We start from the raw sequence: 126754 nt of genomic DNA, 5'->3' as shown, positions 1-126754 counted from the left end.
ACGTACACTGAGGCGGCAGCCCTTGCCGATGAGGATTCCATCGGGTCAATCCGGTGCGTACAACCGGCTGCCATGGGATTGACCAGGGATATTGTAGTTCCAATGGGTTCTATCAGCAATAGTGGTACAGTGCTTTTTATCAAAAAGCGGCTCAGGCCATGTGTAATCCACACTGCCTGGGATATACGGCATTGTATCAAGAATAACACAGTGTCCGTAGACGCCGCATGACCAAAGGGAAAGCTCCCTTAGTAGCAGTGGTCACGGCAATTTTTCTAGCCATGATGTTCAGAGGCATTAAGTGTAGCAATAAATTCAGTGCATCAGATGGTGTCGTCCCCAGCACGGCTGTTATTCACAAACAAACTATCCTTTGGATCCTACTGAGTATTGATTGGTAGGTTAACTTCATAGTTTATAGTTCTGACAACACCGTGCTGTTGCCGAAACCCCACAGGTACAATATATACGACATGCTGTAAAAGTATTATATATCCATTTCGCCCCTATGAAGCTGAACACCTGAGTTCGTATCCTGGTGAGAACAGCGGACAAAATTTAAAGCGGTGGTTATCCCCTCTTAATGCTGGCGACATTTGCGAGGTACCATTCCATGCATGGTCATATAAAAAATTTTCCCCAAAGAGATGTCGCACTGCGGCACGCCGTTCGGACTCATCTATAAAAAAATGTCCCTTATCATTGATAAACTCAACTTGAATTGGAAAGCACTATTGAGGTGTGAGAAGTTGTGTAGGCAAATTTTTACTCAACTCTCAAATGCCTTTCTCTTAAGTCCTATATTAGCGTATTGGTAAATATTTCCGGTTTAGGGGGCATTTCGGGGGTGATTAATTTACCATTAAAGTAAATATAAGATTCGTGCTCTACTTTCAAAAACATTTCATATGAGCCCCATAGTGGCATGATCGGTAAATAAGTTGTGTTTGAGGGTGGGGTAGACACCAGGGCCTTTGTCCCGAAAATGAATATCAATTTTCCCCCAAATGGCTTTTATTAAGGGAGGTATTTTGGGGCGGGGGGGTTCCCTAAACACATGGCTCTTTATTGTCGTGAAAGGAATATCCAATATATATGTTAAGAGAAGTTTTGGGGTCCCGGCCGATACGGGATGACTATGGTCGCCACACAGGCTGGAACTTTCAGCTCCGACTTGTGTGGTGCCCATCGTTATCACAGGAAGCTTAGCTGAAAGCTACCGGGCGGGTCCACAGGTTGCGGAGGGTGGAAAGCTCCGTTTCTATGCGGAGTAGCTGCAAATGCGGCCGGGGGCAGTCAGCGATTTTCGAGAGGAGAGTCTCAGTGAGGAGTCAGGTGGCACTGGCTCTTAATTAAATACTGAGTGCCAATGATACACGAGATGACAAGGCGAGTTTTTGGTGCCTTCAAATAACCAATGGCCAACATCAGTGTCTGTTCCCAGGTTAGGGGCGGCGAGCGTCGGATCTTGCAGCAAGCGGCTCGCCACAACGAAGGATACATGTGCAATCCCACAAAACCCATGCGGTTGGGGCGCTGCGCAAGTAACCCGCCCCCGGAAAACTGAGAACTACTATGAGAAACAAAGGAATGGTAAAAACGTTGAAGACCCACGCAAACGAAAAAATGACCATGATTTGCGGATCTGCACCTGGAATGTCCGCACTCTTTATAGAGAAGGTGCAGTATACGCGCTGCCGGATGTATTAGAAAAGTACAAGGCAGATATTACCGCCTTACAAGAAGTGCGATGGACTGGCAATGGCGTCACTACAATACCAAACGGTGACGAACTGTACTATAGCTGCTACAATGAGATTTTAATGCGAATATAGGGAAAAAAGACATTTTTGTCTAACACTCGGAAAGTTTAGCCTCCACGAGATAACGTCTAGTAATGGGTTGAGTCTGATTGATTTCGCCGCGCCAAAAAACATGGTAGTTGGTAGCACCAAATTTCAACATAAAAATATTCATAAAGCCACATGGCTGTCACCCGATCAAAACACGAGGAACCAAATTGATCACGTTGTGATAGATTGAGGGCATTCATCCAGCGTCTTAGCTGTACGATAGATCCGTGGAGCGAATATAGATTCCGATTATTACCTTGTTGCAGCAAAGATTCGCACCCGTTTGAACATGGCGAGGAAAGTACGATCTGACACTGCACGGAAGCTGGAAATTGAAAAGCTGCAAACACAACAAATGGCAGCGGCATAGTCAACTCGACTGACCCAACTGCTTGATGAAAGCACCCCTTGTTCCGATGATATAATGGCGCAGTGGCAAACTATAGCCCACTCCATGGAAAATGCCGCGAAATCCGTACTTGGGTACCGGAAGCCTCCTCAAAGAAACCTATGGTACGACCAAGAGTGTCGAGATGCTACTGAAGCCAAGAATGCGGCATATAGAGCAACCCTGCAATCAGTAGCAACGCGCCAGATGAAGGAGAGGTATCGGGAGAAAAGGAGAAACGTCTATTCCGCAGAAAGAAAAAGGAAGTGGAAAGACGTGAGTGTGAGCGAATTGAAATGTACAGGAGTCAGAATGAAGTCCGGAAATTCTACCAAAGAATTAAACATCAGACCGACGGCTTTGGTGCAGGCACATCCTCCTGCAGAGGCAAAGAAGGAAATCTGGTAACTGACACAGATAACAGGCTGAGGATATGGAGAGAACATTTTACCCAACTGCTAGTGTCCGATGTTGGTGGCGAAGAGGATACCGCAGAACCAATCCCTGATGATGGTATAGAATGTTTATCTCCTAGTCAGAATGAGGTCCAAGTAGCAGTGACCCGGCTGAAGAACAGTAAGGCAGCAGGAGCCGACGGGTTACCCGCTGAACTATTTAAGAACGGAGGTGACACATTGATATGACGTACGCATTAGCTTATCTGCGCAATCTGGCTAGAAGAATGCATACTCGATGATTGGAACCTCAGCATGCTATGTCCCGTACATAAGAAAGGAGACAAGACGGAATGTGCTAACTTCAGGGGAATAAGTCTCCTCCCCATCGCATACAAGATACTCTCGAGCGTACTGTGTGAAAGATTCAATCCGCTTTTGTCTGTTTATGACTGAAATATACGGCTTTTCGAGCAACTCTTCCATGAAATTCAGCTCTATGTAATATTTTTCTGGCAGTTTCGGCACAGATGCTTTTTTTAAACATTGTTTTAATATTTCCAACAATTTTGGTTGATGTTATACGTTGCTTGCCATATTTTACTTTGCGCTCTTCTCTAACGGATAATTATTTTGGACGCCCAGGCCGAGGCTTTGAAGTTATAATGCCGGTTTCTTTGTAATTATTAATTACGCGCTAGACAGAAGAATACGTTCTTCCAACTGTTCCACCAATATTTCTAATCTTTGTGTGTCTTTCCACAATTTAATAATTATTTTTCTTTCAGTTATGCATATTTCCTTTCCTTTAGTTTCCATGTTTCCAAATTTATTAATTAAAAAAAAACACGTGTAACTATCACTTGTTATGATAAAGAACTGAAACTGATCAAAAATAAGAACAAGCATCATAAAAAGTAAGTGAACGCAGACTTTTTGGTTGTCATAATTTCTTCTTATGAGACAAAAGTACCGTTAGAACAAAAAAGCAAAAGCAAACTTGTATTTTTGTTTTTCTTTTCTAATTTAAGAAATATAAAGAAACATCATATACAACAAAACTTAACTTTATTTATTTTTTTATGTTGTTTTTTAATCATTAAAAAGAAATTGTCACATGAACGCAGACTTTATGGACTATGTATGTATGTCTGTACTTCAATTTGTAAATTCAATGTTTATTTATTTATTTTACTCTTGGGCTTGTGCAATTTTAGCACTAAGGGAGAAAAGACAATATTAGCTTTAGGTTAGAATATAAATCAAGAGGGTTTGCAATATTTAGTAGTAGAATAAATGATTTAAGGTTTAGGCAAATTCAATTAAAAAATTTTCACTACGGGCAAGGGACAATAATAAATAATACAAAAGGGGGATGTGCAATATTTGGAGTAAGTTATTTATAAAGTTAAATGTTATATGTTGATGGGTCTTCTTTGATGTTCGTTGATTTGTATAGAAATGTCCCGCACTTCTTGTTGTTGTGGCCCGCACTTAATATTGGTTTGTTAGTTCACTGTTGGTTGATTGTGTGTCTAGCCGTGGGTCGTATTTGTTTATCTAAAAAACAATCTGTTTTAATATTGTTCAAGTTTATGTTAATCTTAAATGTTCTTTTTTGTAATTAATTGTAATTGATTGTTTGTATGTTTTTTACTTGTTACTAACACGTTTCATTTGGGCACTTGGGGGAGCAGAAACGAAACGGCGGTAGACGGCGCGAAACTGAATTCAAGTGTTTACCTGAAGTTGTCTTGAGCTTAAAAGTAACAGGACTTTTTCAAGCTACAAAAGAGAATTACAGGTAAACAAATGACAGTCAAAAACGAATTAGAGAAGAATTGAATGCATTTTTATACCCTCCACCATAAGATGGGGGGTATACTAATTTCGTCATTCTGTTTGTAACTACTCGAAATATTCGTCTGAGACCCAATAAAGTATATATATTCTTGATCGTCGTGACATTTTATGTCGATCTAGCCATGTCCGTCCGTCTGTCCGTCCGTCCGTCCGTCCGTCTGTCTGTCGAAAGCACGCTAACTTCCGAAGGAGTAAAGCTAGCCGCTTGAAATTTTGCACAAATACTTCTTATTAGTGTAGGTCGGTTGGTATTGTAAATGGGCCATATCGGTCCATGTTTTGATATAGCTGCCATATAAACCGATCTTGGGTCTTGACTTCTTGAGCCTCTAGAGTGCGCAATTCTTATCCGATTGGAATGAAATTTTGCACGACGTGTTTTGATATGATATCCAACAACTGCGCCAAGTATAGCTCAAATCGGTCCATAACCTGATATAGCTGCCATATAAACCGATCTTGGGTCTTGACTTCTTGAGCCTCTAGCGTGCGCAATTCTTATCCGATTGGAATGAAATTTTGCACGACGTGTTTTGTTATTATATCCAACAACTGTGCCAAGTATGGTTCAAATCGGTCCATAACCTGATATAGCTGTCATATAAACCGATCTTGGGTCTTGACTTCTTGAGCCTCTAAAGTGCGCAATTCTTATCCGATTGAAATGAAATTTTGCACGACGTGTTTTGCTATTATATCCAACAACTGTGCCAAGTATGGTTCAGATCGGTCCATAACCGGATATAGCTGCCATATAAACCGATCTTGGGTCTTGACTTCTTGAGCCTCTAGAGGGCGCAATTCTTATCCGAATGGAATGGAATTTCGCACGACGTGTTTTGTTATGATATCCAACAACTGTGCCAAGTATGGTTCAAATCGGTCCATAACCTGATATAGCTGCCATATAAACCGATCTTGGGTCTTGACTTCTTGAGCCTCTAGAGGACACAATTCTTATCCGATTTGAATGAATTTTTGCACCAAGTATTTCGTTATGATATCCAACAACTGTGCTAAGTATGGTTGAAATCGGTCCATAACCTGATATAGCTGTCATATAAACAGATCTGGGGATTTGATTTCTTGAGCTTCTAGAGGGCGCAATTCCTATCCGATTTGGCTGAAATTTTGCATGACGTATTTTATTTTTACTTTCAACAACTTTGTCAAATAAGGTTCAAATCGGTTCATAACCTGATTTAGCTGCCATATAAACCGATCTGGGATCTTGAATTCTTGACCCCTAGAGGTCGCAATTATTATCCGATATGCCTGAAATTTTGTACGACAGATCCTCTCATGACCATCAACAAACGTGTTTATTATGGTCTGAATCGGTCTATAGCCCGATACAGATCCCATATAAATCGTTCTCTCTACTTTACTTCGTGAGCCCCAATGGGCCCAATTCTTATACGAATTGGCTGAAATTTTACACTGGTCTCAAACATATAATTTAATTGTGGTCCGAACCAGACCATATCTTGATATCGTTTTAATAGCAGAGCAACTCTTTTCTTATATCCTTTTTTGCCTAAGAAAAGATGCCGGGAAAAGAACTCGACAAATGCGATCCATGGTGGAGGGTATATAAGATTCGGCCCGGCCGAACTTAGCACGCTTTTACTTGTTACTACTTACAGTGGGACAAGTACACATAGAATTGCCACAGTGGAAGATGTATGTTTGGATCCTCTGTTCAAAGAGCAAGACTTGTATTAGTGAAAAGTTAATGAATTTATTCATCTCTGTTAGAAAATCTCGCAACCTTATTTAAAACGTATATTTGCAATAAACTTATACAATACTACACAAATTTGGGAAATTCATAAACTATTCTGAACGAATATTTATTAAATTTGAAGAATATTGGTTTTTTAATATATGTTGAACTCAAAATAACAACATGTTTACATTGGGTAAATAAAATCGTTGTTTGCTGTAGGAATATTTAACTTGTTAAAAAGAAACTTGGTTAAGTAAAATGACTTCCGTCACCCAAGTTTATGAACTATTTTCCACTTACAGATGAGTAAAACTTACTAAATCGTGCAATTTTTCCTTGTTTTAATAAAAATTTAACCAAATTAGATTGAAATTGGCCAACTTTTTTCAACTAAGTTTTTTACCCTATTTTATGCGTACCATTTTTTCTTAGTGTGTGCTTTTGGGTTTGGGCCTCTATTAACCGTGGTGTACCTCTATTATCTGTATTCCTGATTTTATTTTGAGTTAAAGTTGTGTACCAAATTACAATAAGTCTGTAATTGAAAGTTTTGAAAGTGACCAGTCAAGGTGTTTGTTCGAAAATGGCTCTAACAATTAAAGATGAAAAAGAACACCTAAAGTTCTTTCAATTAAGGAAAAACTATAACTGATTAAGATCACAGTAAAAATATGTCCGTTGGTTTGATATCAGAAAAATATGATGTAGGTAAACAAACTTTACGCGATTTGATAAAAAAAGGAGAAAACAAATTTAAATACGTCTCTTGAAGTGAATCTATCGATAGTTTCAAAAAGAGCTAGATGTAAGACAACATCTACAAATAATGCCTTCGATAAGGAGTGCAACGTGTTTTTGCTTCTAGATAAATCTAGGCACAACCAAATGTAAATGTTCTGATATCTGAAAAAGTTACACTAACATTTCTTCCACCGGATGCTTAATTCATCCTATAGATCAAGGTGCAATACAAAGCTTCAAACACCATAAACTAATCATTTAAAAACTTTTGGCTTCAAACAGCAGACATGATTTCGCCAAGTTTTTGAATTGTGGACTGCTGATATGTATTGGCACAATGTGACACATGATAACAAAAAGGCGAATTCTGCTGCTGTCATGCAGCCAAACATTGCAATAACGCCTGGATATTCAATTAATGACCTCTCAAAGTAGATGGAGAGCGATGGTGATGCCACATCCTGTGCTATTGCATCTGATGCCATAATACATATGGCTAACCAAAGCGAAGAATACGAGACTGATGGGGATTCCGAGGAATCAGACGAAGGAGATTTAAAAACAGACAGAAATCTCCCATAAGGTCAAGAGGCATATTGTTCTATGTCTTGAAACAAATTGTAATCTATCTAAATTTCTGAGGGAAATGTAGTGCAGGTACATCGCATACAAACTTACCAAACGAATTAAGAATACACGCGCAAAAAACAAACAACATTGCATAAGTATGTGCTTTAAATATTTTTGTAGATATATACTCTGTATGGTAATAGAAGAAATCAATACAAGTACATAAGTAGTGAAATTGAAGAAAACATCTATTAACCGTGTTTGAACTGTAATTTGATGCTACCATGGGCAAATTATAATAATATTTGACAAAACTCGATTTGTTCTCAAAAACTCGATTTTATAACAATACTAACATATAATATAAGTATATTTAAGAAGTAAGATTTTGAATATATCAATTTAAAATGGTCTTCATTTTTGAAGAAAAAAATTAACTAAAACATCATCAAATTCAATGGTTTAAGATAAAAAAAATTACTGAAATCGGTTCTATATAGGAATTTGTATTATTGGTTAACAATTTTGCTATTCGGATTTATGACAAGTTAAAAAATTCAGTAAAAGTGGTTATTAACTCCATAAGCGGTGGCACAAGCCGTATCGTTCGGGTGCCGGGACTTTAAGGAAGTAAGGGGGAATGAAAGGACAGATGATTTTGCAGTGAAGGCCATAAAACTGACGTCACTAAACTTGGTTATGTCGAAGCCGTTCGGGCCGACGCAGTCTGATTATAGGGCGTGGGCGACGAACGCTGTCGGTAGGATGGCGAACATCCGAATCGTGAGAGAACGAGGCTATTACTGAAACGAAGTAAGAAGGAGGTTAGTATAGCTGGTATTGGTATCATAACGGGACACACAGAACTACGAGCCCACTTATGAGACGTTGGAGTATTTCCTATGTCACTGCATGGCTTTCGCTGCTAAAAACACCGGTACTTAGGTGGGGACACAATACCAGATATGAACCAATTTAGGGGAGCGGTATGGTAAACAATTAAGGATTTTTAGATCTTCGAGATTAGTTTTTAGAGCACAGAACAAGCCGATTACTGGCTTAGATGTATGTCCATAGTGGTAAGGGGCGAATTAATATCCGCACCCTCTTTTCAACCTAACCTAATTCCACAAACCAGGACTACGAGCTCACTTATGCAAAATCGGTGCGGCAAGTGATAGAATGTGCAGGGCCTGTGGGGAAGATGACGTTGGAGCATTTCCTATGTCATTGCATGGCTTTCGCTGCTAAAAGACAGCGGTACTTAGGTGGGGACACAATACTAGACATGAACCAATTTAGGGGAGCGGTATGGTGAACAATTAAGGAGTTTGTAGATTTTCGGGGTTATATTTTAGTTTTTAGAGCGCACATCATGCCGGTTACTGGCTTAGATGTATGTCCATAGTGGTATGGGGCGGATTAATATCGCACCCTCTTTTCAAACTAACCTAACTCCATAAACCAATTACTTGAAAGTTCTCTTTTCTTTTAAGCAACTTTTTTTAATGTTTTAATAAAAATAAATAATTGATATTTTTCACATGAATGAAAAACTTTTTATTTTATTAGAGTAAATTGCGTATAAACATGAAATATATAGTTTAAAAATATAAATATATAAGAAAAAAAGAAAATTTTTATTATGAACCTCTCTTCATTGTCGGGGAAATGGTAAAAAGTATTATAAACAAATTACTTTATATACATATATAAAATGAATCATAATTAATAATAATCTTAGCATTTTGCGTACCGTACCACAAAATCTAGATCCACATATGTTATCTCCCGTCCTCGGCACCGTTTCCAAGTCAATATACAATATATGTATATGGATAATAAACTATTAGAATAAATAATATTATTGAGATAGCATTGCGGGACTTTTTCGGCTTTAGACCATTGTTAAATGCTTTCTATTCAAAGAATAGTATAGCAAAAAACATTTAAAAGTCAGCAAAATGTGTGTTGTTGCTAGAAGCATTTGATTGGTTTCCTTTATCGCGATTCCATTTCCGACCAAGACAAATCATCAGAAGGAGATGTCAAACCATTTATAAACCTTTACAACCATTCCAACTAGAGTAAGTTGTAAAGCAATCTTAATTGGGTAAATAAAACGTATACACATCCCAGTCTTTTGCAATATATTCGACATAATGTGTTAATATGTAGTAAACTAAAAATAAACCAAAAATATGTAAATGTTAATTTGGAGTCAAGTACCTGGGGGCACGCTCCCCCCACTCCACCGAATTCCCCGAAATTGGCATCTAAACCTATAGGTACAATATTGGTCTTTAATGAAATGTATTTCAGGCAAGTGCAAAGAAACCGATGTACACATACGCCGCAATAAATTTAAGTATCACTTTCTCCCTAACAAATCTTAATGGGATAAATAAAACGTAAACACATCTGTATGGTTGTCTATTGTTATAAACTATTTTAGTCTTATACATGGCTATAAAAACAAATTAAAAAATCTATTTTTATAACCAATATAACTAGTGTGGTGAAGGGTATTATACTATTGTGCATTTGTTTGCAACATTCTAAAGAAGATTTTTTTCTATGGGCTGGACGAGAATCCTATTAAATTTGCGAAGTATTCCGTGTTTGACACAACGGGTTCAACGTATATACATACATCGCCGATTTGCGAATTTTAGATAAAACGTATTTTTTTTTACTTAAACATAATATTATTAAATATATAGTAAAACACAAAACAAATTTATTCGGCTCTCTTCAAAGGTTGGCACCTTTCAATAGATTTTAAGAAAACTGAGCATAATTTTAATCAGCAATTACACCCCATGAGCTGCAGGGTATTAAGTGATCAGCCTTGCACGTCTTTTTATTTCTAAAACTTTTAGATATAAAAGATTCAATGTGCTACATAAACACTTTAAGGTTTCAATGAACGAATGTCATGGTATGGCATAAGTCATGGATAGAATGCATGTCGGCACATCTAAGGCTGTCTGAGTTCAATGAGGGCAAGGGAAACACACAAATAAATATGAAGAAATTGTATTTAAAACCGTTCATTCATATATACTGTGTATGCGAAAAAAAAAGGTTTTTTATGCACAGCACAGTCAATATGACGTTTGCAAAGACGCAATAGGTTTAAGAACCGCGCAAATTATTTTGTAACCATTTCAATTTGCTGTAAGTGAAGGCACTAGGTATCTATTATTAGTTCAAAACAACAAAAATAACATCGGTGCGATGTTATTCCTATTAACATCGTGCGAATTGCATGATAAACTAACTCAGAACGAAAACGAAGTAACAATAAACAATATCAAGTAGCGTTGCACTATCATTATACCCTACACCACTACTGTGGTACTGGGTATTATAACTTAGTGAATTAGTTTGTAACATCCGAAAGGAACAGAGATGGACCTATTGATAAGTATACCGATCGACTCAGAATCACTTTCTGATTCGATTTACCTATGTCCGACTGTCTGTCCGTCTGTCCCTGTTAATTTGTGTACAAACTACAGGTTGCAATTTTCATCCGATCATCTTCAAATTTGATATGGGCATGTTTTTCGACAATTTCCATAAAGTTTGCTCGAAATCGATTCAGATTTAGACATAGCTCCCATATATATGTTCGTCCGATTTGCAGTAATATTGCAATCAAGTGGTCATTTATTTATCGATTCGAAATATGGTAGGAAGGATTTTCCTTGACTTTCGGCATTAAAGATGAGTTTCATTGAAATCGGTTCAGATTTAGATTTAGCTGTCATATATGTATATCGCCCGATTTTCACTTCTAGAGCCACTGCAAGAGCATTTTTTGATCAATCCTGCCAAAATTTTACACAACGCTTTTCTTGACGAGTACCACATTATCTGCAAAGTTTAATCGAAAACGGTTTAGAATTAGATATAACTCCCATTCGTCAAATTTTGGGTAATTTGCAATAATGTTGTCATTTGTGAACCGTAGTTATTACTGTTTGAACATATTTGCTCGAAATTTGATACGGATTGTTTAATAACCCATCTGAAAACATCCGGCGAGATCCATCAAAATTGGTCCAGAATTAGGCATAGCTCTCGCTTTGTACTATAGGGTAGGTGTAGAGCATTATAAAGCCGGCACCGCCCGACTTTTGCCTTTCCTTACTGGTTTTAAAATGTAATATTAACAAAATTGTGTAATTATAACACAATAAACAGCTTATTAGCCGAAAACATAATTAAACGACCCGATTAAAAAAAAAATTGATATGTCCGATCCAAAGATATCTGGCATTAGATAAAATTGGATCTGATCAGATTCAAATAGATCTGCCATGCCCAATTATATATAATAATATATTATAATAATAATCCTATTTAAAGAGTGATTTTTTAAGAGCTATAGGAAAGTTTTTTAAAAAAATACACATAAAATTGCGAAAAATGTATGAAATCTTTATTTGCCTTATTTTACTTACTTTAATTGGCTATGACAGAATATTTATTCCACTAGCCGAACGTAGAATAGCATTCCAAGCTCCTCGATCTTCTGCGCTCATTCTAAAATCTCTGACACCAAGTTTCGAGATGTCTCCCACCACTTGATCTTTCCATTGGGCTTGTGGTTGTTCCGGATTGCATGTACCACCGTGTTTGCCTTCAAACGACTTCTTTGCTAGAGCTTCTTCATCCATTCTGACAACATGACCTAGCCAACTCAGCCGTTGTATTTTGATGCGTGTAACTATGCCATCGTCGTCATACAGCTCGTGGTCGCAAACTGGTCCATATATTTTACAAATAATCTTTCTCTCAAATACTCCAAGCACTGCCTCATCTGCTTTCACATGTACCCATGCTTCAGAACCATATAACAACACGGGTAGTAAAAATGTCTTGTATAGTGCAATCTTCGTCTGTCGAGAGGTGGCCTTGTTTTGTAAACTGCTTACTTAGTCCAAAGTAGCATCTGTTTGCCAGTATTATTCTTCGCTTAATCTCAAAACTGGTGTCATTCGTTTCGGTTACGGCGCTGCAAAGGCTTTCTCCATTTTCTTTATCTGCCATCCTTTATCTGATACCATCCATTTCGTCTTAACTCCATTTGATGCAAAACCCATTTTCACTGACTCTCTTTCGATTCTATCAAAGACTGCAGTTTTCGGCATTGTTTTCGGCATGGGCAAGTAGCATGTGTTCTCTTGTGATTAGTGTGTCATATCTATTCACATCTGCATCTCGCATAATCTTCTCCAGCAGCATATTAAAGAGATCACACGAAAGGCTCCTTGTCTGAAACCTCGTTTGGTATTAAATGGTTCGGAGAGATTCTTTCCTATTCGTAGTGAGGAATGCGTATCAGCAAGTGTCATCCTACAGAGTCTTATTAATTTTGCAGGGATACCAAACTCAGAAATGGCTTGAAATACCTTTGAACGTAAAGAAGTATCGAAGGCGGCTTTGTAGTCAACAAAGAGATGGTAGGTGTTGATTTGTCCTTCTCGGGTCTTTTCCAAGATTTGGCGCAGTGTGAATATCTGGTCCAGGGTGGATTTACCAGGTCTAAAGCCGCATTGATATGGCCCAATTATCTCATTAACTTTAGGTTTTAATCTTTCACACAGTACGCTCGAGAGTATCTTGTATGCGATGGGGAGGAGACTTATTCCTCTGTAGTTGGCACATTCCGTCTTGTCTCCTTTCTTGTGTACCGGACATAGTGTGCTGAGGTTCCAATCATCGGGTATGCGTTCTTCTAGCCAGATTGCGCAGATAAGCTGATGCATACGCCTTATCAGCGTGTCGCCTCCGGTCTTAAATAGTTCAGCGGGTAACCCGTCGGCTCCTGCTGCCTTGCTGTTCTTCAGTCGGGTCACTGCTACTTGGACCTCATTCTGACTAGGAGGTTAACATTCTATACCATCATCAGGGATTGGTTCTGCGGTATCCTCTTCGCCACCAACATCGGACACTAGCAGTTGGGTAAAATGTTCTCTCCATATCCTCAGCCTGTTATCTGTGTCAGTTACCAGATTTCCTTCTTTGTCTCTGCAGGAGGATGTGCCTGCACCAAAGCCATCGGTTTGATGTTTAATTCTTTGGTAGAATTTCCGGACTTCATTCTGACTTCTGTACATCTCAATTCGTTCACACTCATGTCTTTCATTTCCTTTTTCTTTCTGCGGAATAGACGTTTCTCCTCTCTCCTTTACTCCCGATACCTCTCCTTCATCTGGCGCTTTGCTACTAATTACAGGGTTGCTCTATATGCCGCATTCTTGGCTTCAGTAGCATCTCGACACTCTTGGTCGTACCATAGGTTTCTTGGAGGAAGCTTCCGGTACCCAAGTACGGATTTCGCGGCATTTTCCATGGAGTGGGCAATAGTTTGCCACTGCGCCATTATATCGTCGGAACAAGGAGTGCTTTCATCAAGCAGTTGGGTCAGTCGAGTTTAGTATGCCGCTGCCATTTGTTGTGTTTGCAGCTTTTCAATTTCCAGCTTCCGTGCAGTGTCAGATCGTACTTTCCTCGCCATGTTCAAACGGGTGCGAATATTTGCTGCAACCAGGTAATAATCAGAATCTATATTCGCTCCACGGATCTATCGTACATCTAACACGCTGGATGAATGCCTTCAATCTATCACAACGTGATCAATTTGGTTCCTCGTGTTTTGATCGGGTGACAGCCATGTGGCTTTATGAATTTTTTTATGTTGAAATTTGGTGCTACTAACTACCATGTTTTTTGGCGCGGCGAAATCAATCAGACTCAACCCATTACTAGACGTTATCTTGTGGAGGCTAAACTTTCCGACTGTTGGACCAAAAATCTCTTCCTTCCCTATATTCGCATTAAAATCTCCCAGAATGATTTTAATATCATGGGCGGGGCAGCGGTCATATTCTCTCTCTAGGCGCTAATAGAAAATATCCTTGGTCTGCTCGTCTTTGTCTTCCGTCGGGGCATGGGCACAAATAAGGCTGATGTAGAAGAATTTGGCGTTTATGCGGATTTTAGCTAGCCTCTTATCCACAAATCCATAGCGAAATTCATGCCTCGTGTTATGGCAGCTATAGTACAGTTCGTCACTGTTTGCTATTGTAGTGACGCCATTCCCAGTCCATCGCACTTCTTTTAAGGCGGTAAAATCTACCTTGTACTTCTGTAATATATTCGCCAGCACCTTCTCTAAAAATAGTGCGGACATTCCAGGTGCAGATCCGCAAATCATGGTCCTTTTTTCGTTTGCGTGGGTCGTCAACGTTGAGGTGGTCCGTTTTTTGTATTTTATATACAAAGGAATAGCCTTTGTTTCTCATAATAGTTCTCAGTTTTTCGGTGGCGGGTTATTGGCCCAGCGCCCCAACCGCATGGGTTTTGTGGAATACTCTATATCTGGAGATCGGTCTATATGGTAGCTGTATCCAAATATTGTCCGATATTCAACAAAAACTTTTAGAGTGGTACCAAAACTCGCTGTGCCAAATATCGTCGAAATAGAATGAAAATGCTCCTTTTATAGGCTCATTACACTATATCGGGAGATCGGTCTATATTGCAGCTATATCCAAATATGGTCTGATCTGGACCACATTTGACATTAATGGTAGGGGTCTACCAGAACACACTTTGCCAAATTTCAACGAATTCGGGTAATAAATGGATCTTTTGTGGCCTCAATACCCTGTATCGGGAGATCAGGAGTTCGGTCTATAGGGCAGCTATATGAAAATATAGTTCGATCTGAACCAAACTTCACAGAAATGGGAAGGGGTCTACCAGAACTCACTGTGCCAAATTTTATCAAAATAGGATGAAAAATTACCAATTTATTGCCTCATGACTTAAAGTCTGGACGTCGGTCTATATAGCGGCTATATAAAACTAAAATTCGTTTTTTTGAGATCAGAAGGTCAGGGTTATATACAAACATTACGAAATCATCAAAAAATTGTTTGGAAAATGTTTTAATACCCAAAATATGTGCGAAATTATAAATACGCAGCTTTTGAGTATATATGGGTAAATACGCGGGTATTTACTAAATTTTACAATTTTTGTTTGTTTTGAGTCCCGGCCTGGCTCTGCCGAACTTTTTCATTTTCAAGTTTTTGCCTGTTATGGTGAAGATCACTAAATTTTACAATTTTTGTTTGTTTCTCTTTTCAGACGAGCTTAATGATCGGAGAAGGAAAGTCAGAGATCGCAACACGCACCAACCACTATGTGACGAGTTTCGTCTTTGGTTAGAAGACTTTTCAACCATATTAGGTGTGACGGCTTCAAGGGCCGCCCGTTGGTATATTGCATTAACCACTCTCGACAACCCTGTCTATTATTTGCAAAGAAAAAATCTCCTATCATTGAGCTCGTCTCGAAAGAGAAAAAAGCATAAATAATAAATTTCGTTGTAGTAAGTGGCTCCTTTAACTTTATTACATTAAATACTAAAATTCTGATCATTTAATACCTTGTCAAATGGTTCATGGTGCTTTACATACCAACCCAACTACAGCAGATTGTAAAGCATGCATCTGAATTTGAACAGGGCTCTTAAAGACGACTTGATTTACAAGCGCAATAGAAAACAAGTAAAATTTAGTTGGATTGGTATGTAAAGCAGCATGATTACTTACTTTTGAAAGTTCTTTGAAATGGCCTATAGCCGGACAATATCCTGCAATGGAATCTAAATTTTAAGATTTAAAGACAAAAAAAGCACCAAAAGACGATGATAAATACATATAATGTTATAAAATTATAATTTATTTGATGGTTTACGTTTTAATTATATCTGCAAACTGTTGACTGATCATTTTGAGCGGCAAAATTTTTATACAAAATCCGCAAATTTTTAAAAAGACGTTGTTTGCATATTATTTGTTTATTTATTGTTGTGTATTGGTTATACATATTTAGTATTTGTTGCATTTTATTTTCAAGTTGAAACTACAAAAATGCAATATGTTATATGTATGCTGTACTCGGCGCACTACCAGTGATTCTTTTAGGATAGTTTGGTAGTGGGTGTATTAGGAATTATTTTATGTAGATGCCTTTTTGGTAAATATATCTAGCTTAGTTCATATATCAATACTAAAGTTAAGGTGTAATATTCAGTCTATAAATATGTTAGTCTCTTACATATAAACGTACATATGTATGTATGTATATATATATATATATATATATATATATATATATATATATATATATATATATATCATCGCTGGGGGTTTTACTTTGAAAAAAATTTTATTGTTTTTGCAAATAAAAAACAAAATTTTAAAAAAAATTGCAAAATGCATATGCATTGAAAAAGGTCAAAAACTTAAGTTTGCAATAAGTAATAAAGATAGAAAAAAAATTATAAAATCAATACTCAATTACAAGGATTATAAGCCATATATATATAATGTTGTTTTATAAATTGGGGATTCTTGACCCATGAAGTTATGGAGAAATTTACTCTCGTCATATTTCTTAACAATAGAAAAACATACAAATGTAAATCATTACCAATTGTTAAGAAAATCGAAACCTTTTCGCATATTTAGATCCCTATCAAGAAGGAATACTTCCTCTGAGTCTAATGTCTTGTCGGCTCTACCATCATATTCGTCGTCTTCTGAGGTGGCTGCAGATGACGAGGAAGCCGACATAAATTCGTTTCGACCGCAGTTTTGCATTAGATTAGTGTTCTCTTCGCCATCCAAAAATGAATCGGAATAAACAGCATAATTTACAACACTAGAAGATGTTGGAGCGGAACTATTATTAGTGTTTAAAAATACCTGCATTATCGAAGATGCCGATTTGTTATTGGGTTTTAATTTTGTGGAACTTTGCTTTTCCTTATCATTAGAGACCGCAGTCTCTAATTTTAAACTAGCTTTACGCGATTTTGCAATATCTATTGGAGGACTTGATATACTGCTGGGCTTAATACTGCTAACATTTGAAGTTTTCTGATCGCCCGGACGACATTTTTGTAAATTCTGGTTTAGGCTTTTCTTCAGTTCACATTGAAGACGTTGATAATTAAGTAAAGCTTTCTTGGATTCCGCATCCATTGGTTCTTGCTTAGTATCCTTTCCCATCGGTAGAGCGTTCCGTTGAAATAGACCAGATGCTTTGGAGTCTGCAGCGTTACTTGGAAATAAATGCAAATTTATTTGCGATTTTGTTCTGTAGCTAAAGGGCCGCGAATACTCATCGCGAAAGCTGCCAAGAGCTTCATCATGTATTATCTTGAGAGCAACCTGTTGTATTGAAAATGTTCTTAAATCTCTGCCATCGAAAGCATACCCTTCATTAGCGCTATATTTCGCTTCAAACTGTTTACTGGGAAGCCGAATTCTATCACTATCCTCATTGTTCTGATGCTTACTAAAGTCATTCAAAACTATTGCTGCCAAGGAATCAGTCGACGTCTGACTTTTTGTAGAATTTGATTGTGTGGGTGTGGGGAAATTATCGAAGTAGCGCAATGATATTTCCGGCTTTATTAAGGTATCATTTATAATGTCACTTTGTTCTTTGGTGCTAAGACTTTCCCACAACTTGCCATAATTTAATTTGGTGTCGTTAATGTCATGGTAAATTCGTTCGGCTATAGGATTCAACTTCGCAAAATATTCTTGTATAACATCTAGGGTGCAGTCCAGTGTTTCGGGCATGGCTTAAATGGAAATATGGTTGAAGCTGCCGTTCCTATGTAAAAACGGGGTTAAAATTTATATCGTTCCATTTGGTTATATTCGTTCTTGAAGCGGCATTAGTTCACCTGAAATACGATTCTCCGGTCACTATATATTCTTTGTTTAACTTTTCAACAAACAATACAACAAAAACCCTTCACGGAAAGGGTTTCGAGTGGCCAGATCAACAGTTACAGGAATAACGTTGCCACAGGATGATATTATATTGTACACTAGGCAAATGTATAAGGTAAAGTCAGTCACTAGCCCAACAACAACGAAATCATATATACAACCCAAGGCGGATTTAATACGGTGGTCTCACGCGAGCAGCTGTTACAGCCGGCCAGGTTTGACAGTATTAAGATGTCAGATTTCTGTTTGCATTTTCTTTGTTGTTATCTTCTTTTCGCATATTCTCTGCTCATGTATGAACACGTATACATCCAAGCACACAAATTTCTTTACCTGAGTTGGCAAAACGTCGATCAGCTTGATAGCAAGATATCGAATTGCACCATATGATTTGTGGTTGTTGTACAAATGAGACCACCTTTAATTGTTTCGCCATGTATACAACCCTGCGGGGATGTTGGCGCACATTCCTATTAGGCTGTCAAATTTCTGGACACTTTCTAATTGGCATTCTAATTTTTATTTGCATTATCATGTGTAGCAGCCACAAGATCAAAGATTTATGATTATAAACGTGTCAATTATAAATTAAACCAATTGAAATGTGAAAAAGGAAGCAAAATGTAAAAAAAGTTTAAAATCCAAACAAAGCATTTGACGTTCTTGTGAGATTTGGATATAGCTCTGGAATTGGAAGATTCCATCAGCTGGGCTAGTGACTTTACCTTATATAAATATTCCTAGCCAAATACCAGTAAAACATTTTTTACTAGGGAAATTTATACAAGGTAAAGTCATTAGCCCAGCTGATGAAATTTTCTAATTCCAGAGTTTTATGCAAATCCCACTAGAACGTTAAATGCTTTGTTTGGATTCTAAAGGTTTTTACATTTTGTTTCCTTTTTCCCATATATGTTTTATAATCATAAATCTTTTGATCTTGTAGTTGCTACACATGATAATGCAAATAAAAACTAAAATATCAATTAGGAAGTGTCCAGAAATTTGACAGCTTAGTTGAATTTTGTGCCACCATTCCCACACAGTTGTATAGTTGATTTCGTTGTTGTTGGGCTAATGACTTTACCTTGTATTAATTTGCCTAGATTTTTTCATTGAGGGTACAGTGGAGTGACGTTACGATTTCTACTAACTTAGGTCTGAGAGAAAATAAACAAATTATTTTATATATATTCTTTGGATTTTAAAGTAACAATAGGAGTTACAATCAATCAAAAAATGGATTTATATGACGATATAGACACAAAACCAAAAGCCTCCCAAATAGATGGTTGGTCCTCTGGAATAAAAATGTTGCAAACACAGTTAGCAATTAAGAAAGCTGGTCTACCAAAGCCAAGAGAGACATCAAAGAAACCGGTGGGCAGATGATTCCACACCATCAAAAATGTTATTTTGATCAAAAATTCTTTTCTTTAGCTTATGACACCTGTGGTCAACTTGAAGGCTAAAAAACTGCAATCACCCGAAGAGATTATTTTATCCAAGCACACCAGTGAAAGTAAACCGATTATTCAAGCGCAGCCGCTGGTACCCTCGTTGGAAAATATTAAAACTGACGATTGGGATTTTGTTGACGAGTATGATCCATCTTGGCCCAATGAGTATGACAAATTAAAAGAGAAAAAGAATAGTTTGAAAGACAAGGGACGCGAAGAACGGGATAGGGGCGAACGACCCAATCGAGGAGACAGAGATCGGGAGAGAAAGCGCAATCGACGAAACTCGCGGAATCGCGAATCTCCTCCAGTTAAGTTTAGCGGCTTTGGCCAACGTATTGCAGATGAAGATCGGTACAGTCCACCTTCCATGGCCGCATCCGGATCAGGTAAAGGTGGTGTCACCATAGCTCCACCTCCATCACTGCAGGAAATTTCTATTGAAAATGATGGCGATCCCTCCTCAAATGTAACTATACCCTATTCTGCTACTTCAGTGGCTGCTAAAATCATGGCCAAATACGGATTCAAAGATGGCCAAGGTTTGGGCAAGCAGGAGCAGGGTATGTCCATGGCTTTGCAAGTGGAAAAGACTTCAAAACGTGGTGGTCGCATTATACATGAACGTGATGTATTCTTGCCTCCACCACAGCCTCCCGCAGCTGGCAATAGTCCAGCTGCGTCTAGTCCAATTGCTAACATGGCTCCACCAGCACAAACAAGTACAGAGTCTGGATCAAATCCCAGTATAACAGAGATAATGAAGGCACCTAGCAAAGTTGTTCTACTAAGGGTAAGCCCACCTTCGTACGAATTAAAATAATACAAGCGTAGTTAGTGCGTATACTATTAAGTTTATTGTTTGTTTACTTATGTTTTATAAGTTATGATGTTTGAGTTCATGTTTTTTTAAGTTAATTTTCGATATATTAAAGAACATGGTTGGCCCCGGTGACGTTGACGATGAATTGGAACCCGAAGTTAAAGATGAGTGCAACACCAAATATGGCGATGTGAACAAGGTTTTAATTCATGAGTCTTTTGGAACAACACCTGAAGATGCAGTAAAAATATTTGTTGAATTCAAGCGAATGGAAAGTGCCATTAAAGGTGAGTTGTTGCATTATATATATTGTCATTCGATAATATTTAAACGGCAATATTCCTAAAGCTGTGGTGGATCTAAATGGACGCTTTTTTGGTGGACGACAAGTACGGGCTGGATTTTATGATTTCGATAAATTTCGAAACCTAGAATTAAGTTAAGACAACACTATGAAAGTTTAAACTAGATGCGGAATGCAGAAAATTATTGAAATATTAACAAATTACGATTATATTATATAACAATTAAGATTAATAAATACGTCGGAGCTCCAAAAAATAATGTCATAGTTAAGTCTCCTGACTTAATCAAACCTTACATTTAAAAGGACTTTGCATAGAGAGTTGGAATAAAAATAAGTTAAACTCAGCAAAATGTTTGCGAACATATATAAAACTGGACTTGGGTGAGCTAAATCTGAATTTGCTAAATTAACCTAACCTTCAATAAAATTGTTTTCTGCTGTTTTATTAGTGAAGAAGAAGAAGCATCTCTGCCATATTTATTTAGCAAAGGACTCATGCAACAGACGTGCGGCGGCGAATTTCCAAAAACTACATACCCTAAAGAAGAATCTAATGTGATATAAATATTCGACTACAAGAATTTTAACTATTACATTAAGTTTGGTTTATATAGGATTTCACATTATGGATTAATAACAATTATGGAGTCGCTGTTCGACTTCGTGAGCTCTTGACTTTCTTATACTATTTGGTCAATTTTTCATCCGGTTGATTTGCAGATAATAAGTCGACAGTTCGCTCGATTTTACTTCAATCAAAAGGCTCAATCTTGGGTCGACTTTACTAGATTAAAAAAAAGGCAAAGCTGTATTTTACGGGGTAATTTTGGCCCAGAAACCCGAATATGAAGTCCGTTTTTGGGGCTCGGGCCCACCCCCTTGGGGGGAAGTAGTCCAACCTAGACAATATGGGTATCAAATGAAAGGTATCGATTAGTAGATTACGAATATGCAATCAAATGTCCAAAATGTTGACCCAGGAAGAACCTATGGGGTCTTGAGGATTTTGACACCTATATGGAAAATTTACGAAATTGTTATTTTAAATAAAAATTCTTCGGTCTTAATAAAACTTCTTCGTGCTCTCCAAATCCAAGGAAAATATAATACCATATCTCTTAACATTTTGGTTTGAAATTTTGGGATTGAGTTTGTCTATCGAAATAGATGTTTGGTTGTTATTTTAGACACTGAGTTATCCTTGTCAGGGAAGGTTTTGTCTTGCCTTTTAAAAATTTATTCTTCTATTGTTTAACTACCTTTCAAGGTGAGAAAGCTTTTGGCTTATTCTCTTTAATGTCTCAGATACTTTGCGGTTTGGAGGTTTTTTAGGTACTTTTCAGGCTAACTTTACAAAATGAGCAAATTGTGAATTCCGTTTTCTTAATTGCTCATTTAAAAGATTTGTCGAGTGTAGGAAATTACTACTTTTTCATAACGTTTTTGCTTATGTTAGACCTGGTCCTCTAAGGAGGATTTTTGTATCCTCTCGGCCTACTTATTACTAGAATTAGAAGGAACATATATACGAGATCATATGCCGTTAGAGTAGCGAGATGCTGGAACCTATTGCCTCATGAGTTACGCATCTTTTCCCATTCCACTAACGTTTTCCGTTGAAAACTTCGTAATATTTATAACTCTTTTGCTGACGGTTAATTTTTTTTCTTGTTCTATTGGCATTCTCTCCTACTTTTGTTTTTCAAAGCGGCACTATTTTTAATACTAGAAAATCTAAGTTCTTGTGCACTGTGTTGGACCACTTTCTATTTATCGCTGTCTTCCACCTTGATTTCTTTTATCTTCTTTATATTGTTTTATGGCTGGGGAGCCAAATATTAGGTAAATATAATGAATTATTTCTTTATGTTAAAACATTAAATTGAATTTTATTATCTGTTATACTTAGGTTAATAAAATGTTTGTATGTAATTATTTTATGGGCCTTATTGGCCTTATATTACATATTGCCTACCAAAGTTGGAGAAATGTGCCGGCATTCGTCCGGGTTTGAGCTTTTCTCCTCCTCCATATGTCCAACAGTGGAAAATAGACAAAATTATTTAAAATAGAACTCTATTTGCCTACCAAAGTTGGATACATTTGTTGGTCTTTGGCCTGTTTTGAGATTTTCTCCTCCTCCATATGTCCAACTGTGTGAAATATCGAATATTTTAAATAAAACTATTAGCCTTTCAATGTTTTTTTAAATTTTTTTTTTGTAAATATGTTTTTGTTTTAATTTAGAGTTCTTCTAAAGCTTAATTTTTTGCATATTCATAATCTACTAATCAATACCTTTCATTTGATACCCATATTGCCTAGGTTGTACTACTTCCCACAAGGGGGGTTTTTTAGTTTTTCGGGCCTGAGCCCCAAAAACGGACTTCATATTCGGGGTTTGCAAAAAATTAGATTTTTTTTCGAACTACCCCGTAAAATACAGTTCAACCTTTATCTTAATTGGGTGTAGTACAAAAAAAATTTTGAAGGAGTATTTTTTTATTGGATCACGCTGCAATGTGGTCTGTCAAGAGTTAACATCTTTTTCTACTCATTTATATCCAAAGTTTATTTTTAAGACGACACTTATAAACAGTGGGTTTACCAATTTTGGTACGGTTAACCTAAATGCATTCTAAATTTAATCGACTGAGCATTTTTAATTATTTTGCTTTGAGAATAGGGATCAACTATTGTTGCTTCTCAAAAAATCTTTTTTTTTTTCTTTCTTTGAAACAAATTACTATTTGCCATCTCTACCAATAGTCATTGCTCATAAGAAATGCAGAAATGTTTATAAAAGAGAGCAAGAGAGTCTTGAAGCAACTAAATTAACCAATAAACGCACAACGAACTTGCAGTCAAACAAGTAGAACATGAAAGTAAAGCAAACACGTGTGGGGTAACTTTTGCATCGTGGGATTGTTGACTTAAAAACACAAACTTAAAAGATTAACAATCTCTAGAAGCGATAGAGCTAACAAGTATCAATTGAATCACTACGAAGTGTAAAAATAGTTGCTGTTATTGAATCTTGACAAAAAAAAGCGATCAATTTCTTATCATTTAATAAAAAGGCCATTACAATTAGTGCACAAACAGAAAGAGAGTGAATACAAGCGGAGATTAATGGAGTAGAGTACCGACAGACGTCAATTGCCCGGCATATTGATTGTGTATTGCAACAACGAGCCCTCCCTCTAAAGGCAAAGGCATCAGATTGATTTGAAGAGTCCAGAGGAAATATTTTCGCCCGTATGAGATTGCCGGGGAGATAACCCCAAGCAGTAAGGAATACAATCTGCGAAAAACATTGGCAACAAGTAAATCAGAATAAAAGTGTAATTGCATTTGTTCTTACAGATACATACATACATTGAAAGGTAATCTCTTTGTGTGTGGACGATAGATTGTGTAGGTTATTCATCTTGTTAATGATCCATATTCCTTCAAGTAAAATCATCAGTCAATAGACGACCGCTGGTCATAACGTTCGAGTATCGCAGTGTCCGAGCAGTTGATTTGGAAGGAATAATGGCTATAATACGATTCTACACCACTGAAGCCTGCGATGAAGTTCATCGGATGAAAATTTTGAAACAATTAAGTGCGGTGAGTGAATATATCTACTTCATATAAATTGGGTTTCCAATTTTCGCATGCTTTATGATTATTCAACAGAGTGTTCTTACCTTGTGTTTAGTTAATCTAAAAGTTAAGTGAAACAATGTTGTGCACGCTTCTGTGGAATTTTGGCTTGTGGTTTTTAAAGCCTATGCATAGTGTAACATGATGCATATCAAAGGACATTACAAATTATTCTACAAATAATATTTTGAATTAAAGGAACTGAACGAATCACAATCGTGACGAGTTTCACTATATTAAATGGTCCAACAAATATATGTAGAAACAGAAGGAAAGGATTGTGTATCCTGTATAAATATGACAATACATAAGCCATCAAATGATAAACTAACCAAGACTTGTTTCCTATCGGAAAAAAGTGGATATTCTTTAAACGTGTTAATCTTACAAAAGTGGTAACAAGATTTAAATTACTTTTCTTAAATATGCAAAACTACCTTTATGCATCCTTTTAAGCATTTGACCATTCAATCAAAGTTAAGTTGAGATGTTTGTCAAGTCAAATAAAGGGTAACCTATCTTTCATGCAACAGTCAATGAGAAGTTTTTGTGGGACATTGATCTTTTGCATGTCGTTGAAGAAATAAATCGTTCTCAATAGACAGAGATTTATAGTTAAGCAGCAACAACTAAACCTAATTGATAACAAAGATTTTTTTATAGATTGCCATATGCAATGTACATGTGTATTACAAAATTATTTTTATTTATTGGCATTTGAAATTTTGTTGCCATTTCACTTATCTCCATTAGAATGGGATGAGACGTGGAAAGGTTGAATAATAAAGTATTACTAAATAATCCAAACATGGTACGATAAAATGTCCTGTTCTTCTAATGGCGTGATGCGCTTTCTCGATATATGTCATAGACCTTAATATTGTGATTAATATCAATGTAGTACACACAAGTTATTCAATATCACGATCACAATGATGAAATTATAATTGCCGGAGATTTAAACATCAATATCCCAAAGAAGTTGTTGATTTAGCAGACAAACAAAGAATTAATAATTCAAAGAGATTTGGCGTATGGCCTATGGAAGAGATTCAGAACTGAAATACTTCACAGGGAATTTCGGGTCTTAAGAAAAAGAGGTAAGCAAGGCAATACAATGTCTGAAAGCAAGTAATTTTGCTGATAAATTTCGTAGGCTTTCGAACTCGAAAAGTAAATAGAGACGCATTCGTGAAATGTGTATCGGCGTATTTAGTATCGATGCAAACCCTGATGAGTTGAACGCCGAATTTTTAAATATCCCATCAAACACTGAACCTTACCATAGAGGAATGCACGACATGATATCCGCATATATCCTCCTAAAGCCGTATAATAACCAAATAAAATGCTGTTTGGCTAGATAATCTAATTCTCTTATAACCAAAATAGACTCGAAGGTGAGGGAGGGTCATACGTCGAAGAACTTTAGGCATGCCCTAAGTACACAACATTCCACACAGCATTCCTCAAGGGCAGGTCGGCGAAGACAGTCCTTGACGAAGTGGTGCGAGAAGTCGAGCCGTCTTTCCAACCGAAAGAAGAAAGAATGATATATCGGTTGTTGTTGTTGTAGTAGTTTGTTGTGTTTTATCTTTCGTCTGCTTGATTCTGTTGATGGGATCTGGGTCTGAGTCGAGTGGGCCGGGCAGTTAAACAGGTGACGTGTATCGTACAGTCCCTGGTTACAATCGGGACATACATCTGGCACGTCGCCATCAATCCTTGCTCTGTAGGAGTTGAGGCGGCTGCATCTGCCGGATATATCTGTCTTTATAGTTAGCTCCAAAATGGGGACATGGACTATATTTGGTTCTATATTTCGGTATGTACGTGAGACTGCTGGACCAGTGTATGTTTTTTCGGGCAAAGCTCTGAGCCATAACGATAGCCGCAAAAGGAATTCTGAGAAGGGATTTAGAGTGTTCGAAATCAGAATATATGCCGGCCCTGTAGACCGCGGGTTCTAGAACAGTGTGGTCAAAGTGTGTGGAATTCATCATATAGTCCTAAAATGGTTTAGCAGATACGATGGCGCCGTATTGATGCTCGACCCCAACACCCATCTTATAATTTCTCCTTATTTATATGTATTGGCCACCGAGTGAAACTTAACCTAAACTATTGATAATAAATTGTAAAAAATTGCACAGAAAAATCATAAAACAGGTATAGGAAAATTGCAAATTTTGCCCATGAACATTCCACTAAGGAACAGGGGCAAACTTCTCACATATCAATGAGTGCAGTCCGATTTAAGTTTTAAGCTCAATGATAAGGGACCTCTTTTTTATAGCCGAGTCCAAACGGCGTGCCGCAGTGCGACACCTCTTTGGAGAGAAGTTTTACATGGCATAGTACATCACAAATGTTGCCAGCATTAGCTGGGGAAAACCACCTCTGAAATTTTTTTCTGATCGTCTCGCCAGGATTCGAACCCAGGAGTTTAGCGTCATAGGCGGACATATTAACCTCTGTGCTACTGTGGCCTCCAAAATAGCAGTTTTCTAAATAAACACTTTTGGTTTTGAAATTCGTTCAAACTTAAAATTTTATCAGCTGACACAAAAACGGAAAGTAAAATTTTGTTTTTAATGAATTCTACTTTCCGGTTACGGTCGACAGCCGTTCGGTAATCGTTTTGATGCGTTTTCATAAGGCAAAACAAAACAGCTGACACGCTTTTCTACATTAACAGTACATTTACAAGAGCATAATCAGGCTCTTACTTGCATTGTTCATCTTTTTTGAGTCTTTTCCAGTCCATACAGCAGATCTTGTGTTTTCATAGTTGCATTCTATAACTTTTACGATTTTTGTGGATATTCCAATAGTACGTAGCTTCTAACTCAGTTGTTTTCTCGGAATCCTGTCGAAAGCAGTTGAGAAATAAACACAAAACGCATACACTCTTTTTTAATTTTTAATTGTTTTTTAATTTAATTTGCTCATTTATTAGTCAATTCGTTAGACCATATATGACTAAAACACTACAAAATTAACAATTCATTAAAGTTTTCTTAAAAATAAATCAGGAATTAAATACTACTTAAAAATAGTTAATCTCATAAATTTAACTAATATTACCAAAAATAATTTATAGTACATAAAGGGTGATTTTTTTGAGGTTAGGATTTTCATGCATTAGTATTTGACAGATCACGTGCGATTTCAGACATGGTGTCAAAGAGAAAGATGCTCAGTATGCTTTGACATTTCATCATGAATAGACTTACTAACGAGCAACGCTTGCAAATCATTGAATTTTATTACCAAAATCAGTGTTCGGTTCGAAATGTGTTCAAATTTTGACAAATTTTGTTCAGCGATGAGGCTCATTTCTGGTTGAATGGCTACGTAAATAAGCAAAATTGCCGCATTTGGAGTGAAGAGTAACCAGAAGCCGTTCAAGAACTGCCCATGCATCCCGAAAAATGCACTGTTTGGTGTGGTTTGTACGCTGGTGGAATCATTGGACCGTATTTTTTCAAAGATGCTGTTGGACGCAACGTTACGGTGAATGAACACATTTCGAACCGAACACTGATTTTGGTAATAAAATTCAATGATTTGCAAGCGTTGCTCGTTAGTAAGTCTATTCATGATGAAATGTCAAAGCATACTGAGCATCTTTCTCTTTGACACCATGTCTGAAATCCCACGTGATCTGTCAAATACTAATGCATGAAAATCCTAACCTCAAAAAAATCACCCTTTATAATAGAATTAACATTAAAAATTTTCTTAAAAAATAAATCAGGAATTAAATACTGCTCAAAACTCTTTTCCTTTTGTTGAGTTTGAGATGTACAATAGTTGTCTACTGTGCTGTATTTTGCTCTAAAACCTGCCTGAAACTCTTTTAATATATTATTTTCCTCGACCCAATTTGAGTCTTGTGTTTAGTATTCCCATAAAAAGTTTTGGCACAGTATTCATAAACGATATTTACTTCGCCTTTTTACAAATGAGGAAAATGATACTATCAGCAAAATACCGATACCGACCGAGGCGGCAGCACTTGCCGATGAGGGTATTTATGGTTTCAAACCATTACGTACAACCGGTTGCCATGAGATTGCGATTTGACAGCCAGTCAGCAAGATTTTTTTAAAGCTGTTGCCAATTCTTTAAGAAAGTTTTCGGCGACACACTAACAGCTCGTAAGGTACCCTACCTTCACCAGGAACCTTTTTTTTCGCTTTTCTAAAGGTGTATTTTATTTCGTTTAAGGTAATTTCTCTGTCCAACATGCAATCAAAGATTTGCAATGGCGCATATTGAATGTCGTTCAATATTTGATTATGTTCAAGCAGTTTTTTAAAGTGTACTTTGAATTTAAAATAAATAAACAAACAAACATTTTGAAACAAGGGGTTCAGTGTCATAGGCAGACATGCCAACCTGTGCCCTAAGGTGGACTCCAGTAAATAATATTTCATGATGATGATCTTTCATCAAACGCATAATGAGATTTTAGTTCGCCTTTAAAGCGATAAGATAGTCTCAGGTTTCCATTTCTAATTTTTTTTAAAAGACAAATGGAGAAATTGTTGTGTTGTTGTTGTATCCATATTTATATTTGGAGATAGCGATCCTCATCCAACCATCTTGTTCCGGTTCATAGGACCATACGCCGCGGGATCCTTATGGTCATTGGTCATAAAGGCGTAAATAACACGCCTTGTCCTGTCGAGCATCATATGCACTCAGTATATAAGCAAGAGCCGGGGGCGCTGAATTTTTCTCATTGAGCCTCCACTCGATATCGCTGATGGGAAATTGGTGGCTTATGTTATGCGTTTGGTTCTTTTAGCTTTGTTTTATGAGTTGGTCAGTTTGGCTCAACATCTCGCTATAAGAAATGAATAAAGCAGTATTTACAAGAAGAAAAAAAAATGCGAATTCGATGATTGGTTTTTGAGATCATCATCAGCACTATCGTGAATCATGTCCATCCTTTTGTCCGGCCTATAGTTTCACTTCTCGTTTTTGCAGTACGTATAGTTAATATATTTATATATATATTATATATATTATCGTTACATCATAACATGATGTAACGAGCCAAAAACAAATTATAAAACAATCGGAGCACCAAGTTTTATTTTATTAAGCAAATCTTGTGATGAAAACTAATGAATCTTTAATACTTCATTCGAGAGTGATCATAACAAGTTGTTTCAAGGGGTGAAAGGGAAAGTGAAACCAAGAACACACCCATATAAATGAACCCCAGCACGAGATAGCTGGAACACCAGGTTGCGGATAGTGGAATGCTTCATACGGAGTAGCTGTAACGGCAGTAGCGGACAATCAGCGGTATCGAGCGGAGAGTCTCAGTGAGAGGCGTGTTACTGGCGCCTATAAATAACCAATGGCCACCCTGTTCCCGCGGCGATCGGACCGGAACGAGCTAGCTCACCTACAGGAGCTTGACGACGGTCGCCACTTCCACTTAAAAATGTGGCTACGACGATAACAAGAACAAGCAGGGATACATTATACATATATAATTTATATAATTTACTTCATTTGTTATCATGATGGTCTTACTTATCCCATCTCTTATATTCCAGAATTTCTCGAACATAACCACACTACAAATCGAAAAGTGCTACCATGTGGAAACCACAACAAAAACGGTAGACTCAAAAGCCAAAACCCTACTTAAATGGCTGCTTAAACATCCACAAGGCGATGAAACTAGCCTGAGTGAAAAATCGTCTTTACCCAAGGAAAACAACGCCTCGGTTGTCGTTGAGATTGGCCCTCGCTTTAACTTCTCGACGCCTTTTTCAACAAATTGCGTTAATATCTGCCAAAATGTGGGTTTATCCGAAGTGATACGTCTTGAAGCCTCAGATCGTTATTTGATTGGATATTCGGGCAGTCGACCAAATATTGATCTATTAGTGGATTTGTTGGGAGATCGCATGACGGAATGCCGTTATACAGATGAAAATCTCCCCGTCAACAGTTTCAATGAACAGTTGCCACATTCACAAGAATCGTGGTACAAAGTTCCAGTGCTCGAAAAAGGTCGCACAGCATTGGAGGAAGTAAATGTCAAATTGGGTCTTGCTTTTGGCGATTGGGATTTGGATTATTATACGAATCTTTTCAAGAACACCCTCAAAAGAAATCCCACCACTGTGGAATTATTTGATTGTGCCCAAAGTAATAGTGAACATTCTCGCCATTGGTTTTTCCGTGGAAAAATGATTGTGGATGGTGTGGAGCAGCCACAGTCACTAATACGTATGATAATGGGTACTCAGGCGAATACAAATCAAAATAACACGATTAAATTTAGTGATAACAGCAGCGCTATAAGAGGTTTTAATCACACTACCATTAGGCCTCAGTGTTTTGACGGCCCTGGACCAATGACTTTGCACAAGGTTAACAATGATTTGATATTTACGGCTGAAACACATAACATGCCCACGGCCGTGGCGCCGTTTAGTGGTGCCACGACTGGAACTGGCGGTCGTTTAAGGTAAGTCCGATAGTGAGACTGTATAAGTTAACAAAATAAAACCGTTGACAAATTTCAGAGATGTGCAAGGGGTTGGTCGAGGCGGTATACCCATAGCTGGAACTGCTGGCTACAGCGTTGGTTGCTTGAATATCCCTGGTAAACTAATAAATCAATCGCTTATAGCATTAGAAATAACATTTCTCTTCACAACTAGGCTTTGCTCAACCTTATGAGAATGCCAACTATCAATACCCTGCCACCTTTGCCAAACCCCTGAAAATTCTTATCGAGGCAAGTAATGGTGCCTCCGATTATGGCAACAAATTTGGAGAGCCTTTGATTACAGGGTTTGTTCATTCTTATGGCTTAACTAATGTTCAAGGCGAACGTGACGAGTTTGTTAAACCAATTATGTTTAGTGGTGGCATGGGCACCATGGAATCCACAATGCGAGAAAAATTTGATCCAAAAAGAGGTATGTGTAAAAATTAATAATTTACCTGATACTTATCGGGAATTTGCTGGTGTTGAATATTCCGAATGCGTTCTAAATTGTTTTCCTTTTGGATTTTACAATGAGATACCCATTAAATGGTACGCTTTTTTGACTTTTCTTGATAGGAATGTTGCTGGCCAAAATTGGAGGACCTGTTTACCGAATTGGTGTTGGAGGTGGAGCAGCTAGTTCTGTGGAAGTCCAAGGTTCTAACGACTCTGCATTGGATTTCAATGCTGTGCAAAGAGGTGATGCTGAAATGGAAAACAAATTGAATCGGGTAGTCAGAGCCTGTATTGAAATGGGAGATCGTAATCCAATAATGGCTATTCACGATCAGGTAATGTGGCTAACTGCATAGGAAATAGAGGTTTGTTAAAAACGATTTTTATTCATTCTCTTCAGGGAGCCGGTGGCAATGGTAATGTTCTGAAGGAACTTGTAGAGCCCGGTTTCGCTGGGGCCGTTATCTTCTCGAAGGAATTTCAACTAGGTGATCCTACCATAACTGCTTTAGAATTATGGGGTGCCGAATACCAAGAGAATAATGCTATACTTTGTAAGCCTGAAGATCGTCCCCTTTTGGAAAGTATTTGCAAAAGAGAACGTTGCCACATTAGTTTTGTTGGTGTCGTCACAGGGGATGGCCGTGTGAGTCTGATTGAAAGCGAAGCAGATTTTGAAAAGGCCTTAAGTCCGTCTTTTGAGCGCTCGAAATTGGGACCCATGCCCTTCGACTTGGAATTGAAATACGTCTTGGGCGAAATGCCGAAAAGAGAATATCAATTACAGCGTTTAAGCAACAATTTTGTGCCTTTACAATTCACAGAAAACTTTAATTTAGCCAAAAGTTTGGAACTGGTACTAAGTTTGGTTTCGGTGGGAAGCAAACGTTATCTAACCAATAAAGTAGATCGCTGTGTAACTGGCTTGATAGCGCAACAACAGTGTGTTGGTCCGTTACACACACCTTTGGCTGACTTTGGCTTGGTAACTGTTTCTCATTTTGGAAATGAAGGTCTAGCCACATCCCTGGGTACCCAACCCATTAAGGGCTTATTGGATGCTGGTGCCATGGCCCGCATGAGTGTAGCTGAAGCTTTATCTAATTTGGTATTTGCTAAAATTACCGAGCTAGCTGATGTCAAGTGTTCTGGTAACTGGATGTGGGCCGCCAAATTACCTGGAGAGGGTGCTCGTATGTTTGACGCTTGCCAGGAAATGTGCGCCATCATGAAAGAGCTTAGAATTGCTGTTGATGGCGGCAAAGATTCATTATCAATGGCAGCAAAAGTTGGGGGAGAAACAATTAAATCCCCTGGCACCTTAGTCATATCAACATATGCTCCTTGTCCAGACGTCGGTATCAAGGTAACACCTGACTTAAAGGGTCCAGCTATGGGCAAGGAAACATCTTTATTGTGGATAAATATTGAAAATAAATTCCGCCTGGGAGGAAGTGCATTGGCACAAGTTTACAAACAACAAGGCAATGAATGTCCTAATCTTCTTAATAGTCAGGTGTTGGCGAATGCTTTCAATGTAACACAAGAACTGTTGGCTCAAGGAAAACTTTTGGCTGGCCATGATATCAGCGAAGGCGGCTTACTAGTTTGTGTTTTGGAAATGGCCTTCGGTGGTCTCTCCGGCTTGAGCATCGATCTGACCAATGCTCTTACGCAAATACCTCTACAAAATATTGATGCATCTGCACGAACAGCGCCAGAACTAGCTGTACTTTATGCTGAAGAATGTGGCTGGGTCTTAGAAGTAGACAACACAAATTTAAAGGAAGTGCAATCCAAATTTAGCGATATGGGCGTTCCTAACCACTTCATAGGATCTACAAAGGGCTATGGTTTGGACAAGTCTGTAAAACTTTCTTCAAAGGGCAAGCTCTTATTAAATGACTCGGTAAAAGCTTTGTATAAGCAGTGGGAACGCATTAGCTTTGAATTGGAAAAACTACAAGCAAATACTGACTGTGCCATTGAAGAATACAATACTTTGGAATATCGCACTGGTCCCAAATATGTATGTACAACGGTTGATTTCAGCTCCGAATTGGTACTGAAACGAGCTTCGAAGACCGTAACGGTTGCAGTTCTACGCGAAGAGGGTGTAAATAGCGATCGCGAAATGATGGCTTCGTTGATGAAGGCCAATTTTGAAGTACACGATGTAACCATGTCGGATTTGCTAAGTGGTAAATACTTACAAAACAAAAGTGAACTCTTTTACAGGTACTCTTAAAAATTGTTCTTACTTTTTAAGGTAAAACTACTTTGGATCATTATCGTGGCTTAATATTCCCAGGAGGTTTTAGCTATGCCGATACCTTGGGATCTGCAAAGGGTTGGGCTGCCAACATTATGTTTAGCAAACTTTTGGTACCACAATTCCAAGCTTTCCGGAAACGCCAAGACACCTTCTCTCTTGGCATATGCAATGGTTGCCAACTAATGAGTTTAATCGGTTGGGTGGGCGCATCGTCAACTGAATCCTCGAACCAAGAAGTTATATCAAAACCCGACGTTGCTTTACTCCATAACAAATCTGAACGCTTTGAGTGTCGCTGGTCAACTGTTCGCATTGCCGACAGCAAAGCCATGATGTTGAGTAAACTAAAGGATGCGGTACTTGGATGTTGGGTAGCCCATGGAGAAGGTCGTTTCTCATTCCGCGACAAGAAAATATTAGATAACCTGAAAAAACAAAAATGCATTTCCGTTCATTATGTGGATGACGATGGTAAACCCACCGAAATCTATCCCATGAATCCTAATGGAAGTACGGAGGGAATAGCAGGTCTATGCTCTCCAGATGGACGTCATTTGGCACTAATGCCTCATCCAGAACGTTGTCATGCCATGTATCAATGGCCCTATGTGTCGCCAGGCTTCAGCGTGAAATCTCAAGCAAGTCCTTGGCAAGTAATGTTTAACACTGCCTATGAGTGGTGTACCAGATGAATTCTCAAATAAAATGTAATATATACAAAATTTATATTCTTTATTTGCAACAATAAAAAAGACCAGTTCTAATACATTCATTAAAAAAAAAATTATATATAAATAGCTAACATACATATATACAATTATCTTTCGATTTACAACAATAATACATATAAAGTAGAGGACATCTGCAGATGGACATTTGGAACTCATTGGGAAATAGATATCAATTTGAAATTTGCAGTAGACATTTCAGGTATTTCTTTTTGGCGCCAGGCGCATTCATATATTTTGTATTCCAATCATGTTCGTTTATATGTAGCACCCTATAGCCCATCATTTCCAAGTGTTTTATTTTTAATGTGTCCGGTCCCCGCAGCGCATTCAAGTCATTTGCACAAAACGAATCGAGTTTGAGTAACAAAATTGCAACTCTGCGAAAGAAAATAAATAAAATTAAATAACGTTATTGATTGTTCTAACAGTGGTGTGTATGGAAAGGAGGCTTTCTCTTAAGTCAAGCAGCGACAGAGAAGGAACGTAGGCTTATATACGGATGGTTCTAGACTAGTGACCATGTGAACTTTGAAGTATACTATAAAGAACTAGGGCAGGATATATCGAGAAGGTTAATTGATTGCATATGGTACCGCATGTAGTACATGTATCATGCGGAGATCCTCGCAATAATAGTAGCATAGAACTAATTTCTTGTAATGGAAAAAATTATTTGCTACTGTTTAAGATCTCTTGTCATGGAGAGAAATTAATAAATTGATTGAATAGGTGAAAGGGAAAGTAACCCTTAAAACACACCCAATAAAGTCTTAACGAGTGCTAGTATAAATATCTAATCTGAGACAGGCTAGCAGCCATTCAGTTGGAGAAGCTTTTCTCTGGAAGAAGTATAACCAATTCTAGATGGTGGACCGTAGTGATATCTCAAGAAATTGTAGAGCAGACTATTTTGAAGACTAGTAACTACATTACATCAATCAACTATCAATCGTATCGGAATATCGGGTTGCATAGGATTTATGTATACCAGAATATGGGCAGTTTGGACTGATCTGGACTTTACTTGTCTTGGATATTGGTAGTCGTAACATTAGTAATTGTACAAAATCTTTACCTAATCGGATAAGAATTGCGCCATATAGGGGGTTTTTATAGGAGCTTGATGTAAACATGTACCGATTTGGCCCGACTAGCTTCACGTGTTCTAAAGTTAGCGTGCTTTCGACAGACGTAAGGACATCACATTAACTCAGAGAAGACAGAAATATGCCAGTTCACGAGGAAGACGAAGGTTGGCCAATTTGACGCACCACGTTTCCTCAATAAAACGATTTCGATATCTGACAAGGTCAAATACTTAGCGGCGATCTTGGATAGCAAAGTTAATTGGAAGTGTCACATTCGGGAGCGCACAGAGAAGACTCATAGATATTGGGCATTATGTGGACGGGCCATAGGCCCGAAATGGGACCTGAATCCGAGGATAGTCCACTGGCTCTACAGAAGCGTGATTAGACCAATACTTACTTACGCCTCAGTTGTTTGGTGGGCTGTTATGGAGAAAAAGTGCAATGTTAGGACCATACAACAAGTTCAGAGAACATGTTGTCTTGGCATAGGCGGAGCGATGAGGACCACGCCCACTACCACCCACTGCGGCTATGAGACTTAAGGCGATGAGAGAATGGTTTGAAGATGGAAGCAGCTCATACCATTGCGGTATAATAGAGGCGACGATAGGAAAGAGGTTTCCGATTGCCGTCTGGAAGATCATGTTACGCGGATGGATCAAAGCTAGGGGACAGAGTGGACCTAGGGGTCTGCATTGAGAACCCAGGGACTGAGATATGTTTTAGACTGCCTGGCCATAATACGGTCCTGTAGGCGGAGATGCGGGCGATGACGGAATGCGTGAGGTGGTGTGGTACTAATGCGAGGACGTTGAGCGTAAGTTTACGAACAGCCTTGCAGTGTAAGAAGGAGATTAACGCTCTCTCTCTGAGATGGCACAATCCGCATCGTTTGGGTGCCGGTCCATAACGGAGTAAGGGAGAGTGAAAGGGCAGACGTTTCGATAGCCTTTTGGGTCGACGCAGTCTGATTTAAGGGCGCATGTATACTGTGGAACAGCGAAACAGTCGGTAGGACGGCGAAAAACCTATGGGGTGTTCCGGATCGTGAAAGGAAGAGGCTTTTACTGAAAGGAAGTATGAAGGGCAGTATAGCTTTTGGTGTCATAACGGGACACACATTTGCAAAATCGGTGCGGCATTGCCCGGCTTTCGTGGCTAACAGACACCGGTACTTAGGTGACATGAACTAACTTAGTGGAGTGGTATGGAAAACAATTAAGGATTTTGTAAGTAGTACGAAATTTCTATGTCCATATGGGGCGGATTATTATCTATGGTAGAGTGTTTAAAAAATATATAAAATCGTAAATCGTATTTGAGAAATTCTTTAGCCGATATCTAATCTTATCCATATTGGATAAATTTCCCCTTCCACCTTTTCAAGAATTAATATTTGTTGGCCTGGGAGTTTTGTCAGGATATAAACGATTCGGAACATACTTTACGCGGATGAAAAGTGATAAAAAGGTCATTTTGCAAAGCTTCTTATAAGATTTGTATATTATTCCAACTATAAAAGGCTGGGGACCGACTCGGAACATAACTGGGATCGATGTCAGTCAAAATATTACGAAATTTCAGGAGATAATTGATAGCAGTCGTAGTCAATTTTTACATTTCGTGGCACTCTGTATCTTATTCAATAGCTTTGCTAGTATAAATATATCTTATATATAAAAATCAATTTGTGTTTGTATGTTTGTGTGTTCCTTATAGACTCAGAAACGGCTGAACCGATTTTCTTGAAATTTTCACAGATGGTGCATAATAACCACGTGGTGAAAATAGGGTACTAAATTTTTTGATATCTGAAGAGGGGGCGGACCCTCCCCCTAACCTAATTTTCAGAAACGCCGGATCTAGGAGATGGATGGTGCGATTTAAGCGAAATTTTGTGTGCTCTCATATAGTAACCTAAAAATAAAAATTTGGTATCCAAATTTCGGGTGGGGTACCTAGGGGGGCTGCCCCACCCTAAAACCTACTAAACACAAATTTAAACCAATCACGACAATATGGGACTCAATTGAAAGGTATTTAGGATAAGAAAATGTATCTGATATCCAATTGTCGGACGAAGTGCTAGGGGGACCACCCTAAGCCCCAAAACACCGCGAAATCGGACATATTTACTGACAATGGCAATATGGGACTCAAATGAAAGGTATTTTCGAGCAGAATACGAATCTGATATCCAAATGTGGGACCACGTTTCTGGGGGTCCACCCCTTTCCCAAAACACCCCCCAAACAGGAGTCAAATTTACGACCATAGCAATATGGGGCTCAAATGAAAGGTCTTTGGGAATAAAGCACGAATTTGTCAATATTCGGGAAAAGTGTCTATGGGGCCACCACCACCTTCCAAATAGTAAGTATTTGCTGACTATTGCAATATGAGGCTCAAATAAGACGGTTTTTAAAGTGGAACACGAATCCGATATATATTTTCAAGGCCAACTCACTAAGTGGCACAAATTAAAGGTATGTGGGAGTAGACCACATATCTGATATCAACATTAGGGGCCAACTGTCTAGCGGACGTCCCACCAACCAACCCAACAACCCCACAATAGGACGTATTTGCTCACCAAGACAATTTGGGTCTTAAAGAAAGTGGAACTAAATATTCACAGTTTTTAGGGCCAATACCCCAAACCGGACGTATTTGCTGACTTTTGCAAAAAGGAGTTTAAAAGAGATTAGAAAACAAATTTGATATCCAATTTTGGCAAGGGCAATGGTAATATGGGGTTCAAATAAATGATATATAGATATATGAGAATAGAGCACGTTGCTGATATATTTTCCGGGCTTAGTGTTTGGGCGACCACCCCAATCCCAAAACATTCCTAAATCGGGCACATTTACCGACCATGTCAATGTGGAGCTTAAATGAAAGGTATTGGGGGGTAGAGCAAGAATTGATACCCATTTTCGGGACCAATTTTCTGGGGGTCTACCCCTTTCCCAAAAGACCCCACAAACAGCAATTTTTTAGTGACCATCGCAATATGGGGCTCAAATAAAGGTATTTGGGAGTAGAATATGAATTTGATATCCAAATGTAGGACCATGTATTTAGAGCATCTCCCCTTTCCCAAAACACGCCCAAAGGGAAAATTTTTTTTTACCATGTCGCTCAAATGAAAGGTATTTGAGATTAGAAAACGAATTTGGGGCCATGTGTTTGGGGACGTCTCATCGTGTAAACTCCGCTAAACCAATGGCAATATGGGGTTTAAATAAATGGTATTTGAAAGAAGAGCACGATGCTGATATTTTTCCAGAGCTAAGTGCCTGGGGGACCACCTCACCCCCGAAAACACCCCTTAATCAGATATCATGAGAATATCGGGCTGAAATAAAGTATTTTAAGAATGGAGTACACCTTACATCCAAACTAAAATTCGTAGACCAATAAATATCATATGGGATTCAGATAAAGGCACTTATATTGTTAAAATGTTAGTCAAGCGATATACTATTTTCTTAGTATAGTATTTCACTCTCTAATAGTCGAAAATAAATATTCCAAGAAAAATTTTGTTCCATATAAAGTAAAAGAAGGCGCAGCGGAGCGGGCCCGTGTCAGCTAGTATAATATAAAAGTAGGCTTCATACTATTACCAAAAATGTAAAAGAATGTCTCTGACAACCATCATACCAATTTGTAAAAACTTGAATTTTACACGCTTACACGCTCGTTAACAATAATAGGCTATAAATAAACGGCTATGCGACTACATGGAAAGCATAGGCGATAAAATTTTCATTTATATTATTTAATTAATTAATTAAAGCAAAAGTTACTTGCAAACTAAATTAAAAAAAGGACAGATATTTTGTGTTACTAATAACGATCAGATTATCTTTAACATTTGACTTTCACGGCATAGATCGAAAATTAAATACGACCGCTGTCGGTAAATTTCACATTTAATCGACAATACCCGTACACTTTTATAGATTTATTACTTACTTTGTTATCCGGTCTAACATTGTTGTCTCCACGGGCGCCTGAATGGGTTTGTGGTTTTTATCAAAATTTATCACAAAATCAATCTGAAAATAGAAACAATGTATGCACTTGGGTTCTGCGTGATTGTTATGTAAATATATACTACTGGCATGAATTAAATGGTTGTACATATGGAAGATAAAGTAGGGTAGGGATGTAATCGAGTAAAAGATACTCCCTTTCAAAATCAATTGGCAACTAATACATGATTCATCGTACATAGAGGTCCTCGGACGCTCTCCCTTACTAATTTTAACAAGTAAAAAGGCGTTAAGTTCGGCCGGGCCGAACTTTGGATACCCACCACCTCGGGTATATGTATAAACCACCTTTCGTCAAATCCGGGGAAAAATTTATACCTTATGACCCCTAGCAGCTATATAGAAATATGTTCCGATTTGGACCAAATACTAATAAGTACAAGTGATTGTTCAACTGTGTAAAACAAAATTTTGCTCTTTTTTGTAGCTATATCTCAAAATAAACCGCTCTGAACCATAAACGACACGGACGTCGAAAAGCCTAGCATACGTCACTGAGTCAAATTTCAGTGAAATCGGATTATAAAAGCGCCTTATATTGGGCCAAGGCTTTTCATCGAGATATGGGTCTATATGGCAGCTATAGCCAAATCTGGACCGATTTCGACCAAGTTGCAGATACATGTCGAAGAGCCTAACACAACTCACTATCCCAAATTTCGGCGACCTATCTATGCCAAATTGAAAAATAATATCGAAAGTTTTATCACAACTCACTGTCCCAAATTTCGGCGGCATCGGACAATAAATGCGCCTTTTATGGGCTCAAAACCTGAAATCGAGAGATCGGTCTATTTGGCAGCTATATCCAAATCTGGACCGATCTGAGCCAAATTGACAAAGGATGTCGAAGGGCCTAAGACAACTCACTGTCCCAAATTTCAGCAAAATCTAATAATAAATGTGGCTTTTATGGGTCTAATACCCTAAATCTGAGGATCGGTCTATATGGCAGCTATATCCAAAACTGGACCGATCTGGGCCAAATTGGCGAAGGATGTCGAAGGGCCTAAGACAACTCACTGACCCAAATTTCAGCAAAATCGGATAATAAATGTGGCTTTTATGGGTCTAAGACCCTAAATCGGAGGATCGGTCTATATGGCAGCTATATCCAAAACGGAACCGATCTGGGCCAAATTGGCGAAGGATGTCGAAGGGCCTAACACAACTCCACGTCCCAAATTTCAGCAAAATCGGATAATAAATGTGGCTTTTATGGGTTTAAGACCCTAAATCGGAGGATCGGTCTATATGGGGGCTATATCTAAAGGGTGATTTTTTTGAGGTTAGGATTTTCATGCATTAGTATTTGACAGATCACGTGGGATTTCAGACATGGTGTCAAAGAGAAAGATGCTCAGTATGCTTTGACATTTCATCATGAATAGACTTACTAACGAGCAACGCTTGCAAATCATTGAATTTTATTACCAAAATCAGTGTTCGGTTCGAAATGTGTTCATTCACCGTAACGTTGCGTCCAACAGCATCTTTGAAAAAATACGGTCCAATGATTCCACCAGCGTACAAACCACACCAAACAGTGCATTTTTCGGGATGCATGGGCAGTTCTTGAACGGCTTCTGGTTGCTCTTCACTCCAAATGCGGCAATTTTGCTTATTTACGTAGCCATTCAACCAGAAATGAGCCTCATCGCTAAACAAAATTTGTCAAAATTTGAACACATTTCGAACCGAACACTGATTTTGGTAATAAAATTCAATGATTTGCAAGCGTTGCTCGTTAGTAAGTCTATTCATGATGAAATGTCAAAGCATACTGAGCATCTTTCTCTTTGACACCATGTCTGAAATCCCACGTGATCTGTCAAATACTAATGCATGAAAATCCTAACCTCAAAAAAATCACCCTTTAGATATAGTCCGATCTGGACCATCTTCGAACTTAACCTGCTTATGGACAGAAAAAGAATCTGCGCAAAGTTTCAGCTCAATATCTCAATTTTTGAAGACTGTAGCGTGATTTCAACAGACAGACGGACGGACACGTCTAGATCGTCTTAGATTTTTACGCTGATCAAGAATATATATACTTTATAGGGTCGGAAATGGATATTTCGATGTGTTGCAAACGGAATGACAAAATTAATATACCCCCATCCTTCGGTGGTGGGTATAAAAAGCGATTTTTTTTACTTTGCGTATAAATGGCCATGTTGTTTTCATCAACAACCGTCCAAGCTGCCAAAACAAAGCGAAATCACTCAGTGATGTGTGCTAGACCATCCAGTAGATCGTAATTAATTCCAACTGTGATGCTCTGTATACATTAAGTATTCCTGATTGTGGATGAGGTTGTCGTCTTATGCTATGTTTTGCTTTACTCGCTTTGGAAAACATCTCAACTGTTTGCAGCAGTTGAGATGTTGTGCAAACTTGTTTTTCCGAATTCTACCACAATTCTGATTATGCACTATTGTTGAGAATTATTTTCTTCTTATAGTATACCACCACCATGAGATGGGGGTATACTAGTCTAGTCATTCCGTTTGTAAAACCTCGAAATGTTGGTCTAAGACCTTATAATGCTTATAATGTATATATATTCTTGATCGTCTCGACGCACTGGGTCGATCTAGCCATGTCCGTCCTTCCGTCTGTCGAAATCACGATAGCGGTCGAACGTTTAAAGCTAGCCGCTTGAAATTTTGCACAGATACTTAATATTGATGTAGGTCGTTGGGGATTGCAATAAAGCCATATCGGTTCAGATTTAGATATAGATCCCATATATACCGATCTCCCGATTTGACTTTTTGAGCCCCTGGAAGCCGTAATTTTTTGTCTGAAATTTTGCATATAGTGTTCTGTTATGACTTCCAACAACTGTGCCAAGTACGGTCCTAATCGGTCTATAACCTGATATAGCTCCCATATAAACCGATCTCCCGATTTGAATTCTTAAGCCCTTACAAGCCGCAATTGTTGTCCGATTAGGCTGAAATTTTGCACGTAGTGTTCTGTTATGACTTCCAATAAATGTGATTACGGTCAAAATCGGTATATAACCTGATATAGCTTCCATATAAACCCATCTCCCGATTTGACTTCTTGGGCCCTTACAAGCCGCAATTTTGCATGCGGTATTCTATTACGACTTCCAACAACTGTGCCAAATACGGTCCAAATCAGTCTATGACCTGATATAGCTCCCATGTAAGCCGGTATCTCGATCATCCTTGTTCGGTTCCTAGAGATTTAATGTTTGCTGGTTTGACAGAAGTTTGGTGTGTAGAATACAATTATGGCTTTCAACAAAATTTATTTTGTATCAATTTTTTGCCGAGTCCATGATGGTGGGTTCCCAAGATTCAGCCCGGCCGAACCAAACACGCTTTTACTTTACTTCAATATCTATTACATTTTGTTTATTTTTTGAAATTTTCAGCAAGATATTTGATTTTTATTTTTGACAGGGCTTTGTTTATTTAAGATGTCATCAGACTATATATTCCTGTCTTATGACATGCCACTGTTGAATGCATCGTTGATATTTCATTATGTGTGTCAAAATTGTTAATTTACATACGATTCATAATTTTGATATCACACTAGCATTTTATTTTTGTATGAAATAACCTAAAAATATGAGCAAAAGCTGATTTTTATGGTTACAAATTGTTAAAGTCGTGAGAAAGCTGTTATAAAGTTGGGAAAACAATTTAATTTGACACGTCATAAGACAAGAATAGTTTGATGGCACCTTTAGCACAATTTAGGGATTTTTTCGGGTTCACACGCTTTTTGTGGCAAACGAGTCGTATTGCCCTTACAATTTTTAAAGGAAAAACGAGTCGTTTTCAGCTTTGGTCTGAACATAGTATGAATGTCAGACTTCTCTGCAACCAATTTCAGAGTCTGTAGCTGTGTTGGGGAAAGATATTATTTAATCTAACTTTGGAACTTCAGTGCACGCAAAAAATAATTTGTTCCACATAAAGGAACTTTTCGCCAAGTAAACTTCTTTTCTGAAAAACATTGGACTTTGTTTACGATAAAAGGACATGTTTGTTTGTGATAAATTCTTGCAAGAGTTGTGACAAATATAAAGTCTCCTTTTACTCTGACAATGCCTTTAATTCTTTACATTTATTGTAGAACATGTTATTCGGGATTTCAGCTAGTTTTTCTTTATTTATAAATTAATTTAACGTCATGCTTATGTACAGCGGTCAAAAAAAGTATTCATCATTAGCAAAATTGATAATAAATTCACTTATTTTGGGTAATTGAAGAAAATTTAAAGTAAACAAATAATGCAGTTTTATGCAATAGTTTATTTTTCGTAATATGTTTTAAAATAAATTCAAAAAATAAATTTAATTAGCGCAAAAAATGCAATTTTATATAATAACACCAAAAACAGAACAAAAAAAGTATTCATCATTGATGTGCTATCATCAAAGTCAAATTCAAATATTATTTGGGAATCCCCCTTTTCTGTTTTATTTAGTAAAGGAGGCTTTGCCCTTGACAGCAAATATTTAATTTCATTGAAAATATAGTTTTTGTCAAAATGGGTCGTAAGCAAAACGAGGTTTCTGATGAGGTAAAAGTTTTGATAATAAAACACCACAGGAATGGTTTAACTCAAAAAACTATCAGTGAAATATTAAATAGACCACGATCTACTATACAATCCATCATCAGAAAGTGGACAGAAACGAAAACTGTTGACAATAAACCAAGATCTGGTCGACCAAAAGCACTTTCAGTTGGAGATGTGCGTTGGCTAGTGCGGCAAGTTCAGAAAACTCCGAAGACAAATGCGACCATTCTTCGTAAAAACACTATGGAATATTTAGGGAAGGAAGTTACTACACAAACAATTCGAAATACACTCAAAAGGCATAGTTACAGAGGAAGAACTGCACGTAAGAAGCCCTTTATAAATAAAATAAACCGAGTGAAAAGGCTAAACTTCGCAAAAATGTATGTAAAACAGCCCGAATCATTTTGGAAAACAGTCATTTTTGCAGACGAGAGCAAGTTTAATCTTTTTGGGTGCGATGGAAAGGTCATAGTGTACAGAAAACCAAATACAGAGCTTGAAGAACGAAACACAGTTGCTACTGTAAAACATGGTGGAGGTGGTTTAATGGTTTGGGGGTGTATGGCGGCTTCAGGAGCGGGAAATCTTGAAATTATTAATGGAGTAATGGATCATAAGTATTACATTGACATTTTAAAGAGGAATTTAAAAGATAGTGCTGTAAAACTTGGGCTTGGTAATAACTTTCAATATTATCAAGATAATGACCCCAAACATTCTGCTTTAAATACCAAGATGTGGATGCTGTATAACTGCCCCAAAGTCATTAAAACTCCTCCTCAAAGTCCCGACTTGAACCCAATTGAACATCTTTGGGAACATCTCGAACGCAAATTGAGAACGCGCAATTTTTCGAGCAAGAGTCAAATGCAACAGGTGATAATGGAGGAATGGACTAATATAGACCAAAATATAACCGCTAAATTAGTCCAATCGATGTCAAACCGTTTAAAAGAAGTTATAAGACGCGGTGGTCGAATAACAAAGTATTAATTTTTTTAAATTATGTTATTTATTTTTTTGTTTTTTTTTGCAATGATGAATACTTTTTTTGTTGAATTTTTTGTGTTCAGCTGTAAAATGGCCCTTTTTGTTCCAATAAATACTATTTTTTTCTTTAAAAACAATGAAATTGTGTACATATATATCACACAAGCACTACTGCATCATTAGTTTAATATGTTTTTATTCCAATTGTCTTTTGTAGACTTATTAAAAAAAAACATTGAATGATGAATACTTTTTTTGACCGCTGTATATTCTTTTGAATTTTAAAAAAAGTTGTGCTTGTTGAAAAGATAGTAAAGTTCAATTTAATGTTGCAACATAATACAAAATCCAGAGATAATTTGGATTTATTTCGATGTTATGATACACAGTATTTGTATTAAGATATGCTGTATTCATTATGCTATAAATAAAACAAAAAAATACTTATGGGAGTTGTTGTTTTCGCAAATTTAAATACCTACTTTGGCATGGATATTTATTTATCGCGCAAATGTTACGAATAGGCTTGCCAGATGGTCGGGATTATCTCGACTTTCTGTGACAATTCCGACTTCCCAGTACTGGAAAAAATATCGCAAAATGCCGACTTTTAAATCGTACTCAGTAATCGATTGAAATTTCAGTATCAATGCGATTGCTTATCGTTCAACTCTCATATCAATTACACATAATGATGCGTTTATTCCTTGGTACAATCAAATATATGTTTTTGTACAAATGATTCGTCAGATTCGTCTGTCCCAGTACATTCTGCTTATATTGAGAAAGTATGACAAAATAGTACTCGTTTCCACCAGAACTTCCAAGAATCTGATATCTATTTATGAAACATTACCTAAAGGTCTGCTAAGCGACAAAAATGGTCGTATTTCTTCAAAATGCGATAAAACAAATCGCTATAATTATTCAAATTGATCTTTTTATAATTTCTCGAACATATTCCAGCTCGAAATCAATAAAATTCAATGTTTTGCGATTCCAAAATAGCATAGCAAAGAACTTATAAAGAGTTCGGTAAGTGTTTTAAAATCACTTTGAGTGGCATAGTGCATCGCTATTTCTGATACGCCATGTATCTTCATCAACACCTTTGTCAAATTGACAAAGGTGCTCTACATAACTAAAAAGTATTGAGAAAGGTGTAGATCACGCTTTTATATTTTCCATACCCGTAAGTAATGCCCATTGCGAAAAAGTGTTCAGTATTTGAGGTTATGTATATACCAAAGAAAGACATAGCATCTCCTATAGGCTTAATGAACACTAAAATAGCATATTACAATAATATGAGTTGTATGTAGTCAACTCACAGTATGTAAAAATACAGGATGAATAAGATGAAGTGTTACCCATTCAAACGACCATATCTATCTTTTTGTGTAAACATTTTTCTATTGATTTAAGAGACGAAAAAAGTGTAAAAATAATCTTACTTCAATAATCTATTCACTTTTGCTCAACATGACCACCTTATGCCTTGAGTATTGCTCTGAGTTGATAAAAAAACATGCAAGTTGCACGAATGTGTTGAATTTTTGAACATTGTGTTTTCTTACGAGAAAAATTTTCGTGTACGCCCAAAATGATCGTTTATACTTTACCGGGCGCATGTACAAGAATTTAAGTTTCGATCGGCCAGTAATTTTCCATCTGAAGTAATGGATGGGCAGCTATGACCGCCAATGGTTACTTACTAATCGTTTTTATCGAGCCTGTTGTCAAAAAATGCAAATTATTGTCGGGAAAATATTTTTAAAGCTGCTTTGGAAGGTACATCGTTACATAAAGCAAGTTTAAACCAAAAATTCCTTAAAAAAAAATGATGCGCCCGCCCTTCAATTGTTTTGTTAATAATCAAAACTAAATTTCGACAAAAGTTTTGTTTTTTTTCAGAGAATCCCGACCATCAGTTTGGGTTTCCTGACTTGGAGCTTTGGGGACCTGGCCAGCCTAGGTACATACCGAACTTTGGAGCACTTACCCTGTAAAAACTTATTTAATCACCTGATTTGCCTATGAAAAGTTGTTCAAAGAAATTGGCAAATTTTTGATTTTGGTTTATGGTTTTTTTGGAAAATCCCGACTAATCTCGATTTGTAATAATGAGTTTTCCGACTTCCTGTTTTGAGGACCTGGCAAGCCTAGTTACGAAACAATGAATGTGCCTTAGAAATTCACTCTCTCTAGTAAGAGAATAATTATTTATCCGACACACGCATAATCGTTTGGGGCTATAAAAGCACTTTTGCAATTAAAAAGTTTTTGGCTTTAGAACAAGACATGTCCTTTTACCGTAGGCGAAGCTGGTAAAGGGCTTACAATAAAGAAAATTAGTTACATGCAATGGCTAACGTTTGATATATTAAACATATCAAACGTTAGCCATAAGCCCTTTACCAGCTGGGTTACGATAAAAGAAAAAAATCGTGATAGAAGTATTTTGTTTGTCGTAAAAAAAGCCCCAAACATTTTATTTTTTGCGTGTGGCAGATCTGTTTTGCGTGCCCATTTTATACGTGGTCCAGGCAACGAAATAGTAAGGAAGACAATTAGTATAAAATCTGCCAGAACCAATGCGAGGGCAATAGCGGATTCAACTGGAGACGTAAATAATGTAACAAACATAAGCAGAAGGAAATACACCAATCGCAGTAAAGGATTCCAAAACACAAAGCTGGATTATCGTAAACTTGGAATCAATGAATTGTCCCTGCATTGTGCAAAACCGGGCTATTTTGCAAGGGAATGTCGCATTGAGAAATGAAAATGCAATTGCTTAGGTTGTAGTAATGGTGGACACTTGTTTTGTATATCAACGCCAAGTGCGCAAAGCGGCAATGAAAGCGATGACTATAGGGTGTACACCATAGTTGTTTTTCTTTTATCAAAACGGCTCAAATTCTAATGAACGTTACATGGCAACTATCAATATCGAGAGCGAGCCAGTGCAGTTTGAAGGTAATTCCTCTGGGCCGGGATTTCGGAGATTCAATATCAAAAGTCGTCAAAAAAGTTTAAGTAGTTTCAAAGTATCTCTAAAGCTCAGAGAAGGGACTACACCAATTTACATAAAGGAAAGAAACATCCCCTTTTCTTTAAGGGAATGTGTAGAAAATGAACTGGACTCACTGGAAAAGGCTGGTATTATCACAAATATACCAATCGACGAGAAATCTAGTATTATACAAACCATTTCGACCCATCGAGGAACTTACCGCACGCAAAGGCTGTCTTTTGGAATAAAAACTACACCGGAGGACTTCAATCGGATAATTGATCAAATCCTGCCTGATGTCCCAAATGCTAAATCGTATTTTGATGATATCATTGTCCATTGTTAGTCAACTAAAGAATGTGTTAATAATCTAAAACTTTGCCTGAGACAATTGCAGAAGTATGACTTGCACCTTAACAGTAAGAAATGCTAATTTTTCAAAGAAAGCATCAAATTTTATCTATTAACCACCATTGTCCATTGTAAGTCAACTGAAGAATATGTTACTAATCTTAAAGTTTGTCTAAGACAATTGCAGAAGTTTGAGAAATGTTGAAGAAAAATGGAAAGTTCCGATGGTCATCTGAGTGTAAAAATGTGTTTCAAGAAATTAAAACAGATTTGGTTAGTGATCAAGTGTTGTGTCCATGCAATCCCTTGTTGCCTATTTAAGTTGCTCGTCCATTCAAAGTTATAAACGATAATCAGCCGATAATTCGAATCTTTCATCAAACACCGAAGCTTCCACAGATGACTTCAGTACGTGTGTGGGACTATGAGCTAGAATTCAAAATGTGTTTCGAATACGTTAATGCTGATTGTCTCTCAAGGTCTCCATTACCCGTAAATTCATCTTCGGAAAGCTCTTTTGATAAAAAAATAAGTCATATTTGTCACTTGACTTTAAAAAAAAATTTGGAATACAAGAAGTTAGTTTCGAAACAATCCGCAAAGAGATAACTAAAAATATTGGGCTGATGGGAATAACGCAAGAGTTGCAAAGCAAGACTATTGAGTCAGAATACAAAATCGAAGACAACGTATTGCTACGAGAGCATCGATTTGTTGTTCCAAAAGCCCTGCAAGAACAAGAACTAAGTAAACTTCATTTAACCCATGTCGGGGTTACAAAAATTTAACAATTGGCCCGCCGTTATGTATATTGGAAAAATATCTAAAACCTGGAGCGGTCATGTGGTCGAAATGCAAACATCAGGAATTTCCCTCCGAAAGCTGATATATACCCTTGGAATGAACCAGCTGGTAACTGGCAGAAGATCCACATTGACTACGCAGGACCTATATAAGGTAACCATTTGTTGATAGTTATAGAAGCGAAATCAAAGTGGGCTGAGATAGGAATTAATAACATTGACCCAGCCAATGTCATGGAGGTGCAATAAAGCGTAAAATAGCAGCTGTCAATATATGTATTGTTACACTAAAGCTGGAGTTAAAATCCACGCGCAGCACTTATGCATACTTAAGCATTCAAATGCGCTCACATTCGTTATTTGGGTTGAGTTACAAACCAAGTGCCTTTTGCTGCGAACGAATTTTTAAAAATTAGCTTATATATGTCGTTTCCAACGTCAATTTTAATGGAAATTGTCTGTAATCTCGTTTAATATCATTTTAATAAAAGAATTTCTCTATTTTAAGGACGACAAGACAATTTTTGAACAGTAAATAAATTCAAATCATATGTTTTGCGCCCTCACAGAAAAAATGAAAATCATAGTCCAATTCAGAAATTTGTTCATTCAATTAAAAAATTCGCTGCAATCTGACCTTTAAACGAATTTGTATTATTAATTACGAATTTTATAATTTGGGTTTATGACAAGCTCAAAAATCCAATTAAAGCAATTATTAACTCTATAAAACAATATATTTGAAAGTTGTCCCTTCTCTCAAATAACATTTTTACCAATTTAATAAAAGGAAATAATTTATATTTTTTTCGCACTATTAAAAAATATTGTATTTTATTGGATTAAATTGCTAATGAAACATGTATGGCCATTTTACTGTCCGTAAAGATGTTCACACTCGACATCCTCGCGTTAGTTCCACATCACCTCATGCATTCCGTGATCGCCCGAATCTCCGCCTGCAGGACCGTATTATGGTAAATCAGTCTAAAACAGATCTCAGTCCCTGGGTTCTCAATGTAGACTCCTAGGTCCACTCTGTCCCTTAGCTTTGATCCATCCGTGTAGCATGATCTTCCAGACGGCAATACTAGGGTTCCGTCAGTCCGAGACTGTTCCGCTGGCAGCAGTGCCTTGCACTCGAACTCAAGTGTCGTCTCAGGTATCTGATCGGAAACCTCCTCCCTTCCTTCCAGGTTTCCTATCGTCGCCTCGAGTATACTGCGATGGTATGAGCTGCTCCCATCCTCAATCCATTCTCCATCGCCTTAAGTCTTATAGCCACAGTTGCTGCCTCACATTTAATCTGTATGTCAATGGGTCGGATATCTAGAATAGTCTCCAGTGCCCTCATGGGCGCGGTACTCATCTCTCCGCCTATGCCAAAAAAACAGGTTGTCTGATCTTGGTCCTAATGTTGCACTTTTTCTCCATAGCCGTCCACCAAACTACTGAGGCGTAAATAAGTATTGGTCTAATTACGCTTCTGTAGAGCCAGTGGCCTATCCTCGGATGTGACACTCCTGAATGTGTCACTTCCAATTCAGTTTCCTATCCAGGATCATTCCTAGGTATTTGACCTTGTCAGATATCGAAATGGTTTTGAGGAAACGTGGTGCGTCAAATTGGCCCACCTTCGTCTGCCTCGTGAATAGGCGCATTTCCGTCTTCTTTGGGTTAACATTAAGACCACTGGGTCTAGCACAGTCATATGCCAATGCAAGACCCTTTCGGCCCTTCTGTATAGCTGGTTCAGATCCTTACCCCTAAGAAGTATAAAAACATCCTAGCAGACGAGTTCCAATCACTCCTCAGTCAGCATCAGCAGCTGTAAGGTGTCGCATAGTCTTTGGAGTTCATTTTGAACCTCCTCCAAAAAGGCTTTAAAATTTTTTTTTTTTTTTGTATTATGCAAAGCTCCATTTTATCTATAAACTGTGGAAAAATCATGATGATATATCTATTTGTTGCGATTTATTAGCTCCTCAAAGTTACACGTCATTAAAAAAGTTAATTTTATTTTTATACCCTCCACCATAGGATGGGGGGTATACTAATTTCGTCATTCTGTTTGTAACTACTCGAAATATTCGTCTGAGACCCCATAAAGTATATATATTCTTGATCGTCGCGATATTTATGTCGATCTAGCCATATCCGTCCGTCCGTCCGTCTGTCTGTCGAAATCACGCTAACTTCCGAAGGAGTAGAGCTAGCCGCTTGAAATTTTGCACAAACACTTCTTATAAGTGTAGGTCGGTTGGTATTGTAAATGGGCCATATCGGTCCATGTTTTGATATAGCTGCCATATAAACCGATCTTGGATCTTGACTTCTTCAACCTATAGAAGGCGCAAATCTTATCCGAATGGAATGAAATTTTGCACGGCGTATTTTGTTATGATATCCAACAATTGTGCAAAGTATGGTTCAAATCGGTCCATAACCTGATATAGCTGCCATATAAACCGATCTTGGGTCTTGACTTCTTGAGCCTCAAGAGTGCGCAATTCTTATCCGATTTGAGTGAAATTTTGCACTACGTGTTTTGTTATGATATCCAACATTTGTGCCAATTATGGTTCAAATCGGTCCATAACCCGATATAGCTGCCATATAAACCGATCTTGGGTCTTGACTTCTTGAGCCTCTAGAGGGCGCAATTATCGTCCGATTTAACTAAAATTTTGCACGTAGTGTTTTGGTATTACTTTCAACATCTGTGCTAAGTATGATTCAAATCGGTTCATAACCTGGTATAGCTGTCATATAAACCGCGCAATTCTCATCCGATTTGGCTGAAATTTTGCATGAGGTGTTTTGTTATGACTTCCAATAACTGTGCTAAGTATGGCGTAAATCGATATAGAACCTGATATAGCTGCCATATAAACCGATCTGGGATCTTGACTTCTTGAACCTCTAGAGGGCCCAATTCTCATCCGACTTGGCTGAAATTTTGTACAAGGGCTTCTATCACGACCTTCAACATACGTGTCTAGTATGGTCTGAATCGATCAATAGCTTTATACAGCTCCCATATAACCCAACTCCCGATTTTGCTTCTTGAGCCCCTACAAGACGCAATTCTTATCCGAATGAACTGAAATATTACACAATGACTTCTACAATGTCAATCAGCATTCATTTATGGTCCGAATCGGACTATAACTTGATATAGCTCCAATAGCATAACAGTTCTTATTCAATATTCTATGTTTGTCTAAAAAGAGATACCGCGCATAGAACTCGACAAATGCGATCAATGGTGGAGGGTATATAAGATTCGGCCCGGCCGAACTTAGCACGCTCTTACTTGTTTTTTTCTGTTTTTTCCATATATATAATTTATGTCCGGAATTTTCAAGCCCCATGGATCAGCCCCTGGACTCACTAGGGTCCCCCACTTACATACTTATTAAAAACACCTCAACATTAACTTTGAAGAGTTATGTGCACATATCTATATCCGTTCAAAAGTTCCTGAATTATTTCCAAGATTTTTCGATTTGGCATCACTGCTTGCCGTTCGATGCAGCAAATCGTTAACACACGCTGACGTAGACCTCCCACTCCTGTAGGGAAAAATTAAATTACCTCAAGAAAGAAGTCGGTCTAAAATGTAGGTAGTCCTGCAAATCTTTGTCCGGTTTAGGCAAAGGGAAAATTTGTATTCTTCTCCAACCATTTCTCATATCATTCTGCGCAAAGCATTTACTTAAAGCAGTAAAAAGCATGCTTCTATAGCTCCGCAGAACTTTAATAATTGCGTAAGTAATACCGTCACAGCCGAACTTAGCAATCCTGTAGCACTCCAGATCCATCATAACCACATTGTCATTATATTGCACCTATACCTTCAGAAATTTTAAATATGGCTCATTATTTTCTACATTCCAAGAACTGGAAGTACCATTTTTATGTCTCCCAACAATATTCTTTACAAAATTCCATGCTTGCTTTGTGGATTGTAATTCAAATCCACCAACTTAGCCGAAAAACTATTCCCCTTCGATTTCACTACAGCAGTTTTCCAATCCATTCTCCCAGCTTCTATAATCTTCAACGTCGGATATCTGTCACATTTGTTAAAGGCTGCCTTGTGAACCCTAAAAAGGTCATCTAACTCTTTCAGCCCCCAAACTTAAGATTTTCCTAGCAACAGACTTTCCATAAAACATTATATCGGTTTTTATAATTATCTCGATGGGAAAGTGATGCCTACCACCAAACAAAACAGGGAGCGTGTTCCAATAAATCTCCGAAGTACCATTCGCAAAATTTAGATCCAGAACCGTACCATTCTCATCTCCCAAGCATCTTCAGAAGGTATGAGCACCATTATTGAAACGAATAAAGCCGGCATTGTCTGGCAGCTGTTGCAAACCTTTTCCTTTCGGCATGGAGAAACTGTCATCCCAGACTGAACATCTCACATTAAAATCTCCAACAAATATATAACATCTTTCAATGTCTCGAGGTAATTCAATAGTCTAGACACAAGATAGGTATGCTCAAAAACAGGAATCGATACAAACGGAGGAACATAAACTGTGTGTTCAGTGTTTAAACGATCAAAATATCCAAATATGTGGACTCATCCATGGAACAACTTAGAGGTAGCGTCATTAGCACAACAACAAAAATTTACCCCCAACGAAACTACCTTGAGTGGCAAATGCCGTAAATTGAAATGTCAAAGTGGTTTTAGAAATAAACTTTGTTTTACAACTTATCTTTTACAAATGTGTTTTATATTTGTATTTTCATTACTATAACACTGTTTTTCGCATATGTGTGAAAAATAAGATCAAATTAAACATCCTTTTAAGATTTTAGAAAAATATCGCAGCAGTGATATCAATCCTTTGACATTTAGATTTACTGCAAAATCAAAACAAATACAAACAAGTAAAAGCGTGCTAAGTTCGGCCGGGCCGAATCTTATATACCCTCCACCATGGATCGCATTTGTCGAGTCCTTTTTCCGGCATCTCTTCTTAGGCAAAAAAAAAGGATATAAGAAAAGATTTGCTCTGCTATTAGAGCGATATCAAGATATGGTCCGGTTTGGACCACAATTAAATTATATTATGTTGGAGACCTGTGTAAAATGTCAGCCAATTCGAATAAGAATTGCGCCCTTTGGGGCACACGAAGTAAAATAGAGAGAACGATTTATATGGGATCTGTATAGGGCTATAGACCGATTCAGACCATAATAAACACGTTTGTTGATGGTCATGAGAGAATCCGTCGTACAAAATTTCAGGCATATCGGATAATAATTGCGACTTCTAGGGGTCAAGAAGTCAAGATCCCAGATCGGTTTATATGGCAGCTATATCAGGTTATGAACCGATTTGAACCTTATTTGACACAGTTGTTGAAAGTAAAAATAAAATACGTCATGCAAAATTTCAGCCAAATCGGATAGGAATTGCGCCCTCTAGAAGCTCAAGAAGTCAAATCCCCAGATCTGTTTATATGACAGCTATATCAGGTTATGGACCGATTTCAACCATACTTGGTACATTTGGATGGATATCATAACCAAATACTTTGTGCAAAAATTCATTTAAATTGGATAAGAACTGTGCCCTCTAGAGGCTCAAGAAGTCAAGGCCCAAGATCGGTTTATATGGCAGCTATATCAGGTTATGGACCGACTTAAACCATACTTAGCACACTTGTTGGGTATTAGAACAAAACACGTCGTGCGAAATTTCATTCTGATCGGGTAAGAATTGCGCACTCTAGAGGCTCAAGAAGTCAAGACCCAAGATCGGTTTATATGGCAGCTATATCAGGTTATGGACCGATTTGAACCATACTTGGCACAGTTGTTGCATATCATAACAAAACACGTCGTGCAAAATTTCAATCTGATCTGGTAAGAATTGCGCACGCTAGAGGCTCAAGAAGTCAAGACCCAAGATCGGTTTATATGGCAGCTATATCAGGTTATGGACCGATTTGAACTATACTTGGCACAGTTGTTGGACATCATAACAAAACACGTCGTGCAAAATTTCTTTCCAATCGGATAAGAATTGCGCACTCTAGAGGCTCAAGAAGTCAAGACCCAAGATCGGTTTATATGGCAGCTATATCAAAACATGGACCGATATGGCCCATTTACAATACCAACCGACCTACACTAATAAGAAGTATTTGTGCAAAATTTCAAGCGGCTAGCTTTACTCCTTCGGAAGTTAGCGTGCTTTCGACAGACAGACGGACGGACGGACAGACGGACGGACATGGCTAGATCGACATAAAATGTCGCGACGATCAAGAATATATATACTTTATGGGGTCTCAGACGAATATTTCGAGTAGTTACAAACAGAATGACGAAATTAGTATACCCCCCATCTTATGGTGGAGGGTATAAAAAAATTGTACTCAGCTGTTCGGATGACCTCACCTAATTAGGGCACCTTGATATGTAGAATACTTGTGAACCGAACATACATTCTGAGCTCAGTCGCCAAATCACCATAACCATCTCCACGTCTCTTTTCAACTAAGTTAAAATTCATAATTATTTTTCGCAAAATTCTCTTGAGAAAAAGTCCCTTTAAAAACGGTAAATATCATAACCATCCTTGCTCAGCAAAAACTCTAGTGTTGGCTCTTTCTTTTTGAGAGATTGAACATTATGGACTACTTAGACTGTCATTATTAATTTAGCGCCATTGTTAGTTCCCATTTGGTGTACACGTTCCAAAAAGTGATGGACAGCTACCAAAACCAGTATCACCACCCTCACTGATGATTCCTAATAAACTTAAGCAGCTCTTGCATGATCTTTTCCAACTCACGTACCTTGTGGTATATAGGGTATTGAAATACAGGTTGTGATGGGGAAATCTCATCAAACGTGCTCAGACGCATTATTTAGGTCCCTAGCGCCGCCACTACACCCTTACGTACTTTAGCAGCCTTTCTCGCTACCTTATTGTACGCCCAAGACGTCAATATCTCACTCGACTCTTGGAACTTTTTTAACATTTCTGTCTTCCTTTGGCATCTGCTGGAAATCGTTATTATCCATGAGCGCCGCAACCGTTATTCCATACCTCTCCAAGCGAATCTAGCACCTCCGATTTGGATATTTGACTTTCTAACATTACCTTATTTATTTTTTTTTTGTTCCTTAATCCACACTTAACATACATCCCTGTTGAACGCCAAATGGCCAGTTCTCTTTCAGAGTACACATCTCACAAACTCACAGTTACCGTTACATTGATGTGCCTCTACGCCACATTTCAGGCATCTCCAAATGGCCTAGCTTTCCATACTTCCTAGTCCTCGTATAATTCGGCAGGTCATCTCCACTGAGTCTCACCTTCGCAGACTCAGTGGTAAAATTTTTGTTTTATCAATCAAATTCCCATGAACCTCTGCAGCGCCATCAATTTTAAGGAGAAAACTCGATTGCCAAACATTTTCTAATGTGTCATGTTGTCAGAACGACACGGCAGAAGGAAATGTAATATACTTACCGCCATATCGTACCGATGTTGGACCGAAATTCTAGGGAAATTCGGATGGGAAATTTTTTATCGGGACCAAATTCGTAGACGATTTCGGACCGTTTTCTTCACGAATGTCTTACAACAGATCAAACATAACAAAAATTCCAAGGCAACAATTAACGGCGCCACACGGAATTCCAAAACACAAATATCCCCCCTCCATCATATTCGGCACAGGTGATAACGAAATGTTGCTATGCAAAAATAAAAATGAACCAAACAAAGCATTCCTTCGACACGCCGTTCAGAAATCGTTACCATTCTGTTCTTAAATGACGGAACAGAAAAAATAAACTCATTCGGACTTGTTGAATCTTGTTGGTAAGAATTGTCGTATGTTTCGTCCGACTATGTGTTTTTTACTGGAAGAGTACGCGGACAACTCTGTAATTGGAAAACGTCATCAGCTGGGCTTTACCTGGTATAAATTTACTTAGCACAAAGAGCAAACGATGAATATAAAGACGGGTTTTCTGTTCAGCTTTTCACGCGGAATGCTGTCAAACTCCATAAAAAAAATTCGGCGAAACATGGGAGAAAAATAAGTAACATAGTAGTCTTCTGCTTATATCGACGAAAATTGCAAAAAAATGTAAGTGGCAACGCTTCAAACCATTGTCGGCATCATTTTGTTTGTTTTATTGGTTTAAATTGTTCGTTTTTTCTTTTTGTAATTTTATTCATTTGCAAAAAAAAAAAAAAAAAACATTAGTGCAGATAAAAAACCTATTTTGGTATAAAAATCAAAACAAATGATCACTGTCAAATTTCGCACGTGAAACATTTAAACATTTCAGCAACTTTCTGAAAGCCGCATACAATTCTTTTATTATTTTTTTTATTATCATATAAATATTTACATTAATATAATCATGCCTCAGCGCCTAAATGGCTTAAAAGAGGCTAGCTGGCAAAAATAAGACGTCTATAATTTACATATTTAAAATAAGTTTATGAGACAATTCATTATACCCACCACAATAGGATGGGGGTGTACTAATCTAGAAATTCCGTTTGTAACACCACGTCTAAGACCCTATAAAGTATATATATTCTTGATCGTCTCGACGTTCTGAGTCGGGCTTGGAGCTTAAAGTTCCAGCCTGTGTGATGCTAATAGTTATCCCTTGCCCGGGTGCCTCGAAGATTAGGAGAAATTGAAAAAACAACCCTATGGTAGTTCCAAAATTGTAAGCATGTGAAACGGAAAACATTGACTTAAGTATGTGCAGGCGAAAAATTTAATTCGACACACAGAAACCGAATACGATTCGATTTCGAGCGATTGTTATTTTTTCGTCTCAAATATTGTTCGACATCCACAAACAGGCTATTACTATTGATGTAGGTCGTTGGGGATTGCAAATAGGCCATATCGGTTCAGATTTAGATATAGCTCCCATACAAACCGATCTCCCAATTTGACTTCTTGAGCCCTTACAAGCTGCAATTTTTGTCCGATTTGGCTGAAATTTTGCAATCGGTGTTCTGTTTCGACTTCCAACAACTGTGATAAGTACGTTCCGATTCGGTCTATAACCTGATATAACTCCCATATAAACCGATCGCCCGATTTGAGTTCTTGAGCCCTTACAAACCGCAATTGTTATCCGATTTGGCTGAAATTTTGAATGCGGTGTTCTGTTACGACTTCCAGCAACTGTGTCATGTACGGTCCGAATCGGTTTATATTCTGATATAGTTTCCATGAAAATCGGTATCTCGATCATCCTTGTTCGGTTCCTAGAAACTTTAATTTTTGCTGGTTTGACTGAAGTTTGGTATGTAGAATAAAATTATGCCCTTGACCCTTCAATTTATTTTGTATAAATTTTAAGCAGAATCCATGGTGGTGGGTCGGCCGGGCCGAATCTTGGGAACCGACCAATATACCAACCCTACCAATATAACAACCTAACACTTTAAATGGCAACAAATATGCAGCGAAAGGTATGAATCATTTTAATATTTATTGAATAAAGCCTTATAGCTTTGTGACGGTAATAGTCGGCGGGCCCTTGCTTTTACCAACACATTTGCGGCTATGAATAACTGATTGATTTTCCTACGTTATATATTATATAACTTAAAGAAGGAATTATGTTATTTTGAGTTAATTAAAAGGTTGGACTGATTTAGATTGGAGTGCGAAGTAGGGAGTTGAAGTGCATCCTTTGCGCTTACATCGCATGCCCGAGTAAGGTCAGTGATAGAGGCTCTGGGGTATATCTCCTTGGCTAAAACTTCTGGTCGTGTAGGCAGAACGTTAGAGATCGCTTCATCATCGTGCAGACGTAGAGTGGATACTCGTCGCACTCCTCTCGGTAAAGCGATCGCGTAGTCGTGCAGACGTAGGGTGGATATTCGTCGCACTACTCTCGCTAGAGCGATCGGGACGTCGTGCAGAAGTGGAGTTGATTCTCGCCGGAAACAAGAAGCCCACTGTGCCCAGTAAAGGTGGCACCAGCCAGCGGAGAACGAAGTGTGGGTTTTAGTATACCCGGACTATTTAATATACAATTTGTGTAAAAAATATGTGTCGTGAATGAAAATTAGTAAAATATTATAACTTGGGGAAGAGAATGCCAAAAGCATTTTGGACCCAAGTGTCTGGGGAGCCGCCTTACACCCAAAACGAACTTATAGGCCATATATAGAGATTTAAATAAAAGGGTTTTGAGGGCAGATTTGTAAATTTGTTTGTTGCCTATAGACTCAAAAACGGCCGAACCGACTTTCTTGAAATTTTCATAGATTTTGAAGGTTGCTCTGGAAGGAGTTAGAAGCTATGTAATTTTTTGATGTCGGAAAGTGGGCGGACCCTGCCCTTACCCCAAAAGTAACCAAAAATAGAAGTGAGCCGATCGGGACAATATGGAACACAAATAAAAGGTATTTGGGAGTTGAGTACGAATTTGATATTAAAAATTGGGTCCAAGTACTTAAAAAAAATGAATAGTGTCTGGAACGAGCGATAGGGTATATTATTTTTTTATATCGGAAGGGGGCGGACCCTTCCGTACGTGACCAGCGTTGGTAAACACATACACACACATATGAATGATACAAGTTTACATAACAGACAAACACATACACTTACGTCTATCGAAAATTGAAGCAAGTGGTGGAGTCAATGCTTAAAAATGACAAAACAGAACAGATATAATTACCGAAGGCATACAAAGTGGTTCCATCCCAATGTATACAATGCCAACTATGCGTTCAAAATTATCCCTAATCGACTTTTCCAAATGCCGTATCTTTATGTATTGTACGTCTTTGTAATTACGAATAAAAATAATTAGGATATTCTAAAGGGACATTAAAACTAATAAACCCGTATTGTAACAATACGAAGACAATCATTAGATTTAAAACAGTTGCGTGACTGACGAATGATTGTTGTTGTAGCAGTGTGTTGTACACTGAGGCGGCTGCCCTTGCCGATGGAAGACTCCATCGGGTCAATCCGGTACGTACAAACGGCTGCCATGGGATGCCGAATGTTGGTCTTGGGTTATAGGAGCGGGATAAGGCGGGATTTGATGATATTCGCACGTTGGAAAATATCTGCCCAGAGCGAACGGAAAAGGCTATAATAATGAAATTGGGCTCGAATTAAAGAACGTCTTGAAAAAATTAGGTTTGAATAGTTTTGCCAAATCGTTTCGGAAGTCGGAGAAACAAAACGTTTAGTTCCACAATTGGTACTATTTGGTACTTTCTTTGTTATTTGAGCTAGATTTATGATTTTTTTTTTGACATTTGTAAATTAAGGTACTAAAAAGTACCAAAAAAGTACGAAAAACGTGAACTTGCACAGGGCGAACAGTTAGAAATGGAACTCCGAAATTTAGTTTAAATGTTTGTAGCGAAGAGGACCGGGGGTATGATAGTTTAAAAAATATATCATTTGATTCCCACATTGTCATGATGGGTCAGTTAACCTATTCGGGGTAGGTTTTGAGAATTAGAGCGCCACACAGATACTTGGGAACAAATTTTAGTTCCATATTCGTAATCTACTCTAAAACACCCTTCATTTTAACTCCATTTAACTCTACTCCAGAATAACTTTCATTTGAGTCGCATATTGGCATGATTGTCAAAAATGCCTATTTGAAGCGGTTTTATGCTTGCCGGCAATATTTTGGGCTGGGATACTGCTGCTGCGTATATTGTCGCACGCGAGAGGTCGGAGGGTTCACATACTCCGACGACGAGGACGCACCCCGGGATAGCTGTGGGCACCGCTAGGCTGGAACATTGAGCTTCAAGCTTAGCTTGGAGCTTCCGGGCGCGTCCAGATGTTGGGGATAGTGGAATGCTCAATAGAGTATATGCAACGGCAGTCGGAGTAATCCAGTGGAGAGTCTCAGTGAGAGGCCGGGCTGCACCGGCTTGGCACAAGTACTGAGTGCCTATGATGATCGATATGACATGGCAAGTTATTGATGCCTTTAAATAACCAATGGCCACACAGTTCCCGCGGCGATCGGTCCTTTGGACCGGAACGAGCTTCCTCATCTACAAGGGCTTGGCGTGAATCGCCACCTCCACATGAAAATGTGGCTACAACAAAAACGAGGACGCAGAAGGCGACGACGACGCTTGTTGTTGTTGTAGCAGTGTGGTGTACACTGAGGTGGCAGCCCTTGCCGATGAAGGACGTCATCGGTTAATCCGGTACGTACAACTGGCTACCATGGGATTGACGATGACACTTGTGACCCACTATTGTCTATGTTCGCACAGCACCTATAACATATTCAGTACGACTATACTCCCGTAGTGACGTAAGCCCAGAGTAAGATCGAAAATGCACCCACTCCATGCACCGGTTACACCTCACCGACACCGATCGACGATGGAGGCGGTTCTGGCAAACCGAACAGAACCATCAGCTGGGGTTCTTTCAATCGCGGAGCGGACCGGAAGCGTGCAGGGAAGGCACTCCGGGATGTTTCTCTCCCAAAGACGAAGGACTCCATCGGGTCAATCCGGTGCGTACAACCGGCTGCCATGGGATTGCTTTGTGATATGATTTTTAATGTATATAAAAAATACACCCAACTTACCAACTAGTATGGATCTGAAAGGTTTGATCTGAGGACCCGCATGCCAGAATGTCTCGATCATCTGGGAGCAAGCTTCAATAAACAAACTTTTTTCAAAAAGCCATTTTAGAGTGTAGCCCCAGGTCTTTTAGTTATATATAAGGTTTTCAAAGGATGGTAGCGTATAGGATCAACCAAGAGATATATTTTTTTTAATGTATAAAAATGCTATCAGATTTGGTTTCGAAGAAGAAGTTTAACGACAAAATTACTACGTCTATGTCTATGCTGCGGTATAATTCAACTAAATGCTACTTTTCCACTCAACTCTCAAGGCAGGAGAAATTATGTCAAATATAGGTTAACAGATATAACAAATCAAAAGCTTACATCAATGGGTAATACAATCCCATGGCAGCCGGTTGTACGCACCGGATTGACCCAATGGAATCTTCATCGGCAAGGGCTGCCGCCTCAGTGTACGTGTTCGTCTTTTTTCGTCATGGGAGAGGGACATCCCGGAGTGCCTTCTCCGTACGCTTCTGGTCCGTGCCGGGATTGAAAAGAACCCCGGACCCTGGTTCTGTTCGGTTTGCCAGAACCGCCTTCATCATCGGTCGGTGTCGGTGAGGTGTAACCGGTGCTTGGAGTGGGTACATTTCCGCTCTTGCTCTGGCCTAACTTCGCTACGGGAGTATAGTCATACTGGCTATGTCGCTAGGTGCTGTGCGAACATATCCAGCGTCGCCGTCGTCGCCTTCGGCATCCTCGTCGTTGGACTATGTGACCCCCCCGACCTCTCCCGTACGGCAATTTATGCAACGACAGCAACCTAGCCTACAATTGCCAGGCCAGTGCCGGGAAGTGTATCGTTCTTGCAGTTAAACTGCAACGGACTGCGTGGCAAGATTGATGAGATCGTAGATTTTATGAGTCGGAAGAGCATATCGGTCGCAGCGATCCAGGAGACAAAGCTGACCAACACCTGCAGCTTGCTCAGTTGTCACGGTTACAATGTGCTACGTAAGGATCGCTCAAGGAATGGAGGTGGGGGATTGGCCTTCGTTATACACCATTCCGTGCAGTATAGACCTATCTCGCCTGCGCTTGACGCTAGTGACCCTGCGCTTGACGCTAGTGAGTGCCGAGATAGAGATATACAACGTGTATATACCGCCGGTTGGTAGCTGTGTCCCGATTAATGGCCAGGCTTACAACCCCGACATAAGTGGGTTGCTATCTGGCCATAGTCGTCTGGTTCTGGGGGATTTTAATGCACATCACACGTCATGGCATTCTCCCCTAGGTAACGACCAGCGTGGCATAGCTTTGGCAGAGCAGATAGATAGCTCCACGTTTTGCACGGTGAATGAGGATGCCCCCACTAGGATTAGGAGGAGGTGCAGCAGCTCGCCAGACATCTCAATTGCATCCCCTGATCTCCTGAGTGACGTATACTGGCAAGCCGTCATCTCTTTGGGGTCAGACCACCTCCCCATAATTCTCACCATCTACCGACCACCCGACTGCATAACCTCTGAGCGCCGGACGTTCAACAATTATAAGAAGGCCGATTGGACTGGCTTCAGAGAGTATACCAATCGCCGCTTCAATGAACTGCCACCCCCCTCTGATGTGCTTGTGGCCGAGAGGAAATTCCGAGACATCATCAACGCAGCAGCCACTCGCTTTATACCAGCCGGTCGAATACCACAAGTGCGACCCAATTTCCCGGCGCAAGCAGTGGTACTCGCAGACGAGCGTGATGGGATTCGTGCTAAGGACCCCGCTAACCCCAGAATCAGCGAGCTGAATCTGGAAATAAACAGGGTAGTCAACGAACATAAGCGGAATTTGTGGCTGGAACACTTGGAGCAATGTAACTTAGGCACCGGTGCAGGCAAACTGTGGGCCACTGTTAAGTCTCTCTCGAACCCCGGTAGACGGGACGACAGGACCTCAGTCACTTTTGGCGAGATAACCGTGACTGATCCGAAGAGATGCGCCAGGTTGTTCAACCGTCAATTTATTGTGCATCCCGAGAGAGATAGGGCAAGGAGGAGAGCCATTCGCCGTATTCGTGGTCTCCGAGCCGATGAACAGCCATCACAATTTACCGTGGGCGAAGTTACGAATGTCATCCGTGGCGCCAAATCTTCCAAGGCGTTGGGCCCCGACGGAATCTCTACATTGATGCTGAAGAATCTGGATTCACCTGGAGTTGAGTACCTTACCACCGTAGGAGAATTTCCATTCGCCGAGCATCAACATGGATTTCGGAGACTGCACAGCACAACAACAGCTTTGCATGCCATCACCACACACATTTGCCGTTTCTTCAATCAACCCAGGCCATGTGATAGGACGGTTCTCGTGGCACTGGACCTATCGAAGGCATTCGACACGGTCAGCCATGGCAAATTATTTGAGGACATCGCCAACACGTCCCTCCAGCCAGGCCTGAAACGTTGGGTCGCGAATTATCTGTGTGGCCGCCAGTCATTTGTGGAATTTAGTGAGTGAAACAGGGAGTTCCCCAAGGTGAGGTGATATCTCCGGCTCAGTTTAACCTCTACCTATCCTCCATCCCACCTCCTCCAGACGGCATAGAGATTGGGGTGCAGACAAAGAAACCTTGTTGACCACGTACAAAGCAATTGGCCGGTCTGTGGTAAGTTATGCAGCGCCAGTGTGGTCACGTCAAATTTGTGACACGCAGTGGAATAATATTCAGATCTGTCAGAATGCCGCCCTCCGAACTGCGACGGGCTGTCTCCTTAGTTCTCATGTGGACCACCTCCATCAGGAGACAAAGATCCTACCAGTGCGAAGACATAACTACATGCTGTCTAAGCAATACCTTTTGGGCTGTTATCGCAGAAATCATCCAAATCATCATCTTGTGGACAGATACCCACCGCCCAGAAGCCTTAAGGTAGATCTACACGATCTAGAGCGTGAGGTTCAGCGCTACAAGAGAGAACCTCTAGATCAAGCGGCATATCAAGCGGGTCTGAACAACATTCATGCAGACACGGTAGCAGACGCGTTAATTGGCTACCGGGTGAATGTAGTCCTTGGAGAACGACCGCCACCCATTGCACCCGAAGAAATCGACCTCCCCCGGCAAACCAGAGTAGTTTTGGCTCAATTACGTTCCGGCAGATGCAGCCGCCTCAATTCCCACAGAGCTAGGATTGATGCCGACGTGCAAGATGTATGTCCCGATTGTAACCAGGGACCGCACGATACACGTCACCTGTTTAACTGCCCGGCCAGACCCACTCGACTCAGACCCAGATCCCTGTGGACACACCCCATCTTAGTCGCGGAGTTCCTGGGTCTTGGCACTCAACAGAATCAAGCAGACGAAAGATAGTACACAATAAACTGCTACAACAACAACAACAACATAATTGTTTTATTTACTTTTTTGTTTAAAGAAGTGCTCTGTCACGTTTTCGACGTATTTCAAAGCAACCATAACAATAAATGCAATTACAATTGGCTTATTACTTACCTGATAACCATATGGCGTTGTATGATTACAGCGAAGGTACGATTTATCCTTGAGCACGGAAGTCAATAAACTTTTTACGTCGCTGTTAAAAGGCGTTTCCGCAAAAGGTTCTGTAGATCGAAACAAGAAGTAAAACTAGTATTATAAACATATTAAAGCACATTTAACTTACTTTTACTCATTTGTGCTTCAATAAAATTTTGTTGAAACCAAGGAACATTAGCCTCTGGGAAATCTAAACATACACTACGATTAAGCTGCATCACAATATTTAATACTCTTTCAGGATATGTGGCCTACAAATATAGAAACGTAAAAAGTCAAAAATTGTTAAACAACAACTGATATTAATTTAATTTCAATATATTGATTCCATAAATAAGCCAAACAAGGACTTATGTAATTACAAAAAGTTAGTTTAATTCATATAGTAATAATATATATATATATATATTATCCCAAGTTTTGAGAAAAAAAGAATAAGAACAAAAGTACAAAATTTTAGCCTAATGGGATGAAAATTGCGCCCTCTATAGGCGTAATGTGTCGTAAAAGAAACATTTAGTGTGGATTGCTTATTTTGTTCAATGTTACAACAAAGTAGAACTTTGCTGATAGTATCGATAGGAAAAATATCAATCGATATTCGGGCAATAAAATAAAATATCGATAGTATCGATAGTGCCATCGATATTTTGCCAGCTCTAATTACAAGATCATATTTGAAATATCTGTATGTCACTGTTTTTGGAACGTAATTTGGTGGTGTTACGGTCTTATTGGGAGTGATATATTTACCGACAGGTAACCTTGATCAGTTCAAAAATTATCACCGGGATCTTTTTTCTCGCTAAAAATACGTTATTGTACTGGGTGATTTTAATTGTAACCTCTTTAACTCAAGTTTAACTTATCTGTTTTGCATAATTCGAAAGTTAGTGATGTATCTTTAATAAATTTCTCTAGCCAAATATAGTGTCCTTCAATTTCTGATGGCGCGCTTATTCTTTCCAGCCTTCTTTCAATTTCTCTCCGTCACCAGAATATATAGAGTTTAGAGGTTACCATATAACATTGATTTGGACTGCTTTACACTCTTTTGATATTGACCTTATTTTGGGTGCTCCTGATGTTGATTCTAAATGCTTTTACTTAAATTCTCTTTTGAATAGACTGCTCTCTAGTTTACCTGTTGTTTACGAAAAACGCTTTGCAATACCGACAACTGAATTGATTCCAATGAAATAAGGCTTGCTAGGTCGCTTCGTGATCTATCTTTTCTGCTTTCCCATCAGATCACCAAAAATGGAGGGTTTACTGTAAGTACCGTAATAAGGCTAAGTGTGTAATTTGTAAAGCAAAGAGGAAGCATTTTTCTAGAATTGTTTGGGTTTTGAACTCTGCTGGCTTGTGGAGATGTCTTTGGAGTTCCGGATGTGTTGGTGGTGACAATGAGGTTATTGATTTCTGAATTTTTCTAGCTAAAATCATTTCATTTCTAAATTTTTCTAGCTCAAATTCATCTTTCTCATTTCGCTGTGTGGATGAGCTTGGACTTTTTGAGGCTATGTGCAAGGTTAAGTCAAAGTCTTTTTGTAGATGGTATTTTTTTGTGATTCAACACTAATTCTTTATCTATTGAAATATTCGAAAATGACATAAATGCATGTTTCGGCCCTATCATGACTTGGGCTAGGCAAAACATTTTAATTGTTAATTCTACTAAAACCAAAACTTTGATATTTAATCCCTCTTCCTTCTCCCAATATCTTCTTGGGCTATGATTGTGTCGGCATAGGTGTCTAGGTGTAATTATTGATACTGAGCTTAGGTACCATATTGATGCTCCATCTGGCAGAATTTGGGCTTCGTTGCGGAGAATTCACTCATCTAATATATGTTTGCCTTTACGAGTTAGAAAGCAGTTGGCTCATTCCCTGTTACTGTCCCAAGTTTAATGTGGCACTGAGGTAGTGTCAGGATCTAACTTGCACCAGTTGAGCTGTTTAAGGCACATAGATTTCTGTTTAAAATTCGACTGAGAAATCCTATCTCTTGCTATGTGTGCCGATTTCTTGGCTGTTCTTTCAAAAAATTTGTTGGTTACCGGAACCATCTGTTATTTTATAAGTCGATAAAAATTTCTTGGCCTAGGTGTCTGTGCCAGTTGTTCTCTTTTTTGGGTTCTACCAGAAATGTTAAAATTTTTAATTCCTTGTATTAGGAAAAACATTTTTGCTAGGTCTTTCGTAGTTCGAATTGCTAGATCTTGGAATTGTCTGAACTGCGTATTTTCTCTCATTCCAATATGTCTTTCGCTTAAAACTTCTACGATATTCATCTAATGCTTCTGAAAACTAAACTTTGTAATTGCTCTATTGTTATTATTGTTATATATTTATCTGGATATAATTTTTTCATAATTTTGTTGCATATGCTTCATAATTTTGTTTTCTTCTAATTTGTACGTTCGTTGCATATATACTTGGTTACGACGTTTTGGGCCTGTGTTTAATTTTTTTAATACTTTTCCATACCCTTTGTATATTTTGTGACTGGTGAGCCAAATTTAAATTCATCGTAATTTGTTTTATGTATCTATAACTTAAACTTAAGCATCATAACAAAGGACCAATTTTGTAAAGTATTATATTTAATGGGCCTTGTGGCTTTGTTGTAAAAAATGGATTTAAATTAATAAAAGTATGGCTAAAAACAAAAATAGTGGTTGTAGAACTATATAACTAGAACCGAAGTTAAAATACAATCCCGGCACGAGAAGACTATGAGCACAACGCGGGTTGGAACTATGAGCTCCGTTTATCACATCATCACGAGATGATGATACTGAGCTTAGGTACCATATTGATGCTCCATCTGGCAGAATTTGGGCTTCGTTGCGGAGAATTCACTCATCTAATATATGTTTGCCTTTACGAGTTAGAAAGCAGTTGGCTCATTCCCTGTTACTGTCCCAAGTTTAATGTGGCACTGAGGTAGTGTCAGGATCTAACTTGCACCAGTTGAGCTGTTTAAGGCACATAGATTTCTGTTTAAAATTCGACTGAGAAATCCTATCTCTTGCTATGTGTGCCGATTTCTTGGCTGTTCTTTCAAAAAATTTGTTGGTTACCGGAACCATCTGTTATTTTATAAGTCGATAAAAATTTCTTGGCCTAGGTGTCTGTGCCAGTTGTTCTCTTTTTTGGGTTCTACCAGAAATGTTAAAATTTTTAATTCCTTGTATTAGGAAAAACATTTTTGCTAGGTCTTTCGTAGTTCGAATTGCTAGATCTTGGAATTGTCTGAACTGCGTATTTTCTCTCATTCCAATATGTCTTTCGCTTAAAACTTCTACGATATTCATCTAATGCTTCTGAAAACTAAACTTTGTAATTGCTCTATTGTTATTATTGTTATATATTTATCTGGATATAATTTTTTCATAATTTTGTTGCATATGCTTCATAATTTTGTTTTCTTCTAATTTGTACGTTCGTTGCATATATACTTGGTTACGACGTTTTGGGCCTGTGTTTAATTTTTTTAATACTTTTCCATACCCTTTGTATATTTTGTGACTGGTGAGCCAAATTTAAATTCATCGTAATTTGTTTTATGTATCTATAACTTAAACTTAAGCATCATAACAAAGGACCAATTTTGTAAAGTATTATATTTAATGGGCCTTGTGGCTTTGTTGTAAAAAATGGATTTAAATTAATAAAAGTATGGCTAAAAACAAAAATAGTGGTTGTAGAACTATATAACTAGAACCGAAGTTAAAATACAATCCCGGCACGAGAAGACTATGAGCACAACGCGGGTTGGAACTATGAGCTCCGTTTATCACATCATCACGAGAAGCTCAGCTGGTAGCTATCGGGCGCGTCCACAGGTTGCGGAAAGTGAAATGCTTCGTATACGGAGTAGCTGCAATTGCAGTCTCGGACAATTAGCGATATCTAGTGGAGAGTCTTAGTGGGAGGCCGGGCGGCACCGCTTCTTGCCTAAAAACTGAGTGCCTGTACTCGATATCATAAGGCGAGTTATTGGCTCCTTTGAATAACCTATGGCCATAACGTTCACGCGGCGATCGCGAGCTTACTCGCTTTTGGAACTTGACGAGGATCGCTACCTCGAGATACAAATATGGCTACAACAGAGAAGGTCTGTATGTCGGTTTTTTAGTTTTTCGACTGTCAAAAAGTTGTAAATTTCGAAAAAGTCCTATATTGCATAAAACGTATAAAGAGTAGTTGTAGTTGTTGATGCTCTCGCCACGATTGAAAGTCAGACTGTTATAAGAGCAGTATGCACTGCTTGTAAAATTTTCTTTACTATAAGAAATGCATTGACATATCCTATGCGAAATTTTCGCTACCGATACCATTACCGAAAATTTCGGTTGCAGGTACGCAGCTCAAATGAAATTTTCCTTTGCGTAACAGGGTGACATAATAGGCATTAGAGAATTTTTTCTTGCAATTACGAATGAAAATGTATGCTTTGATAGGTCCATGCGACATGAAATTTATTTAAATTTATTAAATATGTACTTTGTTGGACAAAAACGATTCAAATTCGGCCAAAAATAATATATCGATGTTTGTCGCCACTTTGTATTCTACAGAACTATTTTTCAGTGGCGACATAAATGTTTTGGCTGCAAACGAGAATTTCGCTAGAAGTGCATACCCAGCTATAGGAGCACGTTCTAACCTATGCACCAGTGTTGCCATATTCATTAATTCACAAAAGTTGAAATCTAAATCTAAATCTAAATTGTACGATTTCCTAATTATTTTTTAATTCTGTCAAAAATAAGTTTTTTTAGTTAGGTTTTTGACGTACGTATTATACGGCGGAAATGTATGTCATATACGTCGGTGTTTGAAACAGACCATCTCTGGGTTACAATAACAACAACATAAAAGACATTTGGGCGATGTATATCAATACTGATTATCTGTCGATCCTTTGGTTGAGCTAGGTTAGGTTGAAAAGAGGGTGCGGATATTACGAGTAATCCGCCCCATGCCACTATGGACGTTCACCTAAGCCAGAAATCGACTTGTTGTGCGCTCTAAATAAAAAAAAGAAAATCTAAGTTAGGAATTCAATGCTACTTACAAAATCCTTTATTGTTTTCTATGCCACGCCCCTAAGTTAGTTCTTGTCTGGTATTGTGTCCCCTCCTAAGTAACGGTATCTTTTGCAGCCGGGCTATGACATAGGAAATGCTCCAACGTCTCATCTTCCTCACATGCCCTACACATGCTATCACTTGCCGCACCGATTTGGCATAAGTGAGCTCGTGCTCGTTTGCTGATGGCAGTCCTCATTCCCACTTACTCCGTTATGGCACGACAACCAAACGATGCGGGTTGTGCCATCCTCAGAGAAGTCGTAAATCTCCTTCATACATTCCAAGATTGTTCGTGATCCTACCGTCCTGGTGGTTCTTGCCCTTATGGCCCTTTTACTGTCCGTAAAGATGTTCACACTCGACATCCTCGAGTAAGCACCACACCACCTCATGAATTCCGTGATCGCCCGGATAAAACAGATCTCAGTCTTTGGGTTCTCAATGTAGACCCCCAGGCCCACTCTGTCCTCTAGCTTTGATCCATCCGTGTAAAATGTTCTTACAGATGGCAACACTAGGGTTCCGTCAGTCCAAGACGGTGTCGTTGGCAGCAGTGCCACGCACTCGACATCAAGTGTCTTCTCAGGTATCCAATCGGAAAGCTCTCCCCTTCCTTCCAGGTTTCCTATCGTCGCCTCGATTATACCACCGTTTTATTAACTGCTCCCACTTAATTTGTATGACAATGGTTTGGATATCTAAAATATTCTCCAGTGCCCTAGTGGGACAACAACTTCCTTGGTCTAATCTCGCTTCCGTAGAGCCAGTGGATTATCCTCGGATTCAGGCCCCATTTCGAGACTACGGGCCGTCTATATAGTGCCCAACAACTGTGAGGTTTCTCAGTACGCTCCTGAATGTGTCACTTCCAATTAAGTTTCCTATCCAAAATCACTCTTAAATATTCGAACTTATCGAAATCGTTTTGTTGAGGAAACGTGGTGCATCAAATTGGCTAATCTTCATCTTCCTCGTGAACAGGCATATCTCAGTCTTCTCTGGGTTAACATTGAGAACTCTAGATGCTTACCCCTTAGAAGTATTATAACGTCGTCTGCATAGCAGCAGTCAGCATTCGTAATAGGTTATTTATGGTCGTCACCCAAAGTAGTGACGATAAAATGCCTCCCTGTGGCGTGCCACTTTCATTCTTATATTTATGACATGGGACAGGAAATTTATCTACCTGTTCCTTAGCATATGGTTTATCCAGTCTCTCAGGACCCGGTACACCTGGTACTGGGCTAAGGATTGGATCAATGTGTCGGCCAGCACATTGTTAAACGCCCCGTCGATATCAATGTATACGTCTTGGCATCGAAGGTTTCTTCTATTTTATGCACAACCACCGACCTTCCATTGACATAGGCATGCTGTTTGTATTTGAACAGTTCGCTTACTTATCATGGTATCCACAACACGTTCCATGGTTTTGAGTAGAAAGGACGTAAGGCTAGGCCTTTGGTGTCGCATAACTTGTCTTGCCGGGCTTGGGTATAAATACCATTCTTACCGCCTGCCAGGCTTTCGAATTATATGCAAGTCCTAGGCACGCTGTGAAAATAGTAGCCAGATGAGGCGCCAGATAGTAGGCCTCCTTTTGTAGTAACGCCGGAAATATTCCATCAGGTCCGGGCGACTTAAATGGTTGAAGCTCCTGAAGGCTTCCTTGACCTTAAATTCCGTTATGAAAAGCCTTCGATCAACCTTATTATTTCAAGATTGCGGTGTCTCCGTGAGTTACGTCGTATCCTGTGGAAAATGCGTTTTCATCAAAAGCCTCAACATATCCTTCGTTATCTCTGCTATCACTCCCATATCGTCTACTAACGTTTCAGCTCGGACATGGGTTTTTGAGAGAAACTTTTTCATCGTGGCGGCGTCATTAAAGCTATAGAACTGTTCGCAAAAAGCTTCCAGGAGGCACGATATGCCGCTCTGGTAATCTTATTGTATTCCTTAAACCATGTGTAGTACACATTCCAGAAAACTTAGGATCTTTGCTTAATATGGAGAGTGTCTGTGATTGTCTCGTCGTCGGCCCCCTGATGGCTCAATATGAGGGTATTTGCCTATCCTAGTCTTCCCAATTTTGAAGACGGCCATGGCCCCGTAGTATGCCATGCCTTTAGTCTTAGCCAAACTTGTGACGGAGACTTGATCAATGCCCACCACAAGAAAAATTCCTTCCTCCTTCTCCTGCATTTGGAAAACTTCCCATTTATCCACGACCAAATCTTGGTTTTGCTTGTTTAAGACTTCCATCATGCGCTCCGTCGCGATTTCGCCGCCCACTTCCTTGACGAAGACCGTCGCCTTTGTGAGTTGTGGGTGTCCATCTTTCTCACAAGTTCGAGCTTTGCGCCCCAGGGAGTGTGAATACTTCCAACGAGCTTTTTGATGGTATCAATACATTCCGATGGCCCAAAGCGCATCATTAAGTTGTTCCCTCTAAACTCGCAGCTCACAATTCGCATGGGTGGACCCTACACAGAGTTCCACACAAGTTCGATAACCCGTTCGTTTACCAAATCCCTCACCTGGGACCGATGATGTGGTGGAATCCTATGGGATGCACAGCCGATATCGATGACTGCATAAGTCAGCTCATCTCTGTTGTGCTTCCTCGCCACTCTGGAGTAAGAGGGCTGCTCCTTACCTTTCTCAGCGGCCATCTTCCCCTTCCGTGATGGCTGTGGCATCCTTTTGGAAGTCACAGCCTTCCATGAAGACTCAGGGGCCGAGCGCGCTTCCTTCGTTTCTATTCCGACTTTGTCTACCTCCGCAGGATACTGTCTGGAGTCCCCATTGCGGGAGGGCTGGCTTGGATTTCCCAGAGTAGTTGAAAGCGGCAAGCTCTTTTTCTTCTTCAGCATTTTAGCAGTGTTATGCTCTTCGGGATATCTGATTCACTTTCCAGCTTCCGTAGAAGTGCTTGGATTGTCAGTTATATCCCTTTCTTCGTCATTTGCATTTGCACAACTCATTGATATTCAGTTTTTTGGCAAAACAATTTAAAAACGTTGAACACAAAAATATTTGGACCTATATTTGAACGTGACTAGTATACCAATCAATTTATTTTTTATGGTCGTAGGAAACAAATGCAAGAAGTTAGAAGACGGACTTTATCACAGTAGCCTTGTTGGGCAAATAAGCTAAAGACAAGATTTGAGTTATCCTACCTTGGAGTAACACATTTGGATTTCTTCTTCGACTCGTTGAATGAACTTCACACAGAATACTTTATTTATTAGTTCTTCTGGGATTGTTTTATAAAAACATAAGGATAAGCAGGCCTGGACCAACGACAACCCACTCATGTAGTTGAAATCTCTGTAATTATAAAATTATTATTAAACAATTAAAATTTTACTTTGTATGTATGTGAGATAAATAAAATCATGTTTTTGAAACATATTTTTATTAGATGAAACTTCATACTTAGCATGAATTAAGGGTTTATGAAGGGAAAATTCTACAAATATACTGTTTTACCTCAGCAATATTAGACCGGCATATTCCAATGGCTCATTCGTTTGCGGTGTATAACCCAAATTATAGGCACACGATAATATTTTCTCAACAGTCTCGCCCAAAATGTGCTCATTATTATTTTGGACATATTTAAACATGTTCTCCAATATTTCGGGCACAAAATAATTTGTCGCCAAAAAGTTATAGGCCATATCTTTGATGCTGCGCGAATTTAAATCTTGCGACTGTATTTCTCTATATTTTTGCAATGTCCTGTGGTACACTACGCTATTTTGAAGAGCTGGAAAAAAATATGTCATCACTCTACTCACACATTGTCGGCTGCCGTATTCGCACTCACTTTTTCTATTGATTAACGTCCTAACCAGCACATTGAGATCCATTACAGTCAATTGATTTTCATTTAAGAAACGCTCAACGCAGCTTCCCAAAACACTATCTATTGTAGCCAGTTGCATGTTTACCAGTTGGGGTACTTGATAGCGATACCTATGAGGGTTTTGAAAAATATAGAAATAAAAATGGTTTCCATTGTTGTTGTGAGAAATGTTTACCTCATTTCCAGACTTATTCGCAGACCTCGACTTATGAGGAAGCAATCAGTTGGAGCAAATTGATCTGCCATTGTTATGATTTTGGATAGTAAAATATTGGGATACTTTTTCCAACTGTAGGGTGTGTGGCCGTATGCCAAAACAAATGAGGCCAGACGGGCAAATTTCTGTGGTATCCTTCCAACCACATCATGTTCTATGGCTCTCATGCATAGTTGACTCAGTATTTTTTCTAAAGACATATGTCGATAAGTTCCTCCTAAATTGTTATTGAAATTCATGTAGCGATGGCAGTGTTTGAGAAAAACTGTGTGCATTTCATTGTCTGGAATATTGTCTAGTTCACGTAATACTCCATTCCAGTAAGCGTTACAGATTTTTGAGTCAGAAATTTTTAATGCTCTTAAAGTAGAAAATAAAAAGCCTGTCGCATTGGGTTGGTTCCAGCTGTCCTCAGATGATAGAAGAGCTTTGAAGGCATTTGTTAAGGAATCTCTATTGTTTGGCTGTGAAAAAGGCACATAGCAGGCCAAGGTTTCAGGAGACATGTGTGTTGCCAGTAGTTCTTCCAGAGCGTCAGATAGGGGTTCATGCATGCAGGCTGGCTCCATATGATACTGGTAGATACGACTTATATTCTTTAAGTCGTTCACATCCATTTGCTTTATAGCAGGCTTTAGTATTAGAAGCAAGTCTTTAATAAGAGAAACATGATTGTTGGACCATACTGTCATATTAAGCATATTTAATATTTTTAAAACAGTCTTCGGTTTCGAGATTTCACCGCTTGCTAAGAGTTGTTTCACCTTATCCTTATAAAGGGACATTAGTTCATCACTGATTAAGGGCTGAAGATTCAACATACAAATGGCAATCATTCGAGCTTGGTCTTCGTTACAACATTCTTGTACATGATAGTGCAAGTGTCTCATAAAGTCTGCGCACAACATGGGAGTGAAAAAATTTCTTCCAGTGTTAATGCCTACAACAAGACGTGACATTGCTGTCAAACTAGTCGTTTCTTCAGGCGATTCAAAGATTTTAAGCACCTTCATAAGTAGCTGCTCCATCAGAGGGTGCGAACTATCCACACCCATTTTACGCAAATATAAATAACATGTGCAAATCTCATTTATATTTAGCTCGGAACTATATTCACCAAGAAGAGGTAAAAGTTTTTTCAATATTTTCTTCTTATTGTCTTCATCATTTTGGCGACAGAACATCCATTGAAGAATTATTGCCTGCACTATATGCTCTTTTCCCATTTGTGAATGGATTTCCTTCAAAAGCGTTTTAAGCTAGTCAAATAAAAAAGAATAACAAAATCGTAAGGAGGAATTGAAAGTTTGTTTATATTACAAAATATATTTTTTATATGCATATATATTGGGTTGCCCAAAAAGTAATTGCGGATTTTTCATATAGTCGGCGTCGACAAATTTTTTCACAGCTTGTGACTCTGTAATTGCATTCTTTCTTCTGTCAGTTATCAGCTGTTCTTTTAGCTTGCTTTAGAAATAAAGTGTAAAAAAAGTATATTTGATTAAAGTTCATTCTAAGTTTTATTAAAAATGCATTTACTTTCCTTTAAAAAATCCGCAATTACTTTTTAGGCAACCCAATATATATAAGTAAGTTGCAAATGCAAATTTGCCCATGAACACTCCATTAAGGTACAGGGGCAAACTTCTCACATATCAATGAGTGCTGTCCGATTCAAGTTTAAGCTCAATGATAAGGGGTCTCCTTTATATAGCCGAGTCCGAACGGCGCACAATGCTGCCCCGGTGGATAAAAATGCAAAAATCGAAAATGAAAATTGTTATGAACACGTTTACTAATCTTTTAAAAAACACTTAAAGTAAGAAGTTAAAAAAAATTACACGTGAGGCCTAATCGATGTTTTCGTACGAAGGGTTTTTTACAAATGAATGCTACATATTTTTTTCTCAAAAATTAAAATTTTTGTTTATGTAAGCAAAATTTATTTTTTTTATTGGGGTACCAAACAGACTAAGAATTTAAAGAGGACATAACTGAAAGCTCTTTTGCCAGCAACAGGTGTCACTGACATGAACATAAGGTGTCCTGAATCAAAAAAGGCAAATTTCAGCAGCACGAACATGAACCAATTCAATATTTTGGATTATTTGGTAAACAATGATGATTTTCGGCCCCTTTTTGGAAACTCTTTTAAATTGGGATTCTAGCATATAAAAATATTCTACAAAAATGTTTTCTGGAAAATTCTACTAAGTCTGCTGAGCACACCAAAACCCAAAACTTAAACACCCGACATCAGTAAAACGGAAAACACAATTCAGGGATAAAGTCCTAAGTTAAAGTAAACTCCTTCATCAAGATATTGATTTATATGAAAGTTATATCAGGTTAATTCCGATTTGGACCGTATTTGGCACGCTCAAGATGTTAAATCGGGAGATCGGTTGATAAGTGAGCTATATCAGCTCATACACCGATTTGGGCCATGCTTGGTAGTTGTTGAGACTCTTAACAGATGTCATCATGCATAATTTCAGACAAATCGGGTAATAATTGCGATCTCTGGTTTATATGGGAGCTATATCAGGTTAAAGACCGATTTGGACCATACTACATATTGTTTTATATTTCACTCAAATATATCTCTGCGCAAAATTTTAGAGCTCTATGTTAAGGGATAAACACCGCTGAAATTTTTTTTCTGATGTTCTCGCTAGGATTTGAACCCAGCGTTCGGCGTCATCGGCGGACATGCTAACCTCTACGATACGGCGTTAAGTTAGAATTCATGTTGTTGTTTATTAGATATATTTTATAAATGATTTACAGCTTTAAAGAGCATAGTTTTTTTTGGCGTATTGGGTATCCCCAATGACTATCCATTGATGTCCGATATTCTCCTATTGTCTTACTTGTCATAGGTCGTTTCAGGTGGTGCCAAATTTATATTCGGGACTTTAAGTACATTATTAACACGTCGAAATCCAGAAATATATAATTTTGAGTACCTCGAAGTTTTTACTAAGGTTAGGTTAGGTTGAAAAGAGGGTGCATTTATTTATCTGTCCCATGCCACTTGAAACATACACCTCAGCCAGTAACCGGCTTGTTGTGCGCTCTAAAAACTTAAAAGTGAACTCGAAAAGGGAATCAATGTTAGGAATTCCGTGCTTCCTTGCTACTCTACCTAATATTCCAATATTAGGATCCTTCCTTATCCTAGGGAGCCTGGATAACTCTGACGAGCTGTTTGATGGTATCAATACATTCCGCCAACGCAAAACGCAGCGTAAAGATGTTCCCTCTATACTCGCAGCTCATCATTTGTATGGGTGAACCCTCTACAGAGTTCTACACATGTTCGAAAATCCGCTCGTTAACCAGATCCTCTACTAAGGACCGATGATCTGGTGGAATTCTATGGGATGCACTACCGATATTGACGACTGCATAAGTCAGCTCATCTCTGTTGTGCTTCCTTGCCACTCTGGCGTAAGAGGGCTGCTCCTTACCATTCTCAGCGACCATCTTCCTCTTCCTTGATGGCTATGGCCTCTTTTTGGAAGTCACAGTCCTCCACGAAGACTCAGGGGCCGTGCGCGCTTCCTTCGTTCCTGCTCCGACTTTGTCTACCTCCTTAGGATACTGTCTGGAGTCTCCATTGCGGGATGGCTGGCTTGGCTTTCCCAGAGTACTTGAAAGCGGGGAGCTCTTTTTCTTCCTCGGTTTGCGTCTACCACCGTGATTGCCTTCAAAAGACTTCTTTGCTGGAGCTTCTTCATCCCTTCTGACAACATGAACTAGCCAACGCTGCGTTGTATTTTGATACGTGTAACTAAGCTACTGTCGTCATACAGCTCTTGATTCATGCAAATGCAAATTGAAAATTGCCCATGAACATTCCACTAAGTAACTGATGGTCTCGCCAGGATTCGAACACAGGCGTTCAGCGTCATAGGCCGACATGCTAATCTCTGCGCTACGATGGCCTCCTCGTGATTCATACGACGCCTATATTCTCTATTAACGCAAACTGGTCCATATATTTTACGAAGAATCTTTCTCTCAAACACTTTAAGCACTGCCTCGTCTGCTTTCACAAGTACCCACTCCTCTCGTCTGTCGAGAGGTGGCCTTGTTTCTGAACTGCTTACTAAGTCCGAAGTAGCAAATGTTTGCCAGTATTATTCTTCGCTTTATCTCAAAACTGGTGTCATTCGTTTCGGTTACGGCGGTGCCGAGGTAGATAAATTTACTGACTATCTTAAAGTTGTGGTTCCCAAGTTTCTCCATATTCTTTATCTGATCGGTTATACATGGCGTTTTAGGAGTTGAAATCATCCATTTCGTCTTATTTTCATTTACTGCCAGACCCATTTTCACTGACTCTCTTTCGATTCTTTCAAAGTAGTGTGCCACATATATTCACATCTGCATCTCGTATAATCTTCTTCAGCAGGATATGAAAGATATCACACGATGAGCTTGTATTAAAGCTCGTTGATATTGAATGGCTCGGAGAGATTCTTTCCTATTTTTACTGAGGATCTTGTTTCAGCAAGATTCATCCTGCAGTCTTATTAATTTTGAAGGGATACCAAACTCAGACATGCCTTCAAATACCTTTGAACATATAGGGCTATCGAAAGCGGCTTTGTAGTCAACAAAGAGATGGTAGGTGCTGATTTGTCCCTCTCGGGTATTTTCCAGGATTTGACGCAGCGTGAATATCTGGTCTGGGGTTTTCTACCAGATCTAAGCCGCATTGATAGGACCCACTTATCTCATTGGCATTAGGTTTTAGGAGGAGACTTATTCCTGTGTAGTTAGTACATTCCGTCTTGTTTCCTTTCTTGGGACGAGACTTAGTATGCTGAGGTTCCAATCATCTGACAAGCTGATGCATACGCCTTACCAGTGTGTCGCCTCCGGTCTTAAATAGTTCAGCGGGTAACCCGTCGGCTCAGACTGCCTTGGTGCTCTTCAATCGGACCATTGCTACTACGACCTCATTCTGACTAGGAGATAAACTTTCTATACTATCATCAGGGATTGGCGGAGTCCTCTTCGCCGCCATCGTCGGACACTAGCAGTTGGGTAAAATGTTTTTTCCATATCCTCAACACGCCATCTCTGTCAGTTACCAGATTTCCATCGGTTTGATGTTTAATTCTTTGGTAGAACTTTCAGACTTCATTCTGGATCCAGTACATCTCAATTCGCTCACACTCACGTCTTTCCATTTCTCTTTTCTTTTCTTTTTCTCCTCTTTTCCTGATACCTCTCCTTCATCTAGCGCGTTGCTACTAATTGCAGGGTTCCCCTGATTGCCGAATTCTTGGTTCAGTAGCATCTCGACACTCTTGGTCGTATCATCGGTTTCTTGGGGGAGGCTTCCGGTACCCAAGTACAGATTACGCGGCATTTTCCATGGAGTGGTCAATGGTTTGCTACTGCGCCATTATATCATCGGAACATGGAGTGATTTCATCAAGCAGTTGGGTCAGTCGAGTGGACTATGCTGTTGCCATCTGTTGTGTTTATAGCTTTTCAGCGGCGAGATCTATCAGCCTAAACCCATAACTGGACGTTATCTCATGGAGGCTAAACTTCCCGACTGTTGGAGCAAACATGTCTTCCTTCCCAACATTCGCATTAAAATCTTCCAGAACGATTTTAATATAATGGGCGGGGCAGCGGTCATATTATCTCTCTAGGTGCTCGTAGAAAATATCCTTGGTGCACTCGTCCTTGTCTTCCGTCGGGGCATGGGCGTATTCGCCACTGCGTACACTGCACCCCCTCTATAATGAGTGCGGACATTCCAGGTGCAGATCAGCAAATCATGGGACTCCGTTTCTACTATTTCTTTGTTTCTTATAGTTTTCCGGGGGTGAGTTACTGGCCCAGCACCCCAACCGCATGGGTTTTTTGGGATCGTACATGTATCTCTCTATGTCGCAAGCCGCTTGCTCCAAGATCCGACGCTCGCCTCCAGCCGCCCCTAACCTGGGAACAGACGCTGATGTTGGCCATTGGTTATTTGAAGGCGCCAATAACACGCTATGTCATCTCGAGTATCATTGGCACTCAGAATTTAATTAAGAGCCAGTGCCAACTCACTGAAACTCTCCTCTCGAAATCGTTGACTGCCCGCGGCCGCATTAGCAGCTACTCCGCATAAAAACGAAGCTTTTCACTATCCGCAACCAGTGGACGTGCCCGTTAGCTTTCAACTAAGCTTCCCGTGACAACGACGGAGACCACGCATGTCGGAGCTCAAAGTTCAAGCCTGTGTGGAGCTCATAGTTATCTCGTGTCGGCCGGGAGCCTCGTAGCTTTTATATATGACTAGCTGGACAGGGCCCGCTCCGCTGCGCCTTCTTTCACTCTCTTATATAATCTGAGCCCTATACGGTCACGTCAGGAACTAAGTCTTGTTTGGTTGTACTGGTATGGCCTTTCAGAAATTATCATATTGGTGCTCTTCTCCCAAATACCTCTCATTGGAGCCTTATATTGCTAGGGTCGGTAAATACGTCCGGTATGGGGGTGAGGCGGATCCCCATATATCAGATTCGTGCTCTGGGTTCAAATATCTTTCATTTGAGTCCCATATTGTCATTATTGATTTATCATTTACAATCCCATGCCAGCCGGTTGTACGCACCGGATTGACCCGATGGAATCCTCATCGGCAAGGGCTGCCGCCTCAGTGTACGTGTTCGTCTTTTTTCGTCATGGGAGAGGCACATCCCGGAGTGCCTTCTCCGTACGCTTCTGGTCCGTGCCGGGATTGAAAAGAACCCCGAACCCTGGTTCTGTTCGGTTTGCCAGAACCGCCTTCATCATCGGTCGGTGTCGGTGAGGTGTAACCGGTGCTTGGAGTGGGTACATTTCCGTTCTTGCTCTGGCCTAACTTCGCTACGGGAGTATAGTCATACTGGCTATGTCGCTAGTTGGTGTGCGAACATAGCACGCCTTCGGCGTCCTCGTCGTCGAACTATGTGACCCCCCGACCTCTCCCGTACGGCAATTTATGCAACGACAGCACCCTAGCCCCACTGTTGCCAGGCCAGTGCCGGGAAGTGTATCGTTCTTGCAGTTAAACTGCCACGGACTGCGTGGCAAGATTGATGAGATCGTGGATTTTATAAGTCGGAAGAGCATATCGGTCGCAGCGATCCAGGAGACAAAGCTGACCAACACCTGTAGCTTGCACAGTTGTCACGGTTACAATGTGCTACGTAAGGATCGCTCAAGGAATGGAGGTGGGGGATTGGCCTTCGTTATACACCATTCCGTGCAGTATAGACCTATCTCGCCTGCGCTTGACGCTAGTGACCCATACATGGAATGGGGTAGCAGTCAGGTCTGGTACTGTCGAGATAGAGATATACAACGTGTATATACCGCCGGTTGGTAGCTGTGTCCCGATTAATGGCCAGGCTTACAACCCCGACATAAGTGGGTTGCTATCTGGCCATAGTCGTCTGGTTCTGGGGGATTTTAATGCACATCACACGTCATGGAATTCTCCCCAAGGTAACGACCAGCGTGGCATAGCTTTGGCAGAGCAGATAGATAGCTCCACGTTTTTCACGGTGAATGAGGATGCCCCCACTAGGATTACGAGGAGGTGCAGCAGCTCGCCAGACATCTCAATTGCATCCCCTGATCTCCTGAGTGACGTATCCTGGCAAGCCGTCATCTCTTTGGGGTCAGACCACCTCCCCATAATTCTCACCATCTACCGACCACCCGACTGCATAACCTCTGAGCGCCGGACGTTCAACAATTATAAGAAGGCCGATTGGACTGGCTTCAGAGAGTATACCAATCGCCGCTTCAATGAACTGCCATCCCCCTCTGATGTGATTGTGGCCGAGAGGAAATTCCGAGACATCATCAACGCAGCAGCCACTCGCTTTATACCAGCCGGTCGAATACCACAAGTGCGACCCAATTTCCCGGCGCAAGCAGTGGTACTCGCAGACGAGCGTGATGGGATTCGTGCTATGGACCCCGCTAAACCCAGAATCAGCGAGCTGAATCTGGAAATAAACAGGGTAGTCAACGAACATAAGCGGAATTTGTGGCTGGATCACTTGGAGCAATGTAACTTAGGCACCGGTGCAGGCAAACTGTGGGCCACTGTTAAGTCTCTCTCGAATCCCGGCAGACGGGACCTCAGTCACTTTTGGCGAGATAACCGTGACTGATCCGAAGAGATGCGCCAGGTTGTTCAACCGTCAATTTATTGTGCATCCCGAGAGAGACAGGGCAAGGAGGAGAGCCATTCGCCGTATTCGTGGTCTCCGAGCCGATGAACAGCCATCACAATTTACCGTGGGCGAAGTTACGAATGTCATCCGTGGCGCCAAATCTTCCAAGGCGTTGGGCCCCGACGGAATCTCTACATTGATGCTGAAGAATCTGGATTCACCTGGAGTTGAGTACCTTACCACTGTCCTTAACCTGTCATTGAACACTCTTATAGTTCCCGATGTCTGGAAAATGGGCAGAGTGATCCCGCTACAGAAGCCTGGAAAAGACCCGAGTTTGGGGGAGTCGTACAGACCGATCTCCCTTCTCTCACCAGTGGCAAAGACGCTTGAGGCATTACTCCTCCCGAGCCTCGTAGGAGAATTTCCATTCGCCGAGCATCAACATGGATTTCGGAGACTGCACAGCACAACAACAGCTTTGCATGCCATCACCACACACATTTGCCGTGGCTTCAATCAACCCAGGCCATGTGATAGGACGGTCCTCGTGGCACTGGACCTATCGAAGGCATTCGGCACGGTCAGCAATGCCAAATTATTTGAGGACATCGCCAACACGTCCCTCCAGCCAGGCCTGAAACGTTGGGTCGCGAATTATCTGTGTGGCCGCCAGTCATTTGTGGAATTTAGGGATAAGAAGTCGAAACACCGTAGAGTGAAAAAGGGAGTTCCCCAAGGTGGGGTGATATCTCCGGCTCTGTTTAACCTCTACCTATCCTCCATCCCACCCCTCCAGACGGCATAGAGATCGTATCATCTGCGATAGGTTGAACGTCTACCTAAACGAGCTTGCCTCATACTTCGCTGCAAGAAATCTGAAGATATCCGCCACCAAATCTTCAGCCACACTGTTCACTACAAATACGCGTGAGGTGAATACTGAGCTGACTGTGATGGTCGATGGAGAAATGATTCCGACCATCAAGTGTCCCAAAATACTTGGCGTCACATTTGACAGCTCCTACACTTTCTCCCCACATGCCACAGCAATCTGCAATAAAGTCAAAAGTAGAAACAAGGTCCTCAAGTCACTCGCTGGCAGCACTTGGGGTGCAGACAAAGAAACCTTGTTGACCACGTACAAAGCAATTGGCCGGTCTGTGGTAAGTTATGCAGCGCCAGTGTGGTCACGTCAACTTTGTGACACGCAGTGGAATAATATTCAGATCAGTCAGAATGCCGCTATCCTAACTGCGGCGGGCTGTCTCCTCAGTTCTCATGTGGACCACCTCCATCAGGAGACAAAGATCCTACCAGTGCGAAGACATAACTACATGCTGTCTAAGCAATACCTTTTGGGCTGTTATCGCAGAAATCATCCAAATCATCATCTTGCGGATAGATACCCACCGCCCAGAAGCCTTAAGGTAGATCTACGCGATCTAGAGCGTGAGGTTCAGCGCTACCAGAGAGAACTTCTAGATCAAGCGGCATATCAAGCCGGTCTGAACAACATTCATGCAGACACGGTAGCAGACGCGTTAATTGGCTACCGGGTGAATGTAGTCCTTGGAGAACGACCGCCACTCATTGCACCCGAAGAAATCGACCTCCCCCGGCAAACCAGAGTAGTTCTGGCTCAATTACGTTCCGGCAGATGCAGCCGCCTCAATTCCCACAGAGCTAGGATTGATGCCGACGTGCAAGATGTATGTCCCGATTGTAACCTGGGACCGCACGATACACGTCACCTGTTTAATTGCCCGGCCAGACCCACTCGACTCAGACCCAGATCCCTGTGGACGCACCCCATCTTAGTCGCAAAGTTCCTGGGTCTTGGCACTCAACAGAATCAAGCAGACGAAAGATAGAACACAATAAACTGCTACAACAACAACAACATTATTGATTTATATTTCATTTTGCTGGTGGCTTTGGAGGTGAGGCGGCCCCCTAGATATCCCACCCTAAATAAGGATAGAAATTTCTGTATTTAAGTTATTATAAACAATCTAAATTTTGCTTAAATCGTCCCACCCATCTCCGAGAAAGTTTGGATGTTAGATCTACATCATTCTCTTGGATTCGGTGGTGGATTGGAGTAGCCTAACTCTTTGCCCGAAAGTGGATATAAGATTCATACTCCACTCCCAAAAACCACATTGGGGCTGCATTTTGCTAAAGTCGGTATATATGAGTGGTTTAGGGGGAGTTTATGAGGTGAGGCGTCCCTAAAACAATTGGCCATGATACAGACCAGATAATCCACAAATATGTCTCGCTTGAGGGATATGCAGGGTGGGGCGGCCACCCACGTACTTAGCCCTGAAAAAATATCAGCATCGTGCTCTACTTTCAAATTTCTTTAATTTGAGCCTCAATTGTCATTAGTTTATGGGGAGTTTAAGGGGTGACACGAACCCCAAACATTTGGCCTCAAAATTGGATATCATGACCGGTTTGAAGGGAGTTTAGAGGCGGACCCTGAAGTAATATCGGCATCGTTCTAGATCACGATTTTGTCAAAATATTCAGGGCTATGGGTCTCGTTCAGATTCACACTAATTAATTTTTTTGTATTGGTTACTTACATTTAAATCCATATATTGAAGCGACCTCTTGGGATACCACATTCTTAAAGATCCGCAGTGCCTCCTGTGTCCATCCAAATTTGAGGGTAAAAAGTGTACTCTACTACCAAAGACCTTTTATTTCTGTCCTATTCTTTCCTGATCGGCCTTCACATAATAATTCATATTATTTATAATCCCTTTTTTTGGGTAGGATTGGGGGAGGGGCATTGCTCTCTGACACGTCCTTTCATTTGAGTTCAATATATTCTAGGTCATCTGGCATAAGAGTTTGGCGTTGCATTTATTGGGAGGAGAGAGTCGCTTCCCCCTACGCTGAAAACCAAACAACAGAAGAACGGGACCCAGATATTTGAATCCTTATACTAACATTAGATTCGAAATATATTGTCAAAGACATATTATCCCGATCGAACTACACGTCCTTTTGAAGGGTATTTAGTGGGTGGGCCGGTCCCAGACTCTGTACTAATCGTGCATACGTAGTAGAAATTCGTAGTCAACTCGCAAAGATCTTTTATTCGATATACATTTTGTGACGTTGGACATTCATGTCCGTTTTGAGTGTTTGTGGGGTTGGGGAGTCCCCGTAGACACCTTGGACCAAATTCTTATAGCAGATGTGTACTCAGCTTCCAAATATCTTTCGTTTGATACCCATATTGTCTCGATCTTTTAATATGTCCTGTTGAGTGGTTTTGGGTAGTGGGGAGGCGCCTCAGACACCGAGGAATACATTTTTATATCAGCATTGGACTCTACCTTTAAATGGCTTTCATTTGATATCCATATTGTCGCAATCGGTATATAAGCCCTGCTGGGGGGTTTTGGGGTGGGGAGGGCCCTATGGGGTATGGGGGAGGGCCCCCCGTGGATATCAATAAATGTAGTATCCTATTTTCACCGGGGGCCCAAACTCTACCATCTGTGAAAATTTAATGAAAATCGGTTCAGCCGGTACGGAACAGACAAACAAACTAACAAATAAAAAAAAAAACAAATAAACAAACAAATAGAGCGCAACAATTTCATTTTTATATAATAGATAATTAGCTTATGATGGCCTCACTGGAGCACAATATGTTTGAATATTTTGTGACTAATGTTTGGATTGGAAGTATTTATAAAGGATAATATATTGGGTGATCAGTTCGGTTTTTGAAAACCGGGCTGTATATACTAATCGGTTTCTTAAAATTGTCATTTTTCGTTTCGAGTGATACCACCCACTTTGTCTTATCTTCATTTACTGTCATACCCACTTTCATTAGTTCTCATCTGATATTTTCAAAGGCTTTAGTTACTACTTTTGGCGTCCGAACCATAATATCGTTTTCATCGCAATAGGGTAGCAGCATGTGGTCCCTTCTGAGTAGACCACATCTGATCTTGCCGGTACTTTTTCATTGCATTGTACTTTTTCAGTCGGGTTACTGCTACTTGGGCCTAATTCTAACTAGTATATATACATACTATACCATCACCAGGGATAGGTTCTGCGGTATCCTCGTCGCTTTTCCTTTCCTATTTTGGCATGAAAGTCTGCGGCAGCGTTCATGTGTTCTCTCTAGGAGCTCATTAAATATGTCCTTGGTCTGTTTGTCCTTGTCGTTTGTCGAGGCACTGGCACAGATAGGATTGATATAAAAGAAAAATCCCCAAAAGCTAAGGGAATTTCTTTGATACTAACTATTGTCCAAGCCCCAAGTTTAAAAGATATAAAAATAATTTTTTGCATAGTTCATCTAAATTTTAATTTCATATGAGCGACCTGTTTGTACATTTGCAATGGCCAAACTACTCCTACCTGTATTGATGTGTCACATGCATTCAATCTCCTTATTATATCATCCTCTTCGCTATACATCATCAATTGCTTGAAATTCTGAGCAATGTCATCTACATCCTCAGCAGCATTTGAGACTTCCGTATCTTCTAAGTTAGAATTTTCCTTTTTCTCGCCGGTGTATAATCGTGCTCCACTAACTGTTTTTGGATAGGAGGAAGGGTTTTCTTGAGCTGACAGTTTGGATGATGAACCGGGAGCAAAGTTTCGCCTTGAAACTGTAGCTGGCAATACTAACTTCAATTGATGTTGTTGCCACAAACGAACAATGGATTTAATATGTGACCTTATTAAGAAAAAGGAATACATTTTCCTTTGTATGTCTTCAATTCAATATTCCTTAAGAAAAACAAGTGGAAAAATTATTGCGCCTTTAAAGAGAGTCGCATTCTTTTGTATTTACAAGAATGAATAAAATTTGCCAATGTTGACATATATCAAAACATATGTGGCAAGAGTTGCCATTCTTATACTAAAAGAAAGTGTTGTGGGATGTGCGATGGGGTAAAATGTCCGAAATCATATCTTGGATTTCTCTGTTTTTAAAGCCAATGGCCAAGGCGGATTTAATAAGGTGGTCTCACGCGAACAGGTGTTAACAGCCGACCAAGTTTGACGGCATTTAACTGTTAGATTTTTGTTTGCATTCTCTATGTTGTTATCTTTTTTCTCGCATATTCTCTGCTCTTTTACGCACACGTATATACACACGCACACAAAGAAAGAATATGACAACAAAGAGAATGCAAACAAAAATTTTACTTCTTAGTACCGTCAAACCTGGCTGGCTGTTAACAGCTGCTCGCGTGAGACCACCTTTTTATATCCGCCTTGTGTAATATGAATGTTAAACCCCGTTTACACTGCTGGTTAAATCCGGATTTAATGACTCGATCATCTGTTCTCCCTATATAAAATGAGCTGACGGGAGCCTTACATCCGGATTTAAACCCCCGTTTACATCGCCCATTAAATCCGGATTTAAAGCTCACGTCAGCTGATTTTACAAAGGGAAAATCATGGAGCCATTAAGATTTTGAGACAAAAATAACTGATTTCTGATTTCTTTCAGTAGGACATACTCTTATTACTTATGGTAAAATTTTTATTTAAATTGTTATTTTTGTAATGTTTCAAAAAAGTAATTGCGAAAAAATGGTTCTCAACGGCGAAAAACGAATAAAGTACTAGCCATAAGCTGGAAAAAATTGGTACATTTTTCGCAAATATACCGAAAGCTGAATACAGAATGCTCTGCTTAAGCTGTCAGATTTGTTTACACCGTCAAATTGACATTCTAGTTTTTATTTTCATTAAAATCTGTAGCAGCCCAAACAAAGCATTTGACCATGGCGAAACAATTAAAGGTGGTATCATTTGTACAACAATCACAAACCATATGGTGCAGTCAAGCTGATCGATGTTTTGCCAACAAACACAAGGAAATTTGTGTGCGTGTGTGTATGAGAAGAGAATATGCGAGTAAGAAGATAACAATAAAGAGAATGCAAACAACAATCTAACATCTTAATACCGTCAAACCTGGCCGGCTGTTAACAGCTGTGAGACAACCTTTTAAATCCGCCTTGGCATTTTACGTTCTAGATGAATTTGGGAACAACTCTGATATTGGAATATTCTATCAGCTGGGCTAGTGACTTTACCTTGTATAAATTTGCCGTTTTTATTATTGGCAACCACTTTTTTATTACATTATCAATCACATTCGTAAACAATTACAGTGTTGCTTATTTTGGGCTTTAATTAGACTCAGTCATTTTCATTTTTTTAACCATCTCTGTATTTTGTTGTTTATCAGTGGGTGCATTATAGTCTTCAGATAGTAATTACTTTTGTAGAAAATGGATAAGAAAGATCAGAACGAGGCAACTAACAACATGCCCGATAAAATTATGTCGAAGAACGCCAGCACAAACTCACTGGATACCGATTCTAAGTCCAGCTCAATTGGTTCCAAGCACGGCAACGAAGCGGGTTCATCGAAAGACACACCCTTTACCTATTTAGAGGGCGAAGAAGATCAAGACCAGAAAAATGATGTTACCTATGTGTGCCCATATCGGGGACCAGCTTATGGGGCGTTGACCATAACTAATTATCGTTTGTATTTTCGTTCCTTACCCTTAAGGGACCATGAGCCGCCAGTGGTGGTGGATGTGCCTTTGGGTGTGATTGCTCGCGTTGAAAAGATAGGAGGCGCTTCATCGCGAGGCGAAAATTCCTATGGCATTGAAATATTCTGCAAGGATATGCGTAATTTACGTTTCGCCCATAAGCAGCAAAATCATTCCAGACGCACAGTATTCGAGAAGTTGCAATCGTATGCATTTCCTTTGTCCTATAGTGGTCGGCTGTTTGCCTTTGCCCATGCTGCTGCTTTGGGTAGTGCACCGGCGGCGGCAGAAAATGGCTGGGCCGTTTACGAGCCTTTGGCCGAACTAAGACGTTTGGGCGTGCCAAACGATATGTGGCGAGTGACTAAGATCAATGAAAACTATAGTGTATGTGATAGTTATCCTGCAGTGTGGGCTGTACCCAAACAAGCCACGGATGATTTTCTACGCCGAGTAGCACAATTCCGGTCTCGCTGTAGATTGCCGGTACTGTCATGGATGCATCCCAAATCGCAGGCTTCCATAACGCGTTGTTCTCAGCCATTGGTAGGTGTAGGTGGAAAACGAAGCGTTGACGATGAAAACTATCTTAATTGTATAATGGAAGCCAATGCTCAATCTGACAAGCTGGCAATAATGGATGCACGTCCAAGTGCCAATGCAATTGCTAACAAGGCCAAAGGTGGAGGTTTTGAGTCCGAAGAGGCCTATAAAAATGTAGAAGTCCATTTTCTTGATATTCACAATATTCATGTCATGAGGGAAAGCCTGCGTAAGGTGAAAGAGGTTTGTTATCCCACTATCGAAGACTCAAAGTGGCTGTCCTCCATTGACAACAGCTTGTGGCTAAAGCATATTAAATGTATACTCTATGGGGCTAATCGCATAGTGGACAAGGTCGAAACTATGAGTACCTCTGTTGTAGTACATTGTTCCGATGGTTGGGACCGTACTGCCCAGTTAACTGCCTTAGCAATGCTTATGCTGGATCCGTATTATCGCACTCTACGAGGCTTTGAAGTTCTCATCGAAAAAGAATGGTTGTCATTTGGCCACAAATTTCAACAACGCATTGGCCATGGTGACAATCGCCACTCTGACGCTGATCGTTCACCTGTCTTCTTGCAGTTTATTGATTGTGTCTGGCAGGTTTCCCAACAATATCCAAATGCCTTTGAATTCAATGAGCATTTCCTAATCACCATTATTGATCACTTGTATTCGTGTCGTTTTGGAACATTCCTTTGCAACACCGAAGCTGACAGAGTTCAGGAAGGTAGGATAATTGTTTATAAAAATTGATATGTACGGTTTCTCATATTATATTTGTCGTTGGTTACAGATCTTAAACACAAGACAATATCTCTATGGACTTTCATCAATTCTTCATTGGATCAATATTTAAATCCATTATATCCCTCATTCACACAAGGTGGGCAATATGTGCTAAGACCGATTGCTAGCATGCGCATGGTGAAAATATGGAAGGGCCTCTATTGCCGCTGGAATCCTAGCATGAGGCCACAGAATAAAATCTATAATCGAACTCGAGAGGCTCTGGCTATGCAAGAACAATTGGTCAAACTGATAACAGAGAGACGCTTAAAAGCCAATATGCGTCAAACAACGCAGGCGACTTCGCGATTAGCTTCCCCTATGCATTAAATATTTTGGAATTCGTTTTATTGATGGAGGCAGAGTATTGCAAAATAGTTGTAGTAGTCTTTAGTAATGTATGAGTTTTATTTCATAATAATATTTAATTTTTTACATTCATATATAACACATGTGCAAAAAGCATTTTATAAAATAAAATATTTAAATACTATTTCTCATAATCTAACAAAGAAAATCATACAATTCTATATGACAGCTGTGGTTAATAAAAGGGACTTGAAAAAATGACCTAACGTTGGAGTGTAAAGAGGTTCGAATACAAATACCAATTGCAATTTATTGGCGAATATAGAGATTTTCTATAGGTTTGTTCGCGTACTTTTCCATTAAAAATTTGCAGGAGAGTAAGAGCCATTTTACTCTCTGAAAAAAATTTGCAAGCAAAAGTACGCGAACGATTTCCAGTGAAAATTTGCAGAACAACAGCTGATTTTTGTTTTGGTTGGTTTTTTATTTTATTTTTTATAATTTATTGACCCGAGAGTGGTAAGGCTAGAAGGGGCGCTATTCGTCGTATCCTTGATCTCCGCGCCGCTGGACAGCCATCGCAATTTACCGTGCACAGAGCTAAGAATGTCATCCGTAGCGCCAAGTCGCACAAGGTGCTGGTCCTAGGCGGAATCTCTACACTGATGCTGAAGAATCTGGATCTGTCTCGAGTCGAGTACCTTACAATTGTCCCCAGCCTGTCTGAACACTATTATAGTACCCGATGTTTGGAGGATGATGAGTGTGATACCGCTACTGAAACCTGGAAAGGACATGAGCAAGGGGGAATCGTACAGACCGCTCTCCCTTCTCTCATCAGTAGCCAAGACGCATGAGGGACTACTCCTCCCGTTGGACAATTTCCATTCACCGACTACAACTGCTTTACATGCCATCGCCATACATAAAAGTAGAAACAACGTTCTCAGGTTCCTTGTCAGCAGCACTTGGTGTGCTGACAAAGAAACCTTGAACTAACCACGTACAAAGCACAACTTACACCGGTCGGTGGTAAGTTATGCTGCGGCAGTGTAGTATAATCAGCTATGTCACAGGCAGTGGAATAATATTCTGATTTGTCAGAATGCCGCTCTTCCAACTGCGACGGTCTGGTGAAGTGAAAGGGAGCTTTCTATTTGGTCATGTGACGACTACGGACATTGTGTTATCAAGATATCTGTATCCGTTCACAATTGGCAGACGAGTTTGCACTAATTTTTTCCAATCCCACTGTGCGTCACTTTTTTAACTTCCCAGCCAGACCCACTCAATCCCATGGCAGCATCTTCCTTCCTTAACAAATTCAAAGGAACGGTGTTGATTTCATCGCAGCTCTTCAGTATGATACCATCAAAACACTTATGAAATCGATAATTGCTCTTTTCTTGGTGTCTGGAAACATACAATGTTTTAATTCCGCCACCTGTGGACGCTCCCGGTACCTCGCAGCTAAGCTTCTCGTGACAGCAATGAACACCACACAAATTGGAGCTCAATGTTCCAGCCTATGTGGTGTTCACAGCTATCCTATGTTCGGGGCTGGAGACATTACGGATAATCGATTTTCCCGGATAATGGAGTAAATTTTTTTTGCAGTTTTTACAAATACAGTCGACCGTCTCTATAACGTAGCAGTAGGGGACCCACGAAATACTACATTATAGAGAAACTTTGTTACAGAGAAACTGACCAAAATTAAATTTAATTTGACCTTAATGCAAAAAATAACCAAACACACAGTGGGATAGAATCAAAACAATAGTAAAAAAATTGCCGCTTGAGTACGGGTAGAGATAAATCTTTGAAATTTTGAATGGTTATAGCTGAGGTGTTAATGATTATATGCGCGACTTGAAAGCACTATGTGGTGCGGGCATCTCTTGGCAAGACCCTCAATCAAACCTTAATTTGTAGTCCGATTTTCAAATTTTAATTTTTCCGAAAACAAAAATTTTGAATTTTATAAATAAAACTGCCGTGGAAAAACAAAAATAAAAGCTACCCGATTTTTTTTATAAAAATTTCCAAATATCCATTTTGGCCAAGCAAATTGTCCTTCTTTAGTAAATTGGCTATGGAGGAGGCTACAAATATTGCTTGGTGCAAAAAATGTTTAGGAAAGTCGAAAATCCTCGAGACCAGAATAGATATTGTAAACATCAAGCGACCTTTTTTTGTATGGACTTTTTTTAACACTTCCCACCAAAAGTTTGACCACAAATTAAGATTAGCCAGCACAAAAAATTGAGAGGCGCCCGGACGAATTACGGGCTCAAGTTTTGTACATAATCCCGTTATCTCTACCCGTTCTCAAACGGCAGATTTTGTACCAGTTTTTTTTTTTAATTCCCACCCACTGTAAAGCATCTGAATACTCAGGCATTCTAAAGTTCTAAAATTTACTGGATACAGTAAATTCCGGTTGACGTTTATCTTTCTTCAAAATATTTGAGAGTGTTCCAGCCGATATTCCTTCATATTTTATAGCCTTCTTCAACTTTTGATATAATATGACACGTTTCTTCAATAGATAAACCTTTGCGATTTGCCATTTATTTTGTCTGTCGTCAGATCACTACACAACTTACTTTACCGATATTTTTTTCCTTTTTTGTTCGTAGTTTCAACCAATCAGTCGCCAGTCCACTGCAAAAATTATTTTAAACTTATGCTATTTTACACACCAATTTTTTATTGTTTTTGAACGCGCAAAGCAAACACAAAGCCTTGATGGTGGTATACGAGAATCAGGGCACCTTGAAACCTTTTTTGTGTGTAAACTGGTCGTTTAGTTTGGAACCATTCGTAAAGAAGTCTATGTCACTTCTGTTACCAGGGATATCGTAGTTCCAATCGGTTCTATCAGGAATAGTTGTATAGTACTTTTTATCAAAAAGCGGCTCAGGTGGGGTATATCCACACTGCCTGAAACATCGGATATTGTATCAAGGATAACACGGTGTCCGTAGCCGCCACATGACCAATGAGAAAGCTCCCTTAACCTCACGGCAGTGGTCGCTGCAATTTGGATAGCCACAATGTCCAGGGGCATAAGATGTTGCATTAAATTCAGTGCATCAGATTGTGTCGTCCTCTGTGCGGTTGTAATGCATAACAAAGCCATCCTTGGATCCGGTTAAGTATTGAGCAGTAGGAGGACTTTTGAAGCGCCGTCCACCAGACCACAACACCATATAGCATTATAGGTCTGATAATTTGAGTATATACCCAATGCATGATACGCGGTCTAAATCCCCAACTTTTGCCAATGGCTCTCTTGTAGGTGTATAGGCCAAGAGTGGCATTTCTTGCCCTTTCCAAAATGTTGGATTTGAAGTTCAATTTCCTGCCCAGCAAAACACCCAGGTATTTTGTGCTTTCGATAAATGGAACATTCTCTCCAGACAGGTTCGACTGTAGGTAACTTGTATCTCCTGATGAAAAGAACTATTTCTGTCTTGCACGGATTTATACCCAGACCACTTTCGGTAGCCCACTTTGCCGTTGTACGTATAGCTTCTTGAAGTATATCTCTTAGAGTGCTGGGAAACTTTCCCCTAACCGCAATTGCCACGTCATCTGCTGCGCGACCTTTTACGCCTATTTCTTCAAGAGACAAAAATATTTTATTAATGGCTATATTCCAAAGTGGAGGAGACAGTACACCTCCTTGCTGGCCCATCTTTTTAGATCCACAGATCCCATGCCTGCCATAATGCATCTTTTAGTAAGTAAGCTATTAATAAACTTTCTGACGGTAGAGTTGATGCCAGGAAACCAGTCTATCAAAAAATTGCAAATTTTGCCCATGAACATTCCACTAAGGAACAGGGGAAAACTTCTCACATATCAATGAGTGCAGTCCGATTCTAGTTTAAGCTCAATTAAAGGGGCCTCCTTTTTATACCCGAGTCCGAACGGCGTGCCGCAGTGCGACACCTCTTTGGAGAGAAGTTTTACATGGCATAGTACCTCACAAATGTTGCCAGCATTAGGAGGGGAAAACCACCGCTGAAAATTTTTTCAGATGGTTTCGCCTGGGTTCGAACCCAGGTGTTCAGCGTCATAGGCGGACATGCTAACCTCTGCGCTACGGTGGCCTCCAAATCCACAAGTCTATCGGACACAGCTGCAATCCGTCAGACTTTAGCGATGTGGTCGATAGTTCCTCAGGCAAGTGTTCAGCAACAACTGCTGAGTCGTTTCCTGATTCCCCAACCCCACCGCTTCTATAGACCTTCAGTTTCAACTTGTTGAATCCGTAGGATACAACCCTTTCAGACATGTTTAGGTCTGCGAGACAGCCGGAGTTTAGTACGAATACTGCATGACTCCGGTCACCATCAGCCTCATCCAATGTACCAAACTTACAGTCTGTGGTTGAAAGATTGGGATTACATTCCCTTAGTAGTCCAAGTATCGATTCCAAGTACCCAAGCATACTCCATTGCTCGAGAAGGAATATCTTGCTTCTCGACTTAATCTAGTGCAGCACCTGGACAGATCTCACCAATCTTTTTTAGCGGACAACGATACATTTCAATTGAGAGTTGATCGCTCAAGGCAATTAGCCTGTATCGGCCCCGATACCAGCCTGCATCGTCACAAACTGGAGGAGACCCAGAAAATTCCGCAAGGACATCGGAGTATACATATGACAGTCCATTGTTTATCCCACTCCAGTTATTCCTAGGTATGCAGCCCTGTTCTTCTCCCTAGTCGACAACTGCCATCATCAAACTGTCCCTAGCGCCATTAGCCAAGGTTCTTAGCCCCTTTTTCCCTAGTTCTTTTAGGCATGGGAAGCCCTCCAGGTGACCGCATCCTTTTGGCTGACTGCGGTGCAGTTTCCGAATCTAGACGTCTAGTCTTTGGGGTAGCCTGTGCAGCGAATTCCCGAACGCAATTTAGGGAGTCTCTCTCCCTATTAGTGAGAGTCTTAGGATAATTCGCACCAAGCCTCTCAATAAACCTGAGAGCGAAGCGTCTCCTTTTATTTCAACCTCTTAAAGAGCGTGTTGGTTTCCCGGGAAGGCCAATGGCCTAGGCAAATTATAGGCATGCGAAGAAAGAATAGGTTCGGGCTTGTCCTTGAGACTCGAACCAGGTGTCTTCGTCAGAAGCCCCTGCTGACCAGTCGTCTGTCGCCTAGCAGACAACATGCTACGGCCTTATACCACCAACGCAGCTGTTGGGTCTTTGGAGTCCATTCTAAGCCTACTCCCGGGCTCTAGATCTGCTGCTCCACTGGAAATAGACGCAGATCATCAACCGCCTAATGGATAACTCTATCGCTGCTATCCTTGAGTTTCACACTCCAATTAAAATTTTTCTCTCGCTATGTCTGTAAAATTTTGGTTTATTTTACAAATTTTCGGGAAGAAATTTGATTTTGATCATTTGACTAGCTGACCCGGGCTATTCCGCTGCGTCTTCTTTTATTTTATATGGAGCAAAATTTTCCTTGGAATATTTATTTTCGACAATTAAAGAGCTCGTAGTGAAATACCATGCTACGAAAATAGTATATCGCTTGACTAACAGTTTAACATATATGTGCCTTTATCTGAATCCCATGTGGTCTTTATTGGCCTACGAATTTAAGTTTGATGTAAGGTGTATTCCACTCCTAAAATACTTTAATTCAGCTCGATATTCTCATGATATCTTATTTAGGGGTGTTTTCGGGGTGAGGTGGCCCTTCAGACACTTGGCCCTGAAAAAATCGTGCATCAGCATCGTGCTCTTCTTTCAAATACCATTTATTTAAACCCCCATATGTTTACACGATGAGGCGTCCCCAAACACATGACCCCAAAATAGGTTATCAAATTCGTTTTCTAATCTCAAATACTTTTCATTAGAGCCACATATTGGCATGGTCGAAAAATTTTTACCCTTTGGGGAAAGGGTGATACCCTAAATACATGGTCCTACATTTGGATATCAAATTCGTATTCTACTCCCAAATACCTTAATTTAAGCCTCATATTGTGATGTCAGTAAAAAATTGCTGTTTGTGGGGTATTTTGGGAAAGGGGTCGATCCACAAAAAATTGGTTCCGAAAGTGGGTATCAATTCTTGCTCTACCCCCCAATACTTCCTCATTGACATGGTCGGTAAATATGCCCGATTTAGGGCTGTTTTGGGGATTGGATTGGTCCTCCAAACACTAAGCCCGGAAAAAAAATCAGCAACGTGCTCTATTCTGACATATCTATATATCATTTATTTAAACCTGATATTGCCATTGGCCTCAAAATTGGATATCAAATTCGTTTTCTAATATCATTTAAACTCCTTATTGCAAAAGTCAGCAAATATATCCGGTTTGGAGTATTGGCCCCAAAAACCATAAATATTTAGTTCCACTCTCTTTAAGACCTAAATAGTCTTGGTGAGCAAATACTTCCTATTTAGGGGTTGTTATGGTGGTGGGACGTCCCCTAGACAGATGGTCCCTATGTTGATATCAGATACGTGGTTTACTCCCACATACCTTTAATTTGAGCCCCATATTTCCATAATTGGCGCACATGACCGGCTTGGGGGGTGTTTTGGGGGATGGGCGACCACTCAGTGAGTTGGCCTTGAAAATATATATCGGATTCGTGTTCCACATAGACACTTTTCCCGAATATTGATATCAAAATCGTGCTTTACTCCCGAAGACCTTTCATTTGAGCCCCATATTGCTATGGTCGTAAATTTGTCCCCTTTGGGGGATGTTTTTGGTGAGAGACGGCCCCCCAAACACTTGGTCCCATATTTGGATATCAGATTCGTATTCTACATTCAAATACCTTTTATTTAAGCCCCATATTCCCATGGTCACTAAATAAGTCCTGTTTGGGGGGTGTTTTGGGAAAGGGGTGGACCCCCAGAAACGTGGTCCCACATTTGGATATCAGATTCGTATTCTACTCGCCAATACCTTTCATTTGAGTCCCATATTGCCATGATCGGTAAATATGCCCGATTTAGGCACTTGGACCGACAATTGGATATCAGATACGTTTTTTTATCCTAAATACCTTTCATTTGAGTCCCATATTGTCGTGATTGGTCTAAATATATTGGTCGTTTTGCCCTTATAAATTGTAAAGGGAAAACGAATCGTTTTCAGAGCATTATAAAGGGAAAACGAGTCTTATGCTCAAAACAGCTTTGGTCAGAACATAGAATAAAGGAGGTAATTTGATTTGACCAAAATTTGCACATTGACTATCGGGTGTAATACCATATCAAATGAAGTTGGAATGTAATGTTTTTAAGAGTGACAATTCTTCTTTATTTTGGAATTCCGTTATATATATAACAACACATGGTAGAATCATATACAAGGTATGGTCAGATGTACAACAACCAAAAAAATGGGATACAACTCTGTTGCACTAACTTGTCAAAGCAAATATAGACACACATAGAAATGTCGAGCAATTGACATTTCTATTTAAATTCAAAATTAGTTAATAATAGTCGAATACAAAATATGTTGTGTGATAAAAAGGCAAAAAGTCCTAATAAAGACAAATAACTAGTGGCAAATTTAACGTTTGAAGTGCGGACGATGATTGGTTTGGCCGTTCTTGGATTACACATGCTTTGAGCGGTTTACAAAATTCCTAATTATTTTCCACACCACGTCTTTAAGTTGTTTTATATCTGGTATTGTGTCCCCACATAAATAAAGTCGTCTGTTAGCCACGAAAGCCGGATAATGGCATAGGAAATGCTCCAACGTCACATCATCTTCCCCACGTGCCCTACACATACAATAACTTGCCGCACCGATTTTGCATAATAGCCTCGTCTTCTCACGGCCCGAATCTCCGATTTTCATCGCATTACCGACTGTTTCGCTGCTCCAGAGTGTTAAATACGTGTTCGTTGCCCACACCCTTAACTCGGACTGCGTCGACCCAAAAGGCTTTGGGTTTACCAAGTTTATTGACGGAAGTTCTGTGGCTTTCACTGCTAAATCGCCTGTTTTCTCATACCCAGTCCATGTTAAATTTTCCAGTTTTTTACCTTAAAAGTGGGGAGAGCGCGACTAGCTCTATTTACTTTGGAACTAACGCTTCTTCTGTTTCGGAACTAGTCATATTTCTTAGCGGGATGTTAAAGACACACAAACATGTGTATAAAACCAGTAGGAAAGGCTAAAGTCGGGCGCAGCCGACTATATAATATTCTACAACATCGAGTCTACCTACTACTTTTAATAAGAAGAACCTACGTCAGTCTTTTATTTTGTATACTTCTGAAATATCGAATAGAACAGCAAGGTGTTTTTACAATAGTACTCAAATTCTGGCTACTGCAGATTTTAAGGCAAATATCGGTTAAAAATATATATATGGGAGCTACATATAAATCTAGGCACTCCGGTAGCCGAGTTGGAGGCGTTCTCGGATTGGGAGAGCGGGGCCGTGGGTTCGATTTCCACCACAGGCCTTGGTCTGCTGCTAATGTGGTATCACAATGGACTTAAAATTGTCTAAGTGAGTCCGTAAAGGACTGCCACTCTTACCTAACCTAACCTGCAAATAAATCTTGACCGATTTTGATGAAGTTTTGCACACATTTTGGCACGTCAAACAAAACACCTCGTGTAAAATTTGGTAAAGATCGGACCCAAATCTCGGCTTTTAGAGCCTTAAAAGACCACATTTGATGAAAGATATACAACTAAGAGGTAGCGTCATTAGCACAACAACAAAAATCTACCTCTAACGAAATTACCTCGAGTAGCAAATGCCGTAAATTGAAATGTCAAAATGGTTTTATGCAGAGTTTACATGGCACATCTGATGTATGGTCATTGTAATAGTATTGGTGAAAACAAAAGTTTATGCATCACATGTACACATAACCATCAGTCATGGCTGAAAAATCAAAATCATTTGATTTTTTTCCATGAATGGCGTCTATGGATTTCCGTTTACAAAGAGTTGTGTAATCAATAATTGAAAGATATTGAAAAACACGTTCTGTGCCAAATAAAGTTATAAAATATGTTTTATATTTGTACTTTCATCATTGTAACACAGTTTTGTCGTTTATGTGTGGAATATCGGATCAAATAGGACATCTTTTTAAAATTTTAGAAAAATATCACAGCTGTGATGTCAAGCCTTTGACATTTAGATTTACTGCAAAATCAAAACAATAATAATAAAATTGTACTCAGTTGTACGCATGACTTCACCTTATTAGTGCATCCTGTCCGATTCTGATGAAATTTTGCCCACATAATGGCACGTCAAGAAGAATGGCTCATGCAAAATTTTGTAAAGATCGGACCAAATTGTGACTTCTACCACTTTAATAGGTCAAATCGGATGAAATATATATTTGGAAGATATATCTAGATCTGACTTGACTTTGATGAACGTATTAGGACGTTACACAAAACATCTCATGAAAAATTTTGTAAAGATCGGGCCTTAAATGGCCACATAAAATGAAAAATATATATTGGAACTTTATCTAAATCTGATCCGGTTCTGATTAAATTTTGCACATATGGTACATCAAGAAGAATATTTCAAAATTTTGTAAAGATCGGACCAAAATTGTGGCTTCTAAAGGTATAATAGGTCCTATCGGATGAAAGATATAAATGGGAGCTATATCTATTTAGACGTTACACGTCTCATGCTAAAGATCGGACCAAAAGTGTGGATACTAAAGACTTAAAAGGCTCCATCTGATGAAAGGTATATATGGGAGCTATATCTAAATCCGAACCGATTTTGATGAAATTTTGCACACATAGGGAGCTATATCGAAATCTGGGCCGATTTTTTTTCAAAATCAATAGCGTTCGTCCTTGGACCCAAATAGTGACTTGTGCAAAATTTTATGAAAATCAGATCACAAATGCTACCTGTACCTTGATTGCAAGAATACATGTACAGACAGAGAAGACGGACAAAGCTAAATCGATTCAGGAAGTGATTCTAAGCTGGTCGGTATACTTGTCGATGGGCCTAGCTCTTCCTCTTCTTAACATTGCAAACAAATACACAAAGTTAGACTAATAATTTTAATTAATTTTGGACATAGAAATTCGACTTTATTTTGTATCACTGAAAGTGATTGGAAAACAAGGCATACATTGAACATATTTTTAATTGTACGAATTATTTTTTTTAATAGTATGAATTGTGGATTGATCAAGATTTCCCTTTCACTCATATCTATTGCGAAAAGAAGTGAGAATGAGTAAAACACATGCCTCGCTTCTATCATATACAGACACAAAGTGGCGTGTGTAGACAAAACAAGTAAAAGCGTGCTAAGTTTGGCCGGGACGAATCTTATATAACCTCGACAATGGATCGCATTTGGTAAGTCCTTTACATGACTTTTTTAAATATATATGTGCTATATCAAGCTATTGACCGATATGGACCGTACTTCTCATGCCGTACAAGTCATATAAAAATAACACCTCCAAAATTTAAGGCAAATCGAGTAATAATTCCACCTTTAAGAGGGTCAGAAAGTCAAATTGGGAGATCGTTTTATATGGCAGCTATGTCAGGTTAAGAACCGATTTATACCATACTTGGCACAGTTATCGGAAGTCATACCAAAACGACATATGCCAAAATTCAGCCAATTTGGATAAGAATTGCGCCGTCAATAAGTCACATCAGTTAATCGATTTATAAGGCGGCTATATCAGGTAATACACTGATTTAAAAGATACTTGGCGCAGTTGTTGGAAGTGATACTAAAACGATATGTGCAAAATTTCAGCAAAATCGGATAATAATTGCGCCCTTTAGAAGCTCAAGAAGTCAAGACCCAAGATCGTCTTGAATGTCAGCTATATTGGGTTATGGACTGATTAAGACCATACTTGGCACAGTTATTTGATGTCGACCCAAAACGATATGTGCAAAATTTCAGCCAAATCGGATAAGAATTGCGCCCTTTAGAAGCTCAAGAAGTCAAGACCCAAGATGGATTTATATGGCAGCTATATCAAAACATGGACCGATATGACCCATTTACAATCCCAACCGACTACACTAATAAGAAGTATTTGTGGAAAATTTAAAGCGGCTAGCTTTACTCCTTCTGAAGAAAGCGAGCTTTCGACAGACAGATGGACGGGTGGACATTGTTAGATCGACTAAAAATGTCATGACAATCAAGAATATATATACTGTATGGGGTCTTAGACGAATAATTCGAGGTGTTACAAACGGAATGGCGAATTTAGTATACCCCCATCATATGGTGGAGGGTATAAAAATATCAAGAACAAGTAAAAGCGTGCTATGTTCGGCCGGGCCGAATCTTATATACCCTCCACCATGGAGCGCATTTGTCGAGTTCTTTTCCCGGCATCTCTTCTTAGGCAAAAACTGATATAAGAAAAGATTTGCTCTGCTATTAGAGCAATATCAAGATATGGTCCGGTTTTGACCACAATTAAATTATATGTTGGAGACCTGTGTAAAATGTCAGACAATTCGAATAAGAATTGCGCCCTTTGGGGGCTCATGCAGTAAAATAGAGAGATAGATTTATATGGGAGCTGTATCGGGCTATAGACCGATTCAAACCAAAAATAAACACGTATGTTGATGGTCATGAGAGAATCCGTCGTACAAAATTTCAGGCAAATCGGATAATAATGGCGAACTCTAAAGGCTCAAGAAGTCAAGGTCCCAGATCGGTTTATATGGCAGCTATATCAGGTTATGAACCGATTTGAACCATACTTGGCACAGTTGTTGGATATCATAACAAAATACGTTGTGCAAAATTTCATTCTAATCAGATACGAATTGCGTACTCTAGAGGCTCAAGAAGTCAAGACCCAAGATCGGTTTATAAGGCAGCTATATCAAAATATGGACCGATATGGCCCATTTACAATACCAACCGACCTACACTAATAAGAAGTATTTGTGCAAATTTCAAGCGGCTAGCTTTACTCCTTCGGAAGTTAGCGTGCTTTCGACAGACAGACGGACGGACGGACAGACGGACGGACATGGCTAGATCGACATTAAATGTCGCGACGATCAAGAATATATATACTTTATTGGGTCTCAGACGAATATTTCTAGTAGTTACAAACAGAATGACGAAATTAGTATACCCCCCGTCCTATGGTGGAGGGTATAATAAAAAGTTTATTTTTCTCCAAAAAATATAATTTATTTAATTACAATATAATTGAAACGTAAAACAAGTAAAAGCGTGCTAAGTTCGACCGGGCCGACTCTTGGGAACCCACCACCATGGATTCTGCTAAAATATGGGAGCTATATCTGTACTTGGCGCAGTTGTTGAGAGTCATAATAGAACAACATGTGCAAAATTTCATCCAAATCGGACAAAAATTCGGCTTGTGAGTGCTCAAGAAGTCAAATCGGGAAATTGGTTTATATGGGAACTATACCAGGTTATAGACCGATTTAAACCGTACTTGGCACAGTTGTTGGAAGTCACAACACAACACCACTTGCAAAGCTATATTAGGTTGTAGACCGATTTGGACGGTACTTGGCACAGTTTTTGGAAGTCATAACAGAAAATTATGTTCAGAATTTCAGTTAAATCGGATGAAAATTGAGGCTTCTAGGGGCTCAAGAACACTACATACAAAATTTCACCCAAATCGGATGAAAATTGAGGCTTTTAAGGGTCCAAGAAGTCAAATTGGGAGATCGGCTTATAGGGGAGTTATATCAGGTTCTTGACCGATTTGGCGGTACTTGGTACAGTTGTTGGAAATCATGCAAAATTTCAGCCACATTGCGGCTTTCAGGTGCTCAAGAAGACAAATCGGGAGATCGGTTAATATGGAAGCAGTAACTAAATCTGAACCGTTATGGCTCATTTGCAGTCCCCAACGACCTACATCAATATTAAGTATCTGTGCAAAACTTCAAGAGACTAGCTTTACGCGGTCGACCGCTATCGTGATTTCGACAGACGAACGGACGGACGGGCATGGCTAGATCGACTTATAACTTTGAGACGATCAAGAATATACATACTTTATGGGGTATAAGTAGAATATTTCGAGGTGTTACAAATGAAATAACTAGATTAGTATACCCCCATCCTATGGTGGTGGGTTACAAAAATTGTTGTCTAAACCGTTGTGCTGAAACAGTGAAGAGCGGAAAAAATTAGGATGTGAACAAATAGAACGGACAAACTCCAAACGCGACAAATTGGGGGAAATTGAAGAATGGAAATGTGGTATATATCTTCTATCATATAAAAATTAAATTATTGCGCGTTGTTTAATTATTTGTTAGTATGTTTGTCTGTTCCGTATGGACTCAAAAACTGTCGAACAGATTTTCATGAAATTCTCACAGATAGTAGAGTTTTTTCACCGAGTAGCCCCTGGTAAAAACAGGGTACTAAATTTTTTGATATCTTAAGGACACTCCCCCTACTCCCATTTTAGGAAACGCCAGATCTCGGAGATGGGTGCTCCAATTTAAGCGAAAATTTGCATGTCACCTTATGGTACCCCAAAAACACGAAATTGGTATATAGTTTTAGGGTCAACTAAACTGACCCCAATCAAAAACCCACCCGAACAGACATGTTAACAGACTGGGACAATATTGGGATCAAATGAAAGGTATTTAAGAGTAGATTACGAACTTGACATAAAAATGTCACCCTTAGTATCGGGGAGGTCCCCCTTGACCGCTTTCGACAATATGGGTATCAAATGAGGGGTATTTAAGAGCAGATAACGTTCTTGGCAAAAAAATGTCACATTAAGTGTCGGAGGGGTTCCCCACCCCCAAAAACACTACCCATCAGGAAACTTTTACCGCTTTGGGCAATATTGGTATCAAATGAAAGGTATTTAAAAGTGGAGGTATTCTGGAGTGTCCGGAGTGTAAAAGGTATTCCGGAGTGTTTGGAAAAAGCGATTTTTCAATAATTTTATCTTTCATTATATCCTCCACCATAAGATGGGGGGTATACTAATTTCGTCATTCTGATTGTAACTACTCGAAATATTCGTCTGAGACCCAATAAAGTAAATATATTCTTGATCGTCGCGACATTCTATGTCAATCTAGCCATGTCCGTCCGTCTGTCCGTCTGTCTGTAGAAAGCACGCTAACTTCCGAAGGAGTAAAGCTAGCCGCTTGAAATTTTGCACAAATACTTCTTATTAGTGTAGGTCGGTTGGTATTGTAAATGGGCCATATCGGTCCATGTTTTGATATAGCTGCCATATAAACCGATCTGGGGTCTTGACTTCTTGAGCCTCTAGAGTGCGCAATTCTTATCCGATTGGAATGAAATTTTGCACGACGTGTTTTGTTATGATATCCAACAATTGTTCTAAGTATGGTTCAAATCGGTCCATAACCTTATATAGCTGTCATATAAACCGATCTTGGGTCTTGACTTCTTGAGCCTCTAGAGGGCGCAATTCTTATCCAATTTGAATGAATTTTGGCACGACGTGTTTTGTTATGATATCCAACAACTGTGCCAAGTATGGTTTAAATCGGTTTATAATCTGGTAAAGCTGTCATATAAACCGATCTTGGGTCTTGACTTTTTGAGCCTCTAGAGTGCGCAATTCTTATCCGATTGGACTGAAATTTTGCACGAAGTATTTTGTTATGATATCCAACAATTGTGTTAAGTATGGTTCAAATCGGTTTATAATCTGGTAAAGCTGTCATATAAACCGATCTGGGGTCTTTATTTTTTGAGCCTCTAGAGGTCGCAATTATCGTTCGATTTAACTGAAATTTTGCATGTCGTGTTTTGGTATTACTTTCAACAACTGTGCTAAGTATTTAAGATTTAAATCGGTTCATAATCTGGTATAGTTGTCATATAAACCGATCTTGGATCTTGACTTCTTGAGCCAATTGAGGGCGCAATTCTCATCCGATTTGGCTGAAATATGGCATGAGGTGTTTTGTTATGACTTCCAATAACTGTGCTAAGTATGGCGTAAATCGGTATAGAACCTGATATAGCTGCCATATAAACCGATCTGGGATCTTGACTTTTTGAACCTCTAGAGGGCGCATTTCTCATCCGATTTGGCTGAAATTTTGTACAAGGGCTTCTCTCATGACCTTCAACATACGTGTTTAGTATGGTCTGAATCGATCAATAGCTTGATACAGCTCTTATATAAACCTATCTCCCGATTTTGCTTCTTGAGCCCCTACAAGGCGCAATTCTTATCCGAATGAACTGAAATATTACACAATGACTTCTACAATGTCAATCAGCATTTATTTATGGTCCGAATCGGACTATAACTTGATATAGCTCCAATAGGATAACAGTTCTTATTCAATATTCTATGTTTGTCTAAAAAGAGATACCGCGCATAGAACTCGACAAATGCGATCAATGGTGGAGGGTATATAAGATTCGGCCCGGCCGAACTTAGCACGCTCTTACTTGTTTTCAATGCTCTTTAGTTTATATTTTACCTGTGGGAAGTTGAAAGTGGACTAGGTGTAAACAATTTCGTAGCTATAAAGAAATTGTTGAACTTGCAACGAGCATATTATTATTTAGCGCCATTGGAAGTTCAATATTTCCGAAAATAAGTCAATTTTAACTTGTGTTGAGGTTCAAAATTTTTTGAGTGTATGAATTAAATTGTTTTTTAGAATGTGAGGTTTTTATTCATCTCTTGACAAAATAATTTATTTAATAACAAATTTTAATTGAAACCAATATATTTTAAAAAGTGTTGTGCTGAAATAGTGTAAAGGAGAAAATATTAGGATGTGAATAAATGAAAAAGATACATTCCAAACGAAATAAATTTGAGGACATGGAAGAAGGTAGACGTGGTATTTATTAATATTATTTTGTTTTAATATGTTGTTATCCCTATAGAGACTATATTGGTTTGGTAAACTTTGTTGATGACGGAAGATAACAAATGAAGTATTCCTTCATGGGGATCTAGATCTCGTGGTATTGTGCGCAAAATGGTAAGAATGGTATTTATTACGATTCACTTTTATATGTTTATAGATTATTTTGTTCATTACACTTTTTACAGATGGTATCCACGACAATGAAGAGAGGCTCACAAAGGAAAGGCAATTTTTTTTCTTTCTTTTAGAAAATACAAATTAAAAAATAAGTATTTTAAAGTAGTACGAGTGTATTACATGTTTTATCAGCAATTTAATCCAATAAAATAAAAAGTTTTTTGTTAATGCAAAAAATATCAATTATTTCCTTTTATTAAATTGGCAAAAATGTTTTTTGAGAGAAGGGACAAATTTCAAATAAATTGGTTTATTGAGTTAAGAACCGCTTTAATTGGATTTTTGAGCTTGTCATAAATCCAAATTATAAAATTGTTAATCAATAATGTAAATTCGTTTATAGGTCCGATTTACGGGCATTTTTTTAATTGAATGTACAAATTTCTTAATTGAACCATGTTTTTTTCTGTGCAGACATACTAAAGGACAAGCAGTCAAACGGACAGATAGACGGAAGTAGTTAAATCGAAACAGGAAATGATTCCGTATCGGTCGAAATGGCTTTATCTTTACTCTTTTCGGATATTACAGACAAATTCATAAAGCTATAGTAGTCGCGTAAACAAATACAAAGTCATATCAAAACAGTTTTTAATTGCGCCCGCAGATTTAAATCGGTTTGTTCCGAGCGCGCCTGAGAAAATTACTTATTTCAAAAACTCCCGAGCGTTGAGTTGGGCGAGGAGGTGGTCGAGATGGGTATGCCATTATACGAGATGAGTATGTCATCATACCCTGGTCTAGGGAGCAGCAAGCTTTCCCCGTCGAGAGCTTCTTTTCTAATGATCGCTCACTTGTTGCTACGCAATGTGCTTTATGGGGTTATTTTAAATTCCTGGTTTATGCCGATCGACCACGGACCATAGCACACCTCAAGAATAATATGCTGCAAAGAGTGAACACGAAGTTCAAAAATTGGCTTAATCAGTGTATGCCCAATCGGGGAATGTTATTGTCAAGACTGCACGAAAAAAAATGGAATATTGTATTATCAAACAAAAAAAAAAAGAAAGAAAAAAAAACAATAAATGAAGTACTTATGTTTTATTGACCTTTCAAATGAGTAAGTTTCTCTGGCGCACCCTGTATGAAAGCTTTGTATAAACCAATTTAAACCATACAAAGCATGTATGTTGGAGGTCATAGTAGAAGTTGCAAATGCAAATTTGTCCATGAATATTCTATTGAGGACATTGGGGATAGTAAGAGTTACTGTGTAAAATTTCGACCTCTAGAAGTCAAGACCATCAAGCATTACCATCGAGAGATGGGTTTATTGGGGAGTTATATCTAAACATAGACCGATTTGGCCCATGACCTATATCGATAAGAATTGCTTTCTGTGATTTTCACAGTCAGACGGACGGACGTTTGGACAGACGGACAGATGTAGAGAACGATCAAGAATACATATGATTCGAGATGAATAGTGCTAGAAAGGGCACAAATAATACACCACTTGTGTATAAGAAGAAAATCGAAAAATTAATAGTTTAAATAAAACTTTAATAGTTTAAATGTAAAGGATCGAGAGCGAAGTCAAAGAATGTTGACGGATTGGAGCGAAAACAAGTAATAAGGCATTAAGTTCGGCCGGGCCGAACATTGGGTACCCACCACCTCGGGTATACACGTAAACCCCCTTTCATCAAAATCCGGTGAAAATTGCATACCTAATGTCCCATAGCAGTTATATCGAAATATGATCCGATTTGGACCAAACCATTGATCAATTGTGTATAAAAAATTTTGGTCTTTTTAGTAGCTATATCTAAAAATAAACCAATAAACCCTAACATAAGTCACTGTGTCAAATTTCAGTGAAATCGGATTATAAATGCGTCTTTTATGGGACCGAAACTTTAAATCGAGATATCGGTCTATATGGCAACTATATCCAAATCTGAACCGAACTGGGCCAAATTAAATAAAAATGTTGAACAACTCGCTGTCCTAAATTTTGGCGAAATCGGACAATATATGCGTCTTTTATGGCCCCAAATCCTTACATCGAGAGATCGGTCTATATGACTGCTATATACAAATCTATACCGATCTGAGCCAAATTGAAGGAGTATGTCAAAGGGCCTAACTCAACTAATTGTCCCAAATTGCGGCGACTATAAATACGCCTTTCATGAGCTATATCCAAATCGGAACCGATCTAAGCCAAATTGACGAAGAATGTCAAAGGGCCTAACACAACTCACTTTCCCAAATATCAGCAAAATCGGATAATAAATGTGGCTTTTATGGGCCCAAGACCCTAAATCGGAGGATCGGTCTATATGGCAGCTATATCCAAATCTGGACCGATCTGAGCCAAATTGACGAAGAATGTCGAAGGGCCTAACGCAACTCACTGTCTCAAATTTCAGAAAAATCGGATAATAAATGTGGCTTTTATGGGCCCAAAACCTTAAATCGAGGAATCGGTATATATGACAGCTATATCCAAATCTGGACCGATCTGAGCCAAATTGACGAAGAATGTCGAAGGGCCTAACGCAACTCACTGTCTCAAATTTCAGCAAAATCGGATAATAAATGTGGCTTTTATGGGCCCAAAAACTTTAAATCGAGGGATCGGTATATATGGCAGCTATATCCAAATCTGATCCGATCTGTGCCATAATGCAGAAGTATATCAAGAGGTTTAACCTAGCTCACTGTTCAAATCTGGATCGATCTGAGCCAAATTGACGAAGGATGTCGAAGGGCCTAATACAACTCACTGTCCCAAATTTCACCAAAATCGGATAATAAATGTGGCTTTTATGGGCCCAAAACCTTAAATCGAGGGATCGGTATATATGGCAGCTATATCCAAATCTGATCCGATCTGTGCCACAATGCAGAAGTATATCAAGAGGTTTAACCTAACTCACTGTCCCAAATTTCGGCAAAATCGAAACCTTTTATGGGCCTAAGACCCTAAATCGGAGGATCGGTCTATATGCCAGCTATATCCAAATCTAGACCGATCTGAGCCAAATTGACGAAGAATTTCGAAGGGCCTAACACAACTCACTGTCCCAAAATCGGATAATAAATGTGGCTTTTATGGGCCTAAGACCCTAAATCGGAGGATCGGTCTATATGGCAGCTATATTCAAATCTGGACCAATCTGAGCCAAATTGACGAAGGATGTTGAAGGGCCTAATACAACTCACTGTCCCATATTTGAGCAAAATCGGATTATAAATGTGGCTTTTATGGGCCTAAGACCCTAAATCGGAGGATCGGTCTATATGGCAGCTATATCCAAATGTGAACCGATCTGGCCCAAATTGACGAGGGATATCGAAGGACCTAACACAATTTACTGTCCCAAATTTTAGCAAAATCGGATAATAAATGTGGCTTTTGTTGGCCTAAGGCCCCAAATCGGCGGATCGGTCTATATCAAGATATAGTCCGATATAACCCATCTTTGAACTTAACCTGCTAATGGGCAAAGAAAGAATCTGTGCAAAGTTTCAGCTCAATATCTCTATTTTTGAAGACTGTAGCGTGATTTCAACAGACAGACGGACGGACATGTCTAGATCGTCTTACATTTTTACGCTGATCAAGAATATATATACTTTATAGGGTCGGAAATGGATATTTCGATGTGTTGCAAACGGAATGACAAAATTAATATACCCCCATCCTTCGGTGGTGGGTATAAAAAGGTACCCACTCGGGATCACTGGATAGTATACTACCTCACACAGTATGATTTGAATTAGCATCGCAAGCTACTAGCACTACACTATGCTTGATATTCATCACCAATCGTTGTACTTCCGATGAGGGTGTGGAGGGAGAAAAAACTAAACTAAGATTACAGGTCCTTTGTTGAGTTACCGTGTTTGCAAAAAAATTTGTTGGTTAACCATTGTGAACCGCAGCTAAGGTTCAAAGGTCAAAGGTTGTGAATACGAGGTCTGATCAAAAAATAACCGTTATTTCCTAATTTCATGAGCTACGTGTGTCGATTTTCGCTTTTTGGTAATTCTGTTTGTACACATGTCTTTATATATTTTGGCAATATCAGCTTTTTTGGATTATCAGTTTGTTTTTGATAGATAAAGGGTTAAATCATGTAAACTCTAGAACCCAAATCCACTTGATTTGAGATAATCTCCCAAACCCGTTACGATTCAAATGATTAGAATTTGTTAACAGGGATGTTTCTGACAGAGTTTTTTTGTGGTCTGCATTTTTATTATATTCAGTATTTAAAGGGCGATTTTTTAAGAGATAAAGAAAAGTTTTCAAAACAACACATACAATTCAGAACCAGTAAGGAAGGGCAGAAGTCGGTCGGTGCCGACTGTATAATACCCTACATCTATAAGTACAATGTGGGTGATATATCCAATTCTGAACCAATTTTGATGGACCTCGGCCAGCAAATATGTTCAAACTGTTATAACTACGGTTGACAAATGACAACATTATTGCAAATTACCCAAAATCTGACGAACATACACATGGGAGCTGTATCTAATTCTGAACCGATTTCGAGCTAACTTCCCAGATAATGTGGTAGTTGTCGAGGAAATGCGTTGTGCAAAATTTTGGCAAGATTGGTCAAACAATGCACTTGCAGTGGCTCTTGGGGCGATATACATATATATACATATATGACAGCTGTAACTAAATCTGGGCCGATTTCTATGAAATTCACCAGTAATATCGAGAGTCATAAGAAAATACTTCCTGCAAAATTTTGAGAGAATCGGTTAAAAATATACCATTTAATGCAATAAATTACTACAAATCGGACGAACATATATAGGGAAAGGTATATCTAAATCTGAACCGATTTCGAGCAAACTTCTCAAATACTGTGACAGTCGTCGAGGAAAGCGTTGTTCGAAGTTTTGGGAAGATTGGTAAATAAATGCGCTTGCAGTGGCTTTAGGAGTGAAAATCGGACGATAAATGTATATGAGAGCTATATCCAAAATGTGAAGCGATTTCCATGAAATTCACCAGTAATGTCGAGAGTCATACTGTACCAAATTTGAAGACGAAAATAAACATGGACAGATGGACAGACAGACAGACAGACGGTTATAGCTAAATTGAATCTGAAAGTGATTCTGAGTCGATCGGTATACTTATCAATGGGTCTATCTCTCTTCCTTTTGGGTGATACAAACAAATTCACTAAGTTATAATACCCTGTACCACAGTAGTGGTGTAGGGTATAAAAATGCATGACATAGTACGATCCATACAATTTAATGTTTGAAGATTATTTCATTCAAATGTTAACCGTGACTGCTCCTCAATTGGTCCATTAGCTAAGTCCAATTTTGGCATACTCTTTCCAACATTTCGGCCGGTATCTCACGAATAAATGCTTCAATTTTATCTCGCAATGAGTCAATTGAAGCGGGGTTGTCTGTATAGACATGTGTTTTAACATAGCTCAACTAAAAATAATCTGAAACTGTTAAATCGTACGATCAAGACTCTCAATATGTCCATTGTTACGCGTGCTATGTGGCATGTGGCACCGTCTTGTTGAAACCCCAAGTCATGCTAGTAAAACTCTTGCATTTTGGGCAAAAAAAGTTGAATATCATCTTACGATGGCGATTACCATTCAGAGTTACCCTATGATTCGCATCACCTTTGAAGAAGTACGGTCTAATGATGCCACCAGCCCATAAACCGCATCAAACTGTGAATTTTTCTGGACGCATTTGTAGCTCTTGCAATGTTTTTGGCTTATCTTCACTCCGAAATTAACAATTCTGCTTATTTACGTACCCATTGAGCCAAAAATTAGCAAAATGGAGCACGCGATGAACTTTCTTAATAGAGAACGCATTTTGATAACAAAATTCAATAAGTTGCGAGCGTTGATCGTTTGTAAGACGATTCATGGTTAAATTATAGACCAAAATGACGATGTTTGACAGTGAAACAAAGCACAAAACGTCCGTGAGCTGATTAAACCAGTGTTGCCAAAAAGATAATACCTACAAAATCTCCCTTTATATGTTGAACCGAATAAAAATGCAGTTCACAACAAAAACGCAGTCAAAAACATCCCCGTTGGCATATACAAATCACTTGAATAGTAGTGTAAACGGGGTTTGGAGATTATCTCAAGTTTGGGTTCTAGTGCAAACATGGTTTTAGTGGTGTTTTGGTGTGCTCTTCGATTTTTTTCTATTCAAAAAAAGGATCAAAGGAACTGTACTTGTGTAACGCGTTTATTTAGAAGTGTTTCGAGGATTGGAAAAAACGGAAAATTAGGAAAAAATATCTGAGGGGGATTACTTTAAAGGGGACAAGAAAGCTTTTGATGAATCAATAAATACTTTTTGAAAAAATTTAAATAACGATTATTTTTTGATCAGACCTCGTATACTTTGTTGGGTCTTAGATCATTACTTCGATGAGTTACAAATTGAAGGACGACGTTAGTATTACTTTGAAGGGGACAAGATAGTTATTAATGAATAAATAAATACTTTTGGAATAAAATTAAAATAACGGTTATTTTTTCATCAGACCTCGTATTAGAGCCAACACTAGGATGTTACGCCGTATTAAGATATCTTGTGGTTGTGTATGCTATAGCTTGCCACTCTATCTTAAACCCCGTTTACACTTCTCATTAAATCCGGATTTAAGGCTTTCGTCAGCTGATTTTATAAAGGGAAAACAGATGATCGAGTCATTAAATCCGGATTTAAAGTGCAGTGTAAACGGGGTTTATATGTATGTCCTTTATCTACAATTGGAGTATATTAAATTTATTACAATAAAATATGGCTAATAGTGTGAACATAGGGCACCAGGGATAGGGGATATGACCCAACCAAGTCCAATCAGCAACATTTTCTTCCAATCGTTCCAATTTCGCTTCTATGTGCTCAAAGCGATGCGCAAAGTATGTCATCCGCGTAGTCGATGTCTCCAAGGAAGTTGTTTATGCCATCCTATGGCATACGCTGAGACATTAGCTGCGTCTAATACAGAGTCTAATAAAAATAACGTCGGCGATAGAATGCAACTCTGCTTCACTCCTGGATCGACCCCGAAAGGTCGGCTCTCTTTTCCATTAAAGCGGACTGAATCTTCCACATTTCTATACAGCTTCCCAAATAGTGGCACGATCTTTTCAGGGAAGACCTCATTCAACAGCTTGCTCCACATTTAAGTTCAGGAGACTTTGTCAAACGCACGCTCGAAGCCACTCTATCTTGCTCGACCAATAATAATTCAATTTCTGTTATTATTAGAACGTAATATTCTAAAGCAAATCCTGCCTTAAAAAAAGCCTCAAAGTGGTATTGGTTGCACTACACAGAAAAAATATTCCCTTTTTTGTATCAATTAAACGTGGCACTGGTTATTAAAAACATTTTTAACAAAGTGATTAATTGCTTTGATAATTTTTTACATTGTCATCCTATTTTCCATTGAATCATGACATGTGATAAGTAAAAAGACTAATATTGAACAAATTTTTAATTACAAGAATTAAAATTGTTACTCAATAGCATAAACAGTATGCATCTGTCTCTGCTAAAAGCAAGATGGTTCTGTGTTCTCTTTCACTCACATGTGGTCTGAACAGACGTGACAATGAGGCAAATATATGTACGATCCACTGCTGCAATTGAAGAAAAAACGTGGCTAGAAAAAAAAAAAATTGTAAAAATGTATAAAATTCAATAATAAATGCATAAAATACAAAAATTTTTAAATAAAACAAATTTATAGTGTGAATTGGAGAAGTTCAAATAGAGTAATCTAGGATGTGAAAATTAATGAAAAATTGCATTGCGAAACGCAGCCGAAAATGGAGAGCATTGTAGGAATTGGATAAGGTATTTATGTATATTAGTTTAACCATATTGTATTGGAATATTTAATTATTCATCTATAATCTAAATATTGACTAACAGAAGCTTAACTTCCAAACTACATCTTTCATGTGGATAAATACTTCGAGATGTTATACACGAACCATGGGAGTGTGGAGCAATGGTTCGTGGACTCGCAATTCCGGGATTTTAACTACTCAAGGGTACGGGGAATGGGAGACATAGAACCTGTATTCTTGCAAAGAGTAGTCTAAATGTTTTTCTTCTTCCGTCGCTAAGCACTGAAGATTCAGTAGTAGTCAGCCTTGAAATATGTTAGTCTCATTACTGGCTGGCTTCCATATATATGGCGCACTATTCAGAGATGCCACCCTCAAACCTTAAGTTGCTGTTCGAAGCCGCTTCTGCGGGGAAGAAGAGCCTCATTATGGGAAGTGATGCTAGTGCACATCACCAGATATGGGGAAGTTCGGGGTGTCAGCATGAAGGGATGAGCTGCAATCAGGCGATTTATAATAAAGGGAATAAACTGACCTTTTTTACCAGGAACAGGCAGGAGGTGCTACATATTACCTTTGTATCGGAAGATATAAGTGGAAGAACATGCGACTGGGATGTGTTGAATGACCACAGCTTCTCTGATCATCGTTATATTAGTTTTTGCCTTGGGGAAAATACTGAAGAAGTGGTCCCTGGGCTAAACAAAAGAAGGCGGATTGGAATAAATTTCGGCACAAATTATGCACGCCTATCCCTTCTAGATCAGAAAAGGAAGTGGAAACAACGGAGGATATAGACATAGTGGTCAAGGGGATCACGAAGGCCCTGAATGACTCGCTTGTCCTAGCATGTCCTAGTGCCAAGCCAAGGGGCAAACAGCGACCGCCATGGTGGACTCCAGAGCTGGTTGATCTAAGAAAGGACTGCAGTAAACTCTTCAACAGAACAAAACCCACAAGAGCACCATACGATTGGGATATCTATAAGACTGAGCTAAGTAATTATAAGGGCGAGCTGAGAAAGGCTCAGAACAAATTCTGGGTAGAATTTTGCAACTCCGTGGAGGATACATCATCTAGGAAAAGGAAAATTCTGTCCTCGAGACCTATTACGATGGTGTATATTCAGAAGTCAGAGAATGTATGAACAATGCCTAGTGAGGAAACACTAGAACTACTCGTTGATATATACTTCCCGGGAAAATCTCCAACAGACAACGTGGCGTCAGAAGAGGTTGTCACTGGTATGCATTCGTCGGAGGCTATTAGGGAAATTGTGTCTGAGCCGAAAACCCTTTGGCCGATAAGAAGTTTCGACTCATTTAAGTCGCCAGACCCTGATGATGTATCATCGATTGAATTACAAGTTGTGTCTGACAGACTGGTCCCATTGCTTAGGGAGATATACTCTACTTGTATCAAAATGTGATATATACCTGTGGGATGGAGGGACACGAAGGTCATCTTCATTTCGAAAGCAGGAAAAACCTACCACACGAAGGCGAAAGATTTTCGTCCTTTTAGTCTGTCATCCTTTATGCTGAAGACTCTTGAGAGGTTGGTAGAGACATATCATAGGGCAAAGATTCCTGGCAGCAGCATCCATATTGTAAAGGCAAATCCATTGGAACAGCCCTTCAAGACCTATTCGGCTACATAGAGGGTTCTTTCGATGTCAAGGAATATAGAATGGTAAAATTTCTTGACATTGAAGGTGCTTTCAATAATGTAAAACCGACGGCAATCATGAAGGAGTTGGAATTTCTAGGCATCAACTCTACCGTAAGAAAGTGTATTAATAACAAACTTACTAAAAGATGTATTACGACAGGCTTGGGATCTGTGGATCTGAAAAGATGGGTTAGCAAGGGAACACCTCAGGGAGGTGTACTGTCTCCTCTACTTTGGAATATAGCCATTAACAATATATTATTGTCTGTGGAAGAAAAAGTTGTAAAAGTGGTGGCGTATGCTTATGGCGTGGCATTTGCGGTTGGGGGAAAGTTTCCCAGCGCTCTAAGAGATATACTTCAAGAAGCTATACGTGCAACAGCAAAGTGGGCTACCGAAAGTGGTCTGGGTATAAATCCGTGCAAGACAGAAGTAGTTCTTTTCAGCAGGAGATACAAGTTGCCTACAGTCGAACCTGTCTCCTATGAAGGAGAGAATGTTCCTTTTACCCAAAGCGCAAAATACCTGGGTGTTTTGCTGGACAGAAAATTAAGCTTCAAATTCAACATTTTGGAAAGGGCAAGGGCAGGCCACTCTTGCCCTATACACCTGCAAGAGAGCCATTGGCAAAAGTTGGGGGTTTAGACCGCGTGTCATGCATTGGGTATATACTCCAATTATCAGACCTATAATGCTATATGATGTTGTGGTCTGGTGGACGGCGCTTCAAAAGTCCTCCTACTGCTCAATACTTAACCGGATCCAAGGATGGCTTTGTTATGCATTACAACCGCACTGAGGACGACACAATCTGATGCACTGAATTTAATGCAACATCTTGTGCCTCTGGACATTGTGGCTAGACAAATTGCAGCGACCACTGCCGTGAGGTTAGGGGAGCTTTCTTATAGGTCATGTGGCAGCTACGGACACTATGTTATCTTTGATACAATATCCAATGTTCCAGGCAGTGGAATACACCCCACCTGAGCCGTTTTTTTGATAAACAAGTACTGTACCACTATTCCTGATGGAACCGATTGGAACTACGATATCCCTGGTAACAGAAGTTACATAAACTTCTATACGGATGGTTCCAGACTAAATAACCAGGTGGGCTTTGGGGTGTACTCTTAAGATCTAGAACTGCTCATACACGACCGTTACCCGGAGATCCTTGCAATTAAGAAAGTGGTGGAATGGCTAAGATATAATGTCATTTCTCAGACAGCCAGGTAGCAATTAAATCCCTGGAGAACGTATTTCTGAACACAAAAACCGTTCTCGACTGTCGTAGATCTCTCAACGATCTCTTAACTAAACAGTTTAAAATTCACCTGTGCTGGGTGCGGGGCCACAGAGATATCCCAGGGAATTGTAACGCGGATGAGCTTGCGAGACTACCCTACACATTCCAGGGATACTGGAATCTGCGGGTATGTCTCTAGCGACATGTAAGCTAAGTTTTCAGGACCAGGCCCGAAGGACACCGAATGATAGATGGTCACAATGAGGGGGCTGTGAAAACTATGTGGCGTAATCTAGACTTGAAGAGGTCTACCGCTTTGCTGTCATTGGCTAGAACAGTCATTGTGTCCTTCATTACAGGTCACTGTCTAATCGGAAAACGTGCTGACAGACAGAAGGTGGCCAGCAACGATTTTTGCAGAAGTTGTGAGGACATCGAAGAAGAAAAGACTATAAAACACCTTCTATGCGTGTGTCCCGCACTTGTAGTCAGAAGGAGTTTCACTTTAGGTTCTCATTTCTTTGAGAACGTGTCTGATTTAGCGGATGTGAACTGTCGCAAGTTATTGGGCCTTTTAAAGCGATCTGGATGGTTCAACGGTAGGAACTGGAAGGCATCTTCCTTCTTCTGTTTCTGTGGTATTACAATGGACGAAAACGTCTAAGTGAGTCTGATGGCAGACTGCCACTTAAACTTAACCTAAGTTAACCTACTATACACGAAGCGCGAAATGCAGAGGTTGGTATTCATTAAAATGAATTTCCATATAAAAAAATCCTTCATTATACACTTTACAGACACGATAATAAAATTAGGCGTAAAGGAAAGAAATATCTGTATTGACTTTGGTTTGAAGCCACATTTTCAAAAAAGTTGTTATCAGCCGTAGTAGTAATACAAAAGGCAATTACGGTTGAAGAAATTGATATGCATTTTTTCGTCATTTAGATAGTGCCCACGCAACATTCATATATAAACTCAAAGACTTTGCTGAGTATTGAGATCCATATATATGTCTTCTGTTGTACCATTAACAATTTTGTTTTGTAAAAACAAAAATCATTAGTTTTTTTCTATAAAAAGAGAAAATATTTTAAATATTTTTTTTAATATGATAATTTTAATTTTTCATTCCCAATTAATCGACTGAAGTAAAAAATTGTTTATTTATGGAAAAATATCAATTATTTACTTGAATTAAGTAAGTTAAACGTTTTTTTGAAAGAATAAACGATTTCCAATATATTGAAAACCGCTTTAATTGAATTATTCAGCTTGTCATAAATGCAAATTACAAGTTCGTTTATTAATACTACAAATTCCTTTATAGGCCCGATTGCGGCAAACTTTTTAATTGAATTTAAAATTTCTTACTTAAATCAAGATTTTAATTTTTTCTGTGCATGCACTAAAAATGCTGAAGTTGAATGCATTTGAGGTGTGCTTCAAATAAATCAAATCCCACAATTACCACTTTAATTCCGTGAGAATTTACCATTGCGACATAGACGAAATTTGTTTTGGAAACTTGTATAAATCACGTTTAACACAAGTTGTACGTGGACAATTTATTTGCCGCAACTAATTCTAACCAGACTAACACAATGCTTCACTCCTTGTCGCATCGGCACTGAATCTTTGTATGAGCCCAGTCAAAGTTATAAACTTCTCTCCTTCTTGACTGAGAGTAATCGAAGTGAAAAACAGTAAATTGTAGTTAAAAGGACATGATTGGAGACTGCGAGGGAAAATTCGTATACACTGTAGGTACATTGATTTAGATTTCAAATCAATATTTATAGGCATTTACATAAATTGGAGGCCACCGTGGCGCAGAGGTTAGCATGTTCGCCGAACGCCTGGATTTAAATCCCGGCTTAAACATCAACAACATTTTCAGCGGTGGTTATCCCCTTACTAATGCTGGTTTCATTTGTAGGGTATCCTGCCATGTTAAAACTTCAGCCGACCATGGCTATGCGGGATTCAAATAAAATATGTTTGAGAGCAGGGCGCCCCGATAGCTGAGTTGGTAGCGTGCTTGGATTACCAGTGCAGGGGTCGTGGGTTCGATTCCCGCCAGAAGCCTTGGTCTTTCGCTACTGTGGTATCACAATTGACTTAAATTTGTCTAAGTGAGTCTGTAAAGCACTGCCACTCTTACATAACCTAAAAATACGTCGAATAGGTTAATTGAACCGTGGGACTCAAATGAAAGGCATTTGAGAGTAGAAACAAATTTGATATCCAATTTTGGGGGTACGCCACAAATTACCCCTTAAACTGAACTTTATTTCCGACTTTAGCAATATGGAGCTTAAATCAACGGTATTCGGGAGTAAAGAACCTATTTTCAAGGCAAAGTGCCGATGGCCGCCCCAGCCCCAAAACACTCTCCAAACGGTTCATACTTAACGACGATATGGGGCTCAAAGTAAAGGGATTTGGGAGTGGACACGAATTTGATATCCATATTTGGGTCGAAGTGTCTCCCCTAAAAAGCACTTCTCATTACCCTAATTTCAAAACCAGTAAGGAATGGCAAAAGTCGGGCGGTGCCGACTGTATAATACCCTACACCTACCCTATAAGTACAATGTGGGAGCTATATTCAATTCTGAACCAATTTTGATGGACCTCGGCGGATGCTTTTAGAAACAATTCATATCAAATTTCCAGCAAATATGTTCAAACTGCAATAACTACGGTTGGCTTATGACAACATTAATGCAAATTATCCTAAATCTGATGAACATATATATGGGGGCTATATCTATATCTGAACCGATTACGAGTTAACTTTTCAGATATTGAGCAGTAGTCGATGAAACCGTTGTGCAAAATTTTGACAAGATTGGCCAATAAATGCTCTCTAAAAGTCAAAATCGGGCGATATATATAAATGAGAGCTATATCTAAATCTGAACCGATATTCATAAAATTCCCCATTAATGTCGAGATTAAAGAGAAAGTCCTTCCTAACAAATTTCATGAGAATCGGTTTACACATGACCATTTTATTGCAATATTACTGCAAATCGGACGAAGCAATATATGGGAGCAATAACCAATATATATGGGAGCAATAACCAATCTGAACCGATTTCGATGAAATTCATTCGTAATGTCGGGAATCATCAAAAAATCCTTTCTGCCAAATTTCGAGAGAATCGGTTAACAAATGATCATTTTATTGCTGTATTTCGGCAAAGCGGACGAACTATATCCAAATGGGAGCTATATCCAAATCTAAACCGATTTTTTCCAATTTCAATAGGCTTCGTCTCTAGGCCAAAAAACATGCCCATACCAAATCTGAAGATTATCGGATGAAAATTGCGACCTGTAGTTTGTACGAAAATTAACATGCACAGACGGACAGACGCACATAGCTAATTCGAATCAGAAAGTGATTCTTTTGGGTGCTACAATCTAATTCACTAAGTAATAATGTCCTGTACCACAGTAGTGGTGTAGAGTATAAATACCAGATCTCGGAGATTGGTAATGCGATTCGTTCGAAATGATTTCTATTGTTAGGGACGAGTGCCACGGGGGCCTCACAAAACCCGCCAAATGAATACATAGACCAATCACGACAATATAGAGCCATGTGTTTGGGAGCCGCCCCACCCCAAAATACCTCCCTATTATATAAAAGCTATTTGGGGTGGAAATTTATTGATTTTCCGGAAATTTATACTCATTATCGGGCCAAAGACCCTGGGGTTTACCCCACCGTCAAACACAACTTATTTATCGATCATGCCATTATGGGACTCATATGAAATGTTTCTGAAAGTAGAGCACGAATCTTATATTTACTTTAATGGCCAAGTGACCAGCCCCGAAATAGCCCCTAAACCCAAAATATTTACCAATACGGTAATATGGGACTTAAAAGAAAGTCATTAGGGAGTAGAGTAAAAATTTGCCCAGGAACCGAGCAGGAACAAACTTCTCACACATCAATGAGTGCTTTCCGTTTCAAGTTGAGTTTATCAACGATAAGGGACCTTTTTTATAGCCGAGTCCGAACGGCGTGCCGTAGTGCGACACCTTTGGGGAGAATTTTTTACATGACCATGCAAGGCATGGTATCTCGCAAAGCATTAACCACCGTTTTTAATTTTGTCCGAAGTTCCGACAAGATTCGAACACAGACGTTCAGCGTCATAGGCGGACACAGGCTACATTAGTACGAATACCATATGCACATTCAGGGCGAAGTGTCCCCACCCTAAAAAGATATTATAGAGTTAAAGAAGGCGCAGCGGAGCAGGCCCTGTCCAGCTAGTCTTTTATAAAATTGCCTCATACGATCTTTTTTTTTTAGAACACATACGAAACAGTGTTTAATTTCTTTAGGTTATGATGCTAAACTTAAAAAAAAAACAAGGCGAAACCAATCTTTTGATACCTTACACCACATTGGATATGCAGGCTGAGTGGTCGAATTTAAAATTTGCTCAAAGTTGATTTTTTGATAAGATCGATTGATAAATGGGTTAGCAAAGGCCTTAAAAGTGAAAATCGAGAGATGCATATATATGGGAGCTATATCTAAAACTCAACAAATTTTTATGAAATTCATCAGTCATCAGAAAAGTTATAACAGAAATCTTCGTTCCAAGTTTTGTGAAGATCTGTTAACAAATTACTAAATTATTGAGTATTATTCAAAACCGAACGAAATATATATGGGTGCTATATCTAAATCTGAACCGATTCCTATTAAACTCAAAAGCAATACCGGGAGTCATAAGAGAATCCTTTATGCCAATTTGTGTGAATCGGTTAACAAATGACCAAATTATTGCACTATTAGTCCAAATCAACTATGAAATTTTCCAATAATGTCGAGACTTATAAGAGACCCCTCGCGCAAATTTTCGTGAGAATAGGTTTACAAATGACGATATAATTGCAATTTTAGTCCAAGTCGTACGAATATATATATGGGAGCTTTATCCAAATCTGAACCGATTTTTCCCGATTTCAATAGGCTTCGTCTCTAGGCCCAATAATATGCTTGTGCCTAATTTGAAGACGATTGGATGAAAATATCAATCTGTACTTTGTGTGAGAAAATGACTCTGAGTCGATCGGTCTATCTCTCTCCCTTCTCGGTGTTACAAACAAATTCACTAATTTATAATACCCGTTTTGGTTCTTTGGGTCGTTTTCATTGCTAAAATCCTACGAATAAAAAAAAATTCTAAATTAAGGGACAACTTTTTTTTTGTGTAATTTGCCATCAACTTTTGACATCAAAAGGGTGTATAATGGCAGGCTTGTGATCTGTTGATCTACACAGATAGGTCTTTCCCATTTGGAACATAGCATTAACATTAATTTTAACAATATATTGTATTATTGTCTCTGGAAGCAACAGGTGTAAAAGTGGTTACGTATGCTGATGTCGTGGCTATTTAGGTTAAGGGAATTTTCCCGGCAATCTAAGAGATATATGCACATATCAGCGAACGCTCCTCGTCGTTTAGTCCGTCTAAGCCCGAAGTTGTTCTTTTCAGCAGGAGATATAAGGACCTATGGTAACACTTGGAAGGAAAAAATGTTCCCTTTTCTAGAAGTGCAAAAAAAAAGGATGCCGTATACACTTGCAAGAGGGCCATTGGAAAATTTTGTCATTCATTGGCTGTATACTACTATGGTTCAATACTCGGCCGGTTCTAAATTGTGGCTAGACAAATTGCTGCGACCAGTACCGTGAAATAGAGGGAGCATTTTCTTTGGCTGTGAATACCGTGTTATCCACTATGCTAGGCAGTGTGGACTACATATTATCTGAGCCGCTTTTCTAACTAACAGAGCCGATTGGTACTCCAATATCTATGGTAATAGAAAGTATGTAGACTTCTGATGAATGGTTTCAAGCTAGACGACTTTGTCAGCTTTCGGGTGTACTATGAAGAACTAGGACTAGTCATATCGAGAAGGTTACCCGACAACTGTAGTGTGTACCCAATTAAAGAAGTGATGAACGATTGGCATAAATATCTTCTCAGACAGCAATGCAGCCATTAAATCTCTGGGGAACTTATTTCTGAACTCAAAAATTGCCCTCGACCGTCGCAGATCTCTGACAGAGATGGCTGATCAGTTCGAAATTCTCCTGTCCAGGGTGACGGGCCACAGAGTTATCCCAGCGAATTGTAGAGCAGACGAACTTGCGAGACTAGGAACTATCTACATTCCAGGTTAACTTAAATCTGTGGTTATGCCTCTAGCGACATGTAAGCTAAGTTTTCAGGATCAGGCCCGAAGGGCAACGAATGACAGATGGTCACGAAGAGAGGCTGTGAGCATTTCAAAACTATGTGGCCTAATCTAGACTTGAAGAGGTCTACCTCTTTGCTGTCATTGGCTAAAACAGTCGTCTCAGTCATTGTGTCCGTCATGAAAGGTCACTGTCTAATCGGAAAACTTGGTGACAGACTGAAGGTTGCAAGTAAAGACTTCGATAAACGCTTTGAGGTCATCGAAGTAAAGGAGACGGTAGAACATCTGTTTGTTGTGTGTCCTACACTGACAAGCAGAAACGTAGGAACTACACTGAAAAAAAAATTGTCAGAAAATTTATGATTTTTCCTTATTCATATGATTTTACCAATGAAAACTAGCAAAAGAACCAAACCTTTGAAATAAAGATGGTATTTTAAAATTAAATTTCCTATTTACCAACGGACATAGCCATCCGTTTAATTATTTTTTTTTTTCATAAATGACTGTCCAACTATTATTCTTTGAAACATTTTTTATACCCTCCACCAAAGGTTGGGGGTATACGAACTTCGCTATTCCGTTTGTAACTTCTCGAAATATTGATCTAAAACCCATAAAGTATACATATTCTTTATTGTCCTGACATTTTAAGTCAATCTAGCCGTGTCCGTCCGTCTACCTGTGGCAAGCACGCTAAGTTTCGAAGGGGTAAAGCTAGGTACTTGAAATTTTGCACAGATACTTCCTATTAGTGTAGGTCGGTTGGAATTGTAAATGGGCCATATCGGTCCAAATTTAGATATAGCTTCCATATAAACCGACATCCCGATTTGATTTCTTGAGCCTCTAGAGGGTGCAATTCTTATCGGATTTGGCTGAAATTTTGGAAAATGACATCCAACTAACGTGCCAAAAATGGTTCAAATCGGCCTTAAACCTGATATAGCTCCCATATAAACTGAGCTCCCGATTTGACTTCTTGAACCTCTAGAGATATTTGACTGAAATTTTGTTTTTACCAAGTATGATTTCAATCGATTTTAAACCTGATATAGCTTCCATATAACCCGATTTTTCGAATTTACTTCTTGATCCTCTAGAGGACGTAATTCTTATCCGATTTTGCACAGTCACTGTACCTATGATCTCTATCAAACGTGCCAAATGTTGTCTGAATCGTTCGATAACCTGATATAAGTCCCATATAAAGCGATCAACCGATTTTACTTCATGACGCTCTCGAGGGCGTAATTCTTATCCGATTTAGCACGGTGACTTCGTCTATACCCTCTAATATAGAAGGCATTTGTGGCATCAGTGTAGAAGGCATCTTCCTTCTTCTGTTCCTGTGGTATCACAATTGACGAAAATATCTAAGTGAATCGAAATACAGACTGCCACTTAAACCTTACCTAATCTGGCCTACTATAAAATTTTAATAAATAAATAGTATCGTTAAGATTTTTATACAAACAAACATATACAAACGGAATGGTTTAATAATACCGCGAAAAATTGATCTGCAAACCCATAAAGTACATACCTACAAGTTTGATCGATTTAAAGTCGATCTAGCCATGACCGTCCGTCCGTCTGTCCGACCGGAAATCACGATAGCAGTCGAACGAATAAAGATATCTGCTTGATTTGGCACACAGACTTCTTATTGATGTAGGTCATAGAAGATTGCAAATGGACCATATCGGTTAGGATTTGGATATAGCTCCCATATAAATCGATCAACGATTTTGACTACTTGAGCCCCTAGAGTCCTCAAAGTTAAAACTTTCAACATCCGTGCCAAGAATGATACGAATCGGTCTATAAACTGATATAGCCCCATACAAACCCATCCCTGGATTTTATTTCTAAAGCCCCAAGAAGACGCATTTGGCTGAAATTTGGAAGAATTCTTTCTGTTCTGACTTTCATCCGTGCCAAGTATTATTAGTATCGGTCTATAAACTGATATAGCTTCCATATAAACCAATCTCCTGATTTGACTTCTTGTGCCTTCTATCTAGAGTTCTACATGTTCATCCGATTTAGCTGAAATTTGGAACTTGAAGCCCTCCAATACTAACACGAAATCCCCAAAAGCCCCTTTTTGAGACCATAGAAGCCTCAATCAAAACCCGATTTTATTGTTTCAAAATAATTAAAATACAAACTGAGTTAGGTTGGGTTAGATTAGGTTTAAGTGGCAGTCTGCCATCAGACTTACTTAGACGTTTTCGTCCATTGTGATACCACAGGAACAAAAGAAGCAAGATGCCTTCTAGTTCCTACCGTTGAACCATCTAAATCACTTTAAAAATCCCAATAACTTGCGAATGTTGACATCCATCCTCAAAGCTTTTGCAAAAGTCGCTACTGGCAACCTTCAGTCTGTCAGCAT

The 126754-nt window shown here is 39.2% G+C and overlaps 5 protein-coding genes across 5 annotated transcripts; 3 read left to right on the top strand and 2 right to left on the bottom strand.

Annotated features, from left to right (window-relative positions):
- Positions 1-16774: 16774 nt before the first annotated feature.
- LOC106089376 (uncharacterized) lies at positions 16775-18433 on the bottom strand. Its single transcript, XM_013255211.2, has 2 exons — positions 18326-18433; positions 16775-18252 (listed from the first exon to the last, which is right to left on the bottom strand). The coding sequence occupies exon 2, from the start codon at positions 18216-18218 to the stop codon at positions 17055-17057; it is 1164 nt and encodes a 387-aa protein (XP_013110665.1). The 5' UTR covers positions 18219-18252; positions 18326-18433; the 3' UTR covers positions 16775-17054.
- Positions 18434-19518: 1085 nt separating this feature from the next.
- LOC106089373 (splicing factor 45) lies at positions 19519-21257 on the top strand. The gene is made up of 4 exons (XM_013255209.2): positions 19519-19754; positions 19815-20627; positions 20770-20944; positions 21006-21257. Exons 1-4 carry the CDS (start codon positions 19614-19616, stop codon positions 21098-21100), a joined length of 1224 nt encoding a protein of 407 aa, XP_013110663.2. The 5' UTR covers positions 19519-19613; the 3' UTR covers positions 21101-21257.
- A 3156-nt stretch (positions 21258-24413) lies between these two features.
- On the top strand, positions 24414-34681 carry LOC106089380 (phosphoribosylformylglycinamidine synthase). Its single transcript, XM_013255214.2, has 7 exons — positions 24414-24579; positions 30195-31117; positions 31176-31255; positions 31314-31574; positions 31721-31935; positions 32001-33801; positions 33870-34681. The coding sequence occupies exons 1-7, from the start codon at positions 24502-24504 to the stop codon at positions 34565-34567; spliced, it is 4056 nt and encodes a 1351-aa protein (XP_013110668.2). The 5' UTR covers positions 24414-24501; the 3' UTR covers positions 34568-34681.
- Positions 34682-34757: 76 nt separating this feature from the next.
- On the bottom strand, positions 34758-87910 carry LOC106089381 (FAST kinase domain-containing protein 1, mitochondrial). The gene is made up of 9 exons (XM_013255215.2): positions 87455-87910; positions 74823-76123; positions 74609-74757; positions 74269-74548; positions 73956-74106; positions 65794-65917; positions 65622-65731; positions 39682-39764; positions 34758-34983 (listed from the first exon to the last, which is right to left on the bottom strand). Exons 1-9 carry the CDS (start codon positions 87800-87802, stop codon positions 34776-34778), a joined length of 2754 nt encoding a protein of 917 aa, XP_013110669.2. The 5' UTR covers positions 87803-87910; the 3' UTR covers positions 34758-34775.
- A 1368-nt stretch (positions 87911-89278) lies between these two features.
- Positions 89279-91440, top strand: LOC106089372 (myotubularin-related protein 2). Its single transcript, XM_013255208.2, has 2 exons — positions 89279-90904; positions 90971-91440. Exons 1-2 carry the CDS (start codon positions 89356-89358, stop codon positions 91291-91293), a joined length of 1872 nt encoding a protein of 623 aa, XP_013110662.2. The 5' UTR covers positions 89279-89355; the 3' UTR covers positions 91294-91440.
- Positions 91441-126754: the final 35314 nt, after the last annotated feature.

The sequence above is a fragment of the Stomoxys calcitrans genome, chromosome 3 (genome assembly GCF_963082655.1).
Source record: "Stomoxys calcitrans chromosome 3, idStoCalc2.1, whole genome shotgun sequence".
NCBI classification, from domain to species: Eukaryota; Metazoa; Arthropoda; class Insecta; order Diptera; family Muscidae; genus Stomoxys; species Stomoxys calcitrans.
The sequence above is the reverse complement of the archived record's forward strand: the minus strand, read 5'-3'. Positions and strand labels throughout refer to the sequence as shown.

Coding starts and splice junctions, on each gene's coding strand:
- LOC106089376 (XM_013255211.2), bottom strand. CDS start 18,218: ATGCCCGAAACACTGGACTGCACCCTAGATGTTATACAAGAATATTTT.
- LOC106089373 (XM_013255209.2), top strand. CDS start 19,614: ATGGATTTATATGACGATATAGACACAAAACCAAAAGCCTCCCAAATA. Junction 19,755..19,814: donor GAGAGACATCAAAGAAACCG/GTGGGCAGATGA, acceptor TCTTTTCTTTAG/CTTATGACACCTGTGGTCAA. Junction 20,628..20,769: donor GCAAAGTTGTTCTACTAAGG/GTAAGCCCACCT, acceptor GATATATTAAAG/AACATGGTTGGCCCCGGTGA.
- LOC106089380 (XM_013255214.2), top strand. CDS start 24,502: ATGGCTATAATACGATTCTACACCACTGAAGCCTGCGATGAAGTTCAT. Junction 31,936..32,000: donor TAATGGCTATTCACGATCAG/GTAATGTGGCTA, acceptor CATTCTCTTCAG/GGAGCCGGTGGCAATGGTAA. Junction 33,802..33,869: donor CATGTCGGATTTGCTAAGTG/GTAAATACTTAC, acceptor TTACTTTTTAAG/GTAAAACTACTTTGGATCAT.
- LOC106089381 (XM_013255215.2), bottom strand. CDS start 87,802: ATGTATTCCTTTTTCTTAATAAGGTCACATATTAAATCCATTGTTCGT. Junction 74,549..74,608: donor GACGTTAATCAATAGAAAAA/GTGAGTGCGAAT, acceptor ATTTTTTTCCAG/CTCTTCAAAATAGCGTAGTG. Junction 65,918..73,955: donor TCCAAATGTGTTACTCCAAG/GTAGGATAACTC, acceptor CTATATTTGTAG/GCCACATATCCTGAAAGAGT.
- LOC106089372 (XM_013255208.2), top strand. CDS start 89,356: ATGGATAAGAAAGATCAGAACGAGGCAACTAACAACATGCCCGATAAA. Junction 90,905..90,970: donor AGCTGACAGAGTTCAGGAAG/GTAGGATAATTG, acceptor CGTTGGTTACAG/ATCTTAAACACAAGACAATA.